This window comes from Tasmannia lanceolata, unplaced genomic scaffold, assembly GCF_043159265.1.
Source record: "Tasmannia lanceolata isolate RefF3 unplaced genomic scaffold, GAP_Taslan_0.1 ptg000016l, whole genome shotgun sequence".
Classification (NCBI taxonomy): Eukaryota; Viridiplantae; Streptophyta; class Magnoliopsida; order Canellales; family Winteraceae; genus Tasmannia; species Tasmannia lanceolata.
This window is the reverse complement of record NW_027518693.1, coordinates 4,836,969-4,942,264: the sequence shown is the minus strand read 5'-3', so window position 1 is coordinate 4,942,264 and position 105,296 is coordinate 4,836,969. Positions and strand designations below refer to the sequence as shown.

The window sequence follows — 105,296 nt, the reverse complement described above, 5'->3', positions numbered from 1 at the left end:
AGTTCTTGGGACTAAAAAGACTCCACAAAAATTTCTTATACATACTAAATTGGACATGGAAAATTAATAATACTGTAGAGATTGTAGAGATCCTGTCATAGAAACAAGAACCCATGTCCACAAAATCGATACCACAGATCAAATGCCATTAGATTTTTGTACTTTATCATGGCAGAAAATGGAATTGATGAGATTCTAAGAAACCATGTTGATGAAACAAATAACAAAGACCTCTATGCTTCTTGTTATTATTTCTCTGTGTGTGTGTTCTTCTATTCATGATCAGGTTGAATTTGATTGCGACTTGGCTTCTTTTCAAGCACGAGCCCATACTTTTTGTCTTTTCTTTTGTGATTTTTGGGTACTTATCCGGTAGTCAGCTTTGTAAGAGGACTGCCGTGGCCGCAAATCCTCCTTAGAATGGATTGCATTCGATTCAAAGGTTGTAGCCTCTTATCTATCTCTATCGTGGTTATGTGACAGAGACTGTGCCACAGAAGAATGTAATTTTGGAAGAGATAGGGATATTAATTTGTCTCTATTATTGGGGTTGCAAAATTTCGGGGTGTGGATAATGAATATGTGATGTTAAAGGTATGGCTTCAAACCAACAAATCCAAAATAATTCATGCATTTTTATACTAATTAATTTGTGTGATAAGCATGGGGAACAATAATTTCTTTCTATTATGGGGTTGTAAATTTTCGGTGTGTGGATAATGAAAATGTGATGTCGAAACATTAATTTGTCTCTATTATGGGGTTGTAAATTTTCTGTGTGTGGATAATGAAAATGTTGTGTCGAAGCTTAAATCTACAAAGGGATTTGCTAGGGTCCATCGCAAAAGGCATTTCGCTGGTCTGTCGCATGTCAGACCAGCCACCTTGATACAATGATGATTTTAACCACTTGGCTTATTTATAGTTCAACCAAGAAAGGCTAAAGCCATGTCTGGCAGGCAGGAAATTTTTTTCATGATAAATCAGTTTCTCAGAGTGGTGTGAGAGGGGTAGGACAGCCGGGAGAAGGAGAGATTTGAGAGGGCAAGAATGAATTGAGGGTGGGACGTGGCTAAAAAATCAGGAAAAAGATGATCAAATTTGGAGTGGAGTTTTTGTTTCCTGATTTTTCAGGCTTTTCTTGCCCTCACCGAGTCCCTCTCGTATTCCAGAAAATAAATCCCTCTCCCCAACCTCTATCACCAATTGAAGAAGCTAATTTATCATGAAAATAAATTCATGGTAGCCAAATGTGCCCTAAATCATTAATTTTTGTTATGTGACCAAGACTATGTGGGTCATCTCGTAATGGTCTACATGATTAACGGCCTCGATTACACACGAAAAATCATGTATCGAATAAGTTTGTGCATTCCTTTATGGAGGACTATCTCCATAATGCACGAGAGAAATGCCCGGAGTTGAAGTCTAATTGCTTCTACTGATTAAATGATGGGACTGTTGGGGTTCAATGCAAAAGCAAAGATCCCACATCGGAATAGTGAAAGAGATGTTGAATGGCATATAAGGGCTTGGGTACCCTCCCCTTAATGGCTAGCTTTTAAGGGTGAGTTCTACTCGGTTCCCAACAAGTGGTATAGCCAGAACGTGGTAACTCGTGTGCCCTCGAGGATATAAAAAAATCCCTCAGGAAAGATTTGGGTAATCCTTGCGTACCCTCGTGGATGGAGAAGATACCTCGAGGATGATCCACGCAAAAGCAAAAATATAAGGGTTTGGGCACCCTCCCCTTAAAGGCTAGCTTGAGCTCTACCTGGGACCCAACAGGTACCCCTTTGCAAAAACCCAACTGCAAAGAATAAATGCAGTGATAAATGTGGATCCAATGGGGTGCCCTTGTGCTAGATTTTTGCAAAGGCTCCCTTCAGTTTATCAATAATTTTGGTATAAATATAAAATTAGGCATATAACAAAACATTAGAACCTGGAAAAGACTTCCAGAACGGGATTTCGTTTGGAAAATAAAGATGAACGTGTGATTGACTGACGATTCGGTCATTGTTTTTTTTGCACTTTGTGGTGTTCCAAGCTCACTTATCTTTTGGTGCATGATGGGGTCTCGTCTTTTCATTTTTTTTCAAACGTACTCCCGTTTTGCTAGCAGCCCTATTAAAACCTTTTAGACAGTAATTCAAAATATTTGACAAGCATGAATTTTTTTTCCATGGAATATTAGTCATCGAGTGGTGAGAGAGGGGTATGATGGTTGTGATAAGAGGAACTTGAGAGGGCATGTGTGAGGAGAGGGTGGGAAAAACAGGGGAAAATAAATTGTCTTTTGAGTGGAGTTCTTTTCCCTTATTTTTAAACCTTTTGTCCCTACCTCACTCTGTCCATCTCACCTAGATAATATTCCATGAAAAAAATTCCACTTGACTCTAAGTTGATCCACTTCTCTTTGGGACAATCAACTTTCTGTCCATGAAATCGACTTTGCAGGCAATGAAGTGACAATTTTAGTTGTTAAGAGGCTTGAAACACATATGGGCCTTTTGAAAATCTTAGCTAAAACATTATTCCCAAGTCTAGGGATTCAAGGATACTTTAAAAATGGCTTTGATTATGTATTTGAAAGGTTTGGATATATCTTACAAACATGTAAGGGCCGTTTGGATACACATATTTTAGAATACAGGTCTTTAGTAACTAAAACCAGTGTAAAAGAGGGTTCATGATCAAGTTGTTGTATGTTGTCCTGATAGCGTTTCTTGGATTTTGAGTGAGAAATTCAGGTTTTAAAAATCCTTCCCGTAACCTGCGATTTCTCAACCCGGAAATATGGGAGGATCTGCTGCTCTCTTGCTAGTGGAAAGAAGGAAGAGAAGTAAAAAACAAGTAAAAACGACGGCTGGTCCTCTTCTTCTCTTGTCTCTTAGCTACAATTTTGAAGAAATCCCGGATTCTAAAATTCGCGTATCCAAACGGCCCGTATTGTTTATAACAATTATTTCTACTTCAATATTTAGGTTGTTCAAGTAATAATTATTCACATGCTTGGACACACGTTTCATCATGGGATTGTAACATCAGGATATCGAGTAATGTCGTGCTAGACCAAGACAAAATGAGGTGTTTACAACCAGTTGGATATTAAAATTTTATAATTACAAATTTTTTAACACCAGCATATTTCTATTTTTTAATTTTTTTTTAAATGATAATATAAATTTCACCAGATTCTGAAAAATACCTACACATTTTTTTTAATATTTCTCAATATTTCTCAAAATTTTCCAAATCAAACTCTAAGACAATAATTGAAGTAATAAATTACTATTTTTTGGATTCATGAAAGAAAAATCTACATCATACAAATGTGAAAATCATTTTCAAAATTTCATTCTCTAAGGCTTAATGTTTCATGCGCGTGTGTATAAGCATGAAAAATTAACATGTATGAGCATGGGATTATTACAGAGGACATTTTCGTATATTTTCCAAAGTGTTTAAAGGGGAAGCTAAAGCAACCAAGGAGGAGAAAATTCTTATCAGGCCCACCTCCTAAATAGTTGTGGATCCTTTATGGTCCCCATCCTTAGGCCTGTAGAAATAAGATACCTTCTGTAGACCCAATGTTGGGCCCACTACACAATCAAGTTATCGACCTACTTTCGAAAGTGTCAATTATTTGAATCACAAAAGGACTGTTGAGTGTTGGGTTAAAACATCAATTTCAAACCCTGTACTGGGATAAGAACTGAATGTAGAAATTGGCTTTAGTCCTTTGAACTCCCATGAATTGATCAAAGCCCAAGACAGTGAACCAACTGGCCTTTTTGTAGGTACAACGAGTAATATGCTTACAGTTACTCTTCAAGGACTTGACAAGGTCAAAGAAAATTGTTTGAAAGTTTAGAGAACAAACTCACAAAACACTGAAAGCAAAAGGCTCGTATATTGAGAAGTTCCTTGGAAGTAAGATGGCTGAACTTTAGGGCCTATTTGGTTGGAAGGAAAGGTCTTTCCACTCAGGAAAGATTTCTCCCTCCATTACTTTCCCTAAAAAAAGATATTTTAATTATCTGGTTCAGCAAATATGAAAATGAGGTACATGTTTTGGAAAAATATTTCTCTTATTTAAATGCATGTTACCTCGAAAAGAAAATGAACACTTATACTCAATTTTATAGTATGGTCCGCGGGGCTCATTTATGCCAATGAGTTATGTAAATAACTAAACCTAAATGTATACTATTTTCTGATCTAGCATTGAGGCTAAGGTGGAAGGCCAACATCAGACAACCAATTGGAACCAGATATAAAGTAATGAGTGGTATACTGGTGAGGTCTATATAGGGGCCTAATTTCAGAAAAGACAATGGACTCTACATGTATCCTTAACAATAATCTACTAGTGTGGCTAAGATTTTAGGGGTTTTGACCTAAAAAAACCCACTAGATTTCTGAAGCATGCTTATATGAGAATTAAATAATCAACAATCAAGAGAGCATTCACACAAGAGACCACAAGAGATTTAAGTGGAAAACCCTCCAATGAAGAGGAAAAAATCATGGGGGAATCCGATTAATTATCTACTAATCAAAATGGGTAATACATCATCTCTCTCATTTTTTCACCGAAAACTTGAGGAAATACAAGAAATCAAAGAGATACAAGGGTTGCCTCTTAGAGAACAAGAAATTCCACTTTCTCGCGGCAAATATGCATTCCAATCTTCAAGATGGAAAAATCAAATCATCACGAAGGCTTTGTGCATCAAGAGGATTCAATAGCAGGGAAAATCTTCAAGAAGAATGCCCAAAACGGCGCTAGGTTTTGATCCCAAATCGAAACCCTAAACACACAAGAAACCCTTGTGTTTCTTCTTGTTGGGGTAAAATCGGGTCTTACAATAGCACGTTGACATGTGGTAGGAGACCCGCAGGCGCCTGAACCTGTCAGGCTGTTTTACGGTCCTTGGTCGAGTACCACTAGTTACTCTGCCCCACAAAGTTTGAAATTGCAAGAGCCAGGCCGAGAGGGGCCCTCGGGGCTAAGTCCCACAGCCAAGCCCTGCCACACAAACTCACTGCTACCTTGGTCGAGAGGAGATCCCTCGGCTGGCTAGTGACTGATCACTTACGATCGTCAACCCCTACAGCAGGTCCAAAAGCTAGGTTCCGTCGAGGCCCCCACGGCCCACAGACAAGCCAGAGCACCCAAGGACTGCATGGCACTACGGAGCCTGCCAACCTGCTTGTTCGCCACTTCCAAGGATCGTGCAACACCTTTCCCTCCGAAACCGTATGGTCCCATCACTGTCGGCGGCAGATCGTCCGATGATACATTACATTATGGACCTGACATCCACGGTAGACGGGCTTACCCAGTGTCGGTCTGTCGACGCCCGTACCAACCATCACACATCATTACGTCACTATCACATCGCACCCGCGAGACATATATTGAACCTCCACCTATGAAAGGGACCTCTCCACTTCACTCAAGAAAAAGAAGGCACAATTACCCATTCGTCCCAAGGTGCGTATATCCTATTCGGAACACCTAACCACCTCTCACCACTCTCTATGTTCAGCTCTTAATCTGTTGCCTGGAGTGTCGAATGGTTCCCTAGAGTTCCTACTCCGGATGTCCCTAACTTAGCGTAGGTTCAAGACCAAAAAAAGCTCCCTTCCATCCCAATCAAACAGAGGGTGGGACCCAAATTTACATAGACAGCCATTCCTACTTTCAGCCGGATTTGAGCAGCAATAATTCATCCAACTTTTTCCATTTTTCACTAGTCACACCACGCACAATCTCTCTCCTTTTATTCCGGTAGGAGTCCTATGTTATACGTGGTTGTGGGGTCATGGGGCTGGACAACACAACAAAGATGTAGGCCCCATCGGGTAAAAACTATTGAGGCGCACGAGTATAGTAAATAATTATATAATTGTGGGACCCATATATAGGGCATGGTGGCAAAAAAACAGGCCTTCACATGGATATTGAATCAATGATCTACAGGAGCGGTAAGGAGGGTGAAGAACAAAAAACCAATGATTTATAGCTATACATACATAGAGGCCGGGCCTGAATTCAATTGCTAATTTATAAATGAGATTTTGGTAACAATTTATTTGCTAAGCAATGGACCCTAGATCTGTAAAAGTGAGTGTTTTCCTTTTTGGATGTATTTCATCTTGGGAAGTCTTTCCTTACATAACCAAACAAAAGAAAGTGGTGAAACCTTGAAAATGGTTGTCCTTTCCACATGTTTCCACCACTTTCCTGCCAACCGAACAAGACATACGGATGGGAATGGTTTGTTACTTTGTTACAAATATCAACATCCCCACTGATTGATGATGCATGCACCATTCCTCTAGGATCACACAAAATAATACCATCGGGGACCCACCTAATATCTGACCGCACTACCAAGGTTGCAACACAAGGAACTGAACAATTGAAGCAATGGCTAACCGAGAACTGAGCCAAAACCACCCCATTTGTCTCGGACGTGGCTCGCGAAAATGACAGAAAAACAATTTCAATTATCTATTTCCATCACAAAAACAAAATTTACCCTATAAAAAAAACGTGGGTAAATTTGCATATGGAAACAAAAACTTTCCCCCCAACTTTCCCCACTATGCATTCTTTCAAAGTACATAGCACATGCAAGTGCATTTCCAAATGAGAATGATCTAAGTATTTTGGCAAGCCATCTGATGGACTCCTGTTTTGTAATCGAAAAAGGGAATATCCTAATAGATCTTTCGCCCCGTGGTTTGAACGTGATCGGACTAGGCCAACTTGTCTGTGATCGACACCTATTCCGACACTTGTAAGGGACGTGGTTGCGTGTCGCACTTAGTCAGTGACACCAATGTAGTCTACATCTTTTTGTACATGTTTTTAAGTTCAAACATGTATCATTGTTCATGGAGAAGCCCTTTGCTTCTTCTTTTTTCCGAACAGAAAAATATTTTGTGCTGAGTTGCACTCGATTGCACTCAAAGAAGACATGAAAATAAAAGCTCTAAAGCTAGCCTTGGAAAATTTAGCACTAGGCATGTGCAGAGTGAGAGAGAGAGAGAGAGAGAGAGAGAGAGAGAGGAATCCTTATCACGACCAATAAAATGGAACGTAGGGGTTTATGGTACGGTTTGACTTGGTTGGAAATGAGTTTTTTTTTTTTTTTTTTCACATTACACTCAGATTCTTTTCATTTGCTGGATGCTAGCGTCAGTTGCGCATGAGGGAGAAAACGTGTGGTACTCACACCCCTATTTGCTCACATGTTGATAAGTGATGGCTCCACCATGTGTTATCACTGCCAATAAAAAGGTGAGGGAAGCCACCCGTACTTCCAACGTGGTTTGGGCCCTCCCTTGCTTTTTACTTTTTTCACAATGCACCATAACCTCTTTGAGCCTTTGAGGGGGTGATATTATAGCTTTATAGAAGGGATTTGCTAGGCAATTTCGTGGATATCATTTCCCCTTTTTCAATATAAATAAGAGGAACCCTATACTCAAAGGTGTCCTTGCAAAAAAAGGGTAAAAGGGCGCCTCCATTGTTCAATATCAGATACATAGAACATTATGATGATAACTATCATAAATGCATATTGACTGATGGGGCGTCCTTTTACGCTTTTTGCAAGGGCACCTATGAGTTTAGCATTCGCATGTCAGACCAGTCACCTCATGAATGAAGACAGAAACTGTTGAAAAGTGAGCCTGTGTGGCTGGTCTGATATGCGACTGATGACCATATGCGAAATGCCTTTTGCAACGGACGCTAGCAAATCCCTAAGTTTTTCAGTAATTGGGTAGAGTTAAAGCAAGAAGATAATGGGAAGAAGAGGCCGCATGGAATTGTTGTTCCAGTTTATCTGAATTCTAAATCCAACTTCTCAGCTTCTATTTTAAATAACTTGTTTTAATTTCACACAAAAAAATCATAAAAAAAAAATGTTCTTCAAAGAGAGTTTCAAAGTCAATTTTAGATGAAAAAGTAATAATTTCATAGATAATTGAACGAAGCTCTAATACCATTGAAAGTCGATTTCATGTTCACTATTAAAGGTTGCATAATCTTAAATTTTTAGTCTCATATTATCTTCAATAACTATAGTTGATCAATAAATAAGTAAAAAATGATTAAAAGGCGTATTAGTGATAGAAGTTCAATTGTACTTTCTCTTGCCAATCTATTCCTTAACATGCACCAAATTCTTTCACTTTGGTATATGGTTCTTCTAATTTCGTGTGGAGCCCTACATATTTCTTATATAGGTTGGACTATCAAGTTAGCATGTACGTGGGTGGGATCTTTTAGTAGTTCATAATTAGCTGTATGGGTCTCTTAGAAATAAAATTTGTTTTAGTATCTACACAATTGTTAGTTAAATCCTCATATTAAAGAAATTATAAGTAAACCTTCCTACATGACTTACAATTTAACCTCTCTACCAACCAATATTTATTTAGAGAGAATTGTAGGGGTAGATTATATCTCCCCCTATGTCCACAAAAATTCACTATGGGCCTAACTTGGTTTTTGGACTTCCATAAAGTTATTTAAAAATTCCTTTTCGAAAATATTTATATACATCGTACAGATTGAAACTTATAGATAAATCAGTTTTATCAAAGCATGGAACTAGATTTATCAAGTCCAAAGATAAATGGAACTCACCTTAAATAATTTCCTATATTAGGGTGGTGGATTCTCCATTGTGACCTGGTGGCCACGGGTTCGGGTCACAGAAACAGCCTCCCTGCAAAGCAGAGATAAGGCTGAGTACATCTAGCCCTCCCCAGACCCTGCAATGACAGGAGCCTCATGCACTGGGCTATCCTTTTTTTTTATTAGGGTGGTGGATTCATCTCTATAACCTAATAAGTCTAAGGAGCAACCTAAAGTAAGTCTATTGTGTAACCCAAAGACTTGTTCCTAGCCCCTTATTGGGCATCACCCAAATTGTAATCCCAAAGTTACGAGATGGGTCCACAATAAAATATGGGCATCTCACGTGTAATGATCAAAGGCATCCGGTTAGTTGAAAAACTTCATAACTTTTACTTCCACGAGCAATTCCACAGGCAAAATCCTGATTTTCACCCATCCGTTTCACGGTGAAAATGGGCTGAACTTGAGCATTGGAAAGATTCCATGAGTGTGAAATGAGAACCAAAAGTATAATAGGCATGAGGTCATTGGCTTTCTAAGTGCACCGAGAAATAACAGAACTACTGTCACTGATTGTTCAAGCTGTTTCCATTTCAACTCAACTTTCCTTGTTACAAGAAAATGAGAGAATTCTAAAACAAAGTTAGTCGTGGAAATATCATTACAAGGGGGTGTAATTACGATTTCTTGCACACAAAAACCCTTGTTAGAAACTGATAGATTCTAAACAACAAAGACCCCAAATCCAACCCTTTTGAACACGACAACATTCATGTTATAACTCCAAGAGAGTCTGAAACTGGAAACTTGCTACATCATCTTACACAGTGGACACCCCCAACTTGCACCATAATAGAATGGAGATGATATCCACACCCCTTACTTTTGATAATTGCCCTTCTCCCACTTTCTATATTGGGTTGTAAATATCATTTTAGATTTATAGCAAACTCTATTAGCAAAGTGTCCTTTTTATTGGTTTTTGATAGTTTCATTAGAGGTATAACAAACCTTTAAAAAAGCCAAATAGATAAGGGTAAAAAGCAAAGAGAGGTGGGTCCTCTAGATGTGATTATCCCAACAACATCAAGGCCCTGTTTGTTTTATTTGGGGAAAATATCTTCCCCAACTGATTATTGTTCCCAAAATTAAATGAAATTTTGAGTCCAATAATCAGTATTGGACCAAAATCCAAAACAAATTGGGTCTAAGGCGTTCCCCAAATTATCCTCGTGAACGGTTGTTAATGGGGATGAAAATGACCACCCAATCAGAGAGCTCCACGTGTAAAAGGGCCCTCAGATGGCAAAGGGGCTGGAAAGTAATTCTCCACACTCAACAAAAGACCCCTACAAGAAGCGGTATTTACGAATTAGCCCTAGCACACCCAAGGTAAAGGACACGATTCTCAAAAACTTACTATTTCATTTGGGTTTTCCTCATCCGTTGTGGTCAGTGACTTAAGTATCGAAGGGCCTTCGCGGGGATCCCCTCCGTGTTGGACTTTTAACCGTTCTCTCGCGCGTGTGTGTAGGACAAAGTAGCGAGGACAAATCAAGATCGTCCATCCGCTCTTCACCTCCAGCTCAGCCATAACTAAATTTTGACCGCAACAGTTGTCATTTTCGATATTAATCAAAGAACCAAATGACGGTGGAAAAGAGAAATGTGTCATTTTCTTTCTAAAGGCAACGTGTTTTCACCATGGGATGATGGAAACATCTAGGTGTAAATTGGGATGAAGGAAAGGGATAGAATCGTAATTTAATGTGGGCGAGCGAGATTTTTTTAAATGCCCAAAATGGTTGGTGGCCCCACACGCCGCTCTTCGAACAGTCGCAACGAACGTTCCCTTCCTTCTCGTATTCGAACTCTCTCGAAATGAACCACCGAGATTGCGACACGTGTCATGTCAGCTGGCATTGACGGTGACAACCACCTGAGTTCGGGAAAGTTCCACGGCCGTCCAAAGCCACCAGAAGCGCTAGATCGGACGGCTGGTAAGGCAAATGAGCTGTAAGGCACTTACTTTTTTGTGGGGCCCGCCACACGCACATGCGATGACGATACTGAATTGAGAAAACGAAATGACGAAAGTAGCCCTGCTAGAAACACCAATGCCTATAATTTTATTCTAATTTCCTTCCTGTTTTTTGCTTTTTTGCTAGATAAGGGAAATGATATTTCTAATTCTGCCCTTTCTCAGCATTTTCACCTCTTTTTCTTTGATTTTTTCCTGATAAATGAAGAAAATGACGACCCAATGAATGTGAAAATGCAGCCATTTTTACTAAAAATACAACAAAATGGTTGCTTTGGGAGCCTCGGAGTAAGGATGCTCCATTTGTGACTAGGTGATCACGAGTTCAAGTCCAATAAATAGCCTCTTTGCAAAGCAAGAGTAAAGCTGCGTACATCTACTCCTCCCTAACTCCTGCCCTAAAAAATTGATTTTTAAAAAGTATTTGAAAATTTTCTAAATTTAGATCTTTGAGATGAGTCAGAAAAAAAAAAAGTGGCGAGAGGGCGGGGCGGGGCTAGATGTTGCATTCTCTACCCCCGTTCCCGCCTTGGGGAAAATTCCCCATCCCTGCCCCGTCCCCCGCTTCGGGGATGGTGGGGAATCCTCGTCCCCACCCCGCAAGGAAAATCCAATTCCCATCCCTGTCCCGCACACTACGAGAAAACGTGTTTGATGGAATTTTTAATTGAAAAATTCTATTAAAAATGCATTTGAGAAAGATATTATGGAAAATTTAAGAATACCAAAAGAAATTTGTTCGATTGTAAGTGTGGCTACCCAGATTAAAAGCGGCAAACCCAAATTTATTAGCAGAAAATTCAATTTTGTATGGGGATTACAGGGCGGGGCCGGAGCGGAGCAATCCCCATCCCCATCCCCGCTTAAATTGCAGAATCCCCGGGGCGGGGTAGATCCCTTTTTTGTGGGCTTTATCCTTAGCTCCGACGACTCTTGAGGGAGCACCTGAAGGTAAGGATGCTGTCACCCCTAATCTCCTTTGGGCTGCCGCCATCACCTGGGGGCATCCTATGTGGCTGCTCTCTCATGCAACAGCCTGTTCGCAAAATATCTTATGCTGGTCCCTTATTATTATTATTATTATTATTATTATTATGTGAGATTTGCTAGGGTCAATCGCAGACGGCATACAAAATCTGAGCCTGTATGACTGCTCTCACATGCAACAGCCCGGCAAATCCCTTACTATTATTAATATTTTAATCTTTAGTTTCATTTCTTCCCGTTCCGTACATATTTTAAGTATATGTATATTATGTAATTGCTACTTATAGATGATGTACTCATGTACAAATTATTGGGAAAATGATATATTTGCCCCTTCTGCTTCAGTGGCCACCCCCTTGTAGCGTAAAAGGGTAGTGATAAATACACTAGAGTGGCTGTCCTGATAAGAAAAGGGAGGAATATATCACTGCCCAACTTGTATTGTAAGTTTGAGTTTTTTTAAATGTTATGACTTATGAGATATAGCTTACAGAGACTTAATTTTATATGGTGTCGGCACGGTGTAGCTGTACGTAGTCCGGGTACCGACCTTGATATTTGATCCAAAAACAGTCGATGATTCGGCAAAAAAAAGGGAGAGGGGGTAAAGTTAGAAAGTTGGGCAAAAACGCATTTAAAACGTTTTCTAAAAAAAAAACAGAGCTTTTTTCATTGTAAAAGTTTTAAACGGAGTATTAAACTACACACTAATAAAATGTGTTTTTAACAAAAACATCGCGTTTTGCTAACTATGGGCACACTAGATATTTGATTAAATATCAAGGGTATGTATCAACTATCAAGGGTATGTGGTATCGGACACACGTACACTGTATTACTTTGCATATCCCACATCCCTACTAGGATTGGCAGGTTTGTTCATCCCTTTTTTTTTTTTTTTTTGGGTAAAATTTACATTAGGTAAATCTTTCTGAGATTTTTTTGTGGAAAAAACTTAAAACAACAAACCTTGGGAAGATCATTTTTCAAAAAAAAAAAAAAAAATTCAAGAAAAAATTAACATGATATTACTCATAATATTTCTAAAATCCTTCATGGGTATGTTGAAAACTTGAAAAGTAAGAGGATGGTTTGGTCTTATTCTGATGAAATCGATGAGGAAAGCTGAGAGGGTCTTTTCTAATATTTATGTGGTCAATACAGCAGATCGTCATGGAATCTATATGACTTGGTATGAGAAAACCATATTTTGTGGGTGATACACGTGGAAAAAAGAGAGTCGAGAAGATATGGCATGCAAGAACAAAAGGTAAGTAAATAGTAAATTCTCTACAATCTTGTGTGATAGTCTGTCCTTGCTGGATTTCTGCCAATATCATTACTACATCCCTCCAGGTACTTTCATTTCGTTCAAAAATTTATCCCACAGAATCTCATGTAGATTAGTCTCTATCCATCCCCCTTAAGTCCTTAACACCATCCCCAACCTCCTATATAAAGCCCTCTCTCCACAACCAAATTCACTACGATTTCGAACCTTTATCCAAACACCATTCACAACAACCTTTAGTACTACAGATACTTCCAGAACTTCAGCAACAAAACACAAACACATACATAGGAAGATCTTTCATCTCCATTTCATTTTATTGAGAGATAGAGATGAGTTTTGTTCTACTCTGCATCGTCCTCCCTCTCCTTACTCTTGTTTTCCATCTCTTCATAAGAAAACACAACCAAACCCAAACAAGAGCTAAGCTTCCACCAGGTTCTTTGGGATGGCCTTATATAGGAGAGACCCTTGAACTCTACTCTCAAAACCCAAATGTCCTCTTTGCAACTAAACAAAAAAGGTAGTTTAATTTTATCTCTCCCATGTTGAATATAAGTCTAGATTATGATTTTTTTTTCCTTTTTTTTATCTGGGTTCTTGTGTGCATGGATTGAATGTGGTGGTTTTGTAGGTATGGAGAGATTTTCAAGACCCATATTCTTGGATGTCCTAGTGTGATGTTGGCTAGCCCGGAAGCTGCTAAGTTTGTGTTGGTAACTCAAGCCCACTTGTTCAAGCCCACCTATCCCAAAAGCAAAGAACAGATGATTGGCCCATCTGCTCTGTTTTTCCACCAAGGGGATTACCATTTCAGATTAAGAAAGTTGGTGCAGAGCTCCTTATCGCCAGACACCATTAGAAATCTAGTCCCGGACATCGAAGCCGCTGTGATCTCTACATTGGAGTCTTGGGATGGGGGGCGTGTGCTTAACACATTTCATGAATTGAAGAAGGTTTGTTAGATGTTATTAGATTTTAATCTTTTTGCCTGTTTTTTGAGATTTTGTGTGTTTTTTATTGTTTGACTCTTAGTTTCAAAACTCCCCCGTGTCATCATGGACTCCCTTGAGTCAGACTCCCTTTTACCCTGGCAAGGTTCTTGCCCGAGTCCGCGTTTGACCGTACAAAAGTCAATCAAAAGTCCTTTGACTCTACTGAGTTATGTCACTCAGCCGTGTTAACTAGGATTTGCTTTGGCTGCATTTTGACCCACATCCATGCTTTGAAACACTGGGTTGACATATATCTTAATTGGGTTTTCTTCATATGTTCTTGCAGTTGTCTTTTGATGTGGGAATTCTTTCAATCTTTGGTCGGTTGGACGATCGATATAAAGAAGAGCTGAAGCAGAACTACATCATAGTCGATAAAGGCTACAATTCGTTTCCCACAAACTTACCAGGAACTACATACAACAAAGCAATCCTGGTAAGTAAGATTCAAATAAAACTAGTCTGATATTTCTTCTCTCCAAGTTCTTATACTGATCATCTCTTCCTTCTTTTTGGAAAGGCGAGGAAAAGGCTAAGCAAGATTCTGAGCGAGATTGTTTGTGAGAGGAGGGAAACGAGTACAGTGGAGAAGGATTTATTGGATTGTCTCATGAATTCGAAAGGCGAGAAGGGTGACCTTCTCACTGATGATCAAATTGCTGATAACATCATTGGCGTGCTCTTCGCCGCACAAGACACTACCGCAAGCGTTCTAACGTGGATTATAAAATACCTCCATGATGACCCAAAACTTCTAGAAGCTGTAAAGGTAAGAACTGTGAAACAACCAATTACTCTAAAAGTTGAAGCTGTTAGAGTAGATGTTATTTAATCATTTATCCTCTCACATGTGGCTCCTCTTTCGGGTTGGCCGTACACATGGATTTTTTTTTATATCAAGGAATTGGTTGGGTTTTGAATCCAGGACCTGCCGTGAGGCAATAGCTCCAATACCATGTTAAACAACCAATTACTCCAAAAGCTTAAGCTTATTTAATCATTGATACTTCAACAAGAACAAAGAAAAGCTAAGCCCCAACATCAATTTGACTTTTAACAGCTACTAAATCACGAGTAATGATCATGATTAACGATAATCTTCTCTCTCACAGGCTGAACAAAGTGCAATATATGAATCAAATGAGGGAGGAAAACGGCCCTTGGCATGGGCTCAGACAAGGAACATGCCAATTACTTATAAGGTAATATTACATTAGCTTCTAATGCATGTAGTATAAAGTAGTTTTCTTTGGTAGCCTAAGATTACAATGTGGGCCAAAAGGGCCTTCCGTACCCCCAAAGCACAAAATATATAGCAGTACTTTATTATGGTGTGGATGTTATATAAGGTTTTGGTCCTAGACCATTCATCTTCACCACAAATTATTTGTGATCTTGATGTGTTTTCCTCTCTAATTTTTCTATTTGTTGGGCTTCTATTAAACACCAGATTGACAGATTTTTGCAACTTTTTCTCTCCTTTTATTGTTTGCATGGCTGACTAAGAAGTGAGGATTGCAGGTTGTATTAGAGAGCTTGAGGATGGCAAGTATCATATCTTTCACATTTAGGGAAGCAGTTGCTGATGTTGAATACAAAGGTAAGATGATGGTGTTGATGGATGTGTGAGGTTTTGGATTTGTGGGTTTTTCTTTCTATGTTTTTAAAACAGGAAGGCATTGGGAATTGTGGCAGGATATTTAATCCCCAAAGGGTGGAAGGTTTTGCCTTTGTTCAGAAACATTCACCACAACCCTGAATTCTTCCCGGACCCTCACAAGTTTGACCCTTCAAGATTCGAGGTATGTAGGATAAAAAGTTGATGTTGCCAAGTTGGATTGGTGGGTTTTTCTTTCTGTTTTTTTTTTTTTTTTCTCTTTTTCTCAGTTTTGAGGCTTGGCTCTCATATTTTTTGTATTTTTATATGGTGAATGTAGGTAGCACCAAAACCCAATACATTTATGCCATTTGGAAATGGAGTTCATGCATGCCCTGGAAATGAGCTTGCCAAGCTAGAGATGCTTATCATGGTACATCATTTAGTGACCAAGTTTAGGTAAGAGAGGGATATTTGACATGGGTACTCCTGATTTTTTTTCATACAATAAATGTGTAATTAAAAATTACTAGAATGGAGCATGCAAAAATAAAAATCTATGGAGAAAAATCTTGGGTATGATTTCATTTGTATATAGAATAAAAAAAAAATTGATAAAGGGAGTGAATATAGGAGTATTATTGAATATAATATAATAAAAAGGTAAAGTAGTAAATGAGTAGAATCTTAGTATGATAGAGAGGATCTTGGCAGCTTTGGAAAAAAAAATTAAATCGCTTTTTGTGATTTTTTGCAGGTGGATAGTTGTGGGAACCCAAAGTGGGATTCAGTATGGCCCATTCCCAGTACCTCAGCATGGCCTTCCTGCAAGGTTTTGGAAGGAGTCGGGCAGCCAGAAGACAAGGGTGCACATGATATCCCATGACACCCCACAATCACATTAGCTCTTGCTGCAAAGAAAGAAGGCTAAGAGAAAAATAAGCCTTTCTTTTTTCTTGACTATCTTTTATTCTCAATTTTAATCGAGAAATGTTGAATTTTGCTCTCTCTCTCTCTCTCTCTCTCTCTCAATTGGCCCCCCCTCCCCACCTTTACAACTTGCATTCATATATTAAAAGTGAGAAATAATGCGGTCTAACTTGATCCTTAGGCCCCATAAGATCAGATAATGTCTACCATATATTCTAAAAGGGACACGTGGGTTCACAGCGGGAGGGAGGGTGTCGTTCACGGGCCCTTCGTGACTGTTGAAGTGCCACGTTTGGTTAATGATTGGCAGACCTAAGCTGGAAGGCACCCTGTGAAGTAACACAACGTTTGTTGATGTGGATTTGGAATTTGTGGGTGCCATTGGAAAGTAAACCACATTTGGTGCCTCCCAAGATGGATTTCAATGTCCCTATCCCCATGAGATGTGTGTGCTTTGCCATTTCCACTTTTTTCTGATTTTTAAAGGATCTATGGACCCAAACCCACAAGGGTGACCATTCACAAAGGTTAATTAACTAAAAGTAGTTTATTCTGCCTGTCAATTTGCCACTGCCCAACTCGAGAACCCTCGAAATGAAAGCCAAGAGGGCTCTTTGGTTCCCGGGTAGGATATACGGGTATAGTGGACATTTCAGGACTACCTATATCAACTCTTTTTTCTGTGTTTATAATATTGGAATGGGGATCTTCCTCACCCCAGTTCTTATTTTTGAAAAATGTCCATCTTCGCAATTCCAACTCTTAGATGAGATTGTCTAAGTCCCAACTCTTTGTGGGGCACAGCACTGAGTGGTGGTTGAAATCACATACTCTAAGTTTGGATGCTGTGTGTGTTGTGCCATTTTTCGGGCCTTAGAAAACTAAGGTTGTCCTATGAAATTGCTTGTGTGATCCCAGGCCAATCTCATCTTTCCCTCGCAGTACTGGTTCACTCTCGGTCTCCTGCCCACTTCTATGTTATTGAAAAATGTCTATCTACACAATTCCAAACTCTTAGATGAGATTGGTCTAACTCCCACTTTCATGAACAACGTATTCCTATTCCCAGTTTCCTCAATACAAGTGATGGTGGTGAATGATCTCAAATGACCCCTTTTCTTGAAAGGCCAGGGTCCTACCCCTCTTCTGTTTCAATGGCCCGATGCAGGAACAAGCACCAGCTTTACTTGGAGTTTTGATGATTAGGAAATGATATCTACACTCCATTGTTTTAATAATGGCCCTCCACGATGGGTATTTTGGGATTTTTGTTCTCTCTAGGAAATTTTCCAATTTTTTCCATTAATCTCAGGCATTGACAATGTATGTTTGATACAACTGAAACGTGTATTTCCTTCAGACTCATATTTCACCCACTAACAATGCAATATCTTCCAGAAAAAGAAATCAAGTTATCAGTAAATGGGTCAGTTCTTTCCAGGAAAAAAAATGCACGAATTACTTGCATCCATTTGGGTTACTTTTCAGATTCAAAACAATACAACCTTGTGCAACTTCGTCAATCTGTATGTCACTGCAATTTTATTTTGCTCTAGCCACTAGAATGTAATACAAAGAAGATAATGTTGCAACACAAAAGAGCTCTAGACAACTTTACCACATCAGAGAAATTTATACTTATCAGTACAAAATTACTCTGCAAGTTAAACTGTTGTACACCTGGGAACAGTTATTGCATGTAAAAAATGGGGATAAGCATACTCAAAGCACATCTGACTATAAGTTCAACCCAGCGATTTTCATTATGGGGCAGTTAAACACGCCAGTAAGCATGCCCAAGCAGACCCAAATGCATATTATTACACAAGCATCTGGAATACATTCTTAATGCAGGTACTGACTACCCAGTTTGTTATTATCCACCTTCAAGATTCTTCACTATATATATATTTTGAATGGTGAAAGGATTTCATTAAAGAAAATGAGACCAAGAGGGTCCCCAAGATCAACGAAAAGCATGATAACAGATAAAAGAAAAAATGAAGACATACAACAGCAAATTCAGAAATTAGGGAGGGACCTCTTGTATATCAAACAAGCCCTGAAATTGTATACTCCGGGGGACCTATTGTCCCCTCGGTTGTAATCGTTTTATCAAAGTTATCTTTCAAAAAAAAAAAAAAAAAAAAAAAACAAATTAGGGAGGGAGAAAATAAAAAAGCTCTAAACTCTCCCTAGAAACACCTTCTCTCGCCAATCTGTCCACCTCCCCATTGGGGATCCGTCTCATTATACAAAATATTATCTATAAAATACTTCTACCAATATGAAGGAAAGCCAGGAATAGTAGCACAAATCTGCCGATGGGACGGTGGTTCTGCACGCTGAGCCTTCACTCTGACTCTTCCTGGACCAAATTGCATTAGATTTGGTCAACCTCAACTTGAGTTCATGTATTGATAAGGACTTGATCAAATGGATGAGTATTTGATTTTATTCATCGAGAAACGAAGTCACAGATGCAAATACAAAAACTGCAGACCATTTTGGTAACAAAATCAACTAACCATTGAAATGAAATATTATGCTTTACAAACAGAGATTGAAGTACATTGACTCCAGTATATGGAGTCAGTCATCACCCCTGTATAAATCCAATTATTAGATGCACAGTTATAATACATCTAGCATATAAACATGATCTTTTTCTTTCTTTTTTTGAAAAGTAACAATTTTATTAATCATATATAATCATATTACATGACAGGGACATGGCGTCTCACTGGTGTATTAGCAACTGCATCATCCCTGAATACATAATCTTCCCAACCCAAGCTTCACGAGGTGGTAGCTTCTCCATATCCCAGATGGAAAGCTGGCACTAAGATCACAACCCTTCAACTGCCCCTTAATTCCCCCTTCCCCCCTTGACAATCTGCCTGGAATATGAACATCTCCTCTTTCCGCACCTTCTTTCGCTAATTTATTGGCCTCTTCATTGGCGGATCGACGTTTATGCTGAAGTTTTAGGGAAATAGCTGTCACCAAATCCCTAATTTCCGTGACGACATCAGCTAGCGCCCAAGGACCTACCAACTTGTTGGTCGCCAGCGAAATTGCATTTTTGGAATCTCTTTCAATGATTAGTTAACTAATTCCATGATTTGCTAACCACCTCAATCCCCATAATAATGCCTTGAGTCGCAACACCCTGCCAGTCTTGGGTATGACAGGAGGATAGTTACACTTGAATCCTTGAATAACCCACCAATCCCCGTTCATCCTGAGTTTCCTTTTGAACTTGCAAAGTTCAATTTGATTCATCCCTTGGCGGGGGCTGCACCTTGGTGCTTCGATTTGCTTCTTCTTTTCATGGATAATAGCCCTCCGATTTCCTAAAATGGCCCTTATGCTGTAGCTTGGTGCGTCCTTCCCATTACTATTCCACGCTATAATGGCCGCTTTAATATCGAAGGCTATTCTTCCCCAGCTGCGCATGTGGTCTTCGAATATTCTATCGTTTCTTTCCTTCCAAAGATGCCAGATCAATACATAAGGGATCAGTTTCCACATGGCTCTACCAACCTCTCCAAAAGGCCCCGAGCTCCATTCGAGGATAATCGTCTTGATTGAATTTTGGAACGCCCACTGAAGGCCAAAGTTTGTTATTATTCTCATTCACAGTCGAAATGAGAATGGGCAATGACCTAGAAGATGATCCAATGTCTCTTCATTGCAGCAACAAAAGACACACTGACTAGCTATTTGAACTTTCCTTCGTTTCAGCCGATCAGAAGTATTTATTCTCTTCTTGGCTATTGTCCAAGCGAAAGCTACCATCATGGATTCAAAATATGTCACAGATATGCTCACAAACTTATTCTTGGTTAGAGGATCATAACATCTGTATCTCTTCTGCCTCACTGAGTATCCTGAGAACAAGCACTTTAAGACTTAAGATCAAGTTTCCCTCTAGATCTCCCCCAAATATGAACAAAGCAGACACAACCAAACACTCTAGGTGACAAGGAGAAAAGCAAGGAATTAGCTGATAAAACTTCCAAAGGAGATTTGAATCCCAACACCCGAGATGGCATCTGGTTAATTAAGTAGGTGGCAGTAAGAACTGCATTTCCCCAATAAGATTGTGGAGTCCTCACTACTTCCAACAGATGTCGTCTGGTGAACAATACCATTATCCAACTTGAGTATTTTTAGTCTGGTGCTGAATTGAGTAGGGATCATATTATGAAAACTCTTAAAATAAGAGAAAACTTCACTCTTTGAATGCATCGAATGTACTCTAGTTGCGCGAGAGAATTAATCAAAAAATGTAACAAACCAGTGATATCCAAAAAGACAAGTAGAACGGAATGGACCCCACACATCAATATGAACAAGCATACAAGGTGCAATACTTTTATTCAAACTAGGGGAATATGTGGCTCGACAATGTTTAGCCATTTCACAAACTTTACAATTGAACTCAAAAAGTACCACAATTATCTGTTAAAGAAGGGAACATCCTTTTTAATAAAAGAAAATAAGGATGGCCTAATCTCTGACAGCATCTTATTAGTTGATCAACTAGGGTAGGCTTCCACATCTATCTGACTTATTAGCTTGATTAAAGGCAACGGAGTCGTCTGGTAACTGACCGTCCAATAAATAAAGACCACTCCTCTCACTACCACTCCAATTGTTGTCTTCGTGTCCAAGTCATTAAAAAGCACAATGAGAAGGATAAAAAGTACCTCAACAATTCAAAGACTTGGTGATGCTACTAATGGATAATAGATTAGTTGAGAAATTAGGAATATGTAACATAGAATAAAAGACATAAAGGAAAAAGGAGAGATGTAACTTTTCCTGAAATAGAGGACAAGGATTCATTAGCAATCCTAACTTTCTCCTACATAAGCAAGTATTATATGAAGAAAAAAGTTAGGCATACCTGTCATGTGATCACTTGCTCCTAAATCAATGATCCAAGAGAGATTAGGAGGAGAAAGAGATGCACTACATGCAATCCCAAGGATACACGAGTGGTAGTGGTCATGGCAGTGGGAGACTCCAACAATCCATGAACTGCATGAGAGACTATATCTCTACCCGAGAAAGGATGATCGAAGAGAGATTAGGAGGAGAAAGAGATGAACTACATGCAATCCCAAGGATACTCGAGTGGTAGTAGTCATGGCAGTGGGAGCCTCCACCAATCCATGAACTGCATGAGAGACTATATCTCTACCCGAGAAAGGAAGATCAAACACAGAGTAGTGATAGATGGTGCATCGGATGAGTCCACAGATGAAGTGTGATAAGATCTCCTAACACCTCATGAACATCCATCATGCCCCTGGGTAGGCCTGCCCTGAAATTTCCAAAAGTGGTCCTTTATACGCCTTGTCTTCACACAATAACCATACTTCAGCTTCAGAAATGGTCTCTCCCTGTATCCCATTCTCACAGTTCTTTTCCCCTATTTTCCATCCCTCTTGGATGCAAATGCTAAAGCTTACCTCTCCTGAACAACAGGATGTAGCATGGCACTTCGTTTACATTGCTCCCCTTCAAGATATGCATATACACCTTACAGTATAGGAAAAGGATCTGGGCCCAAGATATAAAGAGGAAGATGAGGCGATTCAGCCTATCTATTTTTTTCCAGAACCCTACATTCAGTACAACACATACAGCTCTCTATGGTTTTGTACATTCCGTAAGATCAAATTTTTTTCCTTTTTCAATCAACTTCCGCCTGTTATAATGTGATCCCGCTCTAATACCAAGCTGGTTTGTTTATTTAGATCTCATATGGAGAAGAAAATGAAGAAAGAAGAAAGAAGAAAGAAGAAGAATGAAAGAAAGAGAATAGAGAGCTTAGGGTTTCTCTCAATCTCATTGTATTACATTATGTTCATATCAAAAGAAAATTTAAAAAACTACCCACACTCGCTAAATATACTAGAATGAACATAATCAACAATTCTTCATGAAAGAAAAGAAGCATACCAAAAGCTACAGCCAAATGCATATGCAGGAATATGTTAATGAAAAAGGAAAACCCTGGCCCTGAGGGACATAGACATATGGTAGAAAGGAGGAAGTGGTACAATTACTTTATATGGATTTGCTCATAATCAGCATAAGACAATGCTCAATAGCGAAGATGGTCGTGACAGCTTTGCTTAAATCCATGACAAACTACTCTCCAGAACAACGAGAAATCAGAATGTACTCATTCTTCTAATCTGTAAATACCAGCACTCAAAGATTAGGAAGGATGCTGGAATGAGCTTGGAAACAAATCAAATAATGAAGAAGATAGAGTGAGAACATAAAAGGGCTGGTCTCCATGTCTGCATATGCGATCTCAGAACCATGCACTGTTATTTCCATGTCTAGGTCAACAGAATTTACCATTGGATTTACAAAATGTTAAAAAAGATGGAGAGCATGCACAATTCAAAGATGAGAATGCTAGGAAATTCAAGCAACAAAAGTTATATCCACACCAAGCTTTCAAAAAGTGGATTTCATAAAAAATCATAAATAATATACATTACACACTAAATAATGTTACACAATTTGCATAGTTTTTGTAAACGCCTGCTCTATATACTTGCAGCTTCCACACAAATTACGATAAAAATCTACCACAACTAAGGGCCTGTTTGGCTGGCAAGAAAGGTCATTCCATCTAAAAGGGCTTTCCTTGGGAACTCGTTTAAAAAGGGTAGATCTAATTTCAAAAAGTAAATCAAATCCTCCTGGTTTGACCATGAAACCAACAATAAGCAGATGCATACATAGAGAATTCAAAATTTTCTTAACAGTTAAGTGAGTTATATCATAAAAAAGAACATCAAACTTATTCTGAAATTAAACTAAAAGGGTATGGATGAGATTCTTATAAAAAATGATGGCTGTAAGAAAAACAAAGATAATATTACTGAATATACACCTAAAAATACACAAGATGAGAGATACTAGGACATAGGAAGACAACTACTGCATTTCATTAACTTGGCATATGAATACTGCATGATATCGCAAGCGTGCATAATTAGCCTTTTGTAATTTTTAAAAGTTGTAATACTTTTGACCAGAAAAGCTCCATAAAAAAGGAGCGAAACCCAAATTATTTTGTCTAAAGCAACTCTTTCATAGTAAAATTCTATGACTAGCATTGTAAGAATTATTAGCAAAGAACAATTCTCTAGTCAGTCATTCTACTCAACTAAAAAACAGGCTCATGCATTGACTCGTTGTTTTAGCATGGAATTGATTTTACCCTGCAGATAAAAGCTGTAGGGACTGAAGATAATAAATGTAACTGAGAAAATTCGTATGAGCAAATTATGGTGGGACTTTTCACTTTCTTTTCTAATAAGATTGCTTATGAATTGTTTACTCTGTTTCTCCAAACACATAACTTGGCCAGGACAAATTGAAAACTGCAAATACTCAAAAGACTAAAGTAGAAGGTTATTTATATAGATAAACTACAGCTAAATGAAAAAATGCGCAAAAAATAATAGACGTTCCAAGTGATAATGAGTATAAGCTTTCCCCTATGAGACCTCTAGGGTGAAAAAAAAACTCAAATATGTCAAGGACTAACCAAAGAAGCAAAATCAATGACGCAAAGCAAAGTGAAACATTGGTTGCTAGTAGAGTCGATTAAGCATTCAAAGACACTATTTTGATGGATTGAATAAGTTCAGAAAAAGCAATTTTGTGTCAACAGAGGATCCCAATTGAGATTCTTTGGATCCGATGATTGCCATAACAACGAAGATAGCAACTTGAAATTCTTCAAAGAAGAGGAGAAAGGAAAGGACCCCAAGAGAATTACCACAATTCCAACAAAATCAAGGCAAATATATTCTATGCTGAGTTACTAATAAATGAAAAACAATATTTGGAACATTCAAAGAAAACAAAAATTGAAAAAACCTAAAATGGTTGCAAACAGAGCTGATCCTCATGGACTCAACTCAGATATCAAATCCTCCTCCCCTCACCCACCACCGCCCACCCAATCAACACTCTCGACTCACATTTTCCTCTAGGAGCATGCCTAGAGGCCTCAATCATACCTTCATTGCCCTTATACCCGAAGGTGAAGGTTCCTCTCACTCATCACAATTTCGTCCCATTAGTTTATGTAATGCTGTTTATAAGGCCACTTCCAAGATTATGACTAAACTTTGAAAAAGGTGGTTCCAAAGATTGTTTCCTCTACTCAGAGTGCTTCTGTACTGGGACAGAAGCCCTGCCATAAAGCAATCCTTGATGGGCAAGGATGGAGATGAAACAGTTAAGGTGGATATGCGACAATCATATTATCAGAAAGAATGGGTTTTCATTTTGAGCTTCTAGATAAAGAGATGAACCTAAAGAGGGGAAAAAAAGGATGTGGAGTAGTCATTTTGAAAACCACCAACAGAATAGGTAATAACACTGAAAGATGAATTCTGTTTCAATCTCAAAAAAGCAAATTCAGCACATTTCCCTCAAAGTTCCCACTCATATCATCAAGCAGAAGAACAAGACATCTACTAAACTAATGAAAAAACTACCTAGTTCATACAATGCCATTAAACTTGGAGACCATGAGAAGGAAATTCTACTGAAAAGAGGAACTCATTTTGAGTCTCCAAACAACATAGCTAACCTATCTCCCTAATCATTCCATTTTGGATCATCAAACAAGGCATCTAAATAAACTAGTAGACAATCATTGCAATACTTGGGGCATCCAAGTGCAACCTAAATCATAAAACCCACCTTTTCTTTTTCTTTTCCTACCAAAGATGGCAACTGAACACACCCGCAGAGAAATAATGTGGTTAAGGGTAAATATGTAATTTGCAGAGTAGGGATGATATCAGCACAACCAAATTTTGTTATTTTCACTAATCATCTAGTCCCCAAAAAGCTCTTACGAGCCCTTTAGAAAAGAAAAGACAATCTAGGAACGTGCAATTATTAAAAATGGCTGTGCTGATATCATTTCCCTAAACAAAAAGCCCTTTTCAAAACTTACGACATTAGGTCTTCTTCTTTCTTCTCGCCTCTCTCTTCTCCCTCCTCCCATCTCGGCCTATATCGCAGGCTTCTACTGATTTAGCAAGCGAAGAAAAGGACTCTATTTTGCCCTTATTTGTCCTTCTTACCCATGGTACGTTTTTTTTATATCCAAATCACACGATTTCTAGGGGTTTTTTTTTTTGTTTAAACCTTTTTTGTCTGTTCGAGTAAAAAGCTTCCTTAGCCTGGATTTCCTATGAAAGAGCATCCATTTTGATTGATTTCCTGAATATAGAGTTGTTCCCTGCATTATTCTTTCCAATTTTTTGTTCATGTTCTTGAATTTTGCTCAACAAGAAAGAGTTTTGTTTTTTCACATTTCTTCTTTCCCTATGTACTTTATATAAATGAAGTTCTTGGATGAGATTTAGTTTCTGATGTCTTCTGTAGAATTAAAACCCGAAAGAATTAGGGTTCATGTTGTTTAGAACTGAAATGGGTGAGATGTATTTTGGATGTTGTGTCTTAAACTGAAATTTATGAGAGCTATCTTTGTGTGTGTGTGTGTTTTTTTCCTGGTTTCTGCTTGGGCTTGTGATTGGAATGCGTTACTTATGATATATTGCCCGTGTCTAGGAGTTTTTTCTTCCCTCTTTACTCTGTTTGGTTGGTATGAACTGAATTTTATAGGATGTATAAATTAGAATGTAGGATGCGGAGGCCTCAACATTGTTTTGATTTTTTAATACTTTTTTTTATCATGCAAATTGTTTTGGCAGTTTAATAGTGGGAACTCCTTTTATAGAATGAGAATTAGCTATTTGGATTTTGTGTTTTCTTGATCTATTTAATTTCAAAAAAGGGTTTTATTTCCAATGATCAGTCATCACATTTTCATTGACCTCTCTCTCTCTCCTGCGGGTCCCCATTTTTGACAATCTGGGTCACAAACGAAACGCGTTTGGGATCGTGCGATCCCGGATCACAGGTCAGAGGGTGGGATAGCGACCCTGTTAAAATTGGGTTGACCTTGGCCCTATTTAGGTTTTTGGCAAGGGTGCTAATTTTGGTTATAACCTTGTTGTTGATTTGAGTAGTTCCTCAACCATAACCATGTCCCAGCCCCTACCACGACCGCTATACATAGGTGGAGTTTGTTGCTTGGAGATTGCAATGTTAAACATCGCATAATTATTCCCTAATGCAGAGAGAATCTTATTTATTAATGTAATAGCCCTAACAATAGCATGGGTGAGTGCTCTTCCTTCATTTCAGTTTGCCTCGGCCTTCGACCTATTGGAGGGTTGAAAGGAGGTGTGCTCTAGTGTAGAAAGGCATTCATTGATTGTTCAAGAATGGGAGGCCCCATCAAATGGGTTGTTTAAGCTAAACTTTGATGGCTCTAGTATGGGTAAACCCCGGTCGAGCAGGTATAGGTGGTGTCCTAAGAGTCTCAAGTGATAATGTTATTTGGGCCTTCTCAGGTCCTCTTGGGGTTGTAGATGCAACCAAGGGTTAGAGCCGTCCACAAGAGGTTAAATTGTCTGGATAAAGATTGCATGGATAAGGTTATTATGGAGGGAGACTCCATGAATGTCATTCGGTGGCTTAATGGATCGATTACCCTTCCTTGGAGATTCGCCCAGTTCTTTGACGAGATTCAAGACCGGGTGAAGAGTCGTCAATCATATTTAAACACACCAGCAAGTCCGCTAACAGCGTGACAGATAGACTTGCTAGGGAAGGAGTGGGGAAGCAGGGGTTGCAGATGTTTGATTTCTTCCCCTTGATCTTTGTTTTTGTTTCTCATTGTATCTATTTGTTTCCTTGTGGCTTCTCTTTGTACTTCCTGGTTGACCATCTCAGTTCTCTTTGAATGAAATTTCAACCATTAAAAAAAAAATGTATCGAAACTTATCATGCATGCTCATTGAGTGGATTTTGGATTGCAACAAATTATTCAAAGAGACCCTTGATTTTGTTGAGAAACAGAACAATATAGAGGCTAGCTTTGCAACAGTTGTGAAGCGCTATGCGAAGTTGTATGGTACAAGATTCAAATTGTTATGAATATGGCTCATGTAATGCTGTCCACAAATTGCAAGAAGATAGGATATCAAATTGTTGAGCAAGTACTTCTGGCGTAAGCATGGAATTCAACCATGCAGCGATGAGCTGATCTCAGCATAACCATTTTTCGTGTGTTGGATGTCTCCTAGAAGGGGCCTTTTCTTCTTTGATGGCGGAATCACCTCCGTCTCTTTTAATAAACTCAACAAGAGCTAAAGAGAGCAATTGGAGTAATCTGCCCCTTCCATATAAGAAAATTACCATGAGACAACTTAATGGTTACAACTTACAAGTTGGGTAAGAGATGCAAAAGATAAGGGGTTATTGGAAAATGAAGTCATATTGGTGGAGGGTGAGGTTAGGGTTTAAAAAAGATTGGATGGAGAAGTTAAGGCTTCGAAAAGGTAATATGGAGAGATTAGAGTTTTGATTGGAAGATGGGATCAAGGATTCAAGGTTTTAATAGATTTTATAGAGAAATTATGGTTTTGAATAGATTGGATAGAGAAATTAAGGTTTTGAGTGATAGGGAGGATATTAGGGTTTTTGTATAATAGATGATGATGGATCCCTTCTAACACGCCTTTATTCTTGTTATTGTTCTCCTAACGAATCAGAATGTTAATCGGTCCAGACGGCACTGTAATCTCCTAGTAATCAAGTCCCTATGGAGGAGGGGTGTGGACTCGCGTGTCGTGTCGGACATGGCAGGACACGTGAGTCGGCAATAAATTCGAAGTGTCGCCCAAATCATAGACTGCGGCCACTATTGATTATCTCTGTAATTTCAGTGTGGGACTTCTTGTCCCCTCCTATGTCCATAGGTTTTTCCGTAATAAAAGTTAACTTCCAAAAAAAGAGAGAGGATGGATTAGGGTTTCTAAAGTTGGGTTTTGGTAGTTTAGGGTGTCGAAGAGGCGATGGGAGAAATTAGGCTCACCATTTGTATTCCATGTGCCCTATCTATACCAACTTCTGACTATGGTACACGACTTTCTCTGTTCCCACATGACATTTGGATTGGTGGATTTCTCATGGCTGGTGCTGCTGCCCTGCCCATGCGATGACTTTTATGGTTAGAGGCTGTGATCCAACTACTCAATAAAATGATATATTAGGCACCATGATGCAATCATATAACATCTCAACCAGCCATGCATATTTTTAGGCTTTCATAGTTTTGGCTTTTGTATTCATGGTGATCTCATGAGCACCCATGCTTAAGCACATGGTGCAACAGCGAGCATCTTCTTGACTTGGGGTGGTGGCGATTGAATAGCAGCTGAGCAGTAGGCAGGCATAATAGGCATAGTAGGTGTACTTTCTATTTTATATTCAATATATTCGGTGAAAAAGTGAGTCATAATCATTCACTCTAGGAATATAGATACCTGACTAGGTATCATGTAACATTTTCTTATTTGGTACTCGTTCAAAACAGACAAAAGATTCGCGTGCTAACTACTGAAATCCCCTGGAAAAACCAGACAAGCTCTTTCATGGCCTTAGATATTCTCATGCACCATGCAACCAAGAACCCTTCCTCTTTTCTGATTAAAGCAGTAAAAGGAGCTCCTTGACTCTACCTTCATCTCCCTCCATTCGGAAAATCTTGTTGGCTTCCTTCCCCAACAACTTATCTAACATTGTTTCCCTGTACTACTCTTCTATATCTGTTAGTAAAATTAACAATATGATCATTGTATTGGGATTTGTTGGTGAGATGATTATTGAAAAAAAAAAATTGATGTTACGATTTTTATCAGATTTTATGGTTCTTATCGGAAAAAAATCAGGGCAAGATTTGCTCTGAAATGATGTGTGCATTTGCGTAGACATGCTTTTATTGCTCTTTATATCTATTAAGCAAACATGAGATCAGCTTTATGGAAAACCCAAAAGGGTTTCTCTATAGTGTGAACCATGTTGTCATAAAAATTAATCCCACAAAGCTGTAAACTTCTATCAGCATTCAATGCTCATTGTATAATTTATAATGTAAGAATACATATTTGCATGGAAAGTACTTTCTCAGGATTATCTTCCTGAGATTTATCACAAACATACTTTCTGGTCACTCTTTCAAAGTATCCATGGATTGGGCTATATTGTTTAGTGTTTGATGAAAATAAGGTTTTTATGACCTTTCAAATTGCATAAATATGTCTTTTTAGGCAAGTCTTCAACCTAGGGGAGGAGTGTCTAGGAAAGAGAAGCACAGGGGTCGCCATCATGGTTTAACCCAGCAGAAGCGGCAAGAGATAAAGGAAGCATTTGAACTGTTTGACACAGATGGTTCAGGTATGAAATTTATTTATAATTATGTCAATTTCTCCTTTTTTGTTTCAAACTAATGAGACTATTTGGTCATTTTCATTTTTATCAAGGCACAATTGATGCCAAAGAGCTGAATGTGGCCATGAGGTACGGGATTGCTGATTGCATGCTATATGTTTTTAATGTTGCTATCTTAATATCTTTCGTTGGTAATGCTAATACAAATAATACAATGATCCATGTGCAGGGCTTTGGGGTTTGAAATGAACGAAGAGGTACTACTTAATCCCGGGGTGTTTTACCATTTTTTACCATTTCATGAGTTTGATTTTATTACTTTTTCAAAAAAAAAAAAGAGTTCAATTTTATTAGTAAGCGCTTGGCTCCTAAGCAGTGACAGAAGCACCAGATGGTTTCACCACACATTGAGTGCCCCTCCTCAGCCCAACTGCCCCATTGATCTTAAATTCTTCTACCTCTTTGAAATACCGCCTCTTCAAAATCACCACAAGTGAACACATTTATATGCCTTTTTGACCAAATAGTATTGATATCTAATCCTAACTTCTCAAGTCTAGTAATAGTTTTGAGTTTGATCAGGATCAATAACACATCCACCTTATCCTCTAGAGCTCTTCTCACTGAAGTGATGACCAGGGACATGCTCTAATATAATTTTCTATGATGGATACCTGGTAACATCTGATTTGGTCGGTAGAATAGATTTTCACCAAAGTATAGCATGGCTCTAGAATGCAGAAAAGCCCTTTCCACCCCAAGTTGGCTTGTCAACTTTGCCTGGTCTAAGACTCAAGAATTGAGGACAATGCGTATTCTTACCACATCCATTGCTACAAAAAGTGATTTTCCGGTTCAAGGAATATGATGCTCCAATTTGTTTCTTAAAATTGAACCACAATATTATAAATAAATAAAAACCTACTTACGAGATTGACACCATAGTGCTGTTTCTTGTCTAGAAATAACATAGGCCGCTTGTGGAACTGCATTCAATGCAATTTTCTATGATGGAGAAATTATTTTATGATCTTCCAGTGGTACAATATCTGCAGATGATTCCATTCTAACATTTTTGTGGAGCATTGGCTCAACTTCAACCGACATCAAATTGGAAGGATCGTCAATAATTTTTGCCCCCTTGTTTGAGGAAATCTAAGACAAATTGGAAGGATCGTCAATCATTTTCAAACATTGTAGAAGATCCGCCAATAAGGAGGCAAATGGGTTAGCAAGGGAGGGGGTTGGGAGATCGGAGCTGGAGATGTGTGACTGCCTCCCTCCTTGAGTCGTTTATATTCTTGTATTTTTTATTGTTTTCTTTTCGATTGTCTTTCTACCCCTCCAATTTTATAATTTTTTTCTCCTTGAATCATGATTCTATGTGGTAAAACTCTGATTATGTGCCTAAAACATAGACCTGTTATATTATTGCAGCAAATCAATCAGATGATTGCAGATGTCGACAAAGATGGTAGTGGGGCAATTGATTTCGATGAATTTGTACACATGATGACTGCTAAGATCGGAGAAAGGGACACCAAGGAAGAGCTCACAAAAGCTTTTCGCATTATTGATCATGATAGTAATGTAATTTCGAATGATCTTATTCATTTGTCTTTCCTTATTGGATATTAACATTTTTGGGTCTAAATTTAGGGCAAGATTTCTGCTGGGGACATTGAGCGTATTGCGAAAGAGCTGGGTGAGTCTTTCAGTCCTGGAGAGATTCGAGAGATGATTGAGGAGGCAGATCGAAATGGTATGGCGGCACTCTTTGTGCTTCAGATGGACCTTTCTGTGTCTTAAAGTTATTTGAAATGACATGGATGATGGCAACTTCTACTAGTGTTAAAACAATGTTCTGTTGTGCCTTTTTTCCTATCCCATCTACCGTCTGATTATTTGAAAAATTGAAACACAAGTTATCAACCTTTGAAGGTAGTAGGATGAGAAACTCAATAAACTATTATTGTGACCACTGACTAGTTAGTAATATTGATGCACATGCCACTTTCTCTTTAAATTGTTATGTTTGGATATGCCTGAGAACAGTTACGAATGCACCATTACTTGGTTCTTTCAGTTTTACATTGATATATTATATGCATGTCTTTTTTTTATTGTGTATATTTTGAAGTTTATCTAAATGGTCATCAGCATTTAGGGATTCTCTTAGAGCATGAATGTGCACGAGCAATGAGTAACCATTTCTGATTTTGGGATACCCACAATTGCTTGGCTTTAGAGCAAGATCACTACCTTGTATAAAAGACCCATGTTTGGTTGTCTAGATATTCGTATTCATGATATAGTTATTTCCCTTTTTGTTTCAATTTTTTGGGGTCTTTTAGTTCACTGTCTACTTTTGTATCTTGGTTGTTTCTGTTAGTTATTGTAGTTACAGTTAATTCATTTATTAATTAATTTCCAATTTCTGGGTGGCTATTCCTCTATTTGGGTTATCAACTTGACTTCTTTCCTTTTATGTTTTCCTTGTCATATTTGCTGATCTGATCTACTATTTGCTTATAAGTAGACCGCTTTAGTGAATATGGTTCCCTAAAGGAATTAGCTATGGATCAGAATCAGATCACACTAATCCAGGTTTGACAATCACCATTTATTAAACATCAAAACACATTTTCTAAAAGCTAAGAATTCCACTATTTCGTTTTAAAACATGCTCACTATATCATTCAACTTTCTTCATTGTTTTCACTTTTTGTATTATCTCCTGAGATTGCTGCCATGATGTGTACAATTAGCTGATGATGTTTGATGATCTAATTTTATTTTTGTAACAACTGGAAAACCCCAAAATGTGTGTGTAATGTACTCAGTAACTCACTTTGGCAGAGGACTAGTTTTATTCTTTTTCTTTCGGGAATAGAAATAAGAAAAGTTCACTGCTGTGTTTCTTTTGTTGTCATTATGGTTTCTAGCTGATTTCTGCAATATAATCAATGGGTTAGCAGGGGCAATGATATTTGGGCTTAACACGATTCTGAACATTGCGGTTGCAGTTGACTGTTGTAGGTTAGAGACTAGTTTTCCTTTTCAAAAAAGATTAGAGACTAATTTTATTTATAGGGTGGCGAGCACCTTTGCAAACGATATGGATGATAGACACACACGTGCGCGACGATGAGATTTTGGAAAATTTTGCTGTGGTATTGACTAAATGCATTTCACAGATTAACGAATGGAAAAATTTCCCCCAAATAAATAACCAAAAACTGCAACTGTTGCAGATCAGAGACCAGAGATTAATTCAAGAATATTTTTATGGTTCAACACCCCTATCATGCCATATTATATTGTTTATAGCATTGTCACCCATGAAAGGACGGGCTTGGAGTCATTTTCAACTGATTAGCTCTTTACATATTTTGAAATTATTAGTCATTACACCTTACTTTCCTTAATATGTAGCGAATTTGCTGATGGATTGATGGGCATATAATTTCTGTTGTGTGTAGGCGATGGCGAAGTTGATGTTGATGAGTTCTTCAGGATGATGAAGAGAACAGCGTTCGGGCATTAGAATTACAATATCGATGCTTGTCGAAATGCTGGGGAAGCTTCTCTACTAAGCCCTTTTTGTCATTTTACCTTTCAAGGTTCTGCTGTCCTGTAAATCTAAGCTTTTCTAGCCAGTTGCTTTTGTGATTTATTGACAATCCAGCATTCCTATGAACAGATCTATTATACTCCTTTCTGGTCATTTCTAGAAACTATCTTATTTCTGATACTCAAATTAAAATTGAACCTACATATATTTGCTTCTAGAAGGGTTTACATTTTATACTTTTACTTTGTTTATTTAATGATTTTTGGTAATTTTAGAATTGAGTACAGGTAAGAAATATCAATCCTCCATAAATGTGAGAAACGTTGCCTTGGGTTAAACCATGGTAGCCAATTTAGATGGGCCAAGGGTCAGGCCCGAAAGCCCAAATACCTGACCCACTTTGTTGCAGATTTTGTTTCAGTAGACCCATTTAAATACGGGCTAGGCTGGTCTTTCCTATTAATAAAATAGTTGAAGCCCAGTTAAGCCCAGTAAATTCTATCCTAGGCTTTGGTATTGTCACCTAAACCCAACTCACATTTTCTTTCTGACCACAGCAAGCACGCACTCCCCATGACTCACATGATCCTCCATATCTTAGCTAAAGTAAGGCTGTATAAGACTAAAACATCATACTCTGATAATTGCATGTTGAAAATTTAGTTTTTCTTAGGAGAGATGATACCTAGTTTTCTAATGATCTCCTCTTGTATTGGAGCGGTTTGTATAATTTTTTTTTTTTTTTTTTGGGTAGCTTAGCTGGGATTGAACCAACAAAGCCTTGCACCATTGAGTTAGATGAGCTAGATGCTCAATCGCTTTGCACGTAACAAATGATTAGAAAAATATAAAGATACGAGTGTCATTATCAAAACAAGGGAGTGTGAACTAGAGTTGTCATAGTTATAATTAGGGAGCTGACATTTACAAGTTACAACCCTACTAGTTCTAAAGCACTTGCTAAATGAGGTTAATTGCATGACCTAATTAAATAGAACATGCGACTGCCAGGAGAATCAATGCCCACAGCATGTTATTCTTATAACTATAGCCTTCCTACACCAGAAAAATAAAGGTAAGATCAAGGTTAAACCGATTGAAGTAGTGATTTTAATTATATATACTATATACATATAGGGCGCTGATATTTTCACTCCCCCTGCAGTACGCATTCGCTCGCCTGCAGTAGGTACTGGTAGATGATTTTAAGATATTCTTGTCTTTAAAAATGAAAAAAAAAAAAAAAATTTATTCAAAACATACTTGTTTTGTGTGATGTGAAAAAAAGTGTTTTAATTATACAAAGGACACTTCATGTTTGGAAATAAAAAGTCCTTAATACAGAGCCCCGAGTAGGTTGTCTTGCCCATAGTTAGCAAAGCGTGATTGGGCAAAAATTCGGGACTGTAAAAATTCAAGTATACTATGGTACTGGTTTAAAAAAACATAGTAAAAAAAATGAAAACACAAGAATTTGTCATTTACAAAATATGGTGGCGGTAAAATTGGAAATTTGGCCAAAAAATGTGTTTAAAACGTTTGTTTCAAAAAAAAAAAAAAGGTGTTTTATTCTTTGTAAAAGTTTTAAACGGCGTTTTATATGTTAACACTGTTTAAAACGGAGTTTTGCTAACTATGGTCTTGCCCAATTCTTTATTTCTATGCTACATATTCTTTCTCCGTATGTTTCTTTGATCATTTGCATCTCTATAATTTGATTTATATCATGCCTTTATGTCCCAACCTATGTTACATAAACCTACCAATAATCAGCCCTGGTTGTTTTGAATTTTGAGTCCAATAATCAATTTTGGACTCACAATCTATTCTCAAAATCCAAAATGAACCGGTTCTAAGAGCTAAATAATTAGAGAACGGAGTGGTGGGACAACAGGTTTTGCGGGAGATGCGTTGTTGTCTTTCTCTGGGCCAACAGGTTTTGCAGACTCTAATGAGGCGGAGATTAGGGCAGCTCTGCAGGGCATTAGGTTAGCAGAGTCTATCGACTTGGAGGAGGAGGTAGTGAGGGAGATTCTCTTAATGTTATTGGGGGGCTGAAGGGAAGCAAGTCTGTCCCTTGGAGATTTGGGAGTTTGATAGATGAAATTAGAGATCGGATTGGTGGGGCAATGTAGTTTTAAAGCACATCAAAAGATCGGCTAATGAGGAGGTAGATTGTCTTGTAAGGGAAGGAGTAGGGAAGCAAGAGCTTGATTTTTTTTATTTTTTCCCTCCGTGCTGACTTGGTTCGTTTTTGTTTTCTTCTGTGTTTTTTCTCTTCGACCTTATCAGTTGGCTTTGTATATTCTTCTTAATCTATTAATGATATCTAGCCTTTCAGAAGAAGAAAAAAAAGAAGGGAGAAAGCTAAAACACAAGGACAGCCTTTCTGGCATTTCACAATTTGTTCGTTTTTGGATGGGAGATGGTTATATGTCGTTGTACAGTATAGTGATCACACCATCGACCATTAATCGAATATATTAAGATCCTCAAATGACTTACCATGGCAAAATAATATCCCGTCTCTTCTTTTTAGTAACCATGCTTCTTTCTTTATTTTACACTTCTCTATTTAGTTGTTAAAAGATGTAAAGTCCCCAAAAAAAAATTGGGCATGCAAGCATTGTAATTCAATGAGTTGTGGCGGCTATTAGGGCTGCACACGGTTCGGTCCGGTGAGGTTTAGGGAGGTTTTTTTAACCGAACCAATCCCATCGGTTTGGAGAAAATTCAAACCGTAACCGAACCAATGGGGCATATAACCGAACCGATTTTGACCAGTTCGGTTCGGTTCGGTTCACGGTTTATCCCTCAAATAAGGCATTTATGTTGCATTTATATCTAGGGTTGATACCCTTAGGGTGACTACAATGAGTTGTGGCGGCTATTAGGGCTGCACACGGTTCGGTCCGGTGAGGTTTAGGGAGGTTTTTTTAACCGAACCAGTCCCATCGGTTTGGAGAAAATTCAAACCGTAACCGAACCAATGGGGCATATAACCGAACCGATTTTGACCAGTTCGGTTCGGTTCGGTTCACGGTTTATCCCTCAAATAAGGCATTTATGTTGCATTTATATCTAGGGTTGATACCCTTAGGGTGACTACAATGACAAAATTACCCCTAGACTACCCAAAATGGTAAAAATGCCTTCTAATAAGAAGACAAAAGAAAGGAGGTGCAATTTTGAGTTGGGGGGGGGGGGGGGGGGGCAAAAATGGGCGTCTACAAGAGGTGGCCAAAATGGGGTGTCTACAGTTTCCCATTGGTTTAGTTCGGTTCGGTTCATTTTCAGATTAAAACTCAAAAATCGTCAACTGAACCAATCCCCGGATCGGTTCGGTAAAAGTCTTAACCGTGACTGAACCAAACCAAAAGGCCCGGTTTGGTTAGGTTTATCGGTTTGGCCAGTTTTTTGTGCAGCCCTAGCAGCTATGCTCCAGGGGTCCTATGTTTGATAGATGTCCCAAAATCATACGAATAATGAAATCTTAACATCCAATAATGTTTGTTTTTTGTTGTTAATCTGAACGCTTGTAACTGCATTACTAGTGATGGCGTTTGTACGAAAATTCGACACTTGGATGAGGGTAATCTTACCATTTTCATTTACTGTTTTTTTCACCAAAAAGGGATCCCATCTTGGAAGTGTTTTTTCCTTAGATTATATTATATAAGCATGGTTGCAACCATTGGGTGATATGGTTGTCATGATTTTGGGCCATTAGATCCAAAGCAAGCCACCTAAAATGGACAATTTAAATCAATCAAAGATATAGGAAGCACCATGACAAAGTGTGCTTCTGCTTCATTTTATTACAATGAAGTCACTTCCAGCACATGCATTGCTATCAATAACAAATTATTTTAGTAGGGTGAGAGTATCATTACCAAAATAACATAACACGATATTATTGCTAGAGTAATTAGGTCAAGCAAGAGGTTGCTTGAAGCATTACACCCAAGGTATCTAATTTGGAATACCAAGTTTGTTGCCCCCAGCCCGTATATAGAGATACACTAGGGTTAATGACTGGTTAATGAACTCTAGCCCATGTAAGCCCACTACACCGGTCCATTATCTTATTGGGCTTATATTAGAACATACATGAGTTATATCATATACCCAACAATCTCCTCCTATGTTCTACATATAGCGCAATCCAATAGATAGATAATGTGATGCCCAAACAAATATTGAATCATCCATAGCACCATATCAAAAAAGATGTGCAATCCAACTGAAAACACGAATACTTTTATGATTAACCAAGAGTTTCAGATACAATTTAAACTCAACCAAAAGGTAGTTTCACATATAAGTGAACCCGACTGATCTTAGAGGAATTCATTCATGGGGTATGATTCTCATCGAGATCCAAAATAAAGTTCCACAAAAAAGTGAACTCGATACATACTGAAATGAAAACATAGTCTTTATGACTTTAGAAGATTTACTCACTAAGTAAGTCATCCTCATCAAAGTCCAAATCAAGACAAGCTCCTCCTTTTTTGCCAATCCCTGTGAATTACCAGAATTACCAAATATGGATTTCATGAAAATGAATCCAATCATTTGTGTAAAACACTAAAGTATCTAGTTCTACCTGAAGAAGAACTTAGTACAATTCCATAATTCACGAAAGTATCTAGTTCTACCTGAAGAAGAACTTAGTACAATTCCAAAATGAGTGAAAAAGTATCAGTATCACTCTCACCATAAGCATCATTGTCAAGTTTAAATAAAGAACAAGACCTAAACAGCTTCTTTTGCAAATAATCATTTATAATTGTCAAGTTTCAATAAAGAACATGACAATATAGTTTCTTTTGCAAAGAACCATTTCATGTTTCTTTTTGGAATGTTACAGTCATCTTATCCATATTTGAGTTAAGTTGTATCATCAAGTTTAGAATAGACAACATTTCTCAAAAAGGACATGTCATCAAATGTGGAATGACACACAACAACTATAAACATCATCAAAACATATCAAGTGCCTATCTTGGCCAAAAGGGAGATTCAAAAATTCAAAATAACATGAATGTAGGTTAAGTCTTGTCTATACAGACTTTAACCCCATCTCCCCCACAGTTTTGAATATTCGATCTTTGTTCAGTCTCCTGGCGAGAGCATCGGCCATATTAGCCTTCGATCTCACATCAATCAAAGTGATAATCCCGTGTTCAATGAGATAATTCAGTATCGCATGTTTCAGCCTAAGATGTCTCCTCTTATCATTAAAGAGTGAGTTCTTCACAATCGTAATTGTAGCTTGATTATCACATAACACACTTAAGGAACTAATCCTTAACTGCATCAGTGGAATGTCCATAACCATAATCAAAATCTTTATCTCCTCTGCTTTCATTTGCAACTGAAGCTAGAGCATAAAGTTCCAATTCGACTTCCACACAACAGCAGTAAATTTGTTGTCCCCTGATTCTGATCCTCATGATTCATCAAAATATTCTTCCACGATAAGTAAATGGCTACCATAGTTTTGAGCATAATCTTGAGTACACGAAAGGTATCTCATCAGCCTCATAAGGGCATCTCTATACTCATGGCAAGGATTGCTAGTAAAACGACACAACATGCCAACTATGAAGGTTATGTCTGGCCTAGTACAACACAAATCATACATGAGACTACCAATCATTTTAGAATAATCTAACTGACTCACACTGTCTCTTCCTTAGAGATCAGTTTCTTAGTATAATTAAAATGGTGTCTCAATCGGTTTGCACTCACTGCATCCTCAAAATGAAAGAAATTTTTCATATAATGGGCTAGGCCAAGGGTGATTCCTTGCCTTTCAAAAACTTACTTTTATACCAAGAATGATGTTAACAACACCCAGGTCTTTGCATGTCGAAGTCTTTACCCAAGGGTAGTTTCACATTACTCATCACACACAGAGATTGGAAATAAGAATCAACATTTACATACAAGTAAATAATCATGACCTTATTCGACACAAAACGATAGTAATGGCATTTATCCGAGTAATTTGTCAGAAACCCAAAGCTCTTTACTACTATGTCAAATTTCTGATGTCACAATTTATGTGCTTGATTAAGACCATAATAAACTTTGTATAATCACATATAAATATCTACTTACAGCCCATAGTCTTAGCCCCTTTTGGCAAATCGACTAGCTACCAAGTTAGATTTTCTCACAGAGAACTCATTTCATCATGAATGACTTATGCCCACAATATAGAGTCCCTAGATCTCATCACGTCCTGATATGATGATGGATCATTCTCCAATTGGTAGGTCACAAAGTTCTCACCAAATTCGTGGGTACTCTATCACATGAAGGAGCATATAGAGATTTAGGATGTGATTTGCAGCCAAAGCTGCCTCTTCCCAAATGCAACTAGGCATGCCAGCTGACATTAACATGGAGTTTAACACTTAAGTTAACGTCATGTTCTTACACTCATTTATGCCAATTGATTGAGGCGAGAGAGGAGCAGTAGTTTTAATGATTACGCCCTGAGAAGCACAAAATTCATTGAACCCTGTCAATGTGTCTCTTCTCCTTCTCTATCACTCCTAACTCTCACACTTGTCAAATGTAATTGACATATATAATGATATGTTATGAGTATTAGTAAGTTAGACCATTTTCTGAGAGTGCACATGTCCCAATCAGTTGTGTAACAACTTAGGAGCAATTAGCGATGAACTATCCTAACTAACAGTCTCATTATCTACACTCAAATCAAACATATCATCTATCAAATATGCACAATCAAAATAGTATAAGTTAACAATCAAAGTTACTCTACCACACATAAATGAAGTACATATGCCAGCATAGTCTAAAAGACTAATAGAAATTAAATTCTTTTGAAGAGCAATAATTACTTTAACAATTTTCAAAGTTAGTATTTGTCCTGAAAAAATGACCAAGTTTGCAGTACCAGCGTGAGTCACCTCTACCTCTGCTCCACTGGCCACTGTAATGGTCTCTTTCGCGGTAACAACATCAACTAGTAGTTTCTTGGAGTTGCAAACATGACAAATGGCTCCTGTATCGAACCACCAATCTGAAGAAGTATTGGCCTTACCGTTGCCCAACGTAGCAACAAAACTCTTAGGCTCAGTCTTACCCACCATCATATGAGCTTCATTCTGTGGTATGTCAGATTTAGACTTGTTAGGTAGCCTACAATCTGCCGCAAAGTGATCACATTTTCCACAGTTGGGGCACTTGCCCTTCTTTTTCTGAAAGATTGTCTTTTTGGCCTCCGACTTAGGATTGTCACTTTGAGGTAACTTGGATTATCATGAAAATTTCTTGGGATTTGTGATCGCGTTAGCAGCAGACTGTTGTTGTCTAACCATCTCCAAGTTATTCCTGGCTCGATTCTCATATTCGATTCGAATGAATCGTATGAGATCATCCAGTCCCACTTGCACATTTTTCCTATACACTTCAGTTTTAAAAGAATGCCATTGAGATTCATCAACATCTTCAGTCGAGTTAGCAAAGGTACTTAAAACGGTGTAAAAACAATTCATATAATTGAGTCTTTCGCTGCCATGAAGTAAACTCAGATCCACCTCGCTGCCATAAAGTAAACTCAGATCCACCAAAGGATTGAAGTTTGACCATCTCAATTGGGATGGCATTCTTCCCAATTGTAGAGTTTAGAGAAAGCAAAAATAGAAAGTGTGCACCTGATTTGGGAGACTCAGGATCAAATCCAAGAACCAAAGTCAAGAAAGCCGAGAGAAGTTTGGGTCCAAAGATTCCGCCACCAAATTATTCCGTAGAATATTCAGCCCCAAGGAATTCGGCTCCACATGACCACCAACATGCAGCCAAACGAATTGATTTGGCACCAGACGACCACCAATATTCACCCCCAAAAGAACTAGTGAAACAGCCAATATTCAGCCCCAAAGGAAGTAAGCTCCAAACGGCTTGATGTCAGCACCCAACACCCCAACAGATTCGGCAAGGGGAAGAGTGTCTGCAAGATGGTGTATTGTCTCAAATCTGTTTTTTTTTCTCTTTCAATGCTCTAAATTTGTAATCACAGAATATAGAGAGAATGCCAGACATCCTCACAAAATATATTAAATTTTGATGATGGTCCAACGACCAAAATTAACCACCCATGCCCAACTCTGAGTCGAGATAAATCCAAGAACCGACAGCAAACAAATCCTTGCCTAGTGAAGACAAGGTCGGTTTTTAGAGCAAGAGAGGGATAGGGTCTGTGGGTTTACTTGTGGGGGAAGAAAGCATCGAATCAGAGAAAGTGCTAAGATTGAATCAATCGAAGCCCATCAACATGGTAAGACCAAGATCAATCTCAGCCACAAGTTCCAACAAATTGTATATTGTCTTTAGGAAAATCGTTTCCACCAATCAATAAGCAGGATCGGTTTTGGTGAAGGATGCAGACGTCCTTGATGGAATACTCGGTGGAACAAACAATGATTTCTTTTTTTTTTTACAGGTCCGGTGTCTCTCTATAGCAATGACAGAAGAAGATCAAGTGAGCAAGCCGGTGATCGTGTACCAGAAGGATGAAATTCCATCTCTGATTTTCTTTCTCTTCTAATCAATTGGAGGAGGCAGACGAGAGAGAGAGAGAGAGAGAGAGAGAGAGCAACGTCCTTTTTTTTTTGAAACCCTTGTTTGTTTCTGTGTTTTGAGAACCCAAAAACAACAACACAAGAGATAGAGGCATACGATAGCTTTTAGAGTTCGTTCCTCTTCCCAACAAAAGCAGACCTCTCACAACGAAAAAAAAAATAATTATGTGAAAGGATTCATGTGACTCGTGTCTCTGTGAAGACTTGTTGGGGAACAGAACAAAACACACAAGAGAGACCCGAGAGAGACACGCCCAAATCGATCCTTTCAGGAGTAAAAATCCAGGCTAAAAAACCGATAGAAAATTATGTAATGCTTCAAGATTGTTAGAGTAATTAGGTCAAGCAAGATGTTGCTTGAAGCATTACACCCAAGGTATCTAATTTGGAATACCAAGTTTGTTGCCCCCAGCCCTTATATATAGAGATACACTAGGGTTAGTGACTGGTTAATGGACTCTAGCCCATGTAGGCCCACTACACCAGTCCATTATCTTTTTGGGCTTATATTAGAACATACATGGGTTATATCATATACCCAACAATTATATCTCGTACCAAATTGCGTGGATAGCCATCAAGGATATCTATCCATGGGCTGCCAACAACTAGGGGTGCAACTAGGGAGGGGATCAAGTTGAACGTGATGGGCTCAGGCTGATTTTGGCTTGGGTTGTCTTGGCATTTCCTCGGAATGAGTAGTGTTAGCGTTGGGAAAACCCAACTCAATTTAATTTTGGGTTCGTTTAGTATTGATGCAGCAAGTTCTCCTAATTTTACCACAAGCTCTTCGGGTTTTATCATAATTTTGTCGCAATTTTAAAAATCTTAAGCTTATGACTTAGAACTGCAGAGTTAATCAAGACTTCTTTTACCTCTTCTGAGTTATGATCATGGCTTTAAATTTTGATAGTTTTCGATTGAAACCAAAACTGAAATTTTACAAAATTCAAAAATTCGGTTTAAATTTCAGGTTCACCAAATTACATCCGATATTTTGGATGTAATAAATAATTTTTTTCTTGGGAGATGATTTTTTCATCCACCATAGGATTATGCGCCCCCTTTTGCGCTTTTCGACGTCAAATCAAGTTAAAAGGGGACGCATCACTCCTACAGGGAGTGAAAACATCATCGCCCTTTTTCTATTATTAGATTTCAGCCGAAACTTCGGTTTCAGCCAAGGCCAAAATTGGGACCGAAATTTGAAACCATGGTTATGACTAAATCAACAGAGCACTTAGCCGCATCAACCAAGCATTTGATCACATCGTGCCGAGTTGATTAGGATTTGCTTTGGCCGTGTTTTGTCCTGCATCCGCATTTTGAAACACCACTGTCAAAACTACCGGTAGCCATCCGGTTCCAAGGATGACTATCTGACTGTTATCATCCAAGCAGAGACAATGAGATTTTTTACATCGAACTTTGTGTCTAGAGGACACCTTTCTATCCGTTCATTAAAGCTCATGATCACACAGTTAGGTAACAGTTGGATCATAATTAATTAATGATAGGGGCCCACTATTTATTCATCCGTTGCTGCTTCGATAAGAAATACATAACTCCAGCATTTAAGAGCTAACAATTGGAAGTGATATATTCTCCCACTTTTCTTCCCAGACCACCCCACTACTGTATTGATAAAACTAAAAGGTGTGGCTCAGGGAGGAGGCCTCTCCAAAATAATGATGTTAACCAAAAACTACCAGATTTTGTTGGTTTGCGTGACGACCAACCTTTTGAAACAATTCCTTATATCAGACTTTCAGAAACGAAAGAAAAAAAAAAAATCGCTTCTTTGATTGTTTTTCTTCCACCGTCTTGAATCCGGGAAAAAAAAAAAAAACCCCCACGCGCATCTTAGAAAATGGCAGGCTCCAGTCCGCTAAAATCCGCCGCTCTACTGGAGCAGATGAAGCTCCATCTCTCCTCCGATGCCGGAAAAGAACTCATAAAAAAGATCGGCCTCGTTTATCAGTTCAACATCTCTCCCAAGGTATATTATTTTTTCTCCTTTTTGTTTTCAGCCCTCAAAACCCTAACCCTAATTCTCTTCTTCTTGTTTTTTTTTTTTTTTTTTTTTTTTAAAGAAAATTGGAATCGATGAGGAGATTTACGTAGTCGACCTTAAGAAAGGAGAGCTTTCCAAAGGTTAGGGCATCATCACCAAAGTAAAATTATGATAGAATTATTTATACTGTATTAGGGTTTTACAATTTTTCTTGATTTTCTTACCGTTGATTTTGGAATTTAGGGCCGTACGATGGGAAGCCCGATGTCACATTTTCTTTTAAGGATACTGATTTTCTTGCTGTTGCCACGGGAAAGATGAACCCACAAATCGCTTTCATGAGGTATATAGTTTGCCTTTCTGTTTAATGGTTTTAGGGTTTTCAATGAATTTGGATTGCTTTTTTTTGTTTTTTTTATAATATGGATGCAGGGGAGCGATGAAGATTAAGGGTAGCTTGAGTGCGGCGCAGAAATTCACCCCTGACATTTTCCCTAAGCCTTCAAAGCTGTGAGCAATCTATATTGTGAGGGCCCATTGATATTAAATTGATGTTGAACTAATCTTAGGTTAAAAAAAAAAAATCTACATTTGTATCTCAAATTCTTAAAGTAGTTTGGAGTTTGAGTACCCATGTCCTCTTCTTGTGTGGGTTATAGATGCCCATGTCTTCTATATGTAATTTGATCATAGCATGGATCAGTTCTTTATTGCTCAAAAGGAAATAAGAAATCTTAGTCTGGGCCATTTGCTTTGTTTAAGTAAATTATGGAAATTTTTATTTGGGTTTCATTGTTGCCATGGTGATTTAGTCGACACGCCAAGGACAAGTATGTGCGACTTGCAGTTTACCTTACTAAGTGCTTTATATGTGAAATATTATGTTACCTTGTGTGCTTTATTTATGCATTTATTCCATGGATGTCACAAAAGAGGCCGCCCTCTAAATCGTGTTTCTTGGTTTTATATATGCATGGGTAAGTTGCCACATTTCGTTTTGTTTAAGGAAACGATTAAAATTTTCGTTTTTGTTGTTTCCTTTTTGTTTCACTGAAATTACCATGGAGATTTAGTCAATACTCCAAGGCCAAATATGTGTGACTTGCAGTTTGCCTTACTAAGTGCTTTATTTGTGATTTATAATGTTACCTTGTGTGCTTTATTTATGCCTTTATTGGATGGATGGCACAAGAGAAGCCGCCCTCTATATCGTGTTTTTCTCGGTTTTAAATAAGCATGGGTAAGTTGCCACATCTCTTAGAATTGTGTGATTTTGTTTCATTGGCTCACCATCCATCAGTCACAGCCTAGTGTCGGGATAAATTAGCTTTGTTCCTTTGTAGGTGCAAAACGTGGAATTCCTCGAGATTCTTTTTGGCATTTTTTTGATTAATTTCTTTTTTGGCATTTTGGAGCTGTGTAAGGCAACAATTGAGTGTTGGAGTTCGCAGAGTTTGGAGGAGTAGATATTGAGGATTTGGTAATATTTGCCAAGATAATTTTGGAAATCCTCTTTGATGTTTTGTAACAGAGTATTTCTCCTAGGGCAAGTAAAACCGACATTTCTCTTATTTTCTTAGCATTTAGATATAGCTTCTAAATATAAGCTTGGAACAACTGCCTAGAGTTGAGAGTGGAGTGAAACGTCATTAGAGAGATGAAAATAGTCTATTTATATGATGTAAGACTCTCTTTTTTGAGGAGTTCTGAAGTAATTACAAGTTTGAATTTTCTGCAAGAAGTTTTACTCTCTCTTTGAGGAAGTACCATATCTTGCTTTCTTTGTCATTTATTGAGGTTTGTGTTTGGTTTTGCTTTGTTTGCTACTTGTGATTGCTAATCTATTTCTGCTGCACTTATCAGAATAAGTTGAATGAGATAGACCTGTATTTAACAACATGACTGAGAAACATGATTGTGGAAATTTTTGAGGCTAAGGAAATGTCAATCAACCTTTTTAGATGGTTTATGTTATGATGAGATGAGTATATACTTCGACTAGGTAGATGGATAAGTTATGCACAAGATTTAGCTTTTACAACAAAGATTGGCCTGACCACATTGACAGAGGTTGACAATCCTTTAGAGAATCCCACCAATCAAATGGAATTATGCCTTGGGAGGAAGTCAGGCCCTAAACTAACTGAGAGGTGGAAGTGGGGTTCAATTTGGTGAATCAAACTCAATAGGTCGAATTGAACATTAGGATCTATGGGATTTTATGGGGCATCTGTTTTCGTTGAATATTAAGATGAACATTAGGATCTGTAAGAAAATTTCGACGAGCCAGTTTCTTATGACAAAACTGATGAATTGATGGAAGGGATGAAGACTATACCTTTGATGGTGGAGTCACATATATCATTGATTTTGCAGGTTACATTCAATACTTTGGAGCTCAACTCAACGCAACTCAACAAAGCCTTTGTCCCAAACTAGTTGGGGTCGGCTAAATGAATTCTTTAGAATGAATAAAAGTTTTAGAATGAATTTCTCTAGGAAATGATTTTGAACGTGTTATTCATATTGATCGTACAAATCTATATCAAGAAGATGATTCCTTGGATGGTACTTGGACAAGGATTTTTTGAGTATGCATGTAGAGGATTTGTGAAGAAGGGTATGGGTATCTACTCCACATACCTCATTTGGTTGAAAATGGTTTTGACAATATGTTCATTTTGAACTAGAAGACAATTTGGTAGGGTTGCCAATTTGACAGAGTTGAACTATTCAACTAGGAGAGTAGGAGAACGAATAATAATGTTAAAAGAAAGAAACTTCTATGAATTTTGGTGAGTTTTAGTTGTATTTCTGAAATTTTTTATTGGATTTTTAAAAGTTCGTTTTTTTGGAATATGGTGGGGCTATTTGAAGCTGCTAGAGTTTCATTTTTGAATTGAGAACCTTTAGGTTGGACTTAGAAGATTGAATTAAGGCCAGTTTATAATTAGAAATAGTTTATGATAGTAAATAATATTCATAGAGGAGATTCGGGTTTATTTTATTTGGAAAGTCTATTTTTATTTTGAAAGAATTCTACCTTGTTTATGATATCTTAGAAGTGTTTTAATGTTAGAACGTGTGTAGAAAATGTCTAGGAAGGCATTTTGCTGGTGAAAAGAATCTATTTGTATGATGTAAGACACTTTTTTGGGGATTTCTTTATTAATTATGAATTTGATGTTTATGCGAGGAGTTTTACCTTTTGTCATCTATCCTATTTACTCTTTGAGGCAACACCATATCTTACCCTCATTGTCATTTATTGAGGTATGTGATGGTTTTGTCTTGGGTTGAATTGAAGTCCAAAACTTGTGATTGTTGTTCTATTGTTCTTTACCAAGAACTTTAACGAGCAGAGGTAAGAGGCAAGGGCCTTTTTAGAGGACATTGCTATTTTTTCAAATACTTGATAGGCCGTCTAGTAGTGGAGGTTGAAATTTCTTAATAGACTTTTGGTGGGCTTTTAAAAGGTGATAATAGGCTCCTGGTCACTTGCTTCCTTCCTTGTCCCCTTGTCCATAACATGGAATTGTCTGAGAAGTTAGATATGTACTTGTTAACCTGTTAGGACCAGCTAAATTTAATTTTTTTTCGTATGTACATATATTCCCACACTTTTTATATTTGTTCTTTGTTGAACAATTTAGAGGTTTTACATTGACTGCTCAACCAGACCAAGTAAATGAAAAGTTCGTCCAAATTGACCTGCCTATGCCTTTCGGTTCATTCTGAGTTGAATCCTTATCTTGAAAAACTTTATTTTTTGATATTAAAAGATTCTGTCATTATCTGAAAAATAGAGTAGTTGAATGGAAGTTAAAATTATCTGTGAACCTTCCATCATAAAAGGTTTATTAGGAGGCTGGTTTGTTGTAGTCCTTAACTCCTTATTAGGGGTTGTATTTGAGAAAATATGCATAGTTTCTTATGCCATTAGATCTATTAGAAAACGTTACTTTAGATATAAAATTGTAAATGTTTACATTGCATTTGTAATCTCCTCTCTCAATTCTAGATTGATATGGCTGAACAAATGGAAAATGGCGGTTCAGGTTCTTCAAAATCCTACTCGCCTTCCTACATAAATGAAAGTACATTATGTCAAGTATTGGCTTTATCAATTGCACTTAACCAAATCCTAATCCCTAGATTTATGAATTATACAGATCAGAGTGGTCATATGAACCAGATTGTGTGTTGACAGTATTCATGTTTTTTTTTGAGTGGACAGTATTCATGTTGTAATAGATTCATTCCCTTGGATAGTTCATTCCCCCATTTTGAGTGTTCTAGAGAGATGGGTTTTCGACATTGATAGTTGATAACTTGATTCAGTTGGAATTTCACACATTGTGTTGTCAACACAGATGTGGTTTCCTCATTGATAGTTGATTACTTGATTTAGTGGGAATTCCATCCATTGCTTGTGGTGTGTCAACACAGATGTGCCACAATGGTGTATGTGTATCATCTCAAGTCTATATTCCTTTATTTGGACGTCCCTGTTCGTTTAAGATTGTGGCAACCGATTGTCACCCCCTCCAATCCGATTATCTTGGACTCAAATTTGGGGGGTGACAATCGGTTGTCATAATCCCAAATAACAGAAACAATCAAATTCTTATTTGGGCCTCTCTGATGTGGTGCGTGTTGAAAAGGCAATAGTAACTGGAGGGGTTGAACCCCCACTGAATCTACGGGTTTATCTACTTTAGTTGTTTGCGGGTTGTTAGAGTAATCGGTTTATCTACTCCTGTAAATCAGGGAGTTAATTCGGAGATGAGAAGTTTTGTGGATAACACTAATTCAAGGGTGGAACACATCCTAAATCTCTCGATTCTCTTCTTGGTAACCCAATCTTGATGATTAGATTATACCACGAGGATGTGAGTAATAAATCTGGAGATTCGAGTGCTTGATTGTAATTCGTGGGTCTCTTGAGATTAGGGGTGCAACTCGGGTTTATTTTTGGGAATTTTTGTTGAGCTTTTACCTTTAAAATGGGGTCTGGTTCAGGTTGATTCCTCCTATTCATTTTTTTTAAGCAAAAGCTCAACCCTACTTGAGATGATTTAGTGTTTCTTTTATGGTTGAAGACCCCACTAATGGTTGGAATTATGCCATAATCTATTAATCTTGGCTTTTCCTTTGGATTGACTTCTACTTGTATACCAGGCCGATGCTATGTGTGGGTGCTCATCCTATGCATAGGTTCGAGTAGAGATGGTGCGCCCCACCCCATGTTGATGGTGGGCCCCACTTTATGCTTGAGTTTAGGTGGAGATAATGGGCCCACCACATCAAAACATGAGGTGTAGAATGGTGGATCCCACCCATTCTAGGCATGGCACCCAATCATAGAATGGGGTGAAAAATAGTGGACCTCACTATATGCATTTGTTTGGGTAGAGATGGTGGTCCAACAAATCAAGTGTAAATGGTGGGCCCCTACCCATGCTATGCTTGGATATAAAATGTTGTTGGGTCCCACTCAATCAACACAAAAAATGAGGTATAAGGAAAATGTTTTCCAATAATTTTTTTCTTGGAAAGAAAAACAAATGGCAAAGGAACGAAAGCTGGTTATTGGGAATGGTTGAGATGAAATGATGAATAATAGAAAGGAATATACTCGATGTCAACCACCACAGAAAGTAAACTTATTTTGGTGCAACTAACAACATTTGTTTGGATTCAGGGGATTTCACTTTCCATAGTTTGGTAAACTCATTTTGCGTAGATTATTTTTTCCAAAATTGAAAACTTTTCATTTTTTCACGAAAAATTACAAACCTAGTAAGTAGACATAAAATTTTCTTTTTCCGTTTAATATATTTTCCATGGAAAAATTTATTTTCCCATCCATAGAGGCTTTTACAAGGCCAACATTATTCAATGATCCAAAATATAAATGGGGCCTAAAAATCATCTAATCTTAACCCTCCAATCAGTAGAAGATTATATGCCTGTAGTGCCACGTGTATGATAGAAGCTCCAATAAAAGCCACAGCTTAAACTGCTCCTAACAATCGGTTAATCATCCCAATCGGATTAAGATAATAAAGCCCCGGAAAATTAAAATTACTAAATTAGGGATAGTTTCGTCATTTCATCAAAATGGCTGCTTCTCTGCATAAGACTTACCGTGGACTCTGAACAACAGGAGCAAAAGGGAAAGAGAAGATCAATCTATAGATTATCGATTTGTTAAGAAAGAACCAAATTCTCCGTGAAATTCAAACGGAACCAAAAAAATTTAAAGAAATGAGAGAGAAATCCCAAGAAGGGTCTGTTGGGTCTTCAACGAAGAAAAAATGGTCGAGTCTGATGCCCTTTTTCGTTGCACTCGTTGTTGTTGCAGAGATTGCATTCTTGACCCGTTTAGATATGGCTAACAACGCTTTTTTGGTTCATACGTGGACTAACACCTTCTATTATCCTTCTATGGATTCTTTATCATCGTTAGTGGTGGGTGGGAGACAGGAGGGGTTTGATTTATCGGGTCAAGATGAGATAAATTGTGAAGATTGGTTGGAGAGAGAAGACTCTGTAGTGTTTTCTAGAGATTTTGATAAGGACCCAGTTTTGGTTTCTGGCGCGGAAAAGGTTTGTTCATTTTTTTGTTTTGTTTTTCCTTTGAAATTTCTTTTGTTTCTTCTACCTGTTGTTGTTTCTGTTATTGGGTTTTTGTAAGTGATTAAGAAGGTGGGTATAGTATCTTTGATTCTCTTGTTCAATTCCATAATTTGTGTGAATTTTTGTAGTTTGGGTTGACTTTATAATTGAGAAAGGTATTGGTTTTGGAAATGCTATGGTTGAAAGAATATGAATCATGGTCTGATTGTAGGGAGACTGAAATATTGATAGATTCTTGCAAGATTTCTTCTCTTGTCTTTCACACAATGATAAATCCCATAAATGCATCACATGACTGGTTGTAGAGAAATTAGGGGCATTCAACATATTTTAAAGGGCATGGAGGATGTAACAAAGACGAAACCTTTGCCTGAAATGGAGGAGAGAGATCCATCAAGTATCCTGACTTAATCCCTGCCAGAGCATATTTTGATTGTTATGATGTTTTATTTGAAAGGAGGAAAAGATGAGTGATTACAATCAGTTTTGAATTAAAAATTGGGAATATAGATGCCGGTAATGTGGCTTGTACTCTAGATGCCTTATATTAAATTGCAACTTTCTCTAAATTGAGTTGTTTTGAAGTGTATTAGGTTATTTCGGTTGTGATAGATGGAAATATGCAGGGGAAGCAGTTGGAGATCAACCGGTGGATATATTACATTTTAAATTTTGTAATCAATGGTGTACTGGACATATGAATTGTCTTAACCATCACTTGGCTGCCATCATGGAATGAAACTCTAGATTATATAATCTATTATCTTTTAAATGTTTGAGGTTAATATTTTTTACTCTTAGTTGAATGATGGTTTATGCTTGAAAATGTTGAAAATAAAGTTCATTTTCTTTCTAGATTTTATATTATTTATATATTTTTTGTTTTCTTATTTCTTATGTTTTCTAATTTTTAAAAATTAGAAGCTTCACAAGGCTTATGCCTCACTCCACAATGCTTACACCTTGCCTGAAAAGAGGGTTGAATTCCTCGCTTAACGCCTCTGCCTTTATAAACACAAGGGGTATGGCTCTCATTGGGATATAAACCATTCATTTGTTAGGCCTCAACGTAGATAGGCGGATCCCCGAAAATCTTTTCCATAGGATGTTCCTGACCCTCAGATTTGTGGAAGTTTCTACACCGGGGCCTAACAGATGAATGGTTTAGATCACCCAAATATGTGGACCCCACTGCATTTTTTTTTCTCTACACGCGTATCTGTGTGTTCACCGTATAAAACTCCTCAGCTGTTATTCCCCAAAATGAAGTATTGCTTTTCTTATTTTTGGTTTCTGAGAATCTCTGCATATTGATATGCGTAATATCTTTTTAGTTTGAATTTCTTGTAGCAGAGAAATAGTGACTTTTTGGTGTCTGTCTTTCTTGTTCGTTGTATGAAATTTTATTTATCTTTTCCATGCATTATTATCCAGGACTGGCGTTCCTGTTCCGTGGCTTGTAAGTTTACACATAATGTTGGACCTGATAAGAAACCTGATGCTCAATTTGGTTTACCTCATGACCCAGTAATAGCTGGTGTTCTCCGGTCCATGGAAGCCTCAACCTACTACGCAGAGAACAACCTTGCTCAGGCACGACGGTGGGTAAGCACAGTTTGAGTTTTTTTATTTATTGAGATTTTTGAGTTGTCTTTCTTGGTGCACTTTATGGAGCTTTGTTTGAATTGCAGAGTCTTAGTCTTGTTATCTGAAGTTTCTTAGTGTGGAATGATGGCCGTAATAGTTTGGAGCTGTTACCCTTTTGGTGTTTTCGTTGTAAATTATGATGTTTGTAAGAACTGTTCTTAATAATCATTAATTAATTATTAATATTTGGTCATGGAGGGGTCACATCATTGGTATAACAATCTCTTGTAAAAATAATATAAACTATAAAGAAAATATTGAAGGGAAACTTATAAGCAATAAAGCAAAAAATTTAAAATGTATTGACTTAAAATTCTAAATGATATAGGACCAACGTTTTATTAATCGATCAAAATTTATTTTTTAGATTTTTAATAATGAAAATAAATGCACTTGCTTAAAAAAAGCTGCCAATATGTATCAGTTCATAAAGTGGACGGTACATTGGTTGCTGCATATTGAATTGTCGAAACCAATCTTTGCACATTGTATTAGCAAATCAACATTTAGATTTCTTTTGCGGCATGTCTAGCAAGATTGTTGACCTGTTATGTTTTTCAGTTGGCTGATAATTAGAAAGTCATAAAACTCTTTAGGTTTGCTTTCTAGGAACAGAAAATCTTAGAAACTTATCGTCAAAAAAAAAAAAAAAAAAATTCCTTGAAGAAACAGATCTTATCATCCGGGAAGCGTTCTTTTGACAGGATGGAGGCAGTCCTAATAACATTTTCCGTGACATTTATGCATGAAAATTAAAGATGGAAAAATCAATAAACCTTTTCATAGACTCTCTAAGCAAATGTCCTTCTAGGCTGGGATCATATTGTATATAAAGAATTAACTTCTTGGGCAGTTAAGCACCCAACATCATTTCCATTCAGCCTTTAAGACAAGCCTAGTTGAACATTGCTTGCGTGAATACACCACCATCAAATAGCCTTTAAATTTAGGAACCACCCACTGCTGGTTATTAGTTTAACTATATTGACTTTCTTCCCTTGTGTTTAACTTTTAAGGTGTCAAGAGATGCTATCCTTTTTCTCTTTTATGCCTTTTTGCAGTAATGCTGGGAGTCATAGTAGAAAGTATTAGTCGAGATAGTTTCTCAGGTCAGGAGGGTTTCAAACTTCAAACATTTTTTTGGGTGACATTGTTGCGAAAATCTTGCATATAATGAAATAATAAATAATGGAAAAATAGAAGGAGCGCCATTATTAAAATAAGGGTATGATACATGCAGTGATTAATTTCCTAAATAACCATTTTCATCTTTCTGACTAGTTAGTCCCAATTCTGGCTATCATTTGTACCATCCATTCTTTATCAGATGTTCAATAGAAATCTGATACTCTCCACTTTTGCGTGTCTTAGGCGAGGGTACAAAGTCGTGATGACAACTAGTCTCTCATCTGACGTTCCTGTTGGATATTTCTCATGGGCTGAGTACGACATTATGGCACCAATTCGTTCGAAGACTGAGGATGCCCTTGCAGCTGCCTTTATTTCCAATTGTGGGGCCCGCAACTTCCGTTTGCAGGCCCTTGATATGCTAGAAAAACTAAATATCAAAATAGATTCTTATGGTGGTTGCCATCGGAACCGAGATGGTAGAGGTATGTATGAAGCTTTTTATTTTGCATCCCATTTCTGATCATTTTATGGTAAGGAAAAGTATCGTGTACATATTTATGAAATGATTAGGGAAATGTTATCAGCACTACTGTATTTTGATGAGGGCGGCACTCCTCACTTTATTCGAAGTACAATATGGCCTGCACCATAGGATGATCCAAACCGTCCATTAGATGGGCCACAGCCTAAATAGGTTGTGCCCAAAAAAATATTTCCATAGGTTGATCCTAACCCTCTGATCTATAGAGGGTTGATCTAACCCTCTAACATTCAGATCGGAGGGTTAGGATCAACCTATGGTAATGATTTTTGGGGCACAACCTATTTAGGATGTGGCCCATCTAATGGACGGTTTGGATCATCCTATGGTGAGGGCCATACCGTACTTTGAATAAAGTGAGGAGTGCCCTCATCAAAATACAGTTGTGCTGATAACATTTCCCAATGAGTATTGTTGTAACTTTGATTGTCGCTGTCTATTGCAACCATTGTATGTTGATATGTTGTTTTAAGAGCTTTTGCTTTCTAACTAACTACGGCATAGAATATTCAACTTCTCATGTTTTACAGTGGATAAAGTAGAAACTTTGAAGCACTATAAATTCAGCTTGGCTTTTGAGAATTCCAATGAGGAGGACTACGTTACAGAGAAATACTTTCAGTCTCTTGTTGCTGGTATGTCGATTGTGCTGTCATGAGAAATGATCTTATTTCTATATCATTTGGGGATGTCAGATGGTCTTAGAAGGTCATTGTAAATAATTGTTCCTTCTCTAGGGTATAGATCTTTTGTGTCACTTATTATATGGTTTAGGTCCGGCAGAAAAGCCTTTAACTAACAAAAACTTCACTTTTTGGTGTTGATGTTGTGCTACTATATTGAAACCCTGCAGGCACTATACCCGTGGTTGTTGGTGCTCCAAATATCCAAGATTTTGCACCTTCTAGTGGTTCAATATTACATATCAAAGAACAGAGTGATGTTCGTTCAATTGCCAAGACCATGAAATATCTTGCAGAAAATCCTGATGCCTATAATCAATCATTGAGGTAAACATTCATCATTTCTTGTAGGGTAAATGATCAATATCTCTAGCATCTCAATAGAAAGATTGGAACTCCTGCCGGCAATTTCAAGGTGGTTGAGATACAATTTTTCTATTATTGTTTCATTGGCTTCATTATGAATGAGAGGCAGCCTTCCAATAGAGTCCTTGAGTGACATTTCTTATATTTATTGGGTTCTGTAAGGTAAATTTTGACTTTATATTCTTCGCCTTCCATTTTTTGTTGTTGCTGCTTTTGAATAGTAAGATCTTAAGTCTATCAGCAAGTAATTGGCAGGTCACCCTTATCATCCTCTTTAGCTAGACCATCGGCAACCCCAATAGCGGAACGACGAATGGTTGAAAAACTATAGGTGACACACCCATCCAATCATGCATTTCATCAAAAAATCGATCGAATCTCCAAGGATGAGGGTGGAACCCTTTAAGGCAACGGATCACATTAAGGGAATTCCCTTCAATCACCACTTTATCCATTTGGCCACTTTCAAGCAACTTTATACCTTGATGAATAGCTATCACCTTGGCCTCCGTAGCATCAGCCTCCCCTAGCTCATTCGGCAAAACACCATCAACGCCGGCTGGACCGGGATTCCCAAAGCTAGATCCATCAAAGTTTAGCTTCAAGAAGCTAGGCGAAGGGGGGGACCCACTCTTGCACAATTTTATTCTTAGGCCCTACACAGAAGCACACCTCTATCCATCCATTCCATAGATCAAAGGCCGATACAAATTTAAAGCTTGGAATAGCTTTAACCCATGCAATGGTCACCCTTATCATCCTCAAAACCGTTAATCTTTTGAACAATAGTCAAAGAGTATTCTGGGCAAAAGGTGATGACTGGCATAATCCATGAACCATAGTCAAAGAGTATTTTGGGGCCCGTGATATGTAAGAAGAGATGGTGGTTGTTTATTGTTATGTCTGGGAACCATTTGCCTGTTTCTTCTGGCTCTTCATAGCAAATCTCCCTAATGGTGGGTTTTCATTGTGTAGATGGAAGTATGAGGGTCCATCTGATTCTTTCAAAGCTCTTGTGGACATGGCAGCAGTCCACTCATCGTGCCGGCTTTGCATTCATCTTGCAACGAAGATAAGAGAGCAAGAAGAGAGGAGCATTAGGTTCCAGAAACGCCCTTGCAATTGCACTAGAGGTGTAGGAACTGTGTATCATTTGTTTGTAAGAGAAAGAGGGAGATTTGAGATGGAGTCCATTTTCCTGAGGTAATTTTTTTCATGCTTTTACTCTGAAAGGATCTTGATTCTAGAGTTGATGCTTTTTTTTACGTTTTTCTATAAGAATTGATATGCTTCTTGTTAGGGTAAATGGATGGTATTTACTTAGTCTTCACCATACATATGTCACGTGCATGGGGATTGGAATTAGTAAACTGATGGGACCCATGATGGATGGGCCAGCGCCAACACCTATTAGGCAATCCTAACTATTCAATCAATGTGCTACTGATTGGATCGATGGTGTGATGGTGTTGTCCTGTCGAATAGATTTTTGGCCTATGATTTTTCATAATTGGCCTTACCAAATGACCCGTTCCAATCATTTTGTATGTGCCATGCGTGTGATGGAGATTGGGGCAAACTACCGGTTTTGTATAAATGATTATTGGAGCAGGCCTTTTTGTATTATCACATAGAACTTTCATCTCTGAATGTACTCAACTAAAATGCCCTTGATTTTTGGAGAAGTAATAGGAACATCATTGCTTGTGTAGATATCACATGAACGGCGTTACTGTTTTACTTGGTACATTTGATTTTCTCAATGACAGCCTTAAGACCATTGCTGTCAATCCCATTTTGTTTTTGGTGGAACTAAACGTTCCTCTCTGTAAGGAAAAGGGATTAATGTATGGCCTATGTTCTGGTTATTCTCATCATTTCTGTCTGTTCAGGTTTAATGCATTGCTCAATCATTTTTTCTGTCTATTCAGGTTTAATACATTGCTCAATCATTTTTTCTAGAAAAGTTAAATGCCCTGAAGGGCCTATTTTGTAAAAAAAAGAAATCAGGTTAACACTCTAAAAAGCCCATCTTTATTTGGATGATACTTACATTATATTAATTTTAGATTTGGTGTTAATAGTTAATTAGCGACAAACAGTTGGTTTACTATTTCTGTCCCCCTTAGGTTTTTTCTCCATTTGTATCCCATCTTTCCTGTATTGCCCCTCTTGGGTCGACTTTCTCGTTCGGCCTTGCACTTTGATTTTTACCATTAAAAAAAAAACAGTTGGTTTACTATAATATTTGTCTATTTCTGTTTTTTTATTTTTTATTTTTTGGTTTTTTATTTTTCTAATTATTTAATTTTTTAAAATTTTAAGATTTCTGAAATAGTACATCTAAACTAACGGAACACTGAATTGACAACTATACTTCAGACTAAATCAGAGGTTACCAGATTTCTCTAATTTTCTTTTCCTCTTCTCTATAATTTTAATTACCATTGAGTCTCCACTTTGGTATTGGCATTACTATTTTCATGTTTATCTCTTCAAAACCTTGAGCATATCAAGGATACGGTCGGACCCTTGATTATTGATTTTATTTCTGTCTACATGCAGAGTTAGACATTTTGCGATATAAGCACCTGGCATTGTTATTTTGGACCCATATTTGATTTAAGTAACTGTATTGTTTTCATCCTGACATTGGTGAGTAAGCAGGTCTAGCAATTTGACATTAAAAGCATTGGAAACGGCGGTACTCACGAAGTTTAAATCTCTGAATCATATTCCCATATGGAAGCAAGAAAGGCCACAAAGTATAAGAGGAGGGGATGAACTGAAAGTATACAGAATATATCCTGTTAATCTGACCCAAAGACAAGCATTGTACTCTTTTCAGTTCAGTAGTGATGCTGATTTTGGTATATATGTGGAGAGAAATCCCTGTGCAAAGTTTGAAGTCATTTTTGTTTAGCAGGGAGCCCTCATGTTACCCGACACGCTGTCACCCCCACCTTCATAATTTCAGCTCATCCAAATTCTCATCACCTTGTGAGATAATTTCAGCTCATCCTTTGTCCATGTATTTCATATTTATGTATCAAGATTTTCCTCGCTGAATTAATAGAGAAGAGAAATTAACCAATTCTTTTGGTACAATACGAAAATAGTTTCTCAGGATGTTCTAATCGCATTCAGAAATTTACTCCATATTCTTTTGGTCGGATGAAACATAGTCCTTCTGTCATCTGCATAGCCGTTGAGGTTGGGCCCATGGAGCTTTCTTGCGAGGAGTTAAAGTTAGAGCTTGGGCAGTTTGAACTAGTTTAGAGGAGCTTTCATGTGAGGAGAAATGGCACGGGTCTGATGGCCGCCTCTTGAAGGTCGATGAGGCTGTTTCTTGGACATACATTTCCATGATCTCTTCTGTTTTGTGTTTTAATTGAATGGGGTGATTAGTTTTAATTTATTTAGTTTTTAGAGTGAGTATTTGGATGGTATTACTTTAGTTTCAAGGTTTAGTAGGAAAATCATATTAAAACCGATTCTTCAGTGTTTATTTGGAAGTTTGTATCAGCATATTGATAGTAGCCTAAAATCAAAAATCAAGAAAGGAATGCTATATGTGTTGTTGTTCTTAGGATAAGATACTGCAGGGTAGAGATATGGATACTAGTTAATGCCAGATCTGATCTTACTGTATGATCTTAGGCAAGGAGGAAAGTTACCATCAGAAGTCATTCCAGTTGCATGCTTATCACCATAATCTGATCTTAGGCCCTTCATATAGAAAGACATTCTATAGGACCTCTTTGGATATCTCTAAAAATTATACGCATCCATTCTAATTGAGTGAGATAATTAGTTTTATTGTTTAAGGTATTACATGAAAACCCCATTGCATATTGGATTAAGTTATTTATCTTGTGTTTAGTTAGTGTGAGTGTTTGGTTGGTATTTCGTTATAAAGATGATCGTGTTTCATTATGCAGTAGGAAAATCATATTAGCACTCTTATATAATTGTACTCCTATCTTTATTAAACTTTTTTTTTTTAATTTGTTGTTGCTAGATTTTTTTAGGATTTATTTGGGAGTTCGACAGTAGTGTAAAATGGAGAAAGGAGTGTCAATACTAAAATGAGGGGTTGTGTTACACCCGGCCGCACCCTGGGTCGTTGATGCTGGTGCATCTCAGCAAATCAAGAGCATGATGTTTTATAATTGTAATCGAGTCCGTTGAAATTGCTCAGATCAAAGATAAGGTAATTCAATGTTTTATATGGATGATCAGACCATTGGACACAATTCATATTGCCGATTGGGCCGAAGATGCTATCAATGGTTACTAGGAGATTTAAGTCCATTCAAGATCGATGGCCCAAATCGACTGATTCCAATTGTGATTGACATGGTTTATAGAAACACTTCATAAATGAAAGGTTTATAGATGTAATTTCCTATTTTGCTAGTACTTTAGATTAGGAATTTCCTAAATAAACACTTCCCATATTAGTTATTTCCCTAAGTCCCAAGTTAGAAGTTCCAGCTTAGAAAGAAAATTTCCTTTTTCTATTTTATTACTAAAAGCAAAATTTTCTATCCAAGAGCTGCTCAAATCACCCACTTACCATTTTCTTTCATGTGTATTTTAAAAAGCATCAGAGTGGTTGTTGTAGGCATTATAAGCTCCAACTTTCTACCAAGCGGCTCTCCCAATTTAAAACCCGACACTACCCAAGACCATGATTTCTAAACCCGACCCATGTAATTAAACCATGATGTCTTCTTTTCTATTTTAGCTGTTTTGAACGTGGTGATCTTTTGAGATCTAGTTTTGTTGTTTAAGGTGTCACATGAAGCACCATTTGAATAAGTTGACAATCTAGGAAAATCATATTAAAACTCTTTTATCTTCCTTAAACTGTTTTTTATTAGCCCTTGCCAGATATTTTAAGCTTTATTTGGAAGTTTGTAGCAGCATTTACAATAGTTTAAACATCACTTGAGTCGCATATGCAGGTGATGAGGTACGTTGATCTAGTCATTTCGCCTGAGTATAGGTCCGGCTCTAAGGATCACGTGTCTCCCAAGCCCCTTCAAGTGCACAAATCCAGCTCATGTATTTTCTTTTCTCATGCTTGTTTTGAGTTTGTATTCAAGGGTATCATGACCCTAGTGGTTCTACCCTTTTCCTTAGACATTGTTCTAAGGATAAGTGGTCTTGTTCCTGCTATTGTACCATCTTTCATTATGTAACATACTAGTCGGGGTCTGCCTCACCCCAGCTTAACCATTAAAAAACAAATCATAGAAACTTAATAGATAAAAAGGCATTGTATAGGATCTCTTTGTATATCTCTAAAAATTATTTGCATTTATTTCAAGTTAAATATGATTATTTGGAAAATTATTAAGGGTTATAGTAGTAGTGCTAGAAATAATATCGTTAATGGCTAAAAGGAAAGGGGAGAAAAAGATAAGTAATATGTATCCCTAATTATTAATCCGAATCACCCGTAAATATTGATCCCTAATTGGGTCGCCTTTGTTTCGGCTCCAATTTCAGTGATGAGTCTTTCATCCAAGGTATGGATAGAGCAGTTGAAGATGTCATAAGGCTCACGACAATCACTCGTCTGGTCGATGTCTTCTACATTGCTCATTTCATCCCGGGCGCAATCATCCACTCAAACAGGCCAGTGAATTGAAACATAGGATTGAGGAACTCATTCGCCCTTGCATCTCTTTCTATCAATCATCAGAGAATACAAATTGCTACTTGAATTTTCTCCTCTCACAAAACTTGCCAGAACAAGTTGTTATCTTCAATTGCTTTGAATTGTTTTTGCTCTCAGTAGATAGCACTTCAAACGCAACTGGGTGGGCGCTCGCATTCCTCATACATGACCAAAAATCCCAAGAGAAACTCTATAAGGAGGTTAGCGTAGACCAGAGAGAGACAGTGAGCGTAGAGGAGGTGAGTAAGATGGAATATCTACATGCTGTAGTTAAGGAATCAATGAGGTTAAAGGCGATTGCGCCTTTGGCAGTGCCTCATAAGGTGGTGAAGGATACTGAATTGATGGGAACCAAGGTGGTTGAGGGTACTTCTCTTATAGTGAACCTTTATGCAGTGCTTCACGATGAGAATGTATGGCAAGAACCTTATCGATTCATGCCTGAAAGGTTTTTGGATACTTCAAAAAATGAATACAGAACTACGGATGCAAGAGCAATGGAACGATCTTTTCTTCCCTTTGGCGCAGGGAGACGGATTTGCGCAGGAATGGAGTTGGGAAAGCTGCAAGTTGCACTGAACCTGGCCAATTTGGTCTGTAATTTTCACTGGTCTAATGCAATTGAAGGGCAACTCCCTGATTTGGCTGAGGATGTTACTTTCATTCTTAGGATGAAAACACCTCTTGCAGCACGCATCGTTCCTCACCACCATTGATTACTCTTTACTTGGTTTAATAATAGTGTTATTGTCCATGTTTACTAAACTGTTTTCAATTGATAAGCTCATTGACATTGCTGCAATTCTGAACTTTGTTATTGAATTATTTTATATGATTATTTTGAAACCATCAACCTTTTTCATGGAGTGTTTTGGATGCTCAGATAGAACATTTTTTTTAAATGTGTTGTTAGTACTGTAGAGCTCCAAGTAGGAAATGTGAAGATTTGACATGGCTGGAACTCCTCTTCTTTTAATGCATATTTGACGTTCATGTTTCCATTCTGACAAGAGGACACCACAACAGAATTTAATTAATCCAAATCTCTTATCTGACCATCTCATCACCCCCCGAACCGAAGACAAGGCCAGGAACGTGATAGTGTCGTGCACCCATGACTTGCCCTCTTCTCCAATCGTATGTCAGAAACGCATCATGCATCTCACTGCATCTTGGTGTCGGCGCCTTCACCCATAGTCCAGTGTTCACTCATCAAACACAACTCTCTCTGACCATGTCATGAGGTGGAAGTCAAAACTTGAATCCTTGCTTAAAATCCAAGGGAAGCCAGCAATTGCACAGCTTTCTTTGCCAGTTACCAGAGATGATGCTGGTTCTTCGAAAACACCATTGTTGCAAATGCTTCAGATGACTAATTTGGCGCTGCGTCCAACTCTGGGAAGATTGTGTGGTAGTCAAGGTTCAAAGCCCTCAGTCTGTCTTACCTGTACCAAACTCTGCTGCCAAAAGGTAGGAAATTGTTATGGTTCTAAGTAGGGGCTTTCGTAGGTATGTAATGCGGGTGCTTAAGGGGGAAGAAGAAGAAATTAGAACACAAGAACACAACTAAGATAAGAAGAGAATGGGAGCAATGCTCCACCAAAATGATATATTATCAATTACATAAGTTTATCAACATTCAAAATCCCCTTCTAAAGATGGTTTCTATCCATGACAGACTCCAAGATAAAATTCATTCAAGATCTTCCACCAACTAGCATGGGGACTAAAATACCATAAATTGCTTTGGAACTCACAAAATATGAATAGTTTGGGAACCCACAAACACAGTCCACCAAAACAATTATAAATATCAAACCACTTGCCTGATTTATGTGTGCCTATACTTGTTGGAAATATCACAAAAAGATCTACAACTTCCTAGGTTATCACCTTTTGAGATTCTACCATCTAGAAGTCCAAAAATTAGGTTCAAAATCGGGTTGCAGCATTATGACGAGAATGCACCTTGGAACTCCACCCATGGCTGCCACGTTGGCATTGCATCATCATATCCGAGTGAGAAAGAATTTTCCCACGAGTTCTCAACAAACTATCCATGATATGTTGTCAAGTCTAACACTGAAAGTTGGGTGAGTGTACTGATATTCAGAAGGAGTTCAATCTTATATGCATTGTTGTTGATTTTCTTGGGAATTCGGCATGGACCAATCTTCTTCTCCTTGAGCTTGTTATAAGAACCAGAGGGAAATCATTCTTTCTTCAAATAAATCCACAAGATCACTTTCATTGAAGATTTTCGTTCGGCGATGAGTATTGGCCGCTCGTTTGTACTTCTTGGTACCTTTTTCAAGATTCTTCTTCACTTCTTCATGAATCTTTGTCATGGGGATAGCAAAATCTTCGGCCTTCTTGTTGGATATTGATGTATTAGGAATGGGTGTAAGATCAAGGTAGTATTTTGAAGCTTTTCCATAGATCACTTCAAATGGGCTCTTACTGGGAGAACCATTCACCACATAATTATAAGAAAACTCCACTTGAGGAAGCACCGGATTCCATTTTTTGGGCCTTGTTGCTGCCAAACTCCTAAGTAAATTTCTCAAAGTTTGATTCACCACCTCAATTTGTCCATCGGTTTGAGGGCGATAGGCACTACTGTAGACAAAGCTAGTACCAGTCCTTTTCCACAAGCACCTCCAAAAATGACTAAGGAATTTAGCTACTTTCTCTATCTGAAACAATGGACTTGGGAATACCATGATGCTTAACCACCTCCTTGAAATAAAGATTAACAACATAGGAAGCATCCATAGTCTTCTTACAAGGAATAAAATGAGCTATTTTAGAGAAGCTATATACAACCACAAAAATGAAATCATTACCTCTTTGAGTTCTTGGCAAGCCAGCCATGAAATCCATACTAACATCTTTCCATTGAGCATTAGGAAGTGGTAGTAGACTATAAATACTAGTGTGTTGAGTATGTCCCTTGCGTGTTTGGCATATTCAGCACCTCTTCGCATAACGCATCCCATCTCAGTTAGCCGAGCTACATATGGTGATGTGCAGAAAATGATAAAAGACCTTCGACTAGGCCCAACGAGTGGGTGGCATGTCGGCGTGCGCACCACGGTTCGCTGAGATACATATGCCGATGTACACAAAATGACAACATACGGCTGGGCCCAACGGCCGGGTGGCACGTCGGCGTATGCACCTAAGTTAGCCGAGCTACATATGCCGATGTACGCAGAACGAGAAAACATCCGGCTGGGCCCAACGGCCGAGTGGCACTTCAGCTTCTGCAGCTCGTCCAGCCAAGCTACACATCTTGATGTGCACAAAACGACAAAAACATCCAGTTTGTCCAATGGCCGAGCAACACTTGAGTTTGTGCAGCTCGTCTAGATGACCTAAAATTGTTGAGGTAGTCGGTAGCATCTCATTGTCTCCCCCGAGAATTCAGACCTCATTATTAGTATGGAGAATGGCTCCTCTGCTACGGCATGCAGCCGACCTGATCACGTCATAGGTTAGCTAATGTAGTCTGCAGTCCCTCCTCGTCCCCTGAGGATACAGATCTCGTCGTCGAGGAGGAAGACAATACATCATCTGCGTCACACGTCTGAGCTTACCAAAGAGCGTACACGGCCACCCATAGTTGCCCTCACATCGGCCTACACGCACCCACTCAGTCGAACTGATTTGGGCTTGCAATTCCTTGCCCTTGATGCACTAGAATTCAGATCTCATTATCAAACGACGAACAAGGCTTGCCCCTTCAAAAAACAGATGTCTACACCTCACTATTTGGGACGCCATGGTCGAAGACACCAACATGGAAGACGACTAGCTAGATGAAGGCGCTAAGGCTTCTCACCTCCTAGATAGCAAGATCGGTATCTAAAGGAAGAGTTGCAGGGAATGAATTTGGAGTCAGAATCATTCAAACCCGCTTGGCTCCATGTCTCCAAAAGACATCGTCGGGAATTCTCTCTTTATCTGTTGGTTGACCCAGAAATTACAAAGGCGCTACTACTTCCTTAGCCCAAACCGGCCAAAGGAAGTGGAGGGCATCTGCTGGGGGTGCATGTTCAATTGCGCCAAGGGTAAAGGGGTAATTCCACACCTCATATGTGAAAACCCTGAACTCTTGTGTTGTGGCTCCGAAACGCAGCCGCCACAGGATAATCTTGGAAATCCTGTATTCCAATAAACTTGCTTAATCAAAGAAGGAAACTTAGAATTCCAGGAAACTCAGTTAATCTGGAAATCTCATCCTATATAAACCACTCAAAGGTCAAAGGTTGGGGCTCTACAACCAATACTCTTTTTCTCTTATGTATTTGTTGCCGGTCACTGACTTAAGCATTAGAGGACCTTCCCGAAGAGCAAACTTTGGGTGAACTTCTTGCCGTTCGTTCGTGCTTCTTCGTCTTCAGAGCCGTCTCAGCATTCATCAAGATTTTGGCCGCAACACATTGTTTTTCTTGCAGTGAATTCTCCCCTTTTTCTTCCATGGAACAGCCCCTTGTAGTACAGAAGTATAGTCGTAAATGCACTAGAGGTGGCTGTACTGTAGAAGAAAAGGGGGTGAATATATTACTCCACTGAATGGAAGAGAGCATGCCTATACTCCTGTTATTCCCATGGATAGCAGACAATCAATAGGTGGACATATTTTGCTGAAGTATAAATTCACGCCTTTCTTGTAGTAACTCTAATTAAATATTAAACATGTGTCCATCTTTATTTACATAAACACCCCTTGCTTTATGCATCCTAACCCTGGAATGAAATAAGGAGGATCCTATAGACTAGATGATACCAAATTTTCACGCTGATTCAAAAACTACTCAACTCTTATTTGTTTATCTCTATCTGGAGGAAATCTAAATGACATTCGTTGGATTAAGTGGTTAGGATTATCCGATCAAGGTGAGGTTCCACAGAAGTTGCTATTAGAGTTGAGTAGGGAGATGATTTTTTGGTTAGGGAGATCCACTGAATGGAAAGAACCTAACAACCTCCACCTTTTTAGCTTCTATTTTGGTAAGGGAGATGATTTTTTCACCCCCTATGCGCCCCCTTAACGTAATTTGATGTCAAAAAGTGTTAAAGTCTACCCACAATTCCGTTATAAGGGGGGAGCATAATCCTACAGAGGGTGAAAAAATCATCTCCCTTTAGAGTTCTTCTGCCTGTTTTCTTATGTGATTGGGTTTCTGGGTGTTTGATTTTTAGTCAAATATATCCATAATATTTACTTTACGGAGGACTGATTAATCAGGTTGTATCCTACACCTTATCAGACTCTATTTCTTCTTTATAAAGACTCTTAACCTGAGTTTCTTTTAGACACATACACCTGTTTGAAATAGAATTCTTCTCTATAAGTACAAGCTCTCCTTCGTTTTTCTTTCATACGTTTCCATATTCACCCATCTTTTTCCTTTTCTTCCAAAAAACCAACCATGACCTGCTGCACAGCAATCAGCTCTCTTTGGAAGAAAGTACTTCCAAAGAAGTGGAAAGAAGCAAAAAATACCATAACGATTTTTGTAGGTAAAGAGCGCAAAAAATTTGTGGTTCCTTCAAAATATTTATCTTCCCAGACATTCCGAGCATTGCTTAGTCGGTCAAAAGACGCAGTTGGAGACGATGAACGGGGACCCATAGAGCTTCCATGCGAGATTGAGTTATTTGAACGAGTTTTGAAGTTTGTAGAGCGTAAAGAGAAGGAGCCTTTATGTGTGGATATCAGCTATGATGATCGTCTGTGGTCTTTGATAAAAGGGGATGTCGAGCCCGGTGTAACATCTTCGAGTCTGTTGGGTGGTCAGATGAGATATGGCTGTTCTGCCTGAGTTTCATGTTGCAGTTCAGGGTGTAAATTTCCGTGATCTGATTATTGTTTTAATTTTTTAGGATTTTTTTTGTTTGCAATGGAGTGATCTTATACAGCTTAAGCTTTTGGAGAAGTTGGCAAGTTAGCATGATATCAGAGCTAAAGGTCTTGAGTTCAAACCTCCCAAATAGCAAAAATCCACATGCAATGGTCGGCCCAAAATGGAACCACATGTGTCACGTGTTTGCCAAGTGGGCCACACGTGCGGGGAGTGTTAAAGCATAAAAGATAAATAATGCCTTCCTCCAACAGCTTAAGCTTTTGGAGAAGTTGGTAAGTTAACATTTACCGTGTTGAATGAAACTCCATTGAATTAAGATGTTTCTCATGAAATTAGATATTTGATTGGACTCCACTTTGTACTTGTACTCTAAAGTCTGTTTTGTCGGGTTCACTTCTGTTATTCAGTAGGGAAATCATATTCCCGTTTTCGAAGTGTTTTCTTAGCTTTATTAAGATATTTCCCCAAATTTTTAAAGGGTTATTTGGGAGTTTGCCCCGGTGTATCGTTGGCGAGTCTGATGGGTAATTGGACGTTTGATAGAATTGGCTATGAGTAACAAAGGGCTTTAAAAAAGCAATGCATTTAATAATAATAAACAAATTTACATCTAAAGTTAATAAATAACTATGAAGAGAAATTGATATGTAAAAGATATTTAATAGCTATAGAAATTTCCATTTATAGGGTATTTTACATTGATAAGGTATTAAATAATCTTGAGGCCCACACAAGCTTTTGTGACTAATGTCTTTGTGGTACCCTATACACTGACATTGGATCCCAAACAGCGCATATGTGTTTTGATCACATGAGTTCATGTATATGATCTTAGTCCCACGCCATCAAGTTGCGTGCCAACCATTCCTAGAAGGGGTTCCGCAGATTTTTTTTTTGTTCACGTAGGATAGAAAAGCAAATTAAAAAGTGAGGTGTCAAATGGGACCCGCACAATCAAAACATGAGATGTAAAATGGTGGGTCCTATCACGCCCTGAACCAACTGTGTGTAAATATTGTCTGATTTTGGGTTTACCCATACTCCTCGCGCGGTTTTGTTTTCCAACAGCACTAATCGTGCCTGACCCACTCTGCGGGGCCCGACCTTGGACATGTTAAAAATGTCGAGAAAATCAGCAGGGCAAATCCGATCCGATTGTGCACAAATTAAAAAATAAAATAAAATAAGAAACAAGCCACAACATGAACACAAGATTTTACGTGGTTTGACCAAGCCACCATCCACGGGTAGGAAGTACGATCTTCCACTATGAGAAAAACAATATACAGGGATTACAATGGATTAACTAAAACCCACAAAGTTGTGGTGACCCTTTCCTTGCAGCTCTCACCAAGACCGTACACCGAGAGTAACCCAAGAGACACCAAAGGAAGAACCCCAAGAGAATCCAAGAGAAAAATCCCAAGAGAAAACCTAAGAAAAACCCTTTCTTCCTCTTCTCTCTCCCCTTCTCTCTTTTTCTTCGCTCTCTCTCTCTTTTTTCTCACTTCCCAAACCCCACTTCACTTTCTACATTTTATTTTCTTTCCCTGACCCTAAGCCCAATAGTGTACAATATAAATAGGTCTCAGTACACTCTGATAGGATGATCCAATTCAAAATTTGTTGTAAGATCGTAACCCAAAATTAAAATAGGATCTGAAAAGCTCCGACTAATATGGGATTCAACCGGCTAGTAAGCAATACAGGTGAATCCAATCCAAAGCATATCCTGATATCCATTAACACCCGTAGTTCTAGCGTCTATCGCAAAAGGCACTTCGCAGGTGGTATATGGCATGTCAGACCAGCCACCTCATGAATGAAGACAAAAGCTGCTGAAAAGTGACCCTTTGTGGCTGGTCTGACATGAGACAGACTATCTGAGAAATGCCTTTTGCGATGAACGCTAGCAATTCCCGTTTTTCTATTAATGTTTTATTTATGGGATTTCTAGGGAATTTTGCAGAAATGCATTTTGCAGCTGACTTTTGCACGAGAGAACAGCTACCTCAAACGAATTAAATGAATAAGACAAAATCTGCTAAAAAGTGAGCCTGTGTGGGTATTTGCTAGGCACCATGGCATGTGAGAGCAGCCATACATGCTTACTTTTCAGCAGATTGTTTCCTATTCATTTAATTCATCTCGAGGTGGCTGCTCTCACATGCAATAGCCCATATGCAGAGCACCTTCTGTGATGGTCCCTAGCAAATTGAGTTTGAATTTATGCCCCCCATCGTTTGATAAATATACGCTTCTTCCCTGTGCTCCTCCCTTTGGCTAGCCACATGGCAGAGAAGTATGTAACAGGGTGGCGAGTTGCAACCACGGATCTTGGCATCTTTAGTTTTTGGACTTGAAGCTTGATTGGTGTGATTGGAATGGTTTGGCCTTGGAAATCAATCTATCCGAATTTGACTCTGGATCGTCAGAGAGTAATCAAAGTTAGAGAGTTAGTTAGATTAATGGACCCGATCACCCACATAATCCGAGCACATGTGAATAGGTCAATCATAGTTAGAGCTAGCCATTATATCAATAGTCGTTCACTTTCTCTCTTTCTTTGTTCGTATTATAATTCAAATAACTGATGTAATGGTTGTGATGAAAACTAATTACATAGTACGTGGGCCTGCGTATGCTTCACCATCAACCCTCATCTAGAACAAAACGCACCTTCCAAGGAAAATTGAAAAGAATCAAGTTCCCATTCACCGTATACACGATGGTCCCACAATATAATGTAACTAGCCCAAGTAAAGCATGTGAAAACAACTACGATCCCATTTAGCATGTTAGAATCACTTCTATTAGTGTGATCCTAACCAATATGATCGCGTGACAACAGTATAGCCTAATTTAACATGATGGAATCAAACACTCTTAGTGTGACTGATCAAACACAAGAATATTTCTTCTTTCAGTTCATTTTCACACTATCTAAACCTAGAGTGAGTAAATTACAATTAAGTAACCATTACAAATTCCTATTTTCTATGTTAAACTCAACCTTTGCATCCCTTCTCAATTTTAAGTAAAAACGAAGGTACAACATCAGTGTTTTTATATAGAAAAGTTATTTTTCTTAAATAATTGTATTCTTTACCTATATAGCATTCTAATCTTCCATTTTATTTGTTTCAGGTGCTTTTCATACATTTGTACATATGCTTGAGATATTGGAGGAAACTAACAAAATTTAGATGGAATGGGCTTGATGAATCAAGATTTCATTGTTGATCTTCAACGGGCTTGATGGTGAGATTGTAAATCAAGATTTTCTGTAAAACATCAACATGTCATGGTCTAGTGGGGAGATGGTAAATCAAAATTTTCTGGTTCAACATCCAAATGGGCCTGTTGGGGAGATGGTTTCAAAAACCGATAGGGATTCATGATTCCATTATGGATAAATTGGATTTTACAAAGACACCAACAAAGCATTTAGAGAATGATTGTCATCATGAGTGAAGCAGAGAAACCCTTAGGGTTGTATCAAAACGATGAAGACAACTGATAATATCACTAGAATCCACAGTTTCCTCAGTAATTAAATTGGATTTTCCTTTCGTATTTCCAACTGGCCTCCTCTTGTACATGATTTTCCTCCTCTTGTACATCTAAGATTTTCCTCATCTTGTATTTCCAACTGGCCTCCTCTTGTACATCTAACGGGGCCTAGTAAGATTTCCGCTTGTAAATCCAACTGGGCCCTCGGTAATAGATGAATCAACAATGGAACTTTTGTACCTCTAACTGTGGGTAAGAGATGAATCCATAGTTTCCTACATAAATTGAGATGAATCCATACTCTGTTCATTCCAGCCTAAATTGTAGAGCAGTGCAAGGAAATAGGGATTCCAAAGAAGGGTGTCGGATTGAAGGAGGAATAGTACGAGATTCCAAAGAAGTGGAAGAAAAAGGTTGATCATTTGAGATGAATACACAGTTTCTTTCATTCCTGCCTAAATTGAAGACCAGTGCAAGGAAAGAGGGATTTGAAACAAGGGTCTCGGATTGAAGGAGGAAGAGTAACAGATTCCAAAGAAGTGGAAGAAGGAGGATGACCGGATTTCAAAGAAGAGTCTAGAGGTGTATGGGATTCCAAAGAAAGATATTCTTAGTCTCAAAATAAAAGTAGCAAACTAGAATATTCCATGTGGAAAAATTTCCGTATATAAGGCTAAGAAGGATCATAAAAACTGACAAAATTGAACTACAGTTTCAAAAATCTATAGCTATATACAAAGCATTTAGATAATGTAATTTGCATAAAGCTATTTGGGTCAGTTTTCATAAGTAGAAGTATATTTTGATCAATTTTCTAATAGATAAGAGTATTTTTGTCATTCCAGGTAATTAAAAAAAAATCTGTCATTACTTTTAAGATGGGGTATTTTGGTCATTTCCTATCATTTTCTTTGAAATGGGGGTATTTTGGCCACTTTCAATGAGTTTGGGGTATTTTGGTTATTTTCTATGAGACAATAATATTTTGGTCATTTCCAATGAAATAAGGGTGTTCTAGGATATTTTGGTCATTTCCAATTTTTTACACCACAAATCTGTCCATTTTTGGCCCCACAAATAGGCACCCATTGGTGATCCAATGGAGCTGATTTTTGGTGGACACCCTTCCAAATGAATGGTTAGGATCATCCCCCAATGGCCCCATCCCCGTGTTTCTGTGCTCGAGCGCAGCAACTCTTTTCTCTTTTGTAATATCAAAAAATACTACTCATAGTTGATCGTACCCTAAACTTAGAATAGGATCCTAAAAGCCTCTAAACGAATCTGACTGGTAAGGGAATTCCAACGGCTATTAAGTAAGACCAGTGGATCCTATCCCAAGTAGATCCATTAACACCCCTAGGCATATTTCTTCCGGGCCACGTTTGGATACCTCATGTTTTTGTATTTGGATTTGGATTTGAGTTTTGGATACAAAATACATCAATCATTGTGATGCTGAAGTTGTAAGAGAGAGAGAGAGAGAGAGAGAGAGAGAGAGATGTTTGGCTGCTGCTGCAGCAAGGTCGTGGAGCAGCTAAGGTGAAGGTAATTGCCACAAATATGGATTTCCAAATAATGTCTACCCATAGTTGTAGCTGATTTGGAAATTGAAGGATGCAATCCGGTTCCAAATCTCAACTGCAAATGTGATAAATTCCAAATCTAAATCTTCGGGGTATCGGGCATTAACGTTTAATTTTATGGGATTTGCGAGGGAGTTTTGCGAAAACGCAAATGGCAGCTGACTTTTGTTTGAGAGAACAGCCACCTCAGCTGAATTAAATGAATAAGACAAAATCTGCTGAAAAGTGAGTCACTGTGGCTTTCTCTCGTGCAACAGTCAGCCCGAAATGCCTTTCCGTAAAATTCCCTAGCAAATCCCCTTCATCTATTATATTAGGAAAGTGAAATGATATCAGCACAACCATGTTTTAATGATTGCACAAAACTAGTTTGTCTTTTGTTTTATAACTGGCTCTATGGGAACTGTAATAACCTCTGACAATTCTTTAAATAATAAAAGACAAGATGAGTTAGTGCAACTATCAAAACCTTGGTTGTGCTTCAGAAAATGAGGAGTTGAATTGAATTAATGGCCCCTATCGTTTGATAAATACACGCCTCTTTATTGCTCCTCCCTGACTAGCCACGTGGTAGAGAAAAAACCTGGGCCCACATGGGCAGGTTGTTTTCTCCACCCCAAAGGCCGTGGTGGCGATTTGCAACTACGACTCTTGGCATCTTCAGAGAGACATATACTCTCTAGAAAAAACATGGCCACAGTATTTCCGCAAAACTACAAAAATGCCCCCTCATCAATTCCACGAAGATAAGGCTCTGTTCCTTTCAGTGTAGGGGCAACATGGTAATTCCACATCATCAGACCCAAAAGCGGCCCTTTGCAACTCCGAAAAGGCCCGAACACATTCTCTCTAATTTTGCTACAAAAGGGATTCCGATCTGTCTCAACTTGTACTTAACCCAGATCCGAAGTTGCACCGGTAAAGACCCAATTATGTCGTCGACACTCCGATTTCTAACACCCTCCATGCCGGTGACCCGGCCGACTCGCCGGGTTAAATCGGGTCCGAGCCCGACGGTCGCACCCTTAGGGGACCCAGATGTGTCGCGGTTCGAACCGAGGGTTGAGGAGAGAGATGGATACTGGGTGCTTAAAGAGAAGTTCAGACAAGGCATAAATCCACTAGAAAAGGTAAGAGAGGAGGGAGGGAGGGATATATTGGTCTGTTGGGTGTATGTTCTTTGTTTGAAAGAAGAGAGAGTGGGTTTTGCAGGTGAAGCTAGAGAAGGAGCCGATGAAGCTGGCGATGGAGCGTGGGATTGAAGAGTTGGCAAAGAAATCTTTGGAAGAGATTGAGGGATCGAAACTTAGTAAGGATGATATAGACGTGAGGCTCAAATGGCTTGGTTTATTCCATAAAAGAAAGCACCAATGTAAGTTTTCTCAAATGTAAACAAGATGAGTTCGCCGGTAACAAAACATGGTCGTGCAAATATCAGTAGCACTCCTAAATTACGGATTCTCGAAAATGTTTTATAAAATATTGTATTGTAATAATCTAAACCGTTCAAATCATTTTATTTTATATTAATTTTGGTGATATCTAGATGGACGGTTCATGATGCGATTAAAACTGCCAAATGGAGTGACGTGGAGCAATCAGACCCGTTACCTAGGGGAAGTGGTGATGAGGTACGGCGATCAAGGGTGTGCAGATGTAACAACAAGGCAAAATTGGCAAATACGTGGCGTGGAGCTGCCACACGTGCCGGAAATAATGGACGGTCTTGATGAAGTGGGCCTCACTAGCCTCCAGAGCGGCATGGACAATGTGCGAAACCCCGTAGGGAATCCTCTGGCTGGGATTGATCCCCACGAGATCATCGATACAAGACCCTACACGAATCTACTCTCTCAATTCATCACATCTAACGGTCTGGGCAATCCGACGGTCACAAATTTGTGAGTGTCCATGGCACCAATGCTCTTTCCATTGGGCTTCCATTCCTTCTTTTTTTTTTCCAATTAAGAAAGGCAACTGATATTTGCACTAATATATTTTAACAAGGGATTTGCTAGGCAATTTCGCGGGAAGCTATTTTGTGGCTTACCTTTGCATGTGGGAGCAGCCACCTCAGATGGATTGATTGAATAAGACAATATCTGCTGAAAAGTGAGCCCCTCTGGCTCTTCTTCTCTCATGCAAAAGTCAGCTGCGAAATCGCTTTCCACGAAATTGCCTAGTCAAACTCACTATAGGACAACGTGGCTTTAGATTAGTGGTTACATAGAATGATCGAGAGATGCTTTCTGGTAGGCCCCCACCCGTTTAGGACATGACCCTAAAATTACTTGTGGAGCAGGCCAAGGAAATGGAATGTGTGTGTGGTGGGGTCCCATGATCTGTATGAGCACCCTCACATAAATGATCTGGCATACATGCCGGCTATGAGGAATGGACGGCTCGGATTCAACTTGTTGGTTGGGGGGTTCTTTAGTCCCAAGCGGTGCGCAGAGGCGGTGCCCCTCGATGCTTGGGTCCCCGGAGATGATGTGGTTGCCGTGTGCAGAGCAGTATTGGAGGCTTATAGGGATCTCGGCGCTAGAGGAAACCGCCAGAAGACGAGAATGATGTGGCTGATTGATGAAATTGTAAGTCATCTCCTCAATTTTGTGTTAAACAAGATGTCTGTAGGCCCTTTGATTTTGAATCCAAAACTTATTATTTAACTAAAAATTACTTTTAATTTTGAGTCTAGTAATAAGTAATCATTTACACCTTTTAACCCGGATCATATCCAATCCTGACTATGTTACGGTCCTGAGTAGGGATCCAGCCTGGTATTGAGTAGGGATCCAGCCTGGTATGGGACAAAGTTTAATTGTCCTAGCCTAACACATTCCATCAGTTCTCGAGCTTTTGGCATATTGGTTAGGTACCTACAGACTACAATATGCATTCGCTAGGATTAAAAGGTCCATATATATGCAATTCATGTCATGTATTTATAAATTCATCACCTGTGTCTTTTCTTATTTTTCTTTCTTCTTGAAATCTAGGGAGTAGAAGGATTCAGATCAGAGGTAGTCAAGAGGATGCCAAACCAAGAACTGGAGAGGTCACCAGGAGAAGACTTAGTACAAAAGCAATGGGAGAGGAGAGACTACCTTGGTGTCCATCCTCAAAAGCAGGTGGGCCTCAACTTCGTGGGCCTTCACATTCCAGTGGGCAGGCTCCAGGCCCACGAAATGGTCGAGCTGGCCCGACTTGCCGATGAATACGGGTCAGGCGAGCTCCGGCTCACGGTAGAACAAAATATCATAATCCCTAATGTGAAGGACTCGCGGGTCGAGTCCTTGCTTAGGGAGCAACTCTTAGAGGAGAGATTTTCTCCTCGGCCAGCCCTTCTTATGAAAGGGCTGGTAGCTTGCACTGGTAGCCAGTTTTGCGGGCTAGCCATCATCGAGACCAAGGCGAGAGCCCTTAAGGTTACGGAGGAGGTCGAGAAGCGAGTCGCCATGGATAGGCCTGTGAGGATGCATTGGACAGGTTGCCCAAACACTTGTGCGCAGGTTCAAGTGGCTGATATTGGGTTTATGGGGTGCATGACTAGGGATGAGAATGGGAAGGTTTGTGAAGGAGTGGATGTCTACTTGGGTGGGAGGATTGGGAGTGACTCTCATTTGGGAGCTGTTTATAAGAAAGGCGTGCCTTGCAAGAACTTGGTGCCCTTGCTGGTGGATATCTTGATAAAGCACTTTGGTGCTGTACCTAGGGAGATGGAAGAAGAAGATAGAGATTGAGGTTTTGGGTTCTCATCTTTTTTGCTTTTGTTGTTGTTTATAGAAATAAATGCTATAAACCCTACTATTCCTCACTTTTATAGTTAAAGTTTATGGGCTTTATTACCCATTTTGTTTATTCCTTATGAAATGGGATTAGCTAAGTGAGTCTGTAATTGTAGGAAAGAGAAGAGAAGCTTTATTTGCAACCTATTCTTGCACTTCTGAAAGCTTTATTTGAATTTTCATTGGCCATAGGATGTTTCTTTCAGCCATGAAATAAATTTAATTAAATGGTTAAGATTTTGTTTGCAGAGCTCTAAATGAAGCTCGATAGATAAGGGGAATAGGAACATTCAATCAAGGTGGTCTTGATGGTAATTAGCCAGACTTCTGCTCACCCGCCTGATCAAAAGATCTAATCAGATCCACAGCGTCCATGTGGAGCCCAGAGTGGCTGTCACAGATGAGCCTAACAGGCACTGCCTTATTAGCATTTTTCATAAAATAACTGCATTACTCTCTTCTACCACACTGCAAACATGATCGGCAATCTGAAAATTATAGTTATGCGACAAGGGCGGTAATCAGACAAGGCTAAAAGCCTAAAACTACGTGTAATTATTTTAAAAAGAGAAATCCTGTGTTCCCCAGCGCAATTTTCCAAGGAAAAACAGGGTCAACCACTTTGCCGATACCAAAACCATTGATCTACTTGATACTAAAATGGATGAGCCATAGATCAGAATTCTCCTTCATCGGACAATTCAAGCCCTCCGGTTTGTGTAAATTAATGGTCTCGATCATTGATAAAGAAGGGATCCCCACTTGTACCACACAGCTACGGGTTTTTTTTTCAAAGTTTTTTTATGAAAATTTTTACCTAAAGAAACATTTAACTAAAACCCACCTGTGATTTTGCACCAGATTTTGCCATGAGTGTTATTATTCAAGCTTAGATCAACTTTTGAATGACCTTTTGTTTAATTCCTGTACATGAAGGGGATTATTCTCATCAAGCAGATCAGATTTTGCCAGAGGTATCATAAATTTGGCCATGTCATAGAGCATACAAAGAACAATGGGAAGGAAAACAGAAAGAACGCAAACTCAGGTGCACAGTTTATGCCAGTGTTTCAAAATGTGGATGCGGGCCAAAAAGTGGCCAAAGCAAATCCTAGTCGACTCGGTGTGGCGTGATCGAGTACCCGGTTGACGTGGCAGGGTACTCGGTTGATGCGATCATAACTCGATAGAGTCAATGGAGTTTTGATTGACTATAGGGAAAACGTGGTCTCGGACAAGAATGCGGCCAAAGGTAAAAGAGAAAATACTTGGGCGAGTTGACAATGACGCAGGAGAGTTTTGAGACTAAGGTTTATGCTCACTGCTCGGATCCACACCTTCTTTCAGGTCAACATGATCTGCATCATCATGAAGAAAAGTATTAGAGCCAAAAGCATTCTGATCAGTATTTCTCATCACCATCTATAAGATATTTGAGAACTTAAAGAGTTGGTTCAGTGCCATATAATGATCAAATCTAGTGAATTTGCAATTAGGAGAGGTAACATGTACAATAACAGCATACCTAAACAAAAAGAACAGAAAGAAAGGTGCCATTAAAAAAAGAACAGAAAAGGAAAGAAAGAACAGAAAGAAAGGTCCGGTTGAAATATGAAACTAGTGAAAATATTTTGAAGCATCTATTTGATTGTCATCTCAAGAAATACTTAGTTGAATGCCAAAAAAGAAAATAGTCGTAAGAATGATGGTGAAATGTGGTTTCCAAATTTGCACACTTGGATCTTAAGGTTTTTACATATCAATTTCTACAAAACCCATGCAATTCATGTCAACAATTCATGTGATTTAACCGTCGTTGTCATTAGATTCTGTTGTTTTAGATTGGAAATGTTTTATTATTTCGTTCACATAGAATTTTATTCGGATTTAGTAACATTTATTTAGCTTGGCCCACCACTACCCATTACCCTTATCGAGCCCAATCCTATTACTAATTCAAAATAGTGAACATACTGACTTGCTATTTTTAATAAATACAAATTTACTACTTCTAGAAAGTACTGACTTACTATTTTTAGTAAGTACAAACCTTGGCAAAAGATTCCTCAGCCTCCACATAAAGACCTAAGGAATTTGGATGTTTTGAAGAAAGCTAAAAGTGCTCACAGCTGCAGGGTACTCTCCCTCTGTCTTTCCTCCCTTTCACCTCCCCTCTATTACTCCTCCTTTTCACCCTTCTTACATACTACATTCATTTTTCTTCCCTTTCCACTCCACCCTTCCCAGTTGGGTTTATAAATCGTTCCCCTTTCCCTCTTATCTTTTCTTTTCCCCTTTTCCCGTTCTTGATATTTCATGGATCTTGATCTCTTTTCGTTTCTTGTTTTTACTAGATCTTCATCTTTTCTGATCTTCATCTTTTCTAGATTTTATCTCTTCTAGAACTTTATCTTCCCTTCTCCTTGTTATCTCGATCTCTCTGATCTTGATTTTTTTTTTATCTTGAGCCTTCATTCCTTCATCTCTCATGGTCTTGGCGGAGATCAACTCTTCTACCCCTCTAGCTTTCTCTCTTTCTCGCGGACAATTTAGGCACAAAGCCCGGCAGGTCACTCCTATGACAAGTTATAGAAATAACTGAAAATGGAAGCCTACATTTTTGGAAGATTCCATTTTTTAAATTTCTATAACATGCAATTAGTAGAATATAGAATGAACTGAAAATGGAGGAAAACAATGACACTTAATAGTGGATGTATTGAGATATTAAGATCAATCACCGATCATTACTTGCTCCACGATACTACTATATTGGAAACCTAGAGACATATTGCATTTCTTAAAGCCGCCTAAAAGACTAATGTGTTATTTGCTAATATTGATACAAGTGATTTGGTAATTCTTTGGTTGGTATTTCTCTTTTGATGCATTGGCTAAAGAAATGGAAGGAAACATGACCACTCATGAAAATATTCTCGAGTGTATCCATTAGTTAACAAATTTAATAACATTTTCATTCAGAATTCTACACACACGAACAAAATGGACTCACAATCCCTGATGATTCTGGAGCATACACTTTGATATGTAGGACAAAAGAGATGTTGCAGGTACCATTTTATTTTCATGCAATGGTCTCGCTAAGAGGTAAGCCAATTGTTTAGGAGACTCATGGTCACATAGATGTTAGACTAGTGAAGATTTTCATCACAATTATACTAATTCAGGTGACACTGTCCTTCGGCTTTTATTCAGAGCAACTTAAACTTGTATCGTAGCCTTTGTAATTCCAAGTCTTCTCAGGATGTGAAAGGACTTGAAGGCATTAAACATTGTTCCTTCAAGAAATTAAAAATCAATTTTTCATAAATCTACTCATCCCGCTGTAGTTCATTATATGAAAGCAAGAAAAACAATTATAAATTTAAGGGATTTGCGGATAAAAACCCATACCAAACAAGGAGATGAGAGATGATTTCTTTGAGGAACTGGTTGGTTTCATGTCTGTACCTGCAATTACAATGAAAGTTAGTGAGACAGATTCTCTACCATTGCCAAGATCCACAATATTTTGTGTCATTTTGTGTATGGAAATGTTTAAATCTTTAATCTCCAAAGCCAAGGTCATTTCATAAACAAAAAAGTCATACAATGGTGTTTCTAGGAAATAGCAGGATAGTATGTTAAAATTTTAAAACCAGTTATATTCTATTTGTGAATTTTAATACAGAAACAACAAATAATTAGGTAGTTTACAAATAATCTTGACATAAAATAAATAAAGCAAATATGCTCAATCTAAGGAAAAAATAACAAGAAACACAAAATAGTCTGTCACTACAAAATAGTGTCACACTCTCACTTTATTCCCTACGACTCCAAAAGTAGAGATGCATTTTCTGTGCACTGAAAGCTTTCTTGCGAGAGTCGTAACTTTCTCTAGAGAAGTATGTCATGACATCCACAGCTAGTTTAATGAATAGAACATATATAGGCTTTATGTATACTGCTTCGACTTTTCAAAATTAAAACTACCTTAGTATCTTATTAAGTTATTGTCTCTCATATTAACTTGATTAAAACTGATATAAATTGCATATTGACTGTCATCATGGATGATGGCTAAAGACGAAAGCTTTTGGACACCATTTAGGGGCCGTTTGGATACGTGGATTTTAGAATCTTGGATTTCCTCAAAATCCTGCATGGCAGACAAAGGAAGAAGGAGACAGTCCCATCGTTTTCTGATTTCTCATCCCTCTTTTCGTTGAGCGAGAGAGTAGGAGATCACCCTAAATTCAGGATTTTAGAAATCTCAAGATGGGGGAGAGATTAATCGACTGTAAGATCCAGAATAATGGATAATGGACTGTAAGATCCAGAATTTTACACCACTTTCAAACTAAAACCTGGATTCTAAAATCCACGTATCCAAACAGCCCCTTAGATTTTCTTTAGTCAAATGTGAAATCTTTGGAGAAGGGAGGAGAGACAACATGAGATGAGGAGAAGGGAAGAGAGATGAAGCTTTGGGAGAAATCGTAACAGTACTCTCATCATGGGATTTCCACTCTTTAATTATCACTCGAGTCGGTATAGGAAAATTACAATAGTGCCCTTAATGAAGGGAAAGAGAAAAACTACAGTAAAGACGTTACAGATGTAATATCTCGAACAATATGTACAAATGCCATTATACTCACACTCGGTTTCTGTAGTAGACCATGAAATGATTTAAGCTTCTTTCTGCACTAGAATATAACTTTCTTCCATAAAAAAGAATAAAAGTGATTTTCATAATAAAGCCAGGAAGGTAGAGAAGAGGAGAAATTTCACTAATCCAAGGGAATTGGTTAAAATGACCAAAATACACTTTCACTAATCACGACCATAACTAGCACTCTCCCTCAAGCTAACATAGTCCACAACATGGTTTTAAATTTCGGATTTCGGTGGAGACCGAAACCGAAATTTCCTGAAATTCCGAATTTCGGCCATTACCAAATTTCGGAATTTCGGTCCGAAATTTCGGATTTTCTGGAATTTCTGGAATTTCGGTCCGAAATTTCGGTTAATTGTAATTTAAAAAATAATATATATATATATATATATATATATATATATATATATATATATATATGTTACAAAATTTCGGCTGAAATTTCGGAATTTCGGTCCTAAATTTCGAAATGTATTAAATATTATTTTTTAATGAAGACATCTATGGTCTGTACATCACATGACTAAATTTAAATTGAAATAGGAAATAAAGAAGTGGTCCACTAACTCACCCAAATGAAAAAAAAATGGAAATATGTCATTAAAAAATGAATTTAGCATCAATAACAACGTAAGCCATTGTAAGGAGAACTAAATAATCTATAACACAAATTATTCATAAGAATTGATCAAACCTGAAGTACCCATTGCTTTAACCATGTCTGATTTCTTGAAAGTAAACCCTATAAAATTGGCATCTTTTGACGTCAACATCTGCAACATTTTAACAGGGTGTACATGATTCACAAAGACCTAAATATTCATGAAACGAACATAAGACTACCATTTCCACCTGTCACAACATAAACTTATATTCAAAGATTTGCACTTGCACAAAGTATGGTTGGAAAACTCGCTGACCTGACTCGTGACTCGGTTGACCTAACCCTGACTGACCACGTGCCAAAGCCCAATGTATACACAACTCACATTTGACTCAGATGTAACTCGGATGACTTGGCTGAATGTTAGTGGGTTTTTTATGTAATTCGATGAAATTGGTGACCTATGTAACTCAAACCAGACTATATTTGAGTTTACTTTTGAATAGAATAGAAATATAAGACTTCTCCTATAAGAAAGTAAGCTATAAGTGAGGAATAAATTTTAAAGTTTGATAGGTTCAAAACTAAGAAATATATCCTTATATACATATCTATCTCTATCTCTATATAATTTTGCAAGTTGTAGATAAGAGATGTCATTTATGGTAAATCTTCTTAATTTTTTCTTTTTATGTTTTTTGTATTTATATTTTATTTTTTGATACTTTTGTGAACCTTTTGTATTTAAAATTTTTAGAAAAAGATTCATTGCTCACCCTATTTGCCATTTCAACCACTAGAGTAAAAAGGAAAGGGCAACCAAGACAGGCTTTTAGTCATGAGTTTTCCAACCTTGGTGCAAAGTAATATGATGGATATTAAAAATGTGCCCTTGTGAAAGTGCAAAGTTTGAATGATAACAACTATAAAATTAATTTAGATTGAAAAAAACTTAACATAGTTAGAATTATCACTTATGAAATTAGTTTCTAACAAAAATGTGGATCATTGAAAGACCATAAAGGAAGTACCTTGCGCCAGGGTCCCACTCTTGACAATTCTCGTGGTGGGCCTTCTACCTATGGAGCAAAAAGTTTAGAATATATGTACTGTCAAAGGAAGGAATGCCCAGAGAAGTATGATGAGGTATTTAGAGAAAAGCATACCTCACCTAAAACCTAAAAAGGACGTATAAAAAACATTTCAATTTAATGTCACACATAAAACAAAGTTTGTATGATTCCTTGGAAGATTAATATACATCGTAAGTGGTTTTTGAATCCCCAAGAAACTCCTTCCAAGGATAAATTTATTTACAAATAATTCAATTTCCAAGAGAAGCTTTCCTGGAGGTATATTTTTTGTTATTTGATTGACATCCTTCTATTTTAAGGACTCTTGAATTGAGTTGTATGATTGGATTCTATGCAAATTATTTTTTCACAAAATAGATATTTTATTTTGATGATTACTCAGCATGTAATATTTAAATACATTAAGGCAAATGCACGGCAGATAACATTGAATCAATTGAATGGCATAATGATCCATCCCCACTCTTAGCATAAGTCAGTGATTGAGCTGCAACTGATTTAACTAAACGGCATCATGAGAAGTTGTGTTGCAAACCATTTGATCTAAAACTCTAGAAAGCGGGTGGCATGGGATTCTTGACATGAAAGCCTCTGCAAAGCATGAATTTTAGCCACAAGTACTTTAGGATATGAGAAGCACAAGTTAGCAAGTACAAATGCAGGCATGCCCTAAACGTGCAAGTTGGCACCTCATCACCAATTGAACCTTCTTCATTTGTATAAGTTGTCTTGATGAAAATTGAGTCAATGTTATGCAAGAAGTAATGGCTGTACATAAAAATGGCACTTGGGGAGTAGTGGTTTGTTCTGAAGATAAGAATTGGGGGGGATATGAATTGATGTATAGGATAAAGCAAAAATCTAATGCAACAATATATATATATATATATATATATATATATATATATGAGAAAACGGTTCCTACACATATGTGTAGATAGTTCTCTACACACTAGCTTAAAATACAGTGGGGGCCCACATTGTTTGGGTGATCCAAGCCATCCATTTTAAAGGCCCTCACATAGATAGGGTGTCTACAAAAAATCAGATCCATAGGATCATCCCAACCCTACGATTTGTGGAGGTAAAATGGATGTCTTTAAACCTTCACAAATTAGTCCATTTTTTGCCTCCACAGTTCGAATGGTTAGGATGATCCTATGGATCTGATTTTTTGTGGACACCCTATCTATGTGAGGGCCTTAAAAATGAATGGTTTGGATCACCCAAATAATGTGGCCCCCAATGTATTTTAAGCTAGTGTGTAGATAACTTATCTACACATATGTGTAGGAACCGTTTTCTCTCTCTCTCTCTCTCTCTCTCTCTCTCTCTCTCTCTCTCTCTCTCTCTATATATATATATATATATATATATATATATATATATATATATATATATATATATATATATATATATATATAATGCTAGAGTAATTGAAAAAGAATAAAACCAACAACTTGGTCTGGATTATTTTTGAATGGTAATGAAATTTATATTAAAGGAGCAAAAGATATAAGGAAGCAGAAAAACCTTGACTGAGATGGTAAAATAAAAAATGAATAACAAAAAGGTAACAGCAAATCAAAAAAAGGGAACTGGTCATCAATCATAGTGGAATCTCTATGCACACTTCCCTGACCTAAGTCATCTTCTACATCATTATCCAAGCAGTACACATGAAGGAAACCATTTTTCCTTCAACATGGTTTGAAGTTGCCTCCGAACCATTGGCAACTCTCCACAGAAATCCTTTTCCCTCACAAATCCACCAAATCAGGTTTACAAGTCCCTCTCCACCTCCACAATCATTGAGTTGAGAAACTCATGATCTAAAAGAAGAATTTCGGTCTGGAGCACAAGAACTTCAGCCTCGTTAGAATCGGCAACTCTGATAAGATCAGTGAATGCACAACTGACAATGCCATCGTGATATCTAAATATACCTCCATCAGGACCAGGGTTCCCTTAGTTAAAACCATCAAAGTTCAACTAAGGAACCCACGAGGATGGGATGACCAAGATTTCCTAAGCATAGCACAATGCTGGCTTTATGGCTGGAGGTAACCATATTCACGTGCATTGTTCTTTTGTAATGGAAGAGAACAAAATATCTGTAAGAAATAATTTATAGAACATCTCTCATAAAATTCTACAAGCCCAAGAGACGATATCAAGATCACAATAAGCTAATTACAGCAATAAATATTTGAGGACTGCTAGAAGCTTTTAAAAATTATCACTGTATGATATTTTTGTCATTCTTGATATATTTTCTCTCATATTTGGAGTTAAATTTACGAAAGAAAACATCCACAATTGTACAGTTCTTAGAATAAAAGCAAACTAAGTTAAACACATCTTGCCAATATGGTGACTTTCCAATAATTAAATGCAGATTTTGATAATTCAGCTCATGGCAACATTCATAACATTGTCTGAGCAAAGAATACATGTGGAGATGGAAAAATAGATTATTACAATACTTACTTCATCAAACTTCTCAAAATTTTGAGTGTCCAACTCCCCATTAACAACTGGCTTGTATGCAGCTTCCATCTCGTACAGCTTGTCCCACTGAATGCCTCTAAACCATGGATGTGCCTAACAGAAAATAAACAACTTAAATGAGAAAAATTGGCTGGTTCGAAGCTAATAAAGATATGTATGATTTCTGGAACAAGCCATTGTTTTAAAAATGCACAATGGCAAAAAGAACTATATGAAAAACAATCGGCTTATTGATACAGAAAACAAACTAATAAATAGTTAGAAGCAATGTAGATGAGAAGTTATGATCCTAAGTACAAGTAACAAAAATACTAAAGAAATGCACAGTGAAAGAAGGGGATCCAACAGAGGGGTAATGATGTCTACTGACATATCTGATATGCCATAAAAGAATTAATGACTTCACGTTCTCTTATTTCCATGCTAAGTTAAAATTTGAAGACTACATGTCTGGTTATAACAGAAAATACCTTTATTTCCTCCACTCCTCTAGTCCCGAGCCGTGTCTCGACGTCACATAGCAAATGACAGATCAGATCTTTAGCCTCATTTGATATTTTTGGTTCTTCAGGGAATTTCAAGCATGTTTTCCAGTTAATTATCTGTTTACCAGAAAAAATTCAGATTATTTGGCATGAATGAGTGACAAAATGGAAAAATCACACTCTAATGATGTAATACGAAGGAAGCATCAAATACTAAATACCTTCCGGCAAGTAATCCTTGCATCATCAGAACAGAAGGGAGGATATCCTAATAGCATTTCATACATTATGGCCCCCAAGGACCACCTGAAGCATAGATGGACAATACTATTTCAGAAAAACTATTCGATCGTCTTATTTTAAACAACATTTATTGAATTAACAATGTTGTGGTTAAATGCAAGTGGGGACTAAATCCTCCTGCGGAAATTGACGTTACACAAGTTTAATTGGGTGGACATAAAGGGCAAATTTCTAAGAATGAGAACATGAAGATCTAGCTTTTGGATAACAAATGCAAAACTTCAAATTGAAGTCAACAAGTAAAACAATAAAAAGTATATTTTATTTTGGTCTAGACCGCGTTAGCTAATGTCTACAAAAAAAAACACTATGTTTGAAATATAGAAATGTGGCATTAGGTTAATAGTGTGAACTAGTATTCGATCCTTATCGGTCCCTTGTATCATCGATACTTGAAACTTGCTAAATCTATCGTGTCACCTCATATCAAAGCCTATAATCCTAGGAGTCTGAAATCTGAGAAATGTTTGCTCAAGATCTCAGATTTGTTTTAAAAGGGGTTGCAAACTAGTTGATTTTTATCCCTAAAACAAGGCTATTCTAAAGAGAGGAAATAGCATTTTTCTAAATGTCAACCCAAATCAACAAAAAGAAAACCAACATTTTTCTATTTCCATCCCCACCGAAACAAAATCCTTCGAACGATACGTATAAATTTCGATAATGTATCGGTAAAGTCATCTGTAACACTCCCACTTTAGAATGTAATTACCGAACTATGGTCGACATGTCAAAATTTTGACCAAATAGATGGAGGGGCTTGCGTTTATACTTTTTTATTGCTAAGTGCTTATTATATGTTGTTTGCTTGTTTATTCAATTATGGTGCAAGGCATCAACTAATTGTTGACTTCATGCATTTGCACATGGATTAATGCATGATTTTCCCTTTTTTCCATGGATTTATGGTTTTGAAAATTTGGAAAAAATATTTAAAAAAACAATCAATATGCATGGACAGAATACAATGCAATACATTACAAATTATTGAAATAACCTCAGTGAATGGAAACAAACAAATAAAAAGAAATAAATTATCGAAATACAAATAAATTTACCTGGAAACAATATAATACATTACAAAATAAAGTACCAAAACTAAGAGAATATCAAAATCTGTTCGAACTGTTCCATTCTAGGTAACGGACTCCATCAGTAAGTGTCCTATATGGCAATTACAAAAAAAACAGAGTCAGGTTTCAAAGAATTCAAGGTGTAATCTCACTTCAGAACCTTGTAGGAGTTTTTTAGCATGTCTCAATTGCTTTCACCAGTGGCGTTGGTGGTGGTTGTAAGGAGATTTCTGTTGGATGACATGAAAACTAACACCACCTAGATACTTATGATGTATTGTTGTATGGTCAGTGCAGTGGTGTATCATCCCACAAAATTCACCACGGAGGCCGAAATAAAATAGACTAACAGAATTTGTTTGAATGCAGAACATCAGTTTCTTCGTGTGTATCTGAGAATACTACGATAATATGATTCCTTAGTTAGCAAAAAAACACTAATTTAGATCTGATTCCCACCAGTCACACTCCATCCCGTAACCTTTCTTTAGTAACACTTCAGGTGCCATATAATCAAGAGTTCCCACTGTAGAATAAGCCTGTAGAACATTAGAACGCACCATTAGACAAACTGAGGCTGCAATTCTGTTTTAAAAAGTGTGACTAGTGTGTGGAAGAAATATGAATTTTTCTCTTTTATCCATAATCCAGACAGTCATAGCTTGACATACTTGCAAAATAGCAACAGAAAGTGAATTAGTGAATGAGAAAAAATGATACCAACACACGACGATTGCGTTTCCATTGTTGTAATTGTTCTTTCGGCATCAACCAAGGGGCTCTGTCACTTCCAGATTGCATGTCAGCTTCAATTGGTGCAGATGCCTGACTGCCAAGGATGTCATCTTCCAACAAAATTGTTGAATATTTACTATCAAGGGGCTTACACAAGCCAAAGTCTGAGAGTTTCACATGTCCGTCTTTGTCCAGTAACAAGTTATCTGGCTTTATGTCCCTGTAGACAGAAGCACTTCAAGTTCAAAGCTCTTGTGCATTCCATTCAAACGAACCCACTGACATACAATTTGGTTTCAACTGCCAGAATCAAATGCAGAGACAAAAACATGGATTTAAATTCGGTTTCCGACAACCAAAATTACTGAAATTTCGGCCGAAATACCAAATTTTGGTAAAAAATAAAAGCAAATTTCATTATTGTAACGCAATGTAGGCCGTTCCCCGAAATTTCGGGTTTGGGTGATTTTGGTTTCGGTCCCGGTATTTCGACCGAAATTTAAAACCATGGATAGAAATGCATGGATTTTTGTACATGTACGATAGTGAATACACTCTATCCTAAAGTAGTTAAGAACTATTGACAAGACCACTTCCAAAAGGAATGAACAAAAGGAACAACTTTCAAGTAGTAAAAGTCTCTTACATAATTTATGATAATTGTAGCATTCTATCCACTCAAATGTAGAATCAAATGATATTGTAAATACCTGTGGACATAGTCATGCTGGTGAATAGAATGGATAGCTAGTACGCTCTCGGCCATGTAAAATCGTGAAACATCTTCACAAAGAACTTCCTCTCTCATCAAGAGGGTCATAAAGTCGCCACCAGGTAAATACTCCATGATAAGGTACAAGAAATCAGAATCTTGAAATGAATAGAAAAGTTTTACTATACACCGGCTATCAACCTCAGCAAGCAAGTTCCTCTCAGATCTAACATGCTCAACCTGAAATATGACAAAAGAATGGGATGAAAAATAAAAATCTTTGATACATGAAAGAGATGATGTTGATCTGACAAAAAATCAGGCTAACGAAGAAAATTTTGTGCATTCCAGATTAATTTTTCTGAATGGATTGTATAATGATCCAAAATGCATTTACAGAATCCTAATTTTTTATTATTCAGTACTGCCCATGCTAAGTTTTGCAAGACAGATCTCGTGATCATTCAGAGTTGGTCTGTTCACTCAGTACACATATAAGACCATAGCACTCATGGGCAAATTTTATATTTGTCCCAGTCCAATTGATTATATCCAACTTACAAGTGGATAAAACGTCATGAATAGCTTGTTAAGGAAATCCTTATCTATCATATAATTTGTAATCTAACAACAATAAGAAAAAAATTCTTCATAAAGCTCCAACCTTCTCCATCATATAATTTGTAATCTCACAAAAATATAAGCAATTCTTTATAAGCTTCAAGTGGTCATTATGACTTCAAGCCATCCTAAATCCCAAGAACAATTACCAAATAGACAATGTATTATGGAAACATGTGCAATCACAGTGTATCATTGCCATACTTAAACCCCCAAGAACAATTAAGATAATAGACATTGTATTACAAAACATGTTCAATTGTCTGGATAATAGAATATTAGAATGTGTAAACTGAAGAAGAGATTCAGAAAGATACAATGCCTTAACAGATCCACAGAACACTGGAACCAGATCACACTTTGGAGAGTCTTTAGTTTAGAGATTTATTCACCTGTCCACGACTGAGCATCTCTGATTTCTTCAATTTCTTCATGGCAAAAATCTCGCCTGTATTTTTAGCACGGCAAAGACTTACCTGAACTAGTCAAAGAGATCATATGTAAGAAGAAGGATGGGAACAAAATTTTCCAGCCAATAAGCAATCATTGACCTACACCAAGTTTCGAGCAATTAATCAATCAATGTTCCAATCAGTTATGAAATCAAATCATTCATCGGTAATATACATTTGCATGATATAGCAAACTTTAAAATTAAGATAGTGAGTATTATACATTTTTAAAAATGAAGACATCCGTAAAAAGGTGGGGGTGGCACCAATTGAGGAGAAGATGAGAGAGCACCGCTTAAGATGGTTTGGGCATATCCAACGTAGGCCTTTGGATGCTCCAGTGAGAAGAAGTGACTCGTGCGAAGTTGATGCAGTAAAAAGAGGATGGGGAAGACCGAAAACAACTTGCGTAGAAACAGTGAGGAAAGACTTGATGGCTAGGAACATAACAGAGAACATGACCTTGGATAGGAGAGAATGCATGTAGACGAACCCAACTAGTGTCAAGATTACAGTCAATTTGATCCGGGTAGATTCTTTCACCTTCTTCATGAAAATTTTCTAAAGGATTCATTAGCCGATGCATGTAGACGAACCCAACTAGTGTCAAGATTACAGTCAATTTGATCCGGGTAGATTCTTTCACCTTCTTCATGAAAATTTTCTAAAGGATTCATTAGCCGACCCCAACTAATTTGGGACAAAGGCTTAGTTGAGTTGAGTTGAGTTGAGTTGAGTACTATACATTTCTATGGTACCCCTGCATATACAAGATATACTGACATGTGGCGGTCACACACAATTAGTGGGTGGTCCTTCCAAGAGACTATCAAGTATCAACTGAAATGTCTAAGATGGATATTGCATAGTCTGAAAATGGATAGATCATTAACAAGAAACTTGAATCAAGCAAAAAGATGAGAACACATGACTACAGAAATAGTAATGCCCACAACACAAGCTTCATAGATCAACCGGTAAATATGCCACTATTGAAGAAGAAGAACTACGCCTCTCTGCAAAGCAGGGGTAAGGCTGCATACATCTAGCCCTCCCCCGACCCTGCAATGGCAGGAGCCTCGTGCACTGGACCGCCATTTATTGAAGAAGAAGAACTACCAAGATGAGTTAATCAAGAACTATAAATAGAAGTCTAGGAGCATTATGCAATCTTGAGTGCAAAGAATGTCTAGCCAAATCTATAAGTTATCAAAATTATGCAAAATTATGCAAATGAAATGGAGTATCACCAAAAACAAAGTTGATGCAATCCGGGTTCCACTAGAAGCCATAGAAGTTCAAGATCAAACTGTAAATGAACTAGTTGAGGGGAACCCATGAGTTTTGATCTTGGAAGGCAAATGTTGGGTTAATTTGGTATTCTCTTCTTAATTTCTCCCATTGCTCTTGTCGACTTATAAGGGTTAATTTGGTATTCTCTTCTTAATTTCTCCTATTGTTCTGGTCGACATATCTCACAAGCCAGATTCTTAACCCTCAGAACCACATTTTCCGCCTCCGCATTGCATCATTTGGTATTAGAGCATGAGTTAATTTCTTGAAGTTTGATCATGGTACCTTGCCGTAAACCAGCAGTTGATGACGATAACTTGATTGGACAGAAGTAGCTGATGGAATTACAAAGGTTACGAAATTGACAACAATGGGATTTGATAGAGAAGGAAGAAGTTTTCTTCTAATAAGAAAACTCTAAGATCGGGCTCCAATGGCAAGAGGTTATGTCCACCAAGCTAGGGGGTTTCTTTTATTTTTCTGATTTCTCTTTTATTTGATAGACGTACCTATATTTTGAGAAGTCATCTATAAACATTATAGAGTGTTCCATTCCTCTATGAGTTTTTCATTTAGGGCACCACATGTGTCTGAAGAACTATAGCTAAGAGTTCGAATGATCTTCGACCTTTTGAAAAAGGTTTTCTGGTCACTTCTCCACTCAAACATGGTTCACATGTAGAGTATTCTATTTCCATTTGAGGAATTAAAACATTTTCAGACATTCTTTTCATTTTATTTTTGTTTGTGTCCTAATCTCATATGTTATAAAAAGGGATCAACTATATTAAGACAAAAAAGTACTCAAAAGATAAGATATCGTTATTAATCACGCAAGATAATACATTTTGCCTATCAACCCATCATCAAGATTCTTCCATGCTTCCCCATAGAGACTTTCCCTCATTGAAAACAAACTTAAAAAAAAGAAGAAAAAAAGAGTAACCCTCAGTTAATGTTAGGCTGCATTGTGTATAGCAGCCATGAGATCACAATTTCAAATTCCCAATCCTTATAACTTGGGTCATTTTTTTCTTCAGCTATTTTATTTTGTGTAATGGATCTTCTCCCGATAAACATTTTTGCAGACTACAAAAATCATGATCTAGACTCCAGGGTGGTCCATCTAACTACTTCCCTGGGTCTGATATGACTTTGAATGTGTCACAGAACTGCTAGATGTGTTGAAACCAAACATGATCCAATCTCACACTAATTGCCAAACTGATTGTTTTCATTAAAATAAACTTTATTTGAGACCAAAAAAATACCTGAAAATAGTCACTTCTACGTTCATAATGGTATCTGAAAGTAAGTTCCAGCACCTTCGATTTTTTAACTGAATCAAACCAAGCCACTTCCCCAAGATTCATCAAAAATAGACTATGCCAGTACATGAGACAACCCCTCAAAAAATTTCTGATGGACATATTCTACCAAAGAAGTGTAGATCTTCTCCATTCAATTTTAGAATCAACGGTTTTCAAGTCTCAATAAAAAATTCCTTTCAATGTGCCCAAAAAAATAAAAATAAAACATAAAAAATACCTACAGGATGATGATGAATCATTAGTTACCAAATATCTCATATCACGTAATATACGGTGAATCACTAGTTACCAAATATCGCATATCATGTAACATAGTCATGACTAGACTCTGCTCCCAAGTTTGCTGCTACATTTCTCTTTATTTTCTTAAATCAATTGAGCACTTTGAGTTTGAGTTGGATCCCTAAGTAATTTAAGCACACATTCTTTGGCATTGCTAAACACATCAAAGGCCTAAGTATGATTGATCTTCTGTAATCAGCAAGCTCCAATTATGGTATAACAAAGCATTCTGCCCTGTTGCACCGTAGAGATTTTGGTTACAGTTTTTTGTTTGTTTTTGGAAATGGTAATTCTCGTTACAGAATTGCAAAGAAGAATTTTCATCAGTTTATTGGGATCTATCTCCCGAAGAAATTTTCAGTCTCCTATTCTGGCCTAAGATTTTCCATGGACAGATGGTGCCGTGGGGACTAAGAAGCACGGGTACTCTCCGGAGGCCCACGCACCCGTGTCGGGTGCAGGTGCTCTTGGGTACTCTTTGGGTGCGTACTTGTACGCACCCAAGCATCAAACAAAATAAAAATCCAGTTCGGGGGTTTGGGTGCGTATCGGGTGCGCACCCAGTTCGAATTAAATCGAAAACAATTTTCAATAGAGGGGTTGTCCCGAAATTAAAAACCTAACAACTTAGAAGTAATATTAGATTTTGGTGATGTTATTGTTATTTGATAGTTCTCCAATTAAATTATTTGAATTCTTTAACAAAATATTTAATTTTGTTATTTCTATAAATGTATAATAAAATATATAAAATGTATTATATTCAGCGTACCCCCAACGTACCCGTACCCTAATTTTTTTTAAAATCACATGTCCACGTACCCGTATCGTGTCGTACCCGCACCCCATACCCGTATCGGTGCTTCATTGCCGTGGGATGCGTAGATTTCCACTCATTTAAGTTTTGCACAAATGAATGGAGTAATGCTAAGAATGATCAAAGAAAAATAACTCTTATTTGATTAGACCATGTTATTTGCAATGGTAGCCTTTACAATACCTCTCCGAATGCACCTTTCCCGATTATTGTTAATTGTTCAAAGTCATCAATTCCCACTTTATGTCTTTGCATTCGCATATATTCTGTCTCTTTACGTTCTAAAGTTCTCAGCATCTCTTGTTCTTCTTCATTTGAAATTTGACCTTCTCGTGCTATTCTTTGAACAGCCTGGCGCCTGAAACAAAGTGATAGAGGAAGTAAATTACCAAGCATACCAAAATAGGAAGGAATTATCCAATCAAGATGTTTAAAAAGTAAGACATACTTAGGAGGATAGATAATTCCATCTACAGGCAACACAATTTTGAATGAGCAATGCTTGAATCAGAATGTCAGAGAGATTCAAGATAACAAACAGTTCCATTTTATTACAACAATAGTTAATTATATCATGTGATACTTGTAGAACAAAGTGTTCAACCAATAATAAGGTGAAGAGAGAAATTTATGAAAAAAACAATTGAATTCAATGAAGAAAAATACTCATAACGCAAGCATGCAAGCTCTCAAGTTATAAAAAAACATGTACAACGGTGATCATTATATGCATTCAATACTGCCCCTCAAAATGGTAATGGTAATTGAAAATTTGCCAAAAGATCAATTGTAAAATTATGAAAATTAAATGAAAAAATGAATTAAAACTTCTCTACCTCAAAAAGAAAAAATAATAATAAGAAAGTTACCCATGTACTACCCAACCCCAGAAGTCAGCAAAGATCTACAGTATTTATTTTTAATACTAAATGATAATTCTAACCAGATGCCCTCCTCCCCTTCGATTGTTTGCAAAGACAACCAGCATTTCTGTTCAGTACTTACCTTTAGGCTCTGTTTCTTTCGAAGTATAATGGGCATAAAATAAATTTTATGCCCATTTTTAAGTGGAAAAATACATGTAAATTTTCTTTACGTCCATTTTACATCGAACCAGATGGATAGAATGCCTGAATAGGAAGCGCATGTATTCTGTCAACGTTTTTTCCTTTATGATATTAGACACCAATCTGGTACACATGGACGGCACATGTTTATGTAATTCAAACGTTTACTAGGGAGTCCGCAGCTTTGATGGTCCACAATAAATAAATCACGAAATAGGATAATCCTCACCATCCATCTGATTTGATGGACTCTGACCTGTGGAATTTGACTGTTAGGTAAACTGTTTCTTTTAACCATTTATTTGCATTCCGCAAAAGCCCTCTAAACCTTCTTCATGTAAATTTTCTAAAGGATTCATTAGCAGACCCCAACTAGTTTGGGACAAAGGCTTAGTTGAGTTGAGTCTTTGCATTCCTAAAAAGTCCCCTAACCCGGATGGTTAGGATTATCTGATTGATGTGATTATGATCCATCAAGAATGGCACCTACTTTATGAACAGTCCAGATCGCATATTGACCCCGCCTGGTATTATAAAGGGGAATGGTTCGGCTAGGTGGGATGGCCGAGCAAGAAACAAGCAAAAAAGTCAAAAGGAAAACAGATGGATAATGATAAATGAGTTGAAAGGAAGAAAAGGAAAAGGGAATACTCTTAAGTATGACTTGATCCTACCCAATATGTGTAATGGAATCAAATTGATTCCTATTTCATGAATTTTATCAGGCCTCACTTACGATGGATCATAGAAAGAACATGTTCAAAATCAAGATTGATTCCTTTCTTGCCACTGATATTATATTAGAGTATATATCTCTATGATTTGGTCGACACTTTGAATTTATTACCGCCACACGTGTCGTGTGTCCGACACAACACCCGTGTCGACACCCCTTTAGACAACTTTAAATGTACTGCTATAAGTGTCAATGACTTTATATGTATGTATGTGTATGAGTGTGGCACTATTTCTAGATTTTTATGGGTTGCCTTGTCAGATACCGCGTATCCGTGTAAAAACTCGGCACACAAATCCGTGTCCACAAATCATGATTATGTACTTTCTATTTAGCCGTGTCCCCGTTTCTAACTTTTTGGAGTTTGTCGTGTCCGACACTCCGTGTCCGTGTCGACATGCGACACTCGTGTCCGTGTCCACAAATCATAGATATATCTGATACCTAAAAGGAAAAGAAAACAACTTATATTCCTCCATCTGAAATACCACCCTAATCTAGCTTTTTCTAAACATGGTGTATTTGCATCCTAAGAAAAGAATATTAATATTATATGTAAAAGCACAAAAATCGCATATATGTGAACTAAACAGGGTATATTATGCTTCCAAGACAAGATCTATAACCAAAAGCATCAGTCAAGTCAAAGTAAAGCAAGAACAGCCACACAAATAACATCAGCAAAACAACAAAATTATCATCCAATAGAACTTGCACCATACTCATCATAAACAGAATCCAACTGAACCCAATTCAATTCCGAAAGCATGACTAAAATCAAGGAATTTCAATTAAACAAGTGCATGCACACAAATTACATAACACAAAAAAAAACCACTAATTACAGCTACCAATCATCCAACTGAACTTGTACCATACTAATCAAACACAGAATTCAACACAAACTGATTCATATCTTCAAATCAATCAAATTACAGTAAAACAAGAACAGCCACACAAATAACATCATGAAAACCACCAATTCAACTTAATTACAATCTAACATACTCATCAAACAGAGAATTCAACAAAAATCAATTACGATTATCCAAAAAATCAATTATGATTATCCGTACCTCTCCTTCCGATCCCGATCCCACTGCGAACGATTCCTATACTGATTTTCAATAATCCGCTTCGCAGCAGCAGCCTTCTGTCTAGTAACAGGCGAAGAAACACAAATCTCTTGCCCTAGATTCAAACCCTGCGATCTAAAATCCCCTCCACCACGATCCAAACCCCGATCTTCCCTCAATCTCAACTTCTCAAGCTTCATTCCAAGATCTGGACCGTCCATTCTTCCCCTCTACCAAAAAAAAAAAAAAAAACTCAAGAAATCAGATCCAAAACCCTCATCTTCTCATTCTTCTTAGAAGAGAATAATAATCACAGATAAAGATGAGAGAAAGAATGAGGATTGAGGATCTGAATTAAAAGAAACGTGATTGATTAATAGAGAGAGTGACAGAGAGGCTTTACAGCCTATTACAGAGAGATTTATCAATTTCCAATGCGAGATCTACTCAACAGAGAGACATATAGAGAGACCGACGCTTTCTAAGGGGGAAAAATCGAATGACTGAGCTGTCGGTGATAAATTCGCACCCCTATAGGATAATTCGCCGTTAAAGTCTACCACAATTCACGTCAGCAGGGGTGCGAATTAACCTGCAGGAGGTGCGAATTTATCTTCATTTTACCTGGTTTGGAGTTGGGAGTGGAGCGGGAGGGTGGGGCCCGCAGAGAATGGGATTTTGCTTTGAAAACTGAAAAGGAGTAGACAGGAGAAATGTGAGAGCGAACGTAGGTTTACGCAAATAGAAATTCCATCTTCAACAAGCTGTCGCGGAGCGCCAGACAGGGCGGACAGCTCGAGGACACCAAAATAGATTTTCTTTTGTGGCCCGCGCGTTTAAAATGAGGGCATTATCTATGCGCACGGTCATTTGCCCAGCTGTAGTATGATCCAAACCGTCCATTTGATGGCCACTACGTAAATAGGTTGTGCTTCGCTGATCTTAGCTCTCCGATCTATAGAGGGGAGAAATCATAGGGTGGGAGACAGTACATGCAAGTGCAGCACAAAAATCGGCCCCAACATTGTTTGGGTGTTCCAAACCGTTCATTTGTTGGGCCCTACAGTAGATAGATGATCCTAACTCTCTGATATGTGGATGTTTATAATTGCGGCAGCGCATAGAAATCTCCACAATTCTGAGGGCTAGGATCATCCTATGGAGAGAATTCTATATACTTCAGGGTCCAACAAATGAACAGTTTGGATCACCTAAACAATGTGGGCCACTGTATTTTTGGGCTGCATGTGCATGCACAACCATCCACCCTACAAAATCTCCTATAGAGGGATTGCAAACCTCTATAGATAGGACGGTTGGGATCTCTCCATAATGTTTAGAGGGAGAGTTATTGTGGCTACACCTAGTTGTATTAATTAGGGGTTCCACTCGAGCCCGGGCTGGGCTCCCACTGCCCCTCACTATTGGGTAAACTAATATTCCAGGGGAAAAAAATCATGATAGCCAAACATGCCCTAAATCTTTCAACAAGGACAAATGAAGAAAACAAAACAAAACAATATAATAAAATAAAAAACATAGGGAAATGCTATCAGCACTTCTGTATTTTGATGAGGGCACTCCTCACTTTATTGAAAGTACGGTATGGCCCCCACCATAGGATGATCCAAACCGTCCATTAGATGGACCACGGCCTAAATAGGTTGTGCCCCAAAAATTATTTCCATAGGTTGATCCTTACCCCAAAAATTATTTCCGTAGGATCAAACCTCTAACCTTCAGATCATAGGGTTAGGATCAACCTATGGAAATGATATTTGAGGCATAACCTATTTAGGCTGTGGTCCATCTAATGGATGGTTTGGATCATCCTATGGTGCGGGCCATACCGTACTTTTAATAAAGTGAGGAGTGCCCTCATCAAAATACAGTAGTGCTGATAAAATTGCCCAAAACATAACCCTGATATTTTAAAATTGCCGCCAAATCATGCAAAATTAGGGAGATAAAGTTGGATTCAGGTGATCGAGTTGCCCAAGGACCTCAACCCTACCCAACTCAAAATTAAATCAAATCGGCTTTTTCGAACCATAACTCAACGTAACCCAAGAAAAAATGCCAACCCAACCCGAGCAGGAATCGGGTGAACACATTGGGTTCAGGTCGAGCCTGCCTGTAGTTGCACCACTACGTACTATGAGGAGGCATACCCATAGTACATAGTGGGCCTCACCTACATTGTATGCATACAAGAAATGGCAGCTACTTAAAGAAACCAAGATGGGCTATGCCTGGTTCTAACCGAACAATGTGTACGAATATCATTACCCCTAAGGTAATAACAAATAACACTTTATCCACACCCATTTCCAAAAAGTCATGAGACCCAACACATGCATGCATATACGTTGGCAAACCATTTTTTTTAAGAACCAAAGCCTATTAAACTTGTTTTATTCTTCGGACATATGTCTTGCATTTTTTTCACTTTTTGATATTTGATCAAACAGCAGCTCATGGGCCTTACAGTTGTAAGGCCTTACACCATATAATTTCTCATATGTAAGTTCTCTTTTCCCTTTTGTTCTTTGTATCAGCTTCCATACATGTGGAGTGCTCTCACCAGGTACTTCGAACTCAGTCAAGTGTACATGTGTTTGGCATGGGTCAAGAGTGCTTGAGGTGCCCTTCGCACTTCACATTATCACGAACCTCAGTTGAGCATTGTTATTTTGTTTTTCTTGCACCTTGTGGTTTAGAAAGTGAGGAGTGCGTCGGTGACCTTACCTGAGCACGAGGTACAATGAACCTAGTTATATATGTTGATTAGTTGGTGCACATGGCTGATTGTTAGAATGTGTGGGATCTCACCGTTGGATTGAGTTGAGATTCAATATTGGATTGAGTTGTGATTCACCGTTGGATCATCTTGGTGGTAGACAAGTTGTTTAAATGAGGCAACTACATAGATTAGGCAAGTGGATTAGAAGAGGCAACCAAGAGAGATTTAGAAAGTAGATTTGATTAGCATCTTCTCTTTTCTATAATTATCTTGATTCCATTCTATGTTTATCATGTAAGTGCTCTGTATAAGTACACCTTGAATTGATTGTAATTAAGCAAAAGATTAGTGAAATCAAATTTATTCGCTGGTTTGCTCCCTGGGCGCACAAAAAACTATACGTTTTGAGTCAGTACCAACTAGTCCAATCATAATTTGGTCAACATAAGAATCATGTTAGAGAAGGTTGGGGTCAGACTAGACCACAAAGACCTCCCGTGGAGATATAGACCATGTTTGGCTACCTTGTTTTTTTTTTTTTTTTTCATTGTATATTTAGATTACCAAGTGGTGAGAGAGGCATATGGGAGTGGGAGTGGGAGAGTGAGAGTTTTTTTTTTCAATTGTATATTTAGATTACCAAGTGGTGAGAGAGGCATATGGGAGTGGGAGTGGGAGTGGGAGTGGGAGACTCAGAGAACTGAGAGACGTGAGAGAGAAGATGATGCCAATAGTCTGAAAAATAAGGAAAGAAAACTATATGTATCCCACTCTCCCTGCCCCTTTCCCACAACTTGATAAACTTATATTTCATGGAAAAAATTTCATGGCCACCAAACATGGTCATAGAGGGAGAAGGTTGATAGAGTTAGGGGTCCAATTTGTCGGGTTGGATTTAGTTTTTGCTAAAAAATATATTGGAACCAACCCAAACCCGACCTGATTTTATGGTAAAACATCAACCGGAATGCCCAAAAATTGACCCAAGTTGCCACCCTTGATTGAGGGAAGGGTCCAAATGTCAGGACGAACCAGGATCTATAGGCATGGCTAGAAGGTCTTTGTCGTTGATCTTTTGCATAGATCTGTAGGCATTATCACAAAGTGTTTATCTTGATCTATCTCTGCATTGATTTGTTGATATCTTTGAAAGATATTTGTTTGGGAAATGATAAATGCGCCCCTTTTCATCACTAGGGAAACCCAGCAGCAGTGTATCAACGACTGTAGAGGGGCTGATGTACTAAACGTCAGAAGGATCCACGTACACTGCAGTTGGGTGTCCCTAGTAATGAAAAGGGGCGCATTTATCGTACATTGCAGTTGGGTGTCCCTAGTAATGAGAAGGGGCGCATTTATCATTTCCCTTGATCAAAGCATGCTATTAACATCCCATGTATGTGCTTGTTATAAATCGTCAATAGGTTTTTTGGTTTAAAGTTGGCTATTAACCTCCCGCGTCTGGTTTTGTTAGCCACACGGATTAACTTTTCAGCAGATTTTGTCTTATTCATTTAATTAATTTGAGGTCCTCTCTCATGCAACGGCCTGCCGAGAAATACCTTTCTGCCAAAGTCCGTATATGTATGGCTACGGATATTGGCTACGGATATTTGACACTGCCATGTTTTGATAATTGCACTAACTCACGTTATCTTTTTTATTTTTTAATTGGCTTTTGAGAAGTTTTTGCTAATTGTAATAACTTTTGACAGTCCATCTAAGGTTTATAGTGCAAATTAACTTTTGAGATATGATTGAGTCTAACTTAGTTAAGGGCATGCCTAGCAAAAATAAATAAATAATGCATGGTTTCCATGAAATTTCTATTTTAAAAAGAGAATCCCCCCCCCCCCCCCCCCCCCCCTATTTTCCAGGCTCATCATGCTTTCCTCATTGACTGCCCTATGAAATCTCACTCACCAGCCCTCCCTGCTCCCAACACACACTGTTTTAACAGGGTTCCATAAAAAAAAATTCATGGTTGCCAAACACATGGTTTAAAATTTCGGTTTCGGTAACCGTTTCAGACCCCACCGAAAACTGAAATTTCGGTCCGAAAATTTGGTAAATTGGTTCCAAATTCCAGACCCAAATTTCAAATTTTCTGACCAAAATTTTGTAACACTTTTTTTTAAATAAATAAATGCCATTATATCGAAATTTCGGACTGAAATTTGGTAAATGGCGAAAAAACGAATTTTGGAAAATTTCGGTTTCAGTCCCTCGGTCGAAATTTAAAACCATGGCCAAACATGCCTTAAATCTTGATGTAGGTGAAACGTCACCGAAGTGTAACACACAAGTTTGCCCAAGTGGATAAATGAAATGGTGACTGAAAATGTGAGCTTTGAGATTAAATTGTTGAATTGTAGAGCTAGTGGTGGCTGATTTGTCCCTCTTAGATGAAGTGGGGATCTTCTATGTTCCAAATTCTAACAAGCTCCCTAAAGCCCTTACTGTGATTCTTTTAACTACTTACAATTAAGCAAACCAGCCAAATGTTCAACGAGTTGTAAAATAGGGAAATTCAGCCACTGAATGTCTAGATAGTACTCTGTCACAAACAAGGGATCACCTCCAATTTCTAATTCCCATTCAAGCAAACAATTGCAAGCCAATGTGGCATCCTGGGAAAACCAAGGGGCTAGTGGAGGCTTTCCATTGAGAAAACCAAATGATAATCGTGAGAGTCTTTAGATCTCAGCCTTAAAGGAAGGCCTCTTGTATTGAGTATATTATCTATACCAAGAACACACCATAAAAGAAACAAGGAGGACCAGCCACTCTTCGTTCATTTTCATATGACCTTCAAGAGTAATAATTCTCAAACAAGAGGATGAGTTACTTTAAGCCTTATGTTTGCTGTAATGTTCAAAGCTCAGGATTTAAAACTTGTAGAGCATGTCAGTCACTTGTAATACCTGGTGCAAACAAGAACACTAGATGGCAAGAGACTTTCTGAAATTCCATGGAAATTGACGACATGCAATGTCTTCAATTTTTACTTTCTGTCACAAGGCATTCCACACACAATTGGTATGCAGATGATATTTACATCTTTATTAATAGAGGACTGTTATGGCCTTATGGGATGGGCAAATCAATTCCATAAATCCTATTAATTGGATCCTTAACCTTCTAATTTCAACCATCAATACAAGGAACAAGCTCATAGCTTCTTGCATTTCTGAACATCTGAGCCATGGAATTAAAGCTAAGCACTCCAAATTTGAGAGGAATTTGCCTTGATTTCAGTAGGTCTATAGAAGAGAAAAGATCTAGCATTCTCCATTTGGTTTATGCCTTACAAACATTAGAAGTGGAGTAGAAGTTCCAGATCTTTTTAGAAGCAAAGAGACAATGCCAATTCTTGCAATTATTATAGAGATTACTTCCAAATTGAAATCAATGGTAGTAGAAGTTAAGAGGCGCGATTAGTAGGACATTCACTCAATTGGAGCAATTTTCAAGATTTTTGTGCCAAATTTGATATGCAAACCACTTAAGATAGAGGTATCATTTAAACATCTGATGGACGAGAAGAGTCAACTAGATAAACTCACAAAGAACCTTGAATTTCAGCAATTTCTTAAAATTTTCCTTCGACTCTTGCATTCAGTTCCTTCATTTGGACGAATTTTCACTCGAACTCCTCTTTGCAAGTTGGGCAGTTACATGTGAGAACAGCCACAGAAGCTCAGATTTTGTCTTATTCATTTAATTCATCTGAGGTGGCCACTCTCACATGCAACAGCCCACCCGCGATATGCCTTATGTGATGGTCCCTAGCAAGTCCCTAAAACAAATGGGTCAAAAAGAGATGATAATGGGCTTATTAGCTTATATAATGCCCTACAAGAAGAATGGCTAAAATGCCATAACAAAAAATGACCAAACTATCCATCATAAGATACAAAAACCTAATTGACATATAAAATAGTCAAAGGGAAATCATAAATGGGCCCCTTTCCATTACTTAGGACACCCAAGTGCACTTTATCTGTGACTGCAAAGAGGCAGCTGCACATCACATGTAAAGGATCGAAGAGATATGCATAGAGGCAACTGCACATCACACAGAAAGGATCGAAGGGATCTGCATAGAGGCAGCTGCACATGACATGGAAAGGATCGAGGGGATCTGATTGCCATCACCTAGGTGTCCTAAGTAATGAAAAGGGGCGCATTTATCATTTCCCATAGCCAAAATGACTAACTACCACTAAGTGTAAATGTAAAAACCTATGCTAAGAAGGAAAGTCGGGCGATGTAAAGTGCCCATGAGATTTGACTATTGCATGTTGGGTTTAAAAGGTCCCGATGAATAGCGAATTTGAACAGTTGCAAATGAAAGCAGAGGAGACAAAGATTCTGATTATGGTTATGGACATTCCACTGACCCAGTTAAGGATTAGTTCCTTAAGTGTGCCCTCGTCAAGGGACTGAACAAAGATCAAATATTCAAAATTGTGGGGTAGATGGGGTTAAAGTCTGTATAGACAGGACTTAATCTACATCCATGTTATTTTGAATATTTGAATCTCCCTTTTGGCCAAGATAGGTACTTGATATGTTTAGATGATGTTTACAGTTGTTGTGTGTCATTCCACATTTGATGAGATGTCATTTTTTGGAAAATATTATACATTCCAAACTTGATGATACGGCTTAACTCAAATATGGATAAGATGACTGTAACATTCCAAAAAGAAACATGAAATGGTTCTTTGCAAAAGAAACTATTTGGTCTTGTTTTTTATTGAAACTTGACAATTATGAATAGTTATTTGCAAAAGAAGCTATTTAGGTCTTGTTCTTTATTGAAACTTGACAATGATGCCTATGGTGAGAGTGATACTGATACTTTTTCAGTCATTTAAGAAATTATATTATGTTCTTATGGTAGAACTAGATACTTTCGTGAATTATGGGATTGTACTAAGTTCTTTTTAAGGTAGAACTAGATACTTTCATGTGTAATTCATGTTTTACACAACTGATTGGATTCATTCTCATGAAATTCATATTTTGATAATTCACAGGAATTGGCGAAAAAGGAGGAGCTTGTCTTGATTTGGACTTTGATGATGATGACTTACTTGATGGAGTAAATCTTCTAAAGTCATGAAGACTATGCTTTCATTTCAGTATGTATAGAGTTCACTTGTTTGTAAAACTTTATTTTGGATCTCGATGAGAATCATTCCCCATGAATGAATTCCTCTAAGATCAGTGGGGTTCACTTATATGTGAAACTACCTTTTGGTTGAGTTTTGCTTGTTATATATCTAAAACTCTTGGTTTTTTATAAAAGGATTCGTGTTTTGAGTTGGATTACAGATCTTTTATGATATAGACCATATAGTGATGTGGATGATTCAATATTTTGTTTTGAACATTATACTATCTATCTATTAGATTGTGCTATATGTAGAACATAGGAGGAAATTGTTGGATATATAATATAACCCATGTATGTTATAATATAAGCCCAATAAGATAATGGACCGGTGTAGTGGGCCTATTTGGGCTAGAGCCCACTAACCTATTAAAATCCTAGTGTATCTAATATATATAGAGGCTAGAGGCAACAAACTTGGTATTCCAAATTAGATACCTTGGTTGTAATGCTTCAAGCAACCTCTTGCTTGACCTAATTCCTCTAACACTCAATGGCAAAGATGTGGTTAGAAATTATACTCTTCCTTAAAAAAAAAGTGCCCATGGGATGCTCCTGCATCATATCTCAACAATAACATTGCAAAAACCTCTTACACATTGATGGGCACCAACTATTGTCAAGACGCGGCATTTTAGTTTGCCTCTAAACCTTGCAGTCTGCCTCTAAACCATGGTTCAAGTTAACAGAATTGTCATCAATGTGAGTAATGTTTTCAACACAAGCAGATGATGTAAACTAAGTTATGATGGTGTTTGAAGTGTTAATACTTGTAGGCTGTGTTTGGCAGCCGTGAAGTTTTTTTCCATCGAATATTAGTTTATAAAGAGTTGGGAGAGGGGCAAAGAGGGTGGGAAGGGGATAGAATTGAGAGGGTATGAGTGATGAGAGGGTGAGCAGTAGCTGAAAAGCAGGAGGCAAAAGAAAACTCTATTCAAAATATAGTTTTTGTTTCACTTATTTTTTAAGCCACTTCGCACAATATCCTCGTTCTTGCACTCTCATTTCTCTCCTTTTCCACGCTCCCTGCCTCTCTAAACACTAGATAAGTTAATCCATGAAAAAACAATTTCATGGTTACCAAACATGGCCGTAGAGTTGTAGATAAACTTTCCCATGATCAAATTGAAATTTTGATTTGAAGATTTGCAAAAGGAATTGATCTGTTTTCAAATAACATAAAAAACCTTATGTTGTTCAAAGTAGGTATTTAATCGACTATTGTATGTTGGGTTTAAAAGGTACCGATGAATAGCAAATTTGAACACCTCAATGGAAAATTCGAAATTTGTTTTTTCCGAAATTTCGTCTGAAATTCCGAAACTTCGTCCGAAATTCCGAAATTTCACCCAAAAACCTGTTTTTTTTTTAAATAATTAAATATTTTACTGAAATTACTGAAATATTTGCCGAAATTTGGTATTGAATAAAATGATGTTTTCATCGTTTTGCCGGATTTCGGTGGGGTCCGAAACCAGTACCGAAACCGAAATTTAAAACCATGACCGGAATATACTTCCATTTAAATTTTGTCATTTTTTCAATTATTTCATGCTTCCCCATCGATTCCCTTCACGCTTCTCGTTGCTTTTCTTCATGCTTCGAGCTTCCCACCTTCTTGACAGCCTTCGCTTCTAGTACTAGCAACTATGATTATAACATTAATAGTAGAAAGAAACTATAATAGAAAGAGTGATAGAAACAAGAATAGTACTACTACTACTAGTGGTGGTGAAAATGTTGAGGCTAAACGCTATCTCCATTTAGAATCATAAATTTCAAATAAAAGGAACTAAAGGGTCCAAATTGTCAGCCAAAAACTATTTTGGTCGACTTCCAATAATCTTTAATTAATCGATTCTTCAAAAGTTTTTACCTTAACGTCTTTTCACAGAAGCATTATCTAACAGCAAACAAATGAGGATTAGGGCTTTTAGATGTAGAAATGAG

The 105,296-nt window shown here is 37.8% G+C and overlaps 6 protein-coding genes, 1 long non-coding RNA gene and 1 pseudogene across 7 annotated transcripts; 6 read left to right on the top strand and 2 right to left on the bottom strand.

Moving 5' to 3' along the window:
- Window positions 1-13,073: 13,073 nt before the first annotated feature.
- Window positions 13,074-16,587, top strand: LOC143848143 (abscisic acid 8'-hydroxylase 4-like). The gene is made up of 9 exons (XM_077356986.1): window positions 13,074-13,510; window positions 13,622-13,943; window positions 14,269-14,418; window positions 14,503-14,751; window positions 15,095-15,184; window positions 15,504-15,582; window positions 15,678-15,784; window positions 15,920-16,038; window positions 16,337-16,587. The coding sequence occupies exons 1-9, from the start codon at window positions 13,320-13,322 to the stop codon at window positions 16,482-16,484; spliced, it is 1,455 nt and encodes a 484-aa protein (XP_077213101.1). The 5' UTR covers window positions 13,074-13,319; the 3' UTR covers window positions 16,485-16,587.
- A 1,960-nt stretch (window positions 16,588-18,547) lies between these two features.
- On the bottom strand, window positions 18,548-25,271 carry LOC143848145 (uncharacterized). The gene is made up of 3 exons (XR_013235324.1): window positions 25,059-25,271; window positions 22,593-22,724; window positions 18,548-18,877 (listed from the first exon to the last, which is right to left on the bottom strand). It is a non-coding gene; the product is annotated as an uncharacterized LOC143848145 (long non-coding RNA).
- A 231-nt stretch (window positions 25,272-25,502) lies between these two features.
- LOC143848645 (putative calcium-binding protein CML13) lies at window positions 25,503-33,684 on the top strand. The gene is made up of 7 exons (XM_077357640.1): window positions 25,503-25,660; window positions 29,754-29,880; window positions 29,967-30,003; window positions 30,104-30,131; window positions 31,312-31,464; window positions 31,534-31,636; window positions 33,357-33,684. The coding sequence occupies exons 1-7, from the start codon at window positions 25,658-25,660 to the stop codon at window positions 33,419-33,421; spliced, it is 516 nt and encodes a 171-aa protein (XP_077213755.1). The 5' UTR covers window positions 25,503-25,657; the 3' UTR covers window positions 33,422-33,684.
- A 10,142-nt stretch (window positions 33,685-43,826) lies between these two features.
- On the top strand, window positions 43,827-44,836 carry LOC143848396 (sterol carrier protein 2-like). Its single transcript, XM_077357335.1, has 4 exons — window positions 43,827-44,074; window positions 44,169-44,229; window positions 44,333-44,432; window positions 44,522-44,836. The coding sequence occupies exons 1-4, from the start codon at window positions 43,946-43,948 to the stop codon at window positions 44,601-44,603; spliced, it is 372 nt and encodes a 123-aa protein (XP_077213450.1). The 5' UTR covers window positions 43,827-43,945; the 3' UTR covers window positions 44,604-44,836.
- Window positions 44,837-50,247: 5,411 nt separating this feature from the next.
- FUT11 (fucosyltransferase 11) lies at window positions 50,248-58,193 on the top strand. Its single transcript, XM_077357566.1, has 7 exons — window positions 50,248-50,701; window positions 52,166-52,332; window positions 53,750-53,991; window positions 54,581-54,685; window positions 54,904-55,060; window positions 56,075-56,302; window positions 57,767-58,193. The coding sequence occupies exons 1-7, from the start codon at window positions 50,360-50,362 to the stop codon at window positions 58,020-58,022; spliced, it is 1,497 nt and encodes a 498-aa protein (XP_077213681.1). The 5' UTR covers window positions 50,248-50,359; the 3' UTR covers window positions 58,023-58,193.
- A 2,391-nt stretch (window positions 58,194-60,584) lies between these two features.
- On the top strand, window positions 60,585-61,597 carry LOC143848906 ((S)-canadine synthase pseudogene; annotated as a pseudogene).
- Window positions 61,598-72,433: 10,836 nt separating this feature from the next.
- On the top strand, window positions 72,434-75,621 carry NIR1 (nitrite reductase 1). Its single transcript, XM_077357590.1, has 5 exons — window positions 72,434-72,890; window positions 72,973-73,132; window positions 73,307-73,661; window positions 74,063-74,351; window positions 74,760-75,621. The coding sequence occupies exons 1-5, from the start codon at window positions 72,540-72,542 to the stop codon at window positions 75,501-75,503; spliced, it is 1,899 nt and encodes a 632-aa protein (XP_077213705.1). The 5' UTR covers window positions 72,434-72,539; the 3' UTR covers window positions 75,504-75,621.
- An 803-nt stretch (window positions 75,622-76,424) lies between these two features.
- LOC143847853 (Protein kinase family protein) lies at window positions 76,425-96,167 on the bottom strand. Its single transcript, XM_077356643.1, has 14 exons — window positions 96,046-96,167; window positions 95,422-95,651; window positions 92,726-92,900; window positions 88,760-88,843; window positions 87,745-87,986; window positions 87,020-87,254; window positions 86,759-86,838; window positions 85,145-85,229; window positions 84,909-85,040; window positions 84,418-84,531; window positions 81,865-81,912; window positions 80,924-81,002; window positions 78,963-79,019; window positions 76,425-76,906 (listed from the first exon to the last, which is right to left on the bottom strand). The coding sequence occupies exons 2-14, from the start codon at window positions 95,640-95,642 to the stop codon at window positions 76,854-76,856; spliced, it is 1,605 nt and encodes a 534-aa protein (XP_077212758.1). The 5' UTR covers window positions 95,643-95,651; window positions 96,046-96,167; the 3' UTR covers window positions 76,425-76,853.
- Window positions 96,168-105,296: the final 9,129 nt, after the last annotated feature.

Excerpts from the sequence above, each read along its gene's own strand:
- FUT11 (XM_077357566.1), top strand. The coding sequence starts at position 50,360 with ATGAGAGAGAAATCCCAAGAAGGGTCTGTTGGGTCTTCAACGAAGAAA. Across the intron at positions 52,333-53,749 it reads AACCTTGCTCAGGCACGACG|GCGAGGGTACAAAGTCGTGA; the intron begins GTGGGTAAGCAC and ends TGCGTGTCTTAG. Across the intron at positions 54,686-54,903 it reads CTTTCAGTCTCTTGTTGCTG|GCACTATACCCGTGGTTGTT; the intron begins GTATGTCGATTG and ends GAAACCCTGCAG.
- NIR1 (XM_077357590.1), top strand. The coding sequence starts at position 72,540 with ATGGTAATTCCACATCATCAGACCCAAAAGCGGCCCTTTGCAACTCCG. Across the intron at positions 73,133-73,306 it reads CCATAAAAGAAAGCACCAAT|ATGGACGGTTCATGATGCGA; the intron begins GTAAGTTTTCTC and ends GGTGATATCTAG. Across the intron at positions 74,352-74,759 it reads TGTGGCTGATTGATGAAATT|GGAGTAGAAGGATTCAGATC; the intron begins GTAAGTCATCTC and ends CTTGAAATCTAG.
- LOC143848396 (XM_077357335.1), top strand. The coding sequence starts at position 43,946 with ATGGCAGGCTCCAGTCCGCTAAAATCCGCCGCTCTACTGGAGCAGATG. Across the intron at positions 44,075-44,168 it reads AGTTCAACATCTCTCCCAAG|AAAATTGGAATCGATGAGGA; the intron begins GTATATTATTTT and ends TTTTTTTTAAAG. Across the intron at positions 44,230-44,332 it reads GAAAGGAGAGCTTTCCAAAG|GGCCGTACGATGGGAAGCCC; the intron begins GTTAGGGCATCA and ends TTTGGAATTTAG.
- LOC143847853 (XM_077356643.1), bottom strand. The coding sequence starts at position 95,642 with ATGGACGGTCCAGATCTTGGAATGAAGCTTGAGAAGTTGAGATTGAGG. Across the intron at positions 85,230-86,758 it reads TACGGGATGGAGTGTGACTG|GTGGTCCTTGGGGGCCATAA; the intron begins GTGGGAATCAGA and ends TCTATGCTTCAG. Across the intron at positions 81,913-84,417 it reads ATTTTGAGAAGTTTGATGAA|GTAGAAGGCCCACCACGAGA; the intron begins GTAAGTATTGTA and ends TTTGCTCCATAG.
- LOC143848645 (XM_077357640.1), top strand. Across the intron at positions 30,132-31,311 it reads GGTTTGAAATGAACGAAGAG|CAAATCAATCAGATGATTGC; the intron begins GTACTACTTAAT and ends ATATTATTGCAG. Across the intron at positions 31,637-33,356 it reads TGAGGAGGCAGATCGAAATG|GCGATGGCGAAGTTGATGTT; the intron begins GTATGGCGGCAC and ends TGTTGTGTGTAG.
- LOC143848143 (XM_077356986.1), top strand. The coding sequence starts at position 13,320 with ATGAGTTTTGTTCTACTCTGCATCGTCCTCCCTCTCCTTACTCTTGTT. Across the intron at positions 13,511-13,621 it reads TTTGCAACTAAACAAAAAAG|GTATGGAGAGATTTTCAAGA; the intron begins GTAGTTTAATTT and ends GTGGTTTTGTAG. Across the intron at positions 13,944-14,268 it reads CATTTCATGAATTGAAGAAG|TTGTCTTTTGATGTGGGAAT; the intron begins GTTTGTTAGATG and ends ATGTTCTTGCAG.